This window comes from Arvicanthis niloticus, chromosome 1 (genome assembly GCF_011762505.2).
Source record: "Arvicanthis niloticus isolate mArvNil1 chromosome 1, mArvNil1.pat.X, whole genome shotgun sequence".
NCBI classification, from domain to species: domain Eukaryota; kingdom Metazoa; phylum Chordata; class Mammalia; order Rodentia; family Muridae; genus Arvicanthis; species Arvicanthis niloticus.
This window is the reverse complement of record NC_047658.1, coordinates 52,506,136-52,649,961: the sequence shown is the minus strand read 5'-3', so window position 1 is coordinate 52,649,961 and position 143,826 is coordinate 52,506,136. Positions and strand designations below refer to the sequence as shown.

The window sequence follows — 143,826 nt, the reverse complement described above, 5'->3', positions numbered from 1 at the left end:
ATATCCTAGGACATTCATCACCATGACCATAATTATAATTATACCATAAATTCAATTATGAATATACCAAAGGACTGGAAGGTGATACAAAACTGATTAACTACCTTGCTAAAAGGGTGGAGTTATATGTGTTTTACATTTCTCTATTAGTGCTTTGTCATTTTACAATAAAAAGGCGTTTTAAACAGGGACCTGGAAAAAAAGTCATGTTATTTGGGAGTCATGCCCCAAGGCACTGTGTTCCCTGCCTAAGGTGCAGTCTGTAGATAAAGTTGAGTGGCAGTCTCAGAGAAGACAAAGGACATATTCTAGAATCCAAAAGATCAGCCCTGAGAGTTCTGGGCTATATTACTAATTGAGTCCAGTTATTCATTCGCACACATTCACGCTCTCATGCATACACCTGGATGCAAATCACCTCTAGATGCAAAAACCTGAGGCCATTAAAGAGTTATACTGACCCAGTGTCTTAAGTTTTGAACAACCTCTATAACACTAAGTGGGAAAAAAAGCAAGCTTCAGAACATGATGTATAGAATGCTACTGTTTGTATTAAAAATAGATATATAAATATACATATTTATAAACTCATAAATGCATAGAATTGCTCTGAAAGGATACACAAGATAGAGATAACAATGAGGAACTCTGGCGAGGGCACTGGAAGCTAACCTCCACCAAGAACTTTACTTTTTATTGTATGTTCATTTGTACTGTTGAATGCCTTATGTTGTCAAATGTATATGTCTATTTTTCCAAACAAAAAAAAAGTTTGTTTTTTTAAAATTTTCCTGGTGTTGAATGTACAATGGCATACAGGAAAAAAGTTCCTCAGACTGGGGCAAGGCAAAATGTGGAAATTCTAGGGTGGGCCACAACACAACCATTAAACTTTTAAAACCCAGACTGTTTACATAAGAGGCAAATTCTTTACAACAATTAGTTCACGGTAATTCAGCATATCATTTTACAGAGACGAAGCAGTTAAAGAGTAAATACTAGTCATTTGTCAAGCCTCAGGGTGTCCATATGGTAGTTTCTAGAGGATAGCGAATCTAATCTAGCTTGGTCAGGAGAGCGTCCGCTGAAGGGAAAATATCTGCTACAGCAAGCATCCTCGGATGACAAATAGTGCGCTAAAAAACTGTCATGAGCAATCGGAGATACTGACTCTGAGGGGACCCTGTGTTCCCCAGAAGTTAGGTAACCTCTTTTAGAGAATGCTCCAGAAATGATGGGTTTTCAGATGGAAACTAAACCCCAGTGAGAGCCAGCGTCAGGGACACCGTATGTGCAAACGCAGGGCCCTCCTTGGGGTGACAAGGCACTGGAGGATCTGACATTAAGGGGCACCCTGCCTTTTTGGAAACTAGAAGGTGGGCTTTGGATGGCTCCACACTGCTGACAGGCTGGCAGCAGCCAGAGCAGCCCTGTCACTAAGGCAGTACAGGTTTGACTCAGCACCATCATCACAGGTAGCCCTACGTATCTGTCATTTAACCTAAGGCCAGTTTTTTGCCTCTGTAAAATAGAAGGGTAGCTGAGATCCTTGTGAGGATTAAGTGAAAGTCTCTGGTAAGAGTTAAACAAGATGCTGGACGTGAGCAGGGCTGGAAATGCAATCTTCATCATCTCTGAATAGTGGATAAGCAAACTGACCAATTCTTAACTGAACCCCACATCCAGTGAGATGTGCCCCATCTCACTGTGTCTCCAGGTCCACAAGTGCAGAACCCCCCTAACCACATGATAGTCAGGCAACTGAGTGCTTGCACACTCATGATCTCATGAAAGCCCTGAAGGAGCTAGACGGGGATTTCTAATTCTGCTTTGAATGAGAGGAGCCCGTGACGATGAGGGGTGCTAAGAACTGGTTAAAGACAGCAAGAACTCAGCCCATGGCTCAGGCTTCCCATAGCAGGTCCTATTCCACTTCTCCAAGAGGCTGGATCTGCTATGAGGACAGTTGCTCCACCCTTAGCTTCTTCACCTTGTTTCAGCTCCCATGGTTTCTGAGTGGGAAGAAACGCAGCCACACAGCTCAAAGTCCTCTATTCACCTGCTTAAGAACCTGTTCTCATGAGTGACCTGGGATACAGAGGCTCCCAACACTGGGGAGATTAGCAGGTGAAGGACTGACAGGATATGAAGAGAAAGCAGGGTATGTGAAGGAATTGGGACCTGCTCTGTGGGGCTCACTGGGCTTGGGCTCACTTCCCTTCACTGACAGCTGAGGAAGCAGGGAAGTGGAGGCCTTGCCAGAAAGAATGCTCATTAAGATGGTGTGTGCAGGAGAGCTTCTCTGGAACTGAGGCAAGCGCTAACTTTTCCCACTGCCATTAGCCTTTCACTAAAAATTTGGCATTTGATAGAGCAAGAAAAAAAATGTCTTCAATTGTGAAAAGGTCATGCATATTTATCCAACTTGATTCCTAATTGGTATTCATGCCTCTCTTGAAAGATCAAGCCTAGGAACTCAGCCAGCACCCCTTCCCTGTGCTACAGGGCCTAGCCTAGGCCTGTTGGGTCCAAGAACACCTTCCCACAACTTGTCCCTTGAGCTTGGACAGGCCCAAATTCATCTAATCCCAATTCTACAAAGTCTGGATTTGCTGTGGCAATAGCAGTCTCTGAATGTTGTATGAATGTCTCAGAATTCCTTCTCTTCATCCCTTACCAAGAATCTCTTGGGTTGAAAACCCTTTGATGGAAAGATGCCCAGAAGTATCAATAGACCTTAAAGCTAATGCTGCCAGGCCAGAGTCCTTGGAAGTGGCTCTTAACCAGTACTGACACCCCTACCACCACCCTGCTCCTTTAGAATTCTCCAGAGAACCAAGATGTATAGGACTCCTGGTTTCCCAAGCACAAGCTCCAGAACCTAGAGCTCCCATGGGCAGCAGGAAATACTGTTTTCTTTCAGATGGGATAGCCAGGGCTGTCTGGGATGAGCCTCAAGTGGAGCAGGGAAGGGCTAGCTCACCAGAAGAGGAATACAAGAGCCTACCTGCATGGTAAGAAGATTTTTTTATTGAAATATAGTCTGAGCAACAAGAGTGTAGCTGAGAGGAGGAGGGGCTGGCCTGTCTGAGGCAGCAGCATCTCTAATGGCACAGGAACAAAAATACAAACACCCCAATGTCTGTGTGCCCCACACCCCACCTGTCAGGGATTGCAGGACAGCAGTAGAAGGAAGGCCCGCCACAGCCCAAAGAGGATCTGGCTCTTGGCACCTGCCTGCCTTGGCCATACTTCATGCTTCTCTCAGGTCCAAACAGGAGTGTACTGCCATTCCTCCCACCCACAGAGACATGATCAGAGTGACAGGTGAAGTCCTCAGGATGCTTCTGGGGGGGAAAGAATCAGAGAAAGAAGACAGGAAGGAAAGGGTGAGCAAGGAACCTCACCAAGCCAGGCTGGGCAGTTCCCAGAGGAATGGCCAGCACCCTTCATTCCCCTCCTTCCTGGGCTCTGAAGGCAGGAAGGAGAGCTCTGAGGTGTCTCCAGATGAATACAGCAGGTAGGGAGCCCAGAGCACAGCTACTGAGGGCTTGCAAGCCGAGTTAACAGCATTGGGGCTGCACTACCTAAGTAGCCTGGGGCTGGAAGGACATGGATGAGAACTGGGGTATCAAGAAGCAGCATTAAGCCATAAATAACAGAAGCAAATTCAGAGCTGTGAGGAATTCTGGATGACCCCACATTTTCTGGGGCTGGGGGACATCCAGAACCCACAGCTCAGAATCGACACTGCTCCAGAGCACAGTGGCCACACAAACACTGGGGCAGAGCTTTTTATTTCCCACAGTCTGCACAGCAGGTGGAGGGTGCCACAGCTCGACTGATGGCTACAAAGCCTCTGGTCACACCTGAGGAGATACTGCATGGCTGTTCTGGTCCTGAGAGGCCTGTGGTTGATTCTGAGGGTCTTGGGCACTGTCTTCATCCACAGCTAGGTCTAGTGACCTCCTTGGTTCTAGGTCAGCCACCAAAGGCTCACTGGCACATTCTTCCAGTCCATTCTCTCTAGTCTTCATGGCTACCTCCTCTCCAGAGCATGCCTCTGAGTCTGTGGCTTCCACCTTCACCTCCACAATTTCTTCTCCCCCCTCTTCCTGGTCTCTCACTTTGTGGACTATGAACAGGTGGCGGTTGAGGGAGCTGGCAGATGTGTAGCACAGGCCACAGAGGGGACACTGGGCTGTGGAGCTGTCCACTTGGTGCTGAGGTATGTGGCTCTGAAACTCGAGCTCCGAGTCTGTGGTGAAGGAGCACTTTGCGCACTGAAACAGGGGCTTGTGCCTTTTGGTGGAGGAAGCAGCCGCACCACTGCTAGTGCCTGGAGCATCTGCCATTCTGCTGACAGGTCTTTTCAGATGGTTCACCTGAAGGAAAAAAAAAAAAAAAAAACAAGCGTGAACAGAGATGAGGCCAGGCTCACATGTACCTTCTGCTCATCCAGCGCCAAGGAACTCAGGTGGAGGCCAGAAGACTTTATTTATTTATTTATTTATTTATTTATTTATTTATTTATTTATTTATTTTTGGTTTTGCGAGACAGGGTTTCTCTGTGTAGCCCTGGCTGTCCTGGAACTCACTCTGTAGACCAGGCTGGCCTGGAACTCAGAAATCCACCTGCCTCTGCCTCCCAAGTGCTGGGATTAAAGGCGTGCGCCACCACTGCCCGGCCAGAAGACAACTTTTGGGGAGTAATTTTTTCTCCCTCCATTGTGTGTTCTAGGGACCGATTTTTCATTTCCTTTCACATGTGAATGTTTTACCTGTGTGTATGTATGTACACCATGTGCATGCTTGGTGCCTGAGAAGGTCAGAAGAGGGTATTGGAGTCTCTGGAACTGCATTTATGGGCAGTTCTGAACCACCACGTGGGTGCTGGGAATCTGAGTCCTTTCACAGTCACAAGATGAGTTCTTAACTTCTGAGGCATCTCTGCAGCCCCAGTCCTTTATTTTTAGTGTTATGTACACATGCCTAACAGAAAGGTAAAGAGTCCTGCCTAGCCCACTTCTCAGGTCTGTTAGTCACAGAATGGATTACCTGATATGCTTAGTGTTTGTCAGCTTGACACAAGCCAGGGTCACCCGGGGAAGAGGGAACCTCACAATTAGAAATGCCTCCTTCAGACTGACCTATAGACAAGTCTACAGGGCATTTTCTTAGACTGATATTAGACTAGATTTCATTAGACTTGACATAGAAGGTCCCAGCTTACTGTGGGTGGTGTTACCCCTGTGTAGATGTTTCTGGACTATATAAGAAAGCAGGCTTAGCAAGATATAGAGAGCAAGCCAATAAGCACTGTCCCTCCATGGTCTCTGCTTCAGTTCCTGCCCTCGGGTTCCTGCCTTGAATTTTGGCCCCAATCTCCCTCCATGATGGACTATAAACTGTAAGCTGCAATAAAGTCTTCCCTCTCCAAATTGTTTTTGCCTATAGTCTTTATCATCCCAATAAGAGAGTAAACCAGGAATCCTGGATTTTATAATTCCTCCAAGAAACATCTCATGCATGCTTTAAAAAACTACAAGCAGGCTGTAAACGACTGCACAGTCACTGCTTATGTGCACTTCTCTCACCCTGCACTTTTGTACTTAATAATGTACACTGGAATTTGTCCCCATGTGAGCAAACACAGAAGCTTTTTTCTTCTAGTGGTAGCACACTAACTTATTGTGGGCTGACAGTATCCTCCAGCAGACACCTAAGTTTCCTCTTTGTCACTGAATACACCGCAATGCCTAAGGTCTAAGGCTCTCTAAGCAAAGAGTCCTAGAGTAGAGCTGCTGTGTGGAAGGGCACTGAAGGAAAGGGAGATTGTCCATGTTCTCATGTATTGGTGCTGACCAAAAAAAGAAAAGAAAGAAATTGATATTCTCCCTACTCTGTATGCAAAGGCTTCTGCTAGCTAGTACCATTCCCTGAATAGCCAAAAAAGTTTCAAGACAGTCCATGGCCTCCAGGGCACTTGGCCCTATGCTACGATGTGGAAAGAGTCAGCAGCACAGGGACAATCAGGCTGCTCTAGAAGCTCCCCGGAACTGGGAAAGGAGCATGCGACAGGAGCAAGGGAAGGACACAAGCAAGGGGCTGGCAGAGAGGGTTCTAGACGAGATTCTTCCCACAGCTAGTGCAATAGGGAAAGTAATCCTGCCCTGACAAGGTAGCTCTGCCTGACTGACTCATTGGATTTTGAGGAAGTACAAGTCAGGTTACAGCAGCAAAAGACTAATAGATTTTCCCATGGATCTTTGCTCTTGTTTCCTTATGTTCAGTGGCCTAATGGGACACACAAAAATCGTGACCACATTAGGTGTTACTCTGCTTGCTCCATAGTCACAGATACTACTGGGCTCTTGAAGCCCTTCTAATGCCTTCCCAATCCCAGGCCTCACTGAGTAGCAAGTTCACAGCAGTGATTCCACACTCACCTGAGGGGAATGTCCACTTGGATGTCTGACTTTGGACGTCTGGCTCAAATCAGGGTTTCTGATGCCGTGCATAAGGCTGATGTGGCTCTCCAGGAGGGAAGGCCGAGGAAAGCTGGGGCTATCCTCGGTGCAGTACCTGCAAGAGCATGTTTGAGGAGGTAGGTGAAACTCCAGGTTCCCCCTGGATATTCTCCAGTGTTCCTCACAAATACCAGGACTGAAAGCTCCATCAACAGACGGAGCTGCCAATCAAACCAGCAGAGACGGATAAGGGAGCCATCGGGTCAGAAGCTTGACACTCGACACTAGGCCCTCACTCCAGCACAGTTCAGAGGGCCCAGCGCTAGGCCAGTGATCAGCAACAAAGGCCAGAGCACTGTCATCTGTCACATCCCCATCTCTACTCTCAGGTATTAGGCCCCAGTGAGAAAATCCAGGGCTGGAAATTGAGAGGAGAGAATCAAGGGCTGCCAGCTCTGGAAGGCGGCTCCTAACTCACCCAATTTCTCACAGCTGGTGTTTTCCTACAAGGAACTCATTATTCTCTTGCTTTAGGTCCCTGATCTCACAGCTCAGAGGAGCCCCAGTGAAGCCACAAAGCTTTTTGAATTTCAGGCTTTTCCCTGCCCGCTCCAGACTCACCCACAAGTGTAGACCTTCTTTACTGTGTCATGGTTGTTGCGAATGTGTTTGCGCAGACTGCTGGGGTTGTGAAAGGACTGTTCACACTGCCGGCATGGGTACCGCTTCAGTGTCTAAGGGAAGAGAAAACAAGACCCAAATCGTCAGAATCCTAAGTCCGTGTTAGATTATATGACCGGATAAGACATGCTCCTTGAGATCTATAGTGCCCAGCCTGCCCTCCAAAGCACAGGAACCTGGGAGGTCAGCCACACAAGACAAGGGGTCCTAGCCTCACAGGACAGAGCCCGAGAACCCCAGCGCTGCACAGTGGCATGTGGCTGCACTTACCCGACCGTGGCTCTTTTTCATGTGGGACACGTAGCTCTCTCGATCAGGAACCCACTCCTGGCATTCCTGGCAGGTCCAACCAGTGCTCCTCATCCGGGGCCTTGCTTCAGCCCTGCGGTGAGCTTCTGGCCGGCCCCAACGGCCAGTAGTCAGGGAGCTGCCTCTAGCGGCTACATTTGTAGCTGGGGGCTCAGAGGGAGCTCGAGAACCAGGGCGGCTAGAAGATGTGTCTGTTGAAGACTGGAGGCTTGACAGCTCCTCCACGTTCCGGGGAACACCGTGGGTATTCTGGGGATTGGGAGAGGGATTAGTGACTGGGCAAGGGAAAAGATGCAGAGTCACACCCGTGGCCCGAGGCTCATCACTTCTTCCCAAGGTACCTCACCTTGACATGCTGCATTAATTCTGGCTTCTGCAGAAACAGGAGTGGGCACTCGGGGCACTTGAAGACACCCGCCTGTGTCTTGCTGACATTCTGGTAAAAATGTTGTTGAATGTGCCTCTTCTTATTGAAGACCATTTCACAGGAGCACTTATAAATTAGCCTGACAAAACAAGCCCCGGAGGTGTGAGGTAACCAGGGCTCTGCTGGCAGAATCAAACAGCCCCTCTCCCCTGTCTCTGCTCTCTCTGAACCAGAGTGAGGATTGGGGATCCACTAGCCTGGGCTAGTGTTCATCTTTTCCTGCCTTGGGATGTCCTCAGGAGACTCCACATAGCTCTCCATAGCATCAGCTCCCCAGCCCATCTTTGTACCACCCTTACAGCATCCAGGCCACCCTCTCTGCCCCACAGGACCTACTGGTCCTGCAGCTGCACTCACTGGGAGGGTTTGTGGGGCTGGGTGGGGTGTTGGGTGGTACTGTGGTCCATCGTACTACTGGCAGTCTTGAAGGCCATGGGGCAGAATGCACATTTGTGGAAAACCTGGCAGTGTCGCTCCTGGATGTGACTTTTCAGCAAAGCCAAAGTCAGGTGGATGACACCACAGTGGATGCACCTGGATAACAAAGGTGGGAGCGTGTTAGACTCAGGCTTGATGCTGGAAGAGGGGGATGGCATGCAAGAAGAGAGCCACCTCAGGGCTCTTCTCCCTCATTCCAGCCCATAGGCTGCAGCCTCTACACATACATCCTAATATTGTGCTTGCTACTATCTGCACAAAGTGAATGCACAAGACTCCTTGAGCCCAAGGTCATACCTGGTAGAGAAGAAAAGATAATCCCCAACCATCCCAGAGTGGCCATCCTATAAGCCAAAACCCTGAGCCTCCTGAGAGAGGCTGAGAGGAACAGAGGGAAGAAGGCTATCAATTGGAAGGACGACAACACAGAAGTACAAGGAGAATTTCAAAGGGAAATTGTAGAAAGCCTTTTCCTTCCCGTGTGAAGAAATTAGGGATGGCTCCCTAACTAGTGCAACAAGGGTATGATACCCACTGCAGTGACCACTGAGAGACCAGGAAGTACTCTCAACAGCACTAGGAACTGCTGTGAGCAAGAAATGCTCTGTAGCTGCAATGTAATGTGGCTGCCACCTTTTATTGAGTGACTGACTGATTGACTGACTGACTGACTGACTGATTGATTTTTGAGGCAGGGTTTCTCTGTGTAGCTCTAGGTGTGAAAGCTGTTAAATTTTAAATTAATAAAATTATATTACAAATTCAGTTCCGTGCCAGCAAGAGGACTCAGCAGGTCTAGGTTCTTGCTGCCAACTCTTGACCTGAGTTCGATTCTCAGAACCCAAGTGGCAGGAAACTACCAACTCCCAAAAGTTGTACACAGGCCTCCACACAGACATACCATGCATGCAAGAACATATACACAAAGTAAAGTCAACTCTGGCACACAGAAGTATTTCCATCCTATAGCCACATTTTAAAAAAGAAAGAAGACAGTTTTATAATTATGTTGTAAAAATGTAAATTTAAAAAAAATAAGTGTATATTGTTTAACTGTTTCTATTATCAGCAATAAGAAAACAATATACTAAATAGTGTAATTTTGCTTTCTTTTTTTAAATTTATTTTTTAATTTATTCTATTTATGAGTACTTTGTAGCTGTCTTCAGACACACCAGAAGAGGGCGCTGGATCCCACTACAGATGGTTGTGAGCCACCATGAGGTTGCTGGGAATTGAACTCAGGACCTCTGGAAGAGTAGTCAGTGCTCTTAACCACTGAGCCATCTCTCCAGCCTGTAATTTTGCTTTCTTATGACATCATTAACCACATTCCAACCATTTTTTTTTTTAAAAAGGACAGATTGTGGGTTTAAGAAATTTCAATTTCAGGGGCTGGAGAGATGGCTCAGCGGTTAAGAGCACTGACTGCTCTTCCAGAGGTCCTGAGTTCAATTCCCAGCACCCACATGGTGGCTCACAACCATCTGTGATGGGATCCGGTGCCCTCTTCTGGTGTCTGAAGACAGCTACAGTGTACTCATACACATAAAATAAATAAAACAAAACAAAAAGAACCAAGAAATTTCAATTTCACCGGGCGGGCACACGCCTTTAATTCCAGCATTTGGGAGGCAGAGGCAGGCGGATTTCTGAGTTTGAGGCCAGCCTGGCCTACAGAGTGAGTTCCAGGACAGCCAGGGCTACACAGAGAAACCCTGTCTCGAAAAAAAAAAACAAACAAACAAACAAAAAAACCCCAAAAAAGAAATTTCAATTTCTTAAACCATATATGTACATTTACATAAATTTAATTATGATATATATATATACAATGTATAAGATATTTAGCATTATCATTAAAAAAATCAGAAAGAATTAAAAAATACAAACTAATACTATAAAACTGTACCAGCACTCAGTAAAGTAGAGCATGGTTATCTTTTTAGAAATTATTAAACAGCATTTGCACCAAAAGAATGGGAAGAAGTATCTGCAAATCATGTATCTAACAAGAAACTTTAGTAACATATATTGACAAAGACAGATTAAAAACTTCACCCTCTGCATGTAGGAATTTAAACGGTACAGTTGCTTTGGAAAACAGTCTGTCAGTGCCTTAGAGAGGTCAGCACAAATTTGGTATTCATATTTACTCCTTCCTATGTGTTCACTTAAAAAAGAGAACATAGCCAGGTGTGTAGCACACAGAACCCTCAGGTAAAAAAGAGTGTAAGCTTGAAGCTGAGAGCCTCTCTGTGCCATTGAGGATCTCTAGATTGACAATTCAAGGACACAGACTGAGGCATCTCGGTAGTAGAGTGCTTGACTAGCACTTGAAGCCTTGGGTTCAATCTCTAGAATTTAGGGGAGAAAAGATTAAAATAAAGTATCTTTGTGCTGAGCACATACCTTTAGTCCTAGCATTTGGGTGGGAGAGGCAGAGTCAGAGGCAGACACAGGCAGATCTTTTTTAGTTCAAGGCCAGCCTGGTCTACAATAGCAAGTTCCAGGCCAGCCAGAGCCATATAAACAACATCCTGTCTCAAAACAACAAAAACCCAAGATGAAGGGGGGAAAAAGACCTATCTCCCTAAATACTTTTGGTATTGAATGAATTGCTGTTAGATTGGATTCGATATTAGAATTAGCTGTATAAACTTAAGTAAAAGTTTAAAAGGTTTTATTTTAAGAAAAGGATTTCTTTGTTGTTGTTTGTTTTTTGAGACAAGGTTTCTCTGTGTAACCCTGGCTGTCCTAGGATTCACTATGTAGACCAGGTTGGCCTGGAACTCCCAGAGATCCACCTGTCTCTGTCTCCTGAGTGATGGGATTAAAGGTGTGTACCACTACTACCCAGCAAGGATTTTATTTTTAATTATGTATGTAAGTATATGTCTGTGTATAAGTTTGTTCATATAAGTTCCATATCCATAGAGGCCAGAAGAGGGAGTTGGATCTCCAGAAGCTAAAGTTACAGGTGGCTCTCAGTTGTCCAGTGTGAACTCTAGGAACCAATCTTGGATCCTCTGCAAGAGCAGTATGTGCCCTTACCTGCTGAGCCGTCTCGTAGAGGTCAGGACTCAGTTCCCAAGACCCACATGGCAGAACTGATTCCTGAAAGTCACTCTCTACAGGCACACTGACATGCACTCTCCCTCACAAATAAATAAATTATTACTATTTTTAATCCAAAATAACTGATGAGCCAGATTATACTCTTGTTGCAAGCCTTTCTGTAGCTCTTCACTGCCCTGACTAAAGTCCACAAGGTTGTCAAGGAACATAAGGTGTTACCTGGCCTGACCCTGCCAGCTCCCCAGCTCATCTCTCACCATCCTGCAGGTCATATTCATATACCTTTTCCATACACCTGCTTATCACTCTGGTCATCCCTTTTGTGTTTGATGTCTCCTGATCTCTACTCTGCCATATATACTCTCCCTTATCCCTCTGCTTGGAAACCTCTTAATATCCCTGTGGTGGTTTGAATGAGACTGGCTACCACAAGCTCATGTTTGAATGTTTAGTCCCCAGTTAGTAGAACTGTTTGGAAAGGATTAGGCAGTGTGACCTTGTTGGAATAGGTTTGCCCTTGTTAGATATGTGTCACCAGGGGTAGGCTTTGAAGTTTTTAAAAGCCTAAGCCAGGCCCAGTCCCTCTCTCTGCCTGCAATTGCAGAACAGATGTGAGCTCTCAGCTACTGTTGTAGTGCTGTCTGCCTGCCTGACGCCTCGCTCCCCATCATGATGACTCACCCTCTGAGACTGTTAGCAAACCTACAAGTTAACCTGTTCATGGTGTTTCATCACAGCAATACAACAGGAACTAGGACAATCCTCTTTCAGAAAGTTTCCTGACCATTCCATTCTGAGTTAGTGTGTGTGTGTCTCTCTCAGAGAAACAGAGACAGACAGACAGACAGACAGACAGACAGACACAGAGAGAACACTGAACCCCTGTGGCTGAAGTTACAGGCTGTTGTAATATGAATACAGAGAAGGGAATTCAGTTCATCTGCAGTCAATGCTCTGAACCACTGAGCTATCTTTCTAGCTCCTAACCTTGAACTCTCTCTCTCTCTCTCTCTGTGTGTGTGTGTGTGTGTGTGTGTGTGTGTGTGTGTGTGTGTGTGTGTAACCCTGGCTGTCCTAGAACTCACTCTGTAGACAAGCCATCTCCAACTCCACCTGCTTCTGTCTCTCACTGGAATTAAAGGTGTGCACCACCACTGCCCAGCTTTGAACTTTTTTTTTTTTTTTTTTTTTTTTTTTTAGTTTATTTTTATTTTGTCTGTAAAGGGGTTTTGTAAGTGTATATGACTATATGGCATATGTGTCCAGTACTTGTGGAAGCCAGAAGAGAGCATCAATCCCTTGGGACTAGAGTTACAGATAGCTGTTAGCTGTCCTGTGAGTGCTGAGAATTGAACTCAAGTCCTCTGGAAGACCCTAAAGAGTTCTTAACTGCTGCTCCATTCCTCCAGCTCCTGGCCTTCAATTCCTCTGAATCTTCATGCTTTTAGTCCCTGGGATCTAAGATTATAATCAAGTGCCTCCAATGCTCCACTAAATATATATATTTTTGAAAACCAAACTGACAAGCATGATAATGCCACTTATAATCCCAGCATTTGTGTAAGGCAAGGTGGTTGTGAATCTGAAGCTAGCTTGAATAACATAAAAGTCTAGGCCAACGTGGACTACACACAGAAACCTTGCCTCAAAAAAAAAAAAAAAAAAAAAAAAAAAAAAGTGAGAATGCCAAGTATGGTTGCATATGCACGAAGTGTACATGTATGTGTATGCATGTGAATGTATGTTCATGTATACATATACTCAGAAAGCAAAGGAAATAGGAATGCAATTTTAGGTCAGCCAGACCTATAGAATAAGACAGGCAAAAAGAAAAAAACAAACAAAAAAGCTAAGGAAGGAGTTATATAAATTGACAAAGTGAATATAAACAAAATGACTAAATAAATATTCTCTTTCACTCCAAGACTATTTACTCTAATATTTAATTTTATTTTTGTGTTTTGAGGGTTTTTGTTTTTTGGTTTTTTGAGACAGGGTTTCTCTGTGTAGTCCTGGCTGTCCTGGAACTCACTCTGTAGACCAGGCTGGCCTCGAACTCAGAAATCCGCCTGCCTCTGGCTCCCAAGTGCTGGGATTAAAGGCGTGCGCCACCACTGCCCGGCCTTGAGGGTTTTTCAAAACTTATTTTTTGTATATGTAAGTGGTATGTGTATGCATACATATGTACAGCTGTGTGTAGAGACCTGAAGTTTATTTTGGGTATCTTCCTCTAACACTCTTCACTTTATTCACTGAACTCAGAGTATGCCAGTTCCACTAATATAACTAGGATGTCTGCCCTGGGGATCCACTGTCACTGCTTCTTATGCTGGGGTTACAGGTGACTGCCAGGTCTGCCTGGATTTTGTATGGGTTCTGGAGGTCTAAAGCCTCATGACTGCACTGTAAGACTTTATCTACCAAGCCATTTACCCAGCCATATTTTGTATCTTAAGAAATGGTTTCCTGTGGTATGGCCTACCCCTGAATTTGCTAAGTATCCAAGGATGACAATAGCACCTGATCCTCCTGCCTCTACCTCATAAATTTCAGGATTACAAGAATGTGCCACTACTCTTGGTTTAATATTTAACTTTTTTTCTCCTTTGGTTTTCTTGAGACAGGGTTTCTCTGTGCAATCTTGACTCTCCTGGAGCTCATTTTGTAGACCAGGCTGGCCTTGAACTCAGATATCCGAATACTTCTGCCTTGAGCTCTGGGATTAAAGGCATAGGCCACCATGCCTGGCTATAATATTTAACTTCTAAAAAACTAATTTTCTTTCATGCCTTCCTTTCCTTTATAAAACAGAAACGTCTATCCAACCACCAGCCAGCACTGCTTTCATTTGTTTTTTGAGGGAAGGTCTCTGGTAGCCCAGGCTGGCCTTAAACTCCTGACCTTCCTATCTCTACCTCTTATGATGAATCAAATCTAGGACTTCTAAGCATGCTAGGCAAGCACTCTACCAACTCAACTAACTACATCTCACGCCCACTAGCCAACACGTTTGTCCTATTTAGCTCTGTGTGTGTGTGTGTGTGTGTGTGTGTGTGTCCATTTGTGAGTGTACACCTTCATACTGTGTCACAGTGTGATCATGTAAAAGTGTGAGTGTGGAGGTTGGAAAGCAACCTCAGGTGTCAGTCTTTGCTTTCTGCCCTGAAATAGGGTCTCTTTGTGGTTCACTGTTGTACATACCATGCTATCTTGCTACAAGCATCCAGGGCTTCTCCTATCCCCACTGATCTCACCACAAAAGCATTGGAATTACAAACACATGCTACTATGCCCAATTTTACAAGGGTCTTGGAATTTGAACTTAGGTCCTCACACTTGTGTGACAAATGCTTTATCCAGTAACCCATTTTCCCATTGCCCTACTGGGTTCTTTTAAAAGAAAAATTAACAGCATTTATTTATTGATTGATTGTGTGTATTTGTCCATGTGCTATGACATGGGTATACAGGTCAGAGAAACCACCATAGGAGTTGTTTCTCTCCTTGTAGCATGTGGGTAAAGTGTGTCTCACACTCAGGTCAATAGGCTCATCTGTAGGTAACACTGAGCCATCTCACCAGCAACCTCTCACCCCCCACCCACCCACCCCTACCCATGCCCCCATTGGGTCCTTAAAACCAAATCTCAGTATAAAACAAGTTTCAGCCTAGAAAAAAAGACCTGCCATTGGGCAATACCAGGACAGTAAGCCAGGTAGCACCCACCTGTAGCCCACTTTTCGGGCATAGTGCAGGCAATTCTCCTTTACATGAGTCTGGAAGTAAGCAGAGCGACAGAGGACACCGCACTCCGGGCAGCAGTAGGGGGACTTGTGTGCATGGATCCGCTGGTGTGCACAGAAACTACATTGGTTGGGCAGCAGCATCTGGCATACCTGGCAAGTCTAGGAAAGAACACCAAGAGAGCAAATGACACAAGTGGGGTGGCGTGGGAGAGCACACTGTCATAGACTGTAACAGCCAGGTAGTGAATGCCTGGGATCCCAGTACCTGGGAGGTGGAGGTACAAGGATTGCCACACATTCTAGGACAGCCTTGGTTACATACTGATTGATACCCTGTTTCAACCAAACCAAAACAGTAACAAGGAAAAAAGGAAGAAAGTAGACCAATGTAGTATGTGATTCATGTAAATAAATAGCCCCAAAAAGTATACAATTCAGACTCAGGCCAGAGGCATAGCTCAGAGGTAGAGAGCTTGCCTTGAATGCTTGAGGTTCTACACTGAAGCACTGCACTATAAACACAAACAAACAAACAAAAATCAAACAAGCAAGCTAGCAAAAAAATAAGGCAAACATGGTGGCACATATCTCTGATCTTAGTGATTGGCAGGAGGGTCATGAGTTTGAGGCCAGCCTGTGCTACTTAAGAGAAACACAAGTGTTTGTTAAAAAGCTAGATATAGTGGGGGTATACCTGTATTCCTAGCACTTGGGAAGTAGAAGCATGAAGATCAAGAATTCAAGGCCAGCCTTGACTACAGAGTGAATCAGAGGCTAGCCAGAGCTACATGAGACATTGCTTCAAAATAAAGATAAGCAATAAAAATAAGGGGCCCACTGTAAGACTTGTTAATGTAATTATAAAAGCTTGAATATAGATTTGTGTGGTAATATTAAAGCATGTCATTAATTTTACTAGGTGTGATGACAGCTTAGTTAAATAAAAGCTTAAGAACAAGAAGATGGGCTGGAGAGATGGTTCGGCAGTTAAGAGCACTGTCTGCTTTTCCAGATGTCCTGAGTTCAATTCCCAGCAACCACATGGTGGTTCACAGCCATCTGTAATGGGATCTCATTCCCTCTTCTGGTGTGTCTGAAGACAGCAACAGTGTACTCATATACATAAAATAAATAAATAAATCTAAAAAAAAAAGCCAAGAAAATATGCTCTACTATGTAAAGGCATAATGGTCCATGCCTTTAATCCTAGCACTTGGGAGGGAGAGGGAAGTTGGATCTCTGAGTTCAAGACCAGCCTGGTCTGTGAGTTCCACACAGTTATGTAGAGAGGCCCTGTCTCAAAATAAACAAGGAAGAAGAGGAAAAAGATGAAGAGGAAGAGGAAAAGGAAAAGGAGATGATGATGGTGGTGGTGGTGGTGATAGTGGTGGTAGTGGCAACATAGACCTCTTTGCTGACATTCTATCCCAACACCCCACCCATACTCAGTCAATACAGGGGAAGGTAGTTATGCTTCAGGTGCAGACTTCCAGGAGGAAGACATAAATCCAAGCATGCTGTTCCTGCTGTGGTGGGGGGGAGGGGGAGGTTGCATCCTACCTATCTGAACACCCTTTGCCCAGGCTATGTGGCTTGACACTGGTATTGTCATGGAAACCCAAGCCCTGTGGCCATCAAGGCTAATTCCTGATCTCAAGTCTTCCTCCCTAGAAGCCACATTTAGCAACAGGAGATACTATGAAGAATTCAGACTAGGCTGAGAGAAGCCCAACTGCCTTCTAGAGTAGTCTCTCCCATAATGTCTGGCTGTGCTTTTCTGTAGCTCCCACAAGGACAGAGTGGCACAAGGAAGATGTGTGAGAGGTACCAGCCTTGATCCTATGCCAATTTCTACCTACACACAACTTTAGAATTTGGGTAAAAAGCAATGTGGAAAATCTCATAGACCCAGGCAGCAGACCTCCATGGCCAAAGTTCTTCAATGACCAATTCAGAAAACAGAAAATAGTCCTAGCTCAACTCAAGTATGCTAGGACAAACAAGAAGACGGAAGCCTCTGGGAGAGGGTGCTGACTACACACCACTTGACTCATCACAAGAAAAATGGGATGGAGAGGTGAAGATAAGAGGCTATAGTGACTGTGGTGGTATGAACAGGAATGGCCCCATGGGTTCATATTATTTGAATGCTTGGTCATCAGGGAATGGCTCTACCTGACAGGGATTAGGAGGTGTAGCCTTGTTGGAGTAAATGTGGCCTTTTTATAGAGAAAGTGTGTCACTGGGGGTGGGGGTGGGACCTGTAGAGTTTTTAAACGCCTAAGCCAGTCCCAATGACTCTATCTTCCTGCTACCTGCAGATCCAGATGTAGCTCTCAGCTACATCTCAACACCATGTCTGCCTACCCCTTGCCATGCTTCCCTCCATAATAATAATAGATTGAACAGCTTAAACTGTAAGCCAGGTACAAGTAAATGCTTTTTTCTGAGTTGCTGTGGTCATGGTGTCTCTTCACAACAATAAAGCCCAATCTAAGACACTTTCTCTTAGGTAATTTTTGTATCCTTCCTGGCTGTTCTTCTGTCAACCTGATACAAGCTAGATTTGAGGAAGAAGAACCTCAATTGACCAAATATCTCCATCAGATTGCCTGTAGGCAAGTCCACAGGACATTTCCTTATTAGTGATTGGCATGGAAGGGCCCAGCCCAGGTAGACCAGACTGGACTGTCTCTTCCTCTCAAGTGTTCGGATTAAGCATGTACCACCACAGGTCTTTTTTTTGGGTTTTTTTTTTTTTTTGTTTGTTTGTTTGTTTTTTGTTTTTCGAGACAGGGTTTCTCTGTGTAGTCCTGGCTGTCCTGGAACTCACTCTGTAGACCAGGCTGGCCTCGAACTCAGAAATCCGCCTGCCTCTGCCTCCCAAGTGCTGGGATTAAAGGCGTGCGCCACCACCGCCTGGACTTTTTTTTTTTTTTTTTTTTTTAAAGATCTATTTATTTTATATGTGTGAGTGTTCTGCCTGCATGTATATGTATATATGTGTACCATGTGCATGTCTGGTGCCTCTGGAGGTCAGAGGAGGATGTCAGATCCCCTAAAACCGAAGTGATAGGTGTTTGTGAGCCACCATGTAGGTAGCATATCAAACCTGGGTCCTCTACAAGAACAACAAGTGAGCTACCATTCTAATCTCTGATTAGTCTTTATTACAAAATGAAGAGCAAACTAATACACCCCAACTAAGGGAACCAAGTGAAGGAGTAAGTTCAGCTGTCATGAAAGGAGCCCTAGAGATGGCTCAGTGGGTAAAAGCACTTGCTGAGTGAGCATCGGGACCCGAGTTAGAGAGACCACCCTAGCACCCATGTAAAAATGCTGTACATAGCTGTGCGTGTCTGGAACCCCAGTGCAGAAATGAGCAGATCCTGGAAGTCAGCTGGCCAGCCAACCTAACCAAAACAGTGAGCTTCTAAACCAAAAAGACCCTGTCTCAAGAAAATAAGAAATTTTAAGCTCTTTGTAATCTGATACACAGATCTCTCTCTCTCTCTCTCCCTCTCTCCCTCTCCCTCTCTCTCTCTCTTTCTCTCTCCCTCTCTCTCTCTCTCCCTCTCTCTCTCTCTCTCTCTCTCACACACACACACACACACACACACATCTGAAGGCCTTTCTGTTTTTTAAGATAAAGTCTTATTACATAGCCCTCCTGCCTCCAGCTCCAGTGTTTCTACTATAACTGTACTAACACGGTTTGAAGCTGCCTTCTTGACAGAATCTGCTAGCCATAGCAACAGGGCAGTCAACAATAAGCACCAAGTGCAAAACCAAACCACATATCTCACCAACTAGAACCAGGAATCAGAATAAGCAGAAAAGCTCAACTCCTTTTCTAGAGTTGGGAGAACATGAATGAAGAATAGAGGCCCACAAACACAAAACCTCTGCATGAAGCCTACATACCTATCCACTCTCCTTTCCTCCTCAGCTTTGCCTCTGGCCCTATCTCCAGAGAGGTTCTGCTCAACAGCTTTGTCTACTGAGGGGCAGAATGTTCTTAGAAAACAGACTAAGGGACAAATGCAGTGATTCATTTACCCCTATCCCCAGGTTCTCTGGGCATTTCCCAAAACCATGTTACCATCTTCAAGAGGCCAGAAAGAGACCACCCACCTAAGCCCTAACATGCCTGAATTTGGACAAAACTAACTGCCAATCTGAGTGGAAGTGGAACCTGGAGCATGCCCAGAGAGACAGTTTTGTCTGTTGAGACAGAGTCTTGCTCTGGTCTCAAATTCATGATCTTTCTGCTTTAGCCTTATAAGTACTACAATATAAGCAAATACCACAATTCCCTGACTAAACTTGTTGGATCTTCAGGCTTTCCCCCACAGGTATGGGTAGGATTATCTTCCCAAATAAAAAACCAAGCACTCTGTATTCAGGTGAGACACTAACCATTAAGCTAGATGTCCTTCTCTAAGACTAAGATTCTACCTCTGCTCCCATTCTAATGGGCTCTTTCCAATTTCCATCATGGAACGTATATGGGCCTGAGGCTCAACACCCAACAATGTGATGGTCTACTTACTAGCCCCTCGGTTTCCTCTGCTGTCCTCTGGAAATGTGTAGCCAGGACCATATAATCTCGCATCTGCTTATGACATTCAGGACATTTGGTTCCATACCGGATGAGCCTCACTGGGTCTGGGTAAAGTGGCAAGGCTGGAATTATAGAGCTGGCATTGTCCAAAGTGGGGCCAGGTTTGGGGGAGGAAGAAGCGGCTGGGGTTGCTGGTGCAGTGGAGTTCACAGGAGCCGCCACAAACATCTGGTCCGCAGAGATGGGTTTCACAAGGAGCTGAGAACACTGCATGACAAGTCCCTTGCTCTTGTGGTCACGGGCATGCCGAAGCAGGCTGCACTTGTTGAAGAAGAGCAGTGTCTTGGAGCACAGTGTACACAGCACCTCAATGTGAACACTCCGCCGGCTGTAGTGCTGGCTCAGGCTCTTCTCTAAGGCAAACGCGTCTCCACACTCCAGGCAGCAGTACCCACTGGCCGGCACATGGATTCTGCTGTCTGCAGGTGGGCTGAGATTTGGCGCATAGAGGGGCACAGGGTTAGAGCTGTGAAGGACCTTGTTGAAGACCTCCACAATTAGAGGGGCGGCCTTTTTCACCTGGTGCACCAGGGGCACTGTCATTTGCGTGACCTGAGGCTGGCTCCGTCTCTGTGCTGAGGACTTTGCAGTCACAGATGCGGCAACACTGTGGGGGACCAGGTTCAAGTTGGCCAAGTGCACAGCTTTGGGCAAGAGACTGGCAGGAGCCAGGGTTGATGCCTGAAGTGTTGTGCTCTGTTGCTTCTTGCTTGCCTGTGAGTTCAGGGTAGATCCTTTTGGAACCCGGGGTCCAGAGATGCGGCAGGGAGATGAAGAGTCACTGGTCTTTATCATATTCTCATCCCCTTTTCTGTCACCCTGGGGACTCCCTGAATTTATGCCTGCCTCAGAAAAGTGCTCTTCCATGGGCATGACTGTGCCTTCATCCCCTGGTGCCTCACTTGGAGCCTCAGTGATTGTGCTCCCTGCAGGTGACTCAGCAGGGGACTTACTTGGATCATCAGGGTCTGGCAGGATCCTTGTAACAGTCCGTTTGATTTCCCCTGATGATGTCTTAATTGTTTTGATTCTGACTTTGGGAATTGCTGGTGGGGAGCTGGCAGCCACAGAAGGGGACCCTTTGCTGCTGCTGTCACTGCAGATGCTCCGAGGGCTATCTGATGGCTTGATACTTTTTCTAGTGGCCTCTAGAGGGCTCCGGGGACTCTTTGGTGACTTGGGCATTTTGGGGCTGCCTTTAGAACCCTCTTTAGTGGGCCCTGAGGAATCCTTTGTGTGACCAGGCTGATCCTCCTTGGTGACACTGGCCACCTTTTTGGCCTGTAAAGCCACCAACGCTGCAACACAAGAGGATAGCTTGGAATGGGCTGGCTTCAGACGCTGCCTAGGGGGCACAGAGGAGCAAGCACTAAGCTCTGGAACAAGCTTCTTGGGCTCTCCAATATTGTTGCTAGGGTGACTATTGAACTCTAAAGCTTCCCCAAAGAACTGACTGGAATCCAGATCTTTGTGAGGCTCCATCACCTTCTGCCCACCCTGCTCATGCTCCTGCTGGCTCTCTAAAGGCAAGGGTTCTGGTTTGGGTTCTTTCTTACAAAAGTGATCAAACATGTGTAGTTCCGGGACTGGAAACTTTGCCAGAGCTTCCAGGACGGGGCCTCCCACAGTCCCAGGAGGAGGTGGGAAATAACTGTCAGAGTGTTTGGACTTTATCCCAAACCCATTATCTTTGACAGGATCTTCAGGTTCTGGGCTAGAGATTGGGCTGAACTGGTTGAAGGTGGGTAATGGCTCAGACTTGGAAGGCTCTAGCTTGCTCGTGAAACTCCTAGCACTGTCTCCATTTATAAAAGTAGAATCAAACTTCCCACAGTGGTGGGAGTCTGGGGGCAGGTCTGAGCCCCGAAATCCATTATGTAGGAGACTAGGTGCAATGTGGTCTTTCTCTGCTTCAAATGACTCTTGGCGGCTGGTGTTCTTGACAATGACACTCACAGCCGGCACATCTGGGGCTGATCCCGAGTGAGACAAGGACACATTCTCATCTATACACATGCCTGAAGACTTCAAGGGACTCTCATTCTCCTCACTGGGAGTCTGGATGGCCTCCTTTGCATCAAGACTTGTGGGATCTGGGATGTCAAAGGCAGCCAGAAGATCATCAAAATCTGGGGTTTTCATATCCCCCATGGCTGGATGTTGACGAGTGCTACAAGAAAAACAAAGAAAATCAATGACCACCAGGGTCTCTCTGAATTGTCTTATATCATCTGTATTGAACACTCATCATACTATTGCATATATGCAGCTGGCTCACCCCTGTAAAACCCTACCTTCTACGATAAGAAGTCTCATACCCGAGTTTCACCCTAAGGTTTCTACCCTGCTGAAAAGTAAAAAAGGCTAAAAAGGGAAGCTTATATGTAGTGACAAGCTTGCCTGGAAGGTCTTAATTTCTGAGTGGCCCCACAACCAAAAGAAAGAGGATGCCCTTCTGTCCAATAGGGCCATGCCCCACAGGCCTCCCTATCACCTCTGCCCTCACTACCTATCTTACTAGCATATGTTCCCCTTCTAGGTGATTCACATGTTCGCACAGACAAATATCAGGAATAAATGGTGCCTAGAGTTCTCTGCAACCGCTGCCAAGAGTCTCTGAGGATCTTTACTAAATATATATGTACAGATTTTCGTATTCATATACATTCTCTCCCTTTTCCCTCCCTTTCTTCCTCTTTCCATGCTTTCTTCTTCCTCTTCTTCCTTTCTTCCTCCTTCCCTTCCTTCTCTCCTCTTTCTCCTCCTTTTCCTCTTCCTCCTTTTTCTTCTGATTTTTGAGACAGGGTCTCTCTCTATAGCATTGGCTGTCTTGGAACTCAATATGTAAACTAGGCTGTCCTTGAATTCAAAGGTCCTCCTGACTCTGTCTCCCAAATGCTGGAATCAAAGGTGTACGCCATCACACCCAACTGCTGCTGCTTCTATTAAAACTTCTTTTAAAACATTTTTATGAATATGAATGTTTTGCTCACGTGGACATCTGTGCACCATGTGTGAGCCTAGTGCCTCTGTAAGTAAGAAAGGAACATAAGATCCCATTATGGAAAGTTGTGAGCCACTATGTGGATACTTGGAATCAACTGGGATCTTTTGCAAGAACAAGTGACATTAACTGTTGAGCCGTCTCTACAGCCTTAATAAAGACAATGAAATAAAAATAGAAAATATCATGAGATAAAGATAAATCATCTATAGTCTTAGAGAATTAATCTCAAGGATGAGGGGATGGATCCTTCTATCTGGGTGCTAGCATCTACAGAAGGTCTTTGTCAGTCTGATTCCAGGACCACATAAAGTGGGAGGGTCATGTGAGGCAGATGTGTGGAGAATACTGATAATTCTAGCACTTCAGAGGTGAAAGCAAGAGGATGAGAAGTTCAAGGTCATCCTTTCTTACATAGAAGATTCAAGGCCTACATTAATATACCTAGGGAGAATGGTTAAATATTTGACTATTATTTAATCAACAAAAGACACAGTCAATAATCTACACAGCAACAAAGAAAATTATTTGTAACTTAAAAAAGACTAATGCAAAAGTATTATCACATGATTACAATATATTATAACATTAAGTATCCGTTGGGTTGGAGCTATGATTGAAAAGAAAAAGAAAACTGTTTAAGGTAATGAAATTACTGGCAAGTTATTTTAGTTATTTAGTACACATCTGTTGCACTAATAAGTTACTTCTATAAAATTTAAAAGGGAGAAAGAGAAGCATTAGAACTACAAGGGAAGCAAGTGGCATGATAAACATACATCTCTTACCACCCCAATAGCAGTGACAGGTTTGCAGTTTTGCTGTCTCACATTACAACCACCCAGACTCGAAACCTCCACAAAGTGAATCTCCCTGCCCAGGAATTCTCATGGAAATGAGAAAAGTATATTCCGTCCCCTTGGGAAGATATCCAGTTATGGATAAGTAAATTATTTAAAAAGGGTCGGTAGACTGCCTCACTGGAATGAGATTAAAGTTTTAAGCAGAACAGATATTTGTCTCCTGGACTAGATGCTGGAGACCATAAACAACAGGCAGCTACCAGCATCCCAGTGCCAAGTGATGTGCAGGGCAGCACAACAATGAAGAAATGCCTTTGGGACCTTTGCTTCAGATGCTCCCTCCCTCGATTCTTCCTGCCTTTCAATGCCTAAGGGGAGAACACTGAAGATTGGCCCTTCTGCAGTGCTGGGGAAAGCACGTGTGAGTGCAGGAACAGTGGTTGACAGAAAAACATTTGCTGGGGCCCAGTGTCCTGCAGAAAAGAATGGGGGTTTGATGAAGAGGCATTACATCAGAATAAGTAATATTCTGTTACTTTAATTTTTTTTATTAAATCTTATTCTTCCACATTTGTTAACACGTTTTTAAAAATTAATTTATTTATTTTAGACTTAATTTTTTTACGTATGTGAGTACACTCTTGCTGTCAGACACACCAGAAGAGGGCATTGGATCCCAATACAGATGGTTGTGAGCCACCATGTGATTGCTGGGAATTGAACTCAGGACCTCTGGAAGAGCAGTCAGAGCTCTTAACCACTGAGCTATCTCCACCACCAGAGGTAGTGGAAAAGAAAGGATACATGGAAGTGGACCTGTTTAGAAAGGTTCTTTAGAGCAACTCCAATCTGTGTTGTCTAAAAATTGACAGTTTAACAGGTTAGCAGCAGTAGCTTGATCCACTTAACCAAAATATTAGCAGTCCAGTTTGGTAGAGTCAGGTTAGCATCAGCAGTAGCATGACCTAGCAGGAAGAGCCAGGCCTCAGCCTGGACTTGAGTCAGCAGGAGGGACCAGAGCCAATAAGAATGCCAGGAAAAGTTCTCGGCTGTGCCTCCTGTCGCTGAGGGAGCAAAGATCAGTAAAGATGTGAGGGCAACAAGCATCCATTTGTGTAAGTAAGCCAAGCTCAGCCCCCACCACTGTATGTCCTTTTTATAGTTCCTCTAAACATCACGTGTCCTCTACAGGTCTCGTCTCAGCGCGTGACTTCACTCTGCCAATCAACCCAAGTCTGAGGGAGCAGTAAGAAACTGTAGCACACTACCAGAAGTTTTTTTGGGTATATTTTTACAAATATAGTTCAACTATGTAACTAATGTAAGGCGGACCAATATATGTGTGTCAATAGCAAAACATCCTTCATCACATGTCCTTTTACCTCTATGTTTTAGCTAAACATTCTTTCACAAGTCTGCCTTAACCTTTCACCCGTGTCCATTCTACCTAAAAGTTCCTTCATGTGTTTGTCCCAGCAAAACACCATCCAACACAAGTGACTTTCCAAAGAACCCGTAAGTATCTACTTCAATTCTCCCACAGAAATTCGCCACAGGTTTCAGAGAATGATCAGACATAAAATATAATTTTATATATATATAAAATTTTAAAATTTAAATTTTTTATATAATATATATATTAAATTTATAATATAAAATTTTGCTAGAAAGTCAGTTAGCTAGTGGAGGAGTGCTGGTGTACACCTATAGTCTCATCTCTTGGGAAGGCTGAGGCAGGAGGATTGAGAGAAGGCTAGGCTGAGCTACATAGCAAGACTTCATCTTAAAAAAAAAAAATAACAAAACAAAGATAGGTATGGTGGCAAATACCTGCAACCTCAGCACTCTGGGAAGTGGAGGCTAGAAGATCAGGAGTTCAAGGCCAGTCTCAGTTATATCTGAAGTCAGCCTAAGAGCTATATGAGAATTTGCTTTACTTTTTTTTTTTTTTTTTCTTAGCAGGGTAGTGGTGTGCACACCTTTAATCCCATAATTCTGGAAGTAGAGACCGATTTTGAGTCAAAGACAGCATGGTCCACAGAGTGCATTCCAGGGCGACTGCTACACAGAGAAATCATGTCTCAAAAATATTTTTTTTCTTTAAATAAAGTAATACTCCCAAGTGTTACTGAGTTGTGGTAAAAATAAGTGGTAAAAATCATATAAGTAATCATTTATGTGACCTGTTAGAAGAGTAATTTAACAATGCATAAGCAAAGCTACAATTACAATTTACTCTAGGATCTATTAGTTTTTCTAGGAAATTTTACCAAATATTTTAGTAAGGAATAAGAAACATCTTTTTTTTTTTTTTTTTTTTTGGTTTTTTGAGACAGGGTTTCTCTGTATAGCCTTGGCTGTCCTGGAACTCACTCTGTAGACCAGGCTGGCCTCAAACTCAGAAATCCGCCTGCCTCTGCCTCCCAAGTGCTGGGATTAAAGGCATGCACCACCACTTCGAAACATCTTAATTTTGAATGGAGTCTCACCAAGTTTAACTGACCAATTAGAATTCTTTGAAAGGTAAAAATAATAATTTTATATGACTATAGCAAAATTAGGAGGTAGAACTTCTTGCCTTTAGCAAAATCCTACCCCAAAACATAGCAACTGAATACCATAGAATCTGAGTAACATACACCATATGTCTATTTGTGCACATGGATGTGACTGCCATTTCTAGTTAACTAAAAAAAAAAAAAAAAAAAGATATTAACTCACTGACCAATTCTAGAGTCAAGTTTAATGCTTACATAAGTTCCCTAAAATGATGGCTCTCAACCCATGGCATTATCTACTATGCTTTGGATCTTAAATATCTCCCAAGGATCTGTGTTTTCAAGGCTTGGTTAGCAGCCATGGCTGTACTGAAAGAGGAAATCAGACTAGAGGCATGCTTTTGAAGGGGATATTGTGTTCCCAGCCCCTTCTCTCTTTTTTTTTTTTTTCCCCTTAAGCATGTTATAATGCTTTGTCTCAGGTCCAAAGCAACAAGGCAAACTGATCATAGACTGAAATCTCAGAAGTTGTAAACCTAGAAAACAACAATTGAAAAAGGACAAAACACAAAACATTGATTTTTTTTTTTTAACCATGGTCTCCCATTATACATTTAGAATAAAGAGTTTAAACAATGCTGTTCATAAATAAAGAGCTCTGATGTACTGACTAGCTTAATGTCAACTTGGCACAAGCTAGACTATTATAGAAGCACCTCAGCCGGGTGGTGGTGGCACATGCCTTTAATCCCAGCACTTGGGAGGCAGAGGCAGGCAGATTTCTGAGTTCGAGGCCAGCCTGGTCTACAGAGTGAGTTCCAGGACAGCCAGGACTACACAGAGAAACCCTGTCTTGAAAAACCAAAAAAAAAAAAAAAAAAAAAAAAAAAAGAAGCACCTCAGTTGAGAAAATGCCCCCACTAGATTGACATATGGGAAAGCCTGTGGTTCATCTTCTTGACTGATGATTGACGCAGGAGGGCCTATCCCACTATTGATGGTGTGTCATCCCTGGGCTGGTGGTCCTGGGTGCCATAAGAAAGTAGGCTGAGCAAGCCATAAGAAACAAGGCAGTAGCTGGGCAGTGGTGCCGCACGCCTTTAATCCCAGCACTTGGGAGGCCAAGGCACGTGGATTTCTGAGTTCGAGGCCAGCTTGGTCTACAAAGTGAGTTCCAGGACAGCCAGGGCTATACAGAGAAACTCTGTCTCAAAAGAAATTAATAAAGAAAGAAAGAAAGAAAGAAAAGAAAAGAAAAGAAAAGAAAAGAAAAGAAAAGAAAAGTCCCTTAAAACACAGCATCGATTTCTCATTACAAGTTTCATTGCTTGCCCAGGCAACTTAGTAATGCTTTATCTCAAAATAAAAAGCAGAAAATGGGCTTAGGGTTGTATTCAGTGGCAAAACATTTGCCTAGCATGTGCAAAGGCCTAATTCAACCTCTAGTACTACAACAGACATGGAAGGGAAAGGGGGGAAAGGAAGAAAAGGCATACCAGTGCAGGAAAAGGTCCTGAGAAATGAGAGTTATGAAACACATGCGAGGGACCACCAAACTGATTCAATGGGTAAAGGCACTTGCAGCCAAACATGCACATGCACACGCACAAAACAGACAGGAGAATGGAAGCCAGTGATTATAACCATTTCGATTTAAATAAATGAAGATTTGGGGAAAAGAAGACTGTATAACTAACAATAATAAGCCTATTTATCCAAATAACAGAAAAGAGCAATAATTGACTTTAAAAAAAATGTAGTCAACAACTAGATGACTCAATAGTCAGAAAATACATTCAAGTTACTATATAGGTAAAACATATACAGGGCTAAGTACTTGAACAGAAGAGGATATGCCTAACATGTACAAAGACCTAGGTTCAATCCCAAGCAACACACACACACAAAAAAAACCCATATGTATATATATGTATATATGTGTGTATACATATACACACACATATACACACACACACACATAAACACATACATTTGTGTGTGTGTGTTAAAACAAACATTTAAATGCAGAAGAAAAAAGAAAAAGAAAGGCTCTAAATAGCTAAGAACAAACTTGACATTGAATATATGAAATTTTTCCTTCCCTTTGCATCAAATTGTTCAAACCAAAAAAAAAAAAAAAAAAAAAAAAAAAAAAAAAAAAAAAAACATTTCTTATTGAGGTTGGATCTTTTGCTTGTATTGTAATGCTAAATACTGCCCCACCCCTGGTTGCTGGTTACGCACAGGGATGAGAGAGTCTGCATGTACCCAAGTGAAGCTATTGTTAATAGTTAGGCAAAAGAGAGATAGGTGGGGTTCTTGGGTTCCCAGGCTTGGGGTCTGAGAAGACCAAGAGGGGAAAACAAAGAGAGGGGGGAAAAAGGAAGGAGGAAGCCACCAAGGAGTAAGTTATGACTACATGGCCATTAGAGCTACCCAATTGGAATTGATAGCTAGACAACTGGAATGAAGAGCAGTCCGGATGGAACATAGCAAGTTATAATTCAGGGCTATTGATGGGGAAATAGATTATAATGGGATAGAGGGTAGATATCTGCCCAGCTTTACCGCTGATTAAGGTTTTTTATAAAAATAAAAGTTGGGCTGGAGAGATGGCTCAGTGGTTAAGAGCACACACTGCTCTTCCAGAGGTCCTGAGTTCAATTCCCAGCAATCACATGGTGGCTCACAACCATCTGTAATGGGATCTGATGCCCTCTTCTGGTGTGTCTGAAGACAGCGACAGTGTACTCACATAAATAAAATCTTTAAAAATAAAAAAATAAAAGTTGTATGAGGTTTAGTTACCAATAACCACAAGTTGTCTTCTGACCTCTATATGCACACTAAGTGCCCAAGCATGCATACACTAAGTAAATAAATACAACAAATTTAAGCCAGGCTGTGGTGGTGCACGCCTTTAATCCCAGCACTCAGGAGGCAGAGGCAGGTGGATCTGAGTTCAAGGATAGCCTGGTCTACTTAAATTTGCCCAGCTCTTATGTGCATATAATAAATTCCTATGTTAAGTATTGACTCCTAAGGTAGATAAAAAGACCTTTCCATATACATGTTACAACTCTCCTAGACATAATCTAGATTTGCTTACAGGTCAAGTAAGTCAAAATGACCGGCTTTTCATTCATGAGACACCTGTTGCTCAAGCAACTTAAAAAAAAAAAAAAAAAAAAAAAAAGTCCAAGGAGTCTCAGCCTTAGATTAGTAGATAACAAACAGCTGTTCCAATAGACGCAGACAAAACAGAATTCTATGGCAGGCATAGGCATTACACAGGATGTAAGAATTGAAGAGGACCTCCAAAAGCCACTGTAGCTGCTGCTGCTCTGCCTGTAAAGTGTAAAATTAACAGGGGCCAACAAAATAGCTGAACAGGTAAAGGCACCAACCACCAAGCTCAAAGCCCAGAGTTCAAGCCCCAGAACCCACATGGTGGAAGTTGTTCTATGCCTTCCACACATGTACCATGGCATGTGCACATGCACACGCGCACACACACACACACACACAAATAGATAAAATGTGATACATGTAAAATAATAATAGTAGTAGTAATATTAACAACATGCAAACAACTGAAACAGATGCTCAGGTTCAAAACACAGCAATTCTGACTCAATAGGTCTGGGTCAAAGCTTCCTAGTTTCTAGAACAATGTTCTAGTCCAACTCTTGATTTAATGCATAAAAAACTAGGACTCAGAGAGGGGAGTTATCTACAGGTTACAAAGGCTTATGCCTATGGGGACACAAAGCTGAAGGCCAGGACCCTACTCTAGAGCTCATACCAGCACTAAAGGCACACTGAGGGCATGGGGTTCTTACACGAGTCACCCTGGCTCCCTCTGCTTTACTTACTGCCTCTCATGGTATAATCCTCTCCCATTATTACAGTTGTTTTCAGTAATGTGTTTGCTTTCCTGCCTTTGCAAGCCCTTGGTTGGAACTCATTAAATTATTAATTGGCACTTTTAGACTTGGCACTATACGTGGATATCTGCCAGACACCTCACATCTAATAGACCCAATAGCAACTTTTGATTTCCTCTTACACACATCCTTACTCAGAAAATGACACTGCCAATCTTCCAAGTGCTGAGGCCAATTGTTTTCCTTCATACCTCCCACCTAACCCACAAGCAAATACCATGTACTATACTTTTAAGATACATCCAAATCCAGCCATTCATCACTACTAGCAACAGCATCACCTTTCCTGGATTCTGTCTGGTGTGTAATTGCCATGGTCAATATGACAGCCGAATGCTGCTTTGAAAATATAGGTTAGATGATGGCCCTTCTCTCAACCTGCTCCAACACCATCTTGTCTCATCCTGAGTTAGATCCAGTCTTTCTTGAAGCCTGCACAGCCTGCTGGATCTCACTGGCATGTCTTCCCCATAAGACTCTCTCATACCAAGTCTGTCATAGAACCTATAGATCTCCTGACCATTCTTCAACCATTCGGACCATGCTCCTGCCTCAGAACTTGTACATTTCCTACTTCCTCTGATCTATTAAGACTTTGCTCACTTGATCCATACCTATAATTCCATTAATTCAGGAGGCTGAGTTGGAAGCTAGCCTGGGCTATACAGAGATTCAAGATGAAAAGACAATGAAGACAAGAAAAGATTCTTGTTCTAGGTCTCTGTGGACTCCCTTCCTCATGTCCTAACAGTCTTTGATCTATATAGATGTTCTACATCATCACCCCATCCCTAATTCCCAGCCCTTTATTCTGCCTTTTTCCCATAGCACTCACAACCACTGAACATATACCCATTTCCTTATTTGTTTACAAGCCCTACTGTGTTTCCTAGGTGACCCACTATTAGAATTTCACTAGATCATTTGTCCAGAGTTGAGATTATTCAGGAATAGTAAAAAACTCTCAAGCTAAGCATTTGACAAATATGCAACATGTTTGTGTGAGTTTCTAAGACTAGAGGTGGGGGGACTGGAGACTAAAGGTAGGGTACTATGCGCATACTAAAAATCTGCTTAACCACTTCTCTACAACCCTAACTTCTGAAACTCTCATAAAGAAAGGCTGTCAGGGTAGGCCTTGTGGATAGGAAAGGATCTACCTGGAGTAGCCCTTGTCTATAAATCCTAGATCTCTACAGAAACTGATTAAGTCTAAATGTTTCATCAGTGAAAAAACACCTACTGGCCTAGTCCTAGAATCATCCTAGACATCTATCTGAGGGTGAGATCAGTGAGAAGCCAATGGAGATGAAAGACTAGCTCTAAGACTAGGCACTAGGACCCAAGAGGAAGACAGAGGTTGATCCTGAATCATAAGGGGACACAGCTCTATGAATAGACTAAACCCCATGAAATTATGTACTGTAAAGGTGCTGCATGCTATGTGAGTTTTACCACAATAAAGCTGCTGTGTTACAAGAAAACAGAATAAGGACTGAAGAGATTGCTCAGTGGTTAAGAGCACTGGCTTCTCTTCCAAAAGACCCAGGTTTGATTTCCATTTGACCCAAGCTCACAACTGTCTGTAACTCCAGTTCCAGAGGATATATAATACTTTCTTCTGGTGTCTGAGGACACCACATATGGTATAGAGATATACATGCAGACAAAACACCCATACATATAATATAAAAATAATCAAAATTTAAAAGAAAACAAAATAGAGGTGGAGGGAGTTAAGAATTATACAGACTATAAAGGAGACTGAAGCAGAAACTAGGCAGGCAACAAAGCCATAGAGCTGGGAGTGCAGATAAAATCTGATACTTTGTAATCTGCACTTATTTTGCCTTGCCTTACTTGCAAACAGATCTCGGGTACTACCTGGGCCTCCATTTGTGAGAACAGAATCCAGACACTTGAGAAAAAAGGAGACAGTACGGTTTGCTCACACATAGCCTTAAGGAATGCCTCCCACTGAACTTTATAAAGCATCATCCCTTGGTAGTAAGAACACTTCAAAATTAAGCAAGAATCCAAGAACCTCAAAACTCACTGAAAACCAAATCTCCATTCCTGAGAGGAGAAAGTAGTCATTCCACAGGACCACTGACCCCATCTCTAGTGTCATTGTTTAGTGGTTCAGAAGCCGTCCTTTACTTGTCTCATCAATAAGCAAACAAGAATCGTAAAGATTCAAAAGCTGAAATGTTACAGGAACATAAGGACATACTACTACTAGCCTTGAGGATCTCTGTGGCTGCCACAGGAGTAGGCACTAGTGAAAGAAGGGGCTTTTACAAGCTGCCCCCGACACACGCACAGATGGTCCTCAGTTTACAATGGAATTATACTGCAGGAAACCCATTTATTTTAAGTTGAAAATGTAAATAAAAAAATGTAACCCTAGAGTTGGTAAGACAGTCTCTTGGATGAAGACTGTCAAATCTAACAACCTGAGTTTGATTCTCTGAACCCTCATGTTAAAAAAACCCAACTCCTCCAAAATTGTCCTAATCATCTTCATACACATACTATGGGAAGTACAAATGTGCAAATTAAATAATATTAAATAATTTTTTTTAATTTTATAAAATGACCAATCATCTTGGTCATTTGTATACTGATGGTATACTGTAGGTGTCTTCAGACACACCAGAAGAGGGCAATTAGACCCTATTACAGATGGTTGTGAGCCACATGTGGTTGCTAGGAATTGAACTCAGGACCTCTGGAAGAGCAGTAAGTGCTCTTAGCCGCTGAGCCATTTCTCCAGTCCCCCCCCCACACACACTTTCTTGTTTTTAATGTAAGCCTGATGTGGAGGTACATGCCTATAACTCCTTGTGGGGTAGAAGCAGTAAATACTAAGGAGTTTAAGCCCAGCTTGGACTACATGAGACCCTGTCTCAAAAACAAAATATAAAATAGCTAGCCTACTTATGTGGTTTAAATGTTTCCTTCACAACTCACATTGAAATTTAATGACCATTGTGACAGTATTAAGGGGTAGAACTTGATTTTTCTTCCTTTTGGGGTTCAGAAAATGGTAGGTCTCATATAGCTAAAAAATGACCTTGAACTCCTAATCCTCTTGCTTCTACCTCCTAAGGGCTGGGAATACATGTAGTCCAGGGTGGAGCTCGAGACTAGGCCATAAGGGTTCTGGTCTCATGGATGGATAAATGAAGGCAGGAATGGTTCTTAGTAGAAAATGGGGTTCAACCAGAGTTTTTTGTCTCACATACATGCTTTCTAGTTCATATTATACACCACAAAGGCTCCCAAAAGAGATGTGGCCCTTTGACTTTGGAATTCCCAGCCCCAAGAACCATGAGCCAAATAAATTACTGCCTATACATGATTTGGTCTATGGTATTTCTCTTACAGCAACAGAAAACAAGACAGAAAACAGCCCCACCAAGCAGCTTATATTGACCACCCAATACATTGTACCATATGGGTGGTTCATCTATGTTATCTCATGGCTAGTTACCAGAAACTGTGGCTCACTGCCAGAAGACAGTAAGAATCCAAATTAGAAGTGTGTTTCTACTGAATGTATATCACTTCACACCAATGTCCATTCAGACCAGAAAGTTAGGCACTCAGTGTCCCTTCCCCGTTCTTTCCTCTTCCCTACTCCATATGCTATCAATCTTAGATTTACTTCCCTCCCTCCCTCAGTCACCTCTCTTCTCTCCAGAGACCTAGATGGTCTCTCATCATAACTGCCCAGCCTCTATTCTAACCTTAATCTGCAGCAAAGCGTCCCCAGCTAAGGGAGCCTCTCACCAGCCTCCAGCCAGCTGTATTCACCAGTGTGCCTGTCATAATGTTTCTGTTGTTCTAAGGCAGTGGTTTTCAACCTGTAGGTCCCAATCCCTATGGGAGCTGAACAACCCTTTCACACAGGTCAAATATCAGAAATCCTGCATATCAGATATTTACATTGATTCAGAGCAATAGCAAAACTATAGTTATGGAGTAGCAATGAAAATAATCTTATGGTTGAGGTCACAACAACATGAGGAACTGTATTTAAGCATCACAGCATTAGGAAGGTTGAGAACCACTGCTCTAAATACCAGAAAATATGTCCAATAGAATATCACTGTGTATCTTTCTATCATCAGACAAAATGGAATGCTAAGGGTCCTTATGTTAGCTGGATGCCTAGACATGAACCCTGTGGTCCCAGCTACTAAGAAAACTGAGGCAAGAAGATTACTTGAAACCAGGAGCTTAAAGCTAGCCTTAGTAAAACAGTAAAACCCTATCTCCAAAAAAAAAAAAAAAAAGCCCTTGTCTTTCTTATTTTTTCAATGACATATAGTGAAACACAAATATAATGATATGACATATGGGATTTGCCTCAAAAGTAACAAAAACAGGAGAATGAGAACAGGGCAGGCACAAATGAAGCAAGATTGGCCATTAGCTGAATGTTGTTTTTAACCAAATTATTTTCTACAACACTTAAGTTTCAAGAAATAGTCCCTTGCTTAGTGGACTCCATAAGTCAAACTAGATAAGCCTGAAAATTACACTCATCAGGATTGTAATAATAATAATAATAGAAAATAACAATTCTTGATAAAAATGTGTGACATTAGAATCCTTGTGCATTGCTAGAAAGAATATAAAATGGCATTGCTGCTGGTTGGTGGTCCATCTTTGATCCCAGCACTCAGGAGGCAGAGGCGGGAATCTCTGATTTTAAGGCCAGCCTGGTCTACAGAGGTAGTTCCAGGACAGCCAGGTTATGCAGAGAAACTGTATTGAAAAACTGAATGAATAAATGAATGAATGAATGAATGAATGAATGGTATTGCCAACTATGGAAAATTCCTCAAAAAAATTTTAAAAGAATACCAAATGATCCAGAAATCCATTTCTAGGCATATGAGCCAAGCATGAAAATGCAGACCTTTAATGTCACACTATTCAAGGGGCTAAAGCAGGAAAGTCAAGTTCAAGGCTAGCTTAGGCTATACAGCAAGATCCTGCCTCAAAATAAACACACTCATTTCCTCTCCCTCCCTCCTTATCCCCCCCTCTCATTCCAAGACCTCAAAATATTTACATGTTCATTCATAGCAGCCACATTTACAATCCAAAGGTAGGGCAACTCAAGCATCTATCAATGAATGAACTGATAAACAAAATGCCAAATATTAAAAAATGGAATAGCATTCAGCCTAAAAAGCACAGACGTTAGGGACTTAACTCAGTGTTAGAATGCTTGCCTAGCATGGAGGCAATCTTGTTTCTATTCATATCATTGCAGAAAGGAAAGGAGGAGGGAAGGAGTGGGGGAAGACAAGAAGATTCAGATACACCACAGTATGAACAAACCTTGAAGACATGATATTAGTGGCGATACAGAAAGACAAATATTCAGGAGACTTTGTAGTATTTTACCACCAAAGCAAAAACAACAACAATAAAAGTGCTCTTGTAGCCAAATTCAGCTCTTCAACGTCAGCTTAGGTCAACCTGGACATCATACCTTAGTGAGGTTCTCAAAACAAGGGTGTGGTGAGCGTTGCTGGGGAAGTAGAGCTGCGGAGAAGGGAAAAACTACCTAGGCACATGGTCTACAGTCCAATCACCACCTATGGAAAGAAGAAAAACAAAATGGTTTGTAAATGGGTTTAAAGATAAATGTTAAAAGTACAGAAAGAACTTAAGGAAAAGTAACTAGTAACAACTATCCCAGCAGAAGTACAACTGTGAGGAAAGCCTCTAAATTCAAAGCTGGTCCCACAAAGGCCAAACCTCCATCCCCAGACCTACTCCCCTCTACCCAGCCCAGCAGGGTGGTGACAATCATTAGGGGAGCTTATATAAATCTTACTTGCTACCAAGAACTGCCGGTAGCTGCCTATGTCCTTGCCTATATCCTGTTAACTTTCCTGAAAGGTTTAAGAGCTTGAATCACTACCAGATTTAATCATGGTTTGGTCTTTTTTTTTTTTTTTTTTTTTTTTTTTGGTTTTTCGAGACAGGGTTTCTCTGTGTAGTCCTGGCTGTCCTGGAACTCACTTTGTAGACCAGGCTGGCCTTGAACTCAGAAATCCGCCTGCCTCTGCCTCCCAAGTGCGTGCGCCACCACTGCCTGGCCATGTTTTCTTTTTACAGGGTTTTGTTGCTCTTGTTGGGTTTTTTGTTTGTTTTCTTTTTAATAAAACACATCTGTCTAGGGGGTAAAAATGTAACAGTAATTTCCAACCCTAATAAGCATGTATTAAAAAATACAAACTAGTTATATTTATCTAGACAGAGAGTTATCTATATATGTCTAGACTGGCAGATCTAACACTATACAAACTTACTCCTCTTTGCTACTTGTATTTTCTCCTGGCCACCTGGTTTTGTTCCATCTTCCTCCTCTTCTCCCTCTGCCTGCCCCACTCCCTAAGACCTCTCGTCCCACTTTTCTCCTCCACTGCCCAATCACAGGCTCTAGCCTTTATTTGGTCAGTTAAAATGGTGAGAAGGTTCACACGACATCACTTGAGTATGTGATCAAATGTTCTTTTTTGGGGGATAGTTAACATCAGAATACAAACAGCATCAAGGCAATCCACAACAGAAAAAAGAGGAAGGAAAAGGATTTAATTTATCTTTAATTTCTTTTTTTGTTTTCTTCCAGGCTGACCTGGAAGTTGCTAAGTAGCCACGCTAGCCTCAAACTCAAAGAGATCCTCCTACCTCTGCCTCTCAAAAGCTAGGATTAAAGGCATGCACCACTATGCCTGGCTACTGGCTATTTCTTTTCTTTTTTAAAAAGATTTATTTTATGTATATGAGTACACTGTAGCTATCTTCAGACATACCAGCAGAGGGCATCAGATTCTGTTACAGATGGTTGTGAGCCACCATGTGGTTGCTGGGAATTGAACTCAGGACCTCAGGAAGAGTAGTCGGTGCTCTTAACCACTGAGCCATCTCTCCAGCCCGCCTGGCTATTTCTTTAATCTTTATTTATGCTCCTTCTGCCCTTTGCTGTCTCAAACAAACAAAACATGAACTAAAAGAAAGTGTAACATCAAAATTAGAACAAAAGCCAGAGGCTGAGAGCTGAAGAGGCATGAGTAGGTACTGGGTCTATTGTCCAGTGGTGAATAAGTTCTGAATGAACCTGGTTATTCACTCCAAGAGAACCATAGTGTCTCCAGCCATGAGGCTCTGGCCTACTAACCAGAGAGTCTCTGGTGTGAATAAACAATCTGGCTGCAGAGAAGGGGCTAACAGACTCAAGGCTTTACTGACCCAGGCTGGTTGTCTCTCTCAAATCACTGCAATCAGACTTTGAGTTTGATTTAAGAACTCTGCCCTCACCAAACAAGAAACTCAGCAGTAGGTGAACCACAACTAGCACTCAAAGTTTTCAGGCTCCTATACCTGCTTCCAAGACCAAGATGCCCTTGTACTAAAAGCTCTGAAGCTTCTAGTCAGTTTTCCCACTTCCCAATATGGCATAAATTTTCCTTCAGTTTGGTATTGAGACATTGACTATAGCTCTTGTCAGAATTATGACACATCTTAGTGTTATAAGACTAGGATTAGAAAATATTGTTCAAACGTATCTAGATTAGAGGCTTTTTTTTTTTCAACGTTAGAAACAAAAAAGCCTGTCAGAGATTCCAGGAACTCATTATATTTAAGCCACTCTACAAATAAACAGAGGTCTAGAGGTGAGGTAATCAGATCAGAAAAGGTATACAAATTGAAAAGAATTTGTGTTACCTGAAAGATTCCAGCATCCCTGACAAGATCACAAGTCCCTGACCTAAGGCCTTCCTTCCATCACAGGGGCTTACAGCGCCTGCTCACACTAACCACTGGTGCTTCATCCAGTGTACTAACCACTGGGTCTCTATTCAGTGCTAAGAAAGGGCTGATCTAACCCCCAATCAGTAATTCTCACCCTGGATGAACTCCTGACTCCAGCTCAGACCAATTGTGTCACAGTCTCTAAGCTGGGCCCTTCCTGTCTTAAGCACTCTGACCCTCGAGGTGTTTCCATTTGCTTTTTCTCCATGCTGAGCACCCTTTCCTCAGACACTTGCACACTCAGTTCTCACCATCATCTATCTTTCATCAGTGAGATTTCTCTGATGTTCTTATATTTTACTTTAAGACAGTTTCTCTTTAATGGCCGAGGCTGATCTCCATTCCTTCTGCCTAAGCCTCCTGAATGTTATGCCTGGCTTCTCATTCACCCACCCACCCATCCATCCAATTTCTGTGTGTGGGGGGGGGGGGGGAGAGGAGGGAGGGAAGGAGAGAGACAGAGGATATAAACAAAGGTCTGAGTAGGAGAGCCAGGAGTCAGCTCTCTCCCTCTACCATGTGGATCCCAGGAATGAAACCCAAACTCGGGTCATTAGGTTTGTCTGCAAGCTTTCTTACCCACTGAGCCATCTCACCAGCCCTAACTTCTCCATTTTAAAAAAGAAACCTGATGGCCAATGTAGCGCAAACCTTTGATCCTAGCACTCAAGGAGGCAGAGGCAGGCACATCTCTGAGTTTGACACCAGCCTGATCTACAGAGCAGAGTCCCAGGACAACACAAAGAAACCCTGTCTCAAAAAACCATTAATTAATTAAAATAAGAAACTAAGGGACTGGAGAGATGGCTCAGTGATTAAGAGCACTGGCTACTCTCCCAGAAGTTCCAAATTCAAGCACCTACATTGTGGCTCACAACCATCTATAACTCCAATTCTAGGAGATCCAGTCCCATCTTCTGGCCTCTGTAGGCATCAGGCTCATATACAGTGCATAAACATATACACAGGCAAAATATCCATATATATAAAATAACAACAAAAAGAAACCCAAGCTGGAGCTGCAGCTCAGTAGTATGGACTCTGTCTGGTATGTGAGACCCCACATTCAATACCCAGCATCAAAGATAGATATCTGTTTCCTTAAAGCCACTTCCCCAGCACACCTACTTTATTTTCCTTTTTATACTCCTCACTACCTCTCATAGTCATTACTTTGTTTATTGTAATTTCCTAAATTTCTAGGAAATAAGTTTTATAAAGGGAAGATTTTAATCATGTTCTCTGCTATGTTCCCAGTGCTTAGAATAGTGCCTGGTATATAGCCAATTTGCTCATCAGAACCACCAACCTCAAACCACGACTTGCACTCAGGAGCCTGAGGCAGGGGGGCCTTCCAAATTTGAAGGCAGGCTGTAATGCAGAGACTCTATTTTAAAAAAAAAAAAAAAAAAAACCTAATGAAACAAACTATTTAGAAATAAGTATTTCTAGTCAAGTTAATCCCTTTAACAGGCTTGTGAATCAGATAATCTGTCCTGAGAAACAGAGCCATAGAGACAGAAAATGAAGGTGAAAGGAGGTGATGGAGCAAACAGATTTCAGATAGCACCCTAGTGTACCTAGGGCCATAAGAAAAAGAATTGCTCCACCAGGCAGCAAACTGCTCTCAGCAGACCAGAAAGAACAAATAGCCTCTTCTCTGGGGTAGCAGTCAGAGAAAAGACCACTGAGGATGTGACCCCTACTCACCATCACCCATCTACCTAAGACAGCCTCTGCGCTTCCTACTTCCTCTTCACTAGTCAACTGCTTCAGAAACTTGACACCATGGAGATGTTGAAGGTTGGGGCACTAAGAGCCTTTGTCAGTGGCTAGGCAGCAGATGTCACTCTGTCATTCTGGAGTCCATTTGTTCCCTCCCAAGTCTGCCTTCTGACCTGTTGTCTCATACCTAACCACCTCTGGTCTTTCCCTATGTCATCACTTTGTGTGACTCTAAGACTATTCCCCTCAAAACTATATCATCACATGATTTACTAAGCTCAAACAAACACATCTAAAATAAGTTTCTTTCTGCCCATCACCTCATATTTTACCAAGGCAAGGCTTTCCAGAAGTTTCAGAATCTAGACCTAGTCCAAGTACTCTGATCTGATATTGCAGCAGCTGCTGCTTCACCTCCTTAAAACACCTAGCACTGCCTTCCCTGTTACCTCACTAGTAAGAGAGGAGACTGAAGACTAACTAGACTAAATCATGCTCAACAGTCTACTCCTACCAAGAGTGAGTTCATTCTCCTCAGAGCATCTCTTCTTCCTTCTTTTCATCTTCCGGCTTCCAACGCTACTCTCACCCAATCTACATCATATGTACTACATACATGTGCACATACATTCATTCATTCTTCAATAATATTGCTAGTTGTGGTAGTTCATGAGAGTGACCCTAATACTCAGGAGAAAATGTAAGAAGGCTGCAGTAAGCTTGAGGAAAGAGACACTGGTTCATGACAGGGAATCAGAAAGCCTTTCTCAACTGTAGGTCCTACTCCCAAATCAGAAATTGGAGGGAATGTATCCTCAGTTCTAAAACAAATGAAAGAACAGTGTGGACAAGAAGAGGTTTTACGCAGCTGAGCAAACAGAAAAGTCCTGAAGCAGGAACAGAGGGAATAGATGAACAGGAAGTAGATGAAGAAAGGCCACTGCAAAGACTTCTGCTTTTAACATTATTTTATTTTGAATTATGTGTATGCGTAGGTGTCTGTGTGTAGGTAGGTACACATGTGTACAGGTACCTGAGGAAGCCAGAAAAGGTATCATATGGTCTGGAGCTGGAGTTTTAAGTGTCTGTGAGTCACCCACCACAGGTGCTGGGCCTCTGCAAAAGCAATATGCACTCTTAACCACTTAGCCACCCTCCAGACCCTACGACTTTGGGCAAGGGATGATACAGTCTATATTTTATGAGATATCTGTTTTCTCCTTAAATAATTCTCAAATTCTTTTAACTGAACATTTATTAAAAATGGAGTGGGGTGGAAAAGTAATCAAATTCCCCCTCTATTCAAAAGCCTTCATATCCAATATCAAATATACTTTACCCTTTGACTCAGACAACAGAGTACCAGTTAGGCCTGGTATCAGACAAAAGGTGGCTTAAAAGCCTAGGACAGCGAGGCAGTGCTGGTGCACACCCTTAATCCCAGAATTTGGGAATCAGAGGCAAGTGGATCTCTGAGTTTGAGGCCAGCCTGGTCTACAGAGATAGTTCAAAGACTGGCAGGCTACAAAGAGAAACCTTGTCTCACAAAAGCAAACAAACAAACAAAAAACTAGGGACTGCAACATCTGATAGCCAGGAAAGTTTCTAGCCAAGTATAGTAGCCTTATTTCCTACATTAGGCACCCACTATGTGCAAGACTTTGCTTCAAAACAAATTGTTCCTGTCCATGTTCAGGAAACTATAATCCTAGCACTTGAAGGTAGAAGCAGAAGAATCTGGAATTCAAGGACAGCCTCAGCTACATAGAAAGTTCAAGGCTAACCTGCACTACAGGAGACCCTATCTCAAACACCAAAATCGAAAAGTTTCTTTTAGAGGCCAGAAGATGACTCAGTAGATGAAAGCACTGACTGCTCTTCTAGAGGATCCAGGCTCAATTTCCAGATCCCAGATAGCAACTCATAACCATATGAAGTCCAGTTCTACCCTATGCCACCTCCTGGGTGGGGGTGGATCTAACACCTCCTTCTGGTACTGCATGCATGTAGGGCAGTATAGGCAAAACACCCATAAAATAAAGTAATTAAAAAGGGGAGGATACACCTTTATCCTGGTGCTGGACAGTGGTAGCATACACCTTTAATCCCAGCACTTAGGAGGCAAAAGCGGCAGATCTGAATTCAATACCAGCCTGGTCTACAGAAAGAATTCCAGGACAGCAGGGCTACACAGAGAAACCCATTCTCAAAACAACAAAGAGGAGGATTTTAAAATGGTTTCCTTTGCTACCCCCAATTCTCTCTCCTACCACACCAGAGTGCCTCACTTCAGCTTTCTTGCCCCCAAGTGACTGCCCCAGACCTAGGCTTTCCCTCCAATTATTTTCTGATAATTAGTTTACTCTTCAATGATAAACTACTAGAAGTATAAACTCTCCCAGGAGGTGTAAATAATTTTTAAATCCTTTCTAGGTTAGAAATGCAAAAGTAATGGCATATTAAAAAGCATGGTGTGCAATGAATTGGGCTCTTGTTTTGTGGGTGGGGCTCCCTCTCAAAGAGTAGAGGGTCAGTGGAGACAGGTGACTGAGTATGTAGCTCGGTGATAGAGTGCTACTCTAATGTCCAAAAGGCCATGGATTAAATCCCCAGCACTAAAACCAATTAAAGTTGGTTGTGGTAGGGGAGTAAGTAATGAAAAATGAAATTATATGACTGCCACCATTTCCTTCCAAATGGTGTCACTCTATTTTGGGTGCGAGAGATGTTCCCAAGAGGTAGGCCCAGCCACCTCAAATGAGTGGCACAGACATAACCAGCACCTTCTTGTGCTAGGTATAATGGCTCACCGTGATACTAGGATCAGGGGAGGCTGCGGCAGGAGGACTGTGAATTCAAGGACGGCCAGAGTTGCACTGGGAATACACGGTGAAACTTGGTCTGAAAACAAACAAACAAGGAGCTGAGCATGTGATGTATGCATACAATGCCAGCAAAGAGGCAAGAGAATCAATATTCAAGACTGGCATATACTGCAGAGAGATTTGAGACCAGCCCAGGCTATGATAGACCCTGATTCAAAAATTAATTAATTAATTAGTTAATTAATTAATTTAAAAACTTACCAAGTATGAGGTACAAGTTTTTAATTCCAGCACGAAGAGGCAGAGGTAGACAGATCTGGATCTCTTATGAGTTTGAGGCCAGCCTGGTCTACATTGAAAGTTCCAAGCCAGCCAGGACTATATAGATTGACTGTCTAAAAACAAAACAAAAACAAACCCCCCCCCAAAAAAAACAGAACAACGACAAAAAAAAAAAACAACCCCAAAACAAAACACACACATAAACATACACACACACACACACACACACGCACGCACGCACGCACGCACGCACGCACGCACGCACGGCTAAGACAGAGAGCCCTTCCTTTCCAGAACAATCTAAACAGCTGCTTAGTGCCCACTCCTGGTCTTCTCTCTCCTCTGGAATGACAAAGCTGGGGCTTAGCTTTGTTTTCAGACTTTGGGACAGGATAGGTTGTAGTTATGACAAACCCACATTTTCTAAACTGATTGCTACAGTATCACTTTGCCCTTTGCCTTGTACAAGTTAACACCTCTGACTTGATAAACTGAATTGGCAGAAAGTAGAATGTTGTAAACTTCAGCAAACAAGGGTATAAACATGAAGCCACAACCAACTCCACTGGCTCCCACTCAGATAGTGTAGGCAACATATCCCTGCATCCATAGACATAAAGAAGAGATAGTCCCACCTCACCCAAAGGGCCTAAAAGCCTCCAGAAAGGCAGAAATCCTAGGAATGCATGCTAAACTTATACACGGATCTAACTCTCTTCCTTTGCAGTCTCTTACACTCCAAGACTCTGTACCCTCAAGATTTCTGGCATCTTCCATGTGGATGTATGGAAAGGAGAGTGAGCCCAGGAGCCTAACAGAAGACAGCCCAGACCATAGTGGAAACCAGGCCACATCAGAAACAAACTGATTTCTTTAGTAGCTTTCATAAGAAAACACTCAAGCCAGGGGTGGTGGTGCACTCAGGAGACAGAGGCATGTGGAGCTCTTGAGTTCCAGGACAGCCTGGTCTACAGACTTCCACAAGGCCTTCAGTGTCTGTCTCCACAATTCCAGGACAGCCAGGGCTACACAGAGAAACCCTGTCTCAAAAAACAAAGAAAGGAAGGAAGGAAGGAAGGGAGTGAGGGAGGGAGGGAGGGAGGGAGGGAGGGAGGGAGGGAGGGATCCAAACTGGGTAACTGTGTGTGGTGGTGCCTGCCTATAATTCTAGCAGTAGCTGGGTGGGGGAGGCTTGAGATTTTAGTGTTCCAGGTTAATCTGTAATCCTAGGACTCAAGAGGCTGAAGCAGAATGATTTTGAGTTGAAGCTATACTAGACTACAAGATCCTTCACCACCACCTCCATGAACCCCCAAAAGAGACCCACGTTAGGATCACACACTACTCACTATCCCAGGCTCTCTGGATTCAAGACCTATTCCAATCAGAGGTGCTCACCTACTGACTCTGACAAGGCAAGTCATCTCAAAGTACATCTAAAAGCATTTTCCTTCAGGGAAGCCCAGGAGATACAGTCGATTCCAGCATCATACTTCTTTTGTAAGGACACAGCAGTTTCAGTGTTTACTATACAACCTTTAGTGTTTGTTTCCAAAATGAAAGTAGACCTACTGAGTACTTATTATTTTTTATGAAGATGAGATATTAAAGCCTTTATAAAATTCAAATGATAGGGAAAAATACAAAGCATAAAATTGAAAAACTACACACTCCAATTAGAGGCAATGCCTCATAGACAACTGTTCTCCAGTGGGGACACCAGCATGCAGTTAGGTTTGGTGCAGCCCTCGCCTTCTTTGGATGAGTCTATTTTCTGTGAAAGATCTTTAGAGCTACTTCTGGACTACTCAAAAAATTTTCAGTTTAAAAAAAAAAAGCCAGATGTGGTAGCCCATGCCTTTAATCCCGGCAGGTGGAAGGCAGAGACAGATCTCTGAATGTGAGGGCAACCTGGTCTACAGGAGTTGTAGGACAGCCAGAGCTATGTAGAGATATTCTTTCCTCAAAAAATTAAGATAAAATCCAGCAAACATTTTAAAGTTTCAGAATCTTTCAGGAGCCCCAATAACTCTGGAGGTTTTAAAACTAAATATAGGCTAAAGCCATGTGGACTTCACACACATACTGACTTGAGACAGAGAATCACTTGGCTCCTGGCCACGTGCACACATATTCACTCCTCTTCATTCAACCTTGTGAATCTTTTCACAGACACAGACATTACATCCTGTCTTGTCTACTGGAGTATGTAATCAGAATGAGGGGCCACTACTGCCTCTTGATATAACACCTGCAGATTATGAACCGCAGATGGTAAAGGACTTAGCTAAAGTCACTTAGTAGGCTAATCCAAACATTGATGGCAACATCAAACTTGAAACTCAGTCATTTACTTTTCTGGGATGCATAAAACTATGCATTGGATAAATTATATCAAAGTATGCTTTTCTACTGTCAAAATAAAAGCAAATTTGTCTGAAAAGAGAAAAACCTTTCTTAAATGTAATGACCTAATGAATATTACATCCTACATACCTAGAGCAAGCAACAGACTAGATGCCCACAAATAGAAAGACATAGATTTTAGGTACATGCAACTATTCTACCTCATACACACCAATTTTCAGAATTCTTTACCATTCATAATGTTCCTATTTTTATAAGAAAAGAGAAAGTTAAACATACATATAAAAATAGAGATGTAAATAAAATATCTAATGCAAATACCAAAAGAGCTGGGAAATGAAACTCAGTAGTAAAATACTTGTGTATCATACACAAAGGATCTAGGTTCAATCCACAACACAGCAAATAACAACAAATCAAATATCAAATAATAAACTGTCTGTGGTGGTCCAAGCCTGTAATTCTAGCACTTGAGCATTTGGGAGGCAGGAGGATTAGTTCAAGGCTAGCCAAGTCTACAAAGTAAGTTCCAGGACAACCAGTGCTACACAGAAAAACTGTCTCAAAAAAAAAGGAAAAGAAAAGAAAAAAAAAAAAACCTAGTAAGTAAATAGACGTTCTGAATATAGGCTTTATCATCAAGCTTTACTTCCTTTATATTCCATCTGCATATCTCATTTTTACATGTATATATAATTCTAGAGTTTTTACAAAGATTTCATTTTAAGCATGTGTGATGTATGTATATTCACATATCCAAGTGTAGGTGTGGACATCTGAGTTCAGGTAGCCCATCAGATCTGCTGAAGCTGGAGTCACAGGCATTGTGAGTCTCCTAGTCTCATATGGATAAGGAAACTGAACTCAGGGCCTCTACTGAAACAGTAAGTGTTCTTAACTGCTGAGCCCTCTCTGCAGCCCCAATTTTTAGAGTTTTAAAAAAGAAAAAAAAATCCAAGCTGGGCAGTTGGTGGCACATATCTTTAATCCCAGAGACAGGCAGATTTCTGAGCTCAAGGCCAGCCTGGTCTACAGAGTAAGTTCCAGGATAGCCAGGGCTATCCAGAGAAACACTGTCTCAAAAAACAACAAAAAACAAAAACAAAAACAAAAAAAAAAGAAAGAAAGAAAGAAAAAATTCTACAGCCTGGGTTACTTTCTGAACAACTCTAATGCATCTGCCCCACACTGCTACGTACCCCAAAACTACCCACACCATGCAGAGTGTACATATACTTTCTCTGTTAGCCTAGTGAGAAGAACCTCTCTCAGGGTATTTCCTTTCTTTCTAAAATTTATTTATTTATTTTTCTTTTTTGGCTAAGAAAGATCTCTCATGTCAGCTAGGATAGCCTCAAACTTGGTATAACCCAGAACTTGTCAATATTTCATTTTTTTAAGTTTTTCTTCCTCTTTCTTAGGTTTCATAAGTGTAGGATCTCATCCAAATAATACAGCAGTGTTCACTCTATCCATAATTATTATCATAGAGCATAGAGCTTGAAGAAAGGCTAACGTAGGAAGATAGCTCATGTCCATGAAGCCTGAGAAAAGTAAATGGGAATTGAGGAGGGAAATCATTAGCTGCCCTAGCCCTAAGCAAAAAGGGGAAGCGAGCTGGGAACACTGGCCAGAGGACAGAAACATCTGTCGTTCTACAGTTCCATTTTCATGGTCAATGAGTAGTTCAGTTTACTCACCAGTCTCCTCCACATTTTCTTAATGAGTCAGTCTCCCTGACTTGAATCAGCTGAAAATCTTACTAAACTCTAGTTCTAGTCTCAAAGCTAAGAACAGATACTGAAACCCAGGGTTCTGAAAAGACAAAGCTGTCCCAGGCTGACAGAGATGGTTGCACTCCAGCTACAACACCAATCATGGAATGCACGTGCTGTATCTATTATTCTCTGACACTTCACCATAGCTTGCAAATAAAATACAAATTTCTTAACCTGTCTCTCACATAGCCCTGTTTTCCAAGCCTTATCTCCAAAGAGCTGCAAGCTTTCATGTTCAGTGCACTTTACCTAGAAAGTCCTTCACAATCTTACTAACCTGCAAAACTCTCATTCCTCCTCCAAGACCCAGTTCAGAAGTCACCTCTGCTCTGCTGAAGCCTTTTCTCCCCAAGCATTTTTAGAACTTCATGTACCCCAGGCTGGCTTCAAACACTGTAGTAAATGAGCTCCTGATCTTCCTTCTTCCGTCCTCTACCCTCCAGGTGCTAGGATTACAGATCTGGGCTACCACAATTTGTTCCCAATAGCTCATTAACCACTACTGTATCAGAGAACTTAAATAAAAATTATAAATCACTGTTAAAATAATTGACTTTTCTTACTCTACTGAAAAGTAAATGGTATCTAACAGTTCTCACCTTGTAAGTTCTAGCATAGATTCAAAACAAAGTGAGATGTCAGTGTAAATGACTGATCTTGGGGGCTGATAGAGAGATGGCTCAGCGGTTAAGAGCACTGACTGCTCTTCCAGAGGTTCTGAGTTCAGCTACCAGCAACCACATGGTGGCTCACAACCATCTGTAATGGAATCTGATGCCCTCTTCTGGTGTGTCTGAAGACAGTGACAGTGTACTCATATACATACAATAAATTAATCTTAAAAAAAAAAAAACTAAATAAAGTAGGTTTCTTAAAAAATAATTCATCTTATGAAGCACAGCACTGGCATTAAGAGAAAAGAGAAAAAGGAACTAGTTACACAAAATTTAATAATTGAATCATCACAAGGAGTGGCGGTGCTCAACTTTAATCATAGCACTTGGGAAGCAGAGGCAGTCTTGAGTTGGATTTCTTGAGATGGAGGCCAGGCAGAGCTACACCAAGAAACCCTGTCTTGAAACAAAACAAAACTGATTCATCTATTTAATCTTTTCCAAAATAGTCACAATATAGCTAAGAAGTAGCTTTTTTGTTGTTGTTGTTTTTTGTTTTGTTACGGAAACTACTATTTGAACACATGCATTCTATAGCTCAATTTGATCTCCGTAACTCTGTGAAATACATACATTGCATTGAAAATGGAAGAAACTGGGGCACAGGAAGGTTAGATGGTTTAAGCCTATGGTTAACAAGTGTCAGGAGTAAAAAAATGTAATGTCCTGGGGTTGGAGATGGCTCAGTGGTAAGAGCACTGACTGTTCTTCCAAAGGACCTGGGTTTAATTCCCAGCACCCACAAGGCAGCTCACAACACATCTTTTAACTTCAAGATCTGACACCCTCATACAGACATACATGCAGGCTAAACACTAGTGCACCTAAAATAAAAATAAATTTAAAAAAAAGTAAAGTCCTATAGTGTGACTCCAAAGCAAGAGAGCACTGGAATCAGGTGGACAGGGTTTAAATTCAGCCATGTTACAACTGGGTTATGGACACATCATTTTACCCTCTGGACTTGTTTCCTAGAAAAATGGACATGAGTACCTTGTCTCCTCGGGTGTACTGAGTGGTAAGGTAAAATTCACAAAAACCATTCACATCGGTTCTCCCACCCAGCACTCAGAAATGCTGCTTCATTTCCCCTTCCTAAAAGCTGTAAAGATCTTACAGAGGACAGAATGCCAGAATGTCTCCTATACTTGAGATCTTTTAAACAGAGAAGAAATCTTTGCCTTGTCTAAGTCAGAACAGAGCTGGGGCCAGAGGCCTTATAAAATGCAAATACTCCTAATTACCCTAAGCTACAATTCAAACTAAAGAGGGAAAGTGTCCCCCCTACACCCCAGACCTGGGTGATCAGACAGGCCCAGCTCTCCACAGACCTTTATCTCCCCTCTCCCCCTCTCTTTCTTCCTCCAGCCCCACAAACCTCTTTCACTTCCTCCAAGTTGCCAAACTAAGTGCTGTTCCCCACATGGTTACCACTTAAGGCTTCTTAGGGTCATGACCTGATGTGTGGTGCTTCTTCAGGAAAGGCGTCCCTGAGCCCCCAATTCAAACCATTCTCTTTCCTCATCTTTTTTTCCCCCTCTTGAACTCATTGAGTTTATAAATTTTATGTTGCCATTTCCTTCAGAGTATTGTTCTAAAAACTCATCTGGGGCTAGGACTCAAAAGGCAGTCTGTGCTTATAGCAAGGGGGTAAGGCCAAAGGATTGATTTTCCCCACTGCAAAGCAAACCAACCTGAAACACACAAAACACATACATGGGGGGGTGGGGGGTGGGGGGGGAGAAAGAGGGCTCACACATAGAGCCCTTCTTAGGGCCTCTGCCATTGTAATATTAACTAAATCCTCACTGAGCCCAAGAGTGCCAGCACTCTAGTTATCCCAGCTTTCAAGAGGCTGAGGCAGGAAGATCTAGATAGGCCATTCAAGAAGACATAGTTAAACTGTATATACAAAAATAAAACAAAAACCTGCCACCCCCTTTACCTCAGATTCTTTTTCTTTCCCCCTTTCTTTCCACCTTAGTATTTGGTGCTTTGTAACATACTACATGTTTATTAGACCCTGTACTTATTGTCTTTCCACACCTTAGAAGGACAGTTCTACACGGGCAGTTAATTTTCATTGTTCGCTACATGGAAAACATACTTGTTCACAAATATTTTCTTATTACTGGACTTTGTCTTTAGGCCAAGATCTCCAACACTAAAATAGAGTTGTCTTGTCTGATTGACACAGTATGTCCAAAACCTAGTTATGTCATGGCACATACTACAAATACTCAGAAAAAAAAAAAATGTTTACAGTCAGGCATGGTTGCCTGAAGTCCCAATTACTGAGGAGGTTTAAGACTGGAGCTTGGTGGCCAAGATGGTTAAAAGTGGAGACGGGGGAGGGGAGATGAACCAAAGCCATCTTCAGTAGAGAAGTAGAAACGGTCCAAAAAAAGAAAAAATTAGCACCAGGCTTCCCTTCTCTTTCACAGTATAATGTACCTGTCAGTTTAGCAAACAGACCTCTGAAATCCCACTCAGCACCCATCGGGCCAAGCACATTGTGTGCTCAGCCAGTGTACACCTGACACAAGCACACTCTAGCTCCTATATGAACACAGGCCACAGGCAAACCCCGGCCCAAACCCATTTTAGCCACCGAGTCCCACTCTCCTAAAGCAGAAACTATCTAGGCTTGTCCTGGATACAAAACATGCTCCCTGGGTGGGCCTGTAGGTTATTCCAACCCTGGACTTCTAATGTCATCTCTAGCCTGCTCATAAAAAATAGTTAAAAATCCCTGACCACCTCCAATAATGCCACGGTTCTCAAGAGCAAGCATACCTAAGGTCATACGGACCCCTCCCCCTCACAAAAGCTGATTCAAGGCCAGGAGGCCATCTGTCCAGCAGACGCTCTCCTGTCTTCCCCCCGGGTCACACGGAGCCTTTACCCCCAGCCCCTCGGCTGGCAGGAAGAGTCCCCGCAGAGAAATAAATTCGACCCTGATCAACAGGCCTGGTCACCCCCCTAAGAACCCCAACTCTGGACGAGGAAGACCTGTCTGCCCCGGGAGAAGGATCCCCCGGGGTCAGAACTTGGGCGAGGCTGGGGGGAGACTGAGGGGCGCCGAGGACGGCCGACGTTCCGAGCGTCTGCCCGGTGACGGCGCCAGGTCCTCGCGCGGCGGGGACCGTGGAGCTGACAGGGCGTCCCAGCCGGGTGAAGTGCACCGTTATCCTTGCCCGGGCCGGGGGCTCGGCGGGCGGCCGCCTGTCGCGCGCGGGACGACAGCGGAGTGCCGGGGCCGCCCCGAATCGGCGGGCGGCGGCGGCGGAAGGGGTCCGGGCCGGGGGCGGGGTAGGGTGGTGGCCAGGGCCCGCCTGGCGGCGGTCGGGGGAAGTGGCTGCCGCCTGGGGCGGCGAGCAGGGTCTACCGGGCTGCAGGGCCGGGCCGTGGCGCCGACAGAGCCCGCTCTCCTCAGACTCCCGTGCCCGAGCTGGAGCGGCCCAGGTGGTGGCCTCGCCCTGTCCGGGCGGCGGGGGGCGCTTACCTGGCGGCGGCGGCGGCAGCGGCAGCGGCAGACCCGGGGCTCGGCCGCGCGCGTCCCCAGCGCCGGCTGCGGGAGCCACAACATGGCGACGGCGGTGGCGGGCGGGGCTGCGGCTCCGGGGGCGGAGCGGGGGCGGGAGCCGGGCTGGCGGCGGGACCTGGCTGAGGCCGCGGGTGGGAAGGGCGGGCGGAAGGCGACTCGGGCCTGGGCACCGGCCAGGGCGGTGCGGCTGAGGAGCTGCCCCGACCCGGCCCGGCCCGGCCCGGCCCCGCGCCTTCCGCCTCTCGCCTCAGGCTGGCGCGACCCTGGCTACGCTGACTGCGGGGAGGGGCAGGGCGGGGACGGCGCAGTGCTGGGCTCGACTGGGACTCCGACCTGGGCTGGCTCCCGCCGCCCTCAGCACGGCCTCTCCCGGCCGCCTGGGCCTGTGAAGCTCTGACGCGCCTCTGAGGCCTCGGTGCGGCCCAGGCCGCCTGCCTGAGGGACGAGTTGTACCTTCGCGGCTGCGGGCCGACCGGACGCCGAGCACCTCAGGAGCTCGGAAGAAGTCGTCTTCGCTTAGACCTGGGCGAGCCGGGCCTAGTCACCACTGTTAAGTGAAAGGAAGCAGGAGTGGAGCGGGCCTGGGCACTCAGGTGCGCCTTAAGTGGCCGATCGTCGCAGATAGAAGGACATGCTTGCAGGCGCGGGGCGCTCAGACATGTTGCCTCCGGGGGAGCCGAGGGACGCTCGGAGAGTGGGATGGGGGGAGGGGACCGAGAACCTCTCAGGGTGGACTGGCTGTTCGCGGGCTTATCAGAGGAGCTGTGACTGCAGGGCAAGAACTCGGAGAGGCGTACAAAAAATTACGAGGTTGATCCGCAGGACTTTCCAAGAACCTGGAGTACCTGGGTACGCAATATTAAGGCAGCAGGGTCGGAGTGTGGGAACTGGCAGGCCTGTTCTGGTGCCAGGCAGGATTGCTAAGCATGATCAAATTCCTTCTGAAGAAACCAGGAAAGAGCCCCACACTTGCAAAAGGGCCGGAACTGACATTCAGCTGGGACCTGAATCTGCTGTGTGCCAGGACCTGACTGAACCGAACACTTGGAGGAGGAATATGTTAGTGATGAAGTAATGAAGGCAGTTAAGAGAAATGATTCTTTCCAGAAGTTTGGCAGGGAGGGGGAGGGAAAACTAGGCCTCTGTCTAAAGGAGGAGTAAAAAGAAAGGTTTGTTTCGTTTTTGGGTTTTTTTTTTTTTCCCCAATTTGAGAGAGAGCGAGAGTTAGAGGAGCCAAAGGCAGAATAATTTATAGTTTATATCCCAGAAAAGTGGGAAGGAGGAAGTCCAAGGAAAAGGCGTTTTGTCCAACGAGATTTAAAGGGTGAATAAAGATAGAAATCTCTGTCCCGTGTGGTAGTGCATGTGTGTAACCCCAGCTATTTGGGAGAATGAGGCCAGAAGATCTTGAGTTCAAGAGCAGCTGGGATTACACAATGAAAGACTGCCTTAAAAGCCAAGAAAGGAAGGATTTTATTTAAGGCAGGGTTTCTCTGTGTAGCTCTGGCTGTCCTGGGACTCGTCCTATAGACCAAGTTGCCTTCGAACTCAAGAGACCCACTTGCCTGTGCTTTTGTGGTGCTGGGATTGAAGGTGTGTGCCACTATGCCCGGCAGGACGTTTCATTTATTTTAAGTTAGGGTGGCATGCTTGTTTCCACAGATGAGCTACCAGGATGACCCTAGATGGTATCCATAGACAGGTAAATTCTCTGTCTTTAATCTTAAGGCTCATCTTGGGGAGAAAAAAAAAGAAAAAAAAAAAAAAATATATATATATATATATATATATATATATATATATATATTCATTCCACATTTTGAGACCATCTTGAGCTACAGGAGACTTTGCCCAGCCACCCCCTCCCAAAAAAGCAAGAACAAAACCCTATACCACCTAATAGAGAAAATGGCATATCCAGCATAGCTGATACTATCTGTAGAAGTTTGTGAGGCACATTTTTCCCCCTAAGTATCTGTAGACCCAACTCGTTTTGTGTGCATTCCCGTGTATGAGTGGAGGCCAGATGGCAGCTCGGGAGAGTCAGTGTTCTGCTTCCACCATGTGAGTCCCTGAGATTGAACTTGGGTCGAAAGGCTTGGCAGCAACAGTCCTTGCCCACTGAGCCATATTACCAGCCCTATCCCTAAACTTCTTGTTTAAAAAAACAAAACAAAAAGCCCTTTCCATTTCAGAAAATGTCTCCATTCCCTGATTATCACTCCATTTATCCTTCCTCCACCCCAATAATGCACTAACCTGTGAGCAAAATGCCCCAAATTAAAAAGTGCTAAACAAATTTGAGTTTATTTGTAGCCATTAAACCATGTTGAGGGGCTAGAGAGATGGCTCAGTGTTGAGTGGAGGCTGCTCTTGCAGAAGACCTGAATTTGAATCCCAGGACTCACATCAAGCAGCTTGCTTCTGACCTTTTCAGGCACTGGTGTTTGTGTGTATGTATACACACACACACAATTAAAATTAATCTTAGCCAGGTGATGGTGGCTCATGCCTTTAATCCCAGCACCCAGGAAGCAGAGGCAGGTGGATCTCTGAGTTAGTCTATAGAGTGAGTTCCAGGAGAACCATGGCAGAGAAATCCTGTCTTGGAAAACAAACTAAGTCTTTAAAATAAATGAGTAAAGACCATGTTGAGGGGCAATGAGCTGGCTGAGGGGTAAAGTGATTTCAAATATCAAGAGTTTAATTTCCCGGAATCCGCATAATCTAGGCGCACAGGATGAGCATTTGTAATCCTAACCATCCTATGGGGAGGTGAGAAGCAGAGGAAAGAGACCACTTGGAAGCCCAGGAGCCAACTATCCTGGCAAACAGAGCAGAAAACCTACAAACAATCCCATCTCAAATGAGGATGGGTGATGAAGAAACAATACCTGAGGTTGTCCTCTGACCCCCACAGACATGCCATGTAGCCGCCCACGGCCACAAGTCAACTGGATTCACCTGAAAGGGGGGCTGGGAATGAAAGGGGAAGGAGGGCAAGAAGAGATGAGGCCAAGACAAAGTTCTCTGATCAAGGCCCAAAGCTTTAATGTTCAGCTCTCAATTTAAAGGGGAAGACCCAACCCACAACCTCTCCTGGTTTCAGATGGGTGGGATAATCCATAGTCCATTCCAGGTCATGGCCGGAGATGTCTCAGGGCAAGCCCAGGGGCAGTTCTGCTGTGTTCCGGGCAGCCAAGGTGGGTAACTCCACCTAGATCCCGTCACTTGACCTTGCTGTGGCAACCAAGGTCTCTCAGTCCTGCTCATGGGGGGGAGAGTACAATGCCATGCTACAAACTTGCCCACATTATCACACACCATACACATGTGAATTTGTCCAGTTATCTACACAGAGATATTACACATGTACCTCAACTGTGAGTGTATGTGTTTGTGAGGCTTCAAAGAATTCAGATTTAGAAAAGGGTATTGGAATTAGGTCTTTGAAGTGTGTATAGGACTTTAACATTCAAAAATGGTCAAGGTATGGAGACTGTCCCAGGTAAGGGGGACAGATAGTACAAAGACTCAGAATACCCACCAGGAGAGCTGTTTGGCCAGAGCCCAGGACTCCTGTAGAACAGTAGGAGAACCTGTCTGGAAAGTTGGGAAGACTGAACTCTAGACCTCACAGACCTGGACGAACCACTGGAGCTTGAACTGTGCCAGCAATACAGTTTGAAGTGGATTTTCTCATTATCTCTTACTCAGGTAATTTCTAATCGGCCCTTTCTAATAATTGGATGTTTGGCTGATTCAAAACAATGAGGCTGGGTGAACAATGTATTCCAGCTGTTTATACAATGAAAATTGAGCATTGTTTCTGTGATTAACTACAATTTTTTCACTAGACTATAGAGTTTTGTGTAGAGAGAAAATTATCAAAGAGCTAAAGGAAAAAAAGTATGCTCTTTAGGATACAAAAATGACTTCACTTTTTGGTTAAATTTTAAGATTTTCTTTCTGTTTATGTGTGTGAGTAAATGCCATATAAGTAGCTGTCCTCAGGGCCCAGAAGATAGTGTATACATGGGCTACTAGATGACCCTCAATCTGAGAGTTAGAGGTGGTTGTGAGCTTCCTGATGTGGATCCTGGAAACCAATTGGAAAGCTGAACTTGGTTCCTCTGGAGGAGCAGCAGGTGAACTTAACTACTGAGCCATCCCTTTACTGAGTTACCTTTCACTCCCCATTTGATTTTTGAGACCGGGTCAGTCTTTGCTCAGGTTGTCCTAGAACCTAACTCTCTAGCCCAGCTTGGCTTTGAACTCCTTATCATCTTCCCTTTACCTCCCAAAAGAAAGATTACAAGTATGTCCCACCATACCCAATTTACGCAGTGTTGGGGGCCAAACTCAAGGCCTCATAGATGCTAGGTAAGAGTTATACTAGCTGAGCTATATTTCTAGCCCCTTAATTTTTGTTTTTGAGGAATAGTCTAAATACAGTTTAAGCTGGTCTTAAACATCCACTTTCCTCCTCAGCCTCCTGGTCCTTTCCCCCTACCTCCCTTCCTTCTTTCTGTAGTACTGGTGTTTGAACCTAGAGTCCCCCAAGGCTTTATGCATACTAGGCACCCCAAGACCAAATACTTTAGGATTGGTACACAACTATCGTAGAAGTTAAATTAGCTGGGTGTGGTTGCATACCCCTGTAACCCCAGCACTCTGGAATTGGAAGCAGAAGAAGCTCCACAAATTTGAAAAGGTTTCAGGCCAGCCAGAACTACATATGGAGATTATGTCACAAAAACAGAAATGATATGCACTTCAAATGATACGATTACCCAGTACATGAGTAAAATGTAGATGTACTTTCCAGTACTCATCCATGGTGCAATTGCTACATTCAGAGAAAGTGAAGGCAAGGTAAATTAGCATAATCTTTTAAAAGCAATTCAAAGAGCTTTAATAAAAAATGTGGTTCCCAAGCTGGGCAGTGGTGGTGCAGGTCTTTAATCCCAGAATTTGGGAGGCAGAAGCAGGCAGATCTCTGTGAGTTCCAGGCCAGCCTGGTCTACAGAGCAAGTTCCAGAACAGCAATGGCTACAAAGAGAAACTCATCTCAAAAAATACACAAAAACCTACATGCACAACAATGTTTACTATAATCTTATTTGTGATAAATTGTAAACAGTAAATGGTTAAGTAACTGATGTGTGCAACATTATATAACACAGATAAGAGGGTGACTTGGAAACATTTGACTACAAAAAATATACTTCTCTAGTGTTTACAGGACTATTGAACTACTACATTCTAATAAAATTGTTTTTTTTTAAAAGATAAAAAAAAATTGTGTATTTTCTGCTTTTGTATCAGCCAAGAGCAGCAGGAAACAGAAGGACCACTCAAAGTGTGTAACTGAAGAGAAACAATGTACAAAGATAGGGAAACTGACAAGGAATTGTGGACCGCCCTAAGTCTGCAGGGAAGCCACTATCAATCATCAGCCTGAAAGGCCGAAGAGAGGTTACCAGGGTGGTGTTAGCTCTAAGAGAGGAAGGACCAACAAGGTCTTAGAGGCACACACACTTGTTTCCTTTCAACTCTCCTACAGTACCTCTTCGCACTGTTTGAACCCAAAAGGACACCTAACACCAAATGAGCCCAGGTGAACTGTTTTTCAAGGTCAGCCTCTATATAAAGAGCAGAGTGAAGCAGAGGTAGGAATGGGTCTAGGAGGAAATACGGACTATCTAATCATGTGCAAATTGGGATTGCAAATTTAGCTCAGTGTTAAGACTCATCTAGCATGTTCAAGGTCCTGGGTTCAACTACTTAAGAAAAAAAAAAAAGATTAGAAAAACAACAACAACCAAAACAAAAAAACAAACCCTAAACAAGTAGCCAAGGACCTCAAGGGAACCTGGGAAAGCAAGTTATCTAGAGTTTGAAAACACAGGAAGCAGATGGGACAGGAAAGACTAATTCACACTGAAGCTAGAGAGGTGGCCCCAATGAGGCCATTCCATTGCTTTTTATATCACTGTACTGGAGTCTAAGCCAGGGGGGGGGAAATCAGAAGTATATATGAAAATGTTGGAGAGATAGCTCACTTGGTGCCAAGTGCTTGCTACAGAAGCCTACCGGCCTGAGCTTTTCCCCCAGCATGAAGAGGCTGGGTATGAAGCCAGGTGTGGCAGTGCATGCCTTTAATCTTAGCATTCAGAAGACAGAGGCAGGTGGGACTCATTCAAAGCCAGCCTGATCTATGTAGAGAGTTCCAGGATAGCCCGAGCTACACAGAGAGACCCTGCTTTGAAAAACAGAAACAAAAAGTCTGGGTGTGGTGACGTGAACTTGTAATGAGAGTGCTAAGGCTGTACAGACAGGCAGATCTAATTGGTAAGCCCAGGTCCCGGTGACAAATATCTCCAAAAGCATGGTGGGCAGACAAGAGGAACAACACTAAAAGTTGAATTCCATCCTCTGTATACACACATATGCAAAGAACCCACCCACACATACAGGTATAAAAATTTAAAAACAGTTAAAAGAGGCATATAAGTGTAAATGGAGTTAAATAGTCCATTGTCTACTGCTACAGACTAAGGTGTAGATTTCTCTTTCCTAGCAAAACTTCATGCAGTCAACAGATAATTATGTGGTACCTATCCTGTGCCAGGAACCGTGAGGCCCTGGGGATTGAAACGGAAACAAAATTAACCTCCTTGCTCTGTGGAGTTTACATCCTGGTGGGGGTGGGCAGACAATGCTTAAGTGGTGATAAGAGGCTGAAGGAAAGCAGACTAGAATCCTGCCCACTCTCCGAGCTATGGTAAACCTCTCGATTTGAACCACATAGCTCATTATGTGCCAAACCCTCCAGGCAAACAGAGCCCTTGGTGTCTCTCACTTAGACTAAGATCATCATGTCTGTAATCGACCTTCCTGCCTCCCGCATCCTCCAACTCTACTGTGAGGATCACTCTGAAACAAATCATTTCAATATCCTGCTTAAAGCTCCTCAGAGCTCCCCAATCTGTAATAGTAACAGCTACCCTGCTTATACCACCCTTTCTTATCTCCTGGCTCCACCCTCTCTGCCTTCCTCCTTCTCCTTTCCACCCCATTATCACCCCCATTTATTGAACACGCCATGTTGCCTCTAATTTCCAGCGCTTTCCATAGGCTGTGCTTCTCCTTTTCCTCTTTGCACTCTTTGGGCTTGAAGCTAGGGCTTTGCACATGCTAGACAAGGGCCCTATCTCTAGTCCTTTCATTTTTATCTTATTTTTAATATGTATATGTGTTTTCCATATGTGTGTGCATACGGAGGCTAGAGGACAACCTCACATGTTGTTTCTTACTTTCTGTCCACCTTGTTTTTTGAGTTGAGGTCTCTCATTGACCTGAAGCTCTGAAGCTCACAGGTAAGAGGCTAACTGGCCAGTGAACCCCAAGGATTCTTTCTCTGCTTCCCCAGTGCAAAGGTTACAAATATGAACCACCACTCCATACATTTTTACATGGGGATCAAACTGACAGTTACTGCTCCAGTTCAATTATTTTACATTTGTATTTATTTTTATCACTTATTTATTTACTTTTCAAAACAGGGTTTTTCCATGTAGCTTTGGCTGTCCTGTAACTCACTCTGTATACCATGCTGGCCTCAGACTCAGGGATCTGCCTGCTACTGCCTCTGGAGTGCTAGGATTAAAGGTACGTGCAGCTATCCCTGGGTTTCAAATTTTTTTATCAGAGCAGTTTTTTACATTTTGTTTTGTGTGCATATGGGGGTTACAACTACACTGTAAGTATGCTAGGCCTCTTGGCCTGGGACTCCAGCAAGCCACCTGTCCCTCCCTAGCAAATGGATCTCATTATACCCTGGCTTTTCTGCTTGAATTCTAGGGATTGAGTTCAGGTTCTCATGCTTGGAAGGCTGGCTGACCCATCTTCCCAGACTGCTCTCAAAAAAAAAAATCCATATTTTTTAAAATTAAAAGTGGATTATGAAAATAAAGCTGGATGGTAGTACCTTTAGTTTCAGTACACAAGAGGCAGGAGAGTCACTGGCAGTTTGAGGCCAGTCTTGGCTACACAGGGAGTTCCAGTCCAGCCTAGGATACAGAGCCTGGAAAAAGAAAAGTTAAAAAAATAGCCCCAGGTGTGATGATGTCTGCCTAAATCACACTTGGAAGGTTGGGGCAGAGGGAGTATCATTAGTTTAGTGCTAGCTTGGGCTACATAGTTGCATTCTAGGATATCCAGGGCTACCTAACAAGTGTAAATGAATTAACTTTAATATAAATGTTACAGCAAATTAATCAAGCAGCTGTATTTCTTTATGCTAGTCCCCAATAATCTTTTAGAGAAGCAATATTTATTTATAACAGTACCTCAGTAGCTGAGCAGTTAAATGATCTTTCCTTTTTATACTAATCTGGCTAACTCCCAACCCCATCCCATAATATTTGCATATTATTACTGATCTGACTCTTTGGGCTTCAGGAATATGTCTATGATCCCTCTCCGAACCCCTTCCTTGTGGCTCCTAATCCTCCATCCTCCTTGATGATGTGAATCTCCTTCCTCCTTCTCTTCTTCCTCTGGTTGGTGGATGTCCCACCTTATTCTCTATTCTGCCCAGTCACTGGGTGATCAGCATTTATTGACAAGGCAGAGAATAAATGGTAAGAAGTGTTTACACAAACTAGAGACAGGAAATTACATTACAATAAGCATTACAATGCTGTGTGTAGATTGAAACAAGATATGAGGGCAGAGAAATTAGCATTTGAATAACACAAGGGTAACCTTTACAAGGTACACACATACAAAAAAAAAACATTTTGCCTATAAACAAGACCCTATATCGAATAAATAAACAAACAGAATTACAAACTTGGTAGTGCACTCCTATAATAGCAGTCAGAAGGCAGAGGCAGGAGGATAACTGTAAGATCAAGGCCAACTCACAATCCGAATAGTGAGTTCCATACTACCTTTAGGGTTAAGGAGACCCCTAAAACAATTGATGTTGAATATATTTTTGTATGGTTTACAGACAATCCCACTAGTCTCTGCCCAGCAGCTACCTAGCAACAGTTATGTAGCTGTCAGACAGGTGTGAGACACACGTATAAAGAGGAACTGCTTACTACCCCCAGCTGTATCTCTCTGTCACCCCCTCTCTCTCTTCCCATGTTTTCTGGTGGGCCTCTCTTCCACTCTTCTCATTGTCTCTTTCTGTTCCCACCCCCTTCTCTGCCTCTAGCCCTTTCCAGGTCCCCGCTCCCCTCTCTTCCCCTCAAAATAATAATTTATATTAGGCCTGTCTTATGGCAGGATTCCTCTGGGGGACACCTTGGCAGTGTCCGCTAAGGCATTTCTGCTGCCACCGCAACAGTTACACTGCAATTATACCACATTATAAAACATAACAATTAGCTATATCGATTTTTTTCCTTTCATGAAGTTTCTGTTTATGCTATTTTGCCTTACCCCTTTTCTGTACTGGGGATTGAGGTGGACCTTTTTCAATCAGTCAAGTACTGTGCCACTAAGTGTTGAGCCCTGCACTGCCCCACATTTGTTACTAAGTGCTCTCTCTGGTCAAGAGAGAGAGAGTGGGGGAAGAAGGGGAAGAGACCGAAGAATGGAGACAAGACAGGGTGTGTAGTCAAGTCTCATTTACTGTCTCCCCTTATTGTCTCCCCCTCTCTTATTGCCTCCTCCTTTATTGTCTCTCTCTTATTGTCTCCTTATTTGTCCTTATATTGCAAAGAAATCCTGGGTATTTATAAGCACAAGCAGGGGAACACAGCTGAAGACTCTTTACCACATGCACCATGCAGCTGGGGTCACTAAACAGCAAAACAAGATATGTGGGATAAACAAGATATTTATCAGAGTGTGCTTCAGCTGTTGTAGGCTGTTGAAAAACAAGTCTCTTATCAGGGTATATGGCTTGAGATGGCTGCAAAGTTGATAGCTGCTTTCTGCTAAAAGTCAGTTCCCAACAGGTCCCCCTTTTTATTTTTTATTTTTTCAAAAGGGAAGGCTGGGAAACCATGCCTGCCTTAGGTCGGAACAAATGACCCCAGCCTCCCTTAAGATGCTGAGGCCTCCCAGTTAGGGGCAAGGGTCTTGAAGTGTTCTCTTACCTGTTATTGACTATCCAGCTTAGTGTGTAAGTTAGGGGTTAATTCTCATCAGTCTTGATGACAGAGGTTTTAGAGTCCCCTACTTCCAGCCTGTAATAATGGACCTATATGGGTTTCATTTGCTATCTGTTGCTTTACAAAAGCCATCAATTTGTTGAACAGCATGAACCCAAGAGTCAAGAGACTTGATGCCTGAATGGTTGGTATAAAAGCAACACTCTTTTTTAAGGGCAACACACAACTCCCCTGTTGGAGAAGTAAAAGGTCTAAGCCTTGTACCCACAAATTTTCAATAGAAGAAATTATACCAATAAAATCCTTGAATTTGCATCAGCTTAATAACAATTATACAGATTTCTACCAATAGGTTATGGCGGTGCAATCAATTTTAGCTCTTCCTCCCTGTTCCAATAAAACCATTATTTTTCCCTTGAAAGACAGCCTAATATTAACCACATCAGTCCCCAAGTCCAGGGAATTGGGGTGCTGATTCTTTATTAACTTCAAGCTGAATATGGGCTTTGAGATATTAGAAGAGGGATGAGAGGAAGAGTAAATTGATAAGCCTCTGATGTCTGTCTTAACTGCATCCAGCTGGAAGTCCAGGGCATCAGTGAACATGCAGGTGATAAGATTCATTCACCAAGGCTATGTATTCTGTAATATACAAATCTCAAATTTTAGTATCAAGATAATTACTTTATTTGATTACTCTGGAATCTAGTCTTCTGGAGGCCTACCTCTGTCATGTCTGATCCATATAATTCTGGAAGATATAACTACTACCCTAACGTCCTCTTCTGAAAGTACATAGAAAAACATTTTTCCCAAATCTCTCTATCCTTGAGCCAGTAACCAGAAAAGCCTTTACACTGACCTTTTATCCAGAGGAAAAATATAACTACACAACTCAGAATCACACCCATTTTGAAAGTTAAATTAATCTAATACAACTGATTAACACTATCTTTCTGTTCAGCTCTCTGCCTAGAGCAACCTTCTATTTATCTATTTATCTGTTTGGCTCTCTTGACTCAGAGCAGCCTGCAATTTACTCCTTGCATCTTTAAAGCCTTTTTCATCTGTTTCTGCTCACTTATTTCTTGCCCCATTTTTGTTACTATGACCTACTGGTCTCACTGCAATCACCTTTGTTTCACTTCTGAATTCTCAGCAGACCCTTCTTCCAGTAACATCCCTCACTGGGTCTCTTCTTGCTGTCTCAAGTTGAGCACCACTGCCAAGCCAGCTCCGTCAGTCAACTGGTTCTCCAGCACAGGAGCAAGGATGCCCGCTTCCAATTCCTGTGGTGTCCGTCACTGTATCCCACTTACTGGAGTGCCAATGTTAAGCGCCACTTTGTTGACAACTGCCCCATGCTTGGGGGCCAAAATGTTGAGGCTCACACTGCCCAGCGTGAAGAATGAAGACAAGACAGGGTGTGTAGTCAAGTCTCGTTTACTGTCTCCCCTTATTGTCTCCTCCTCTCTTATTGACTCTCTCTTATTGTCTCTCTCCTCTTATTGTCTCCTTATTTGTCCTTATATTGCAAAGAAATCCTGGGTATTTATAAGCACAAGCAGGGGAACACAGCTGAAGACTCTTTACCACATGCACCAAGCAGCTGGGGTCACTAAACAGCAAAACAAGATATGTGGGATAAACAAGATATTTATCAGAGTGTGCTTCAGCTGTTGTAGGCTATTAAAAAACAAGTCTCTTGTCAGGGTATATGGCTTGAGATGGCTGCAAAGTTGATAGCTGCTTTCTGCTAAAAGTCAGCTCCCAACAACTAAGCTATGGAGTGTCATCCCTACTTTGTTTTGTATGTTTTGTGTTTGCTTCTTGTTTAGTTTTTTGGTTTTTTGGGGGTTTTTTTGGTTTGGTTTGGTTTGGTTTTTTTTCGAGACAGGGTTTCTCTGTATAGCCCTGGCTGTCCTGGAACTCACTCTGTAGACCAGGCTGGCCTCAAACTCAGAAATCTGCCTGCCTCTGCCTCCCAAGTGCTGGGATTAAAGGCATGTGCCACCACCACCCGGCTCTTGTTTAGTTTTAATTTTTAAAAATCTGTCTAGCCTTTCCATACAAGGTCTCACTATGTAGCCCTGGCTAGTCTAGATCTCACATGTAAACCAATCTTGCCTATCATGTGTAAGGTCTTGGCTTTGGTTCTCAGCACTAAAACATAAATACATGCATAACTTAAAAGAAAATCCTTCTTAACTACTACCTCCACCAGCCTGCCTCCCAACAGGAATAATTCCCATTGAGTTTGTTCCCTATAGATATAATGTAAGTGTAGTCACTGGCATACTTACAGATCTGTTCCCCATTAGTGCTTGGCCCCATACTCACTAGGCAATTGCTCTATCACTGAGCTACATCCTAAGACCAAAACCATTTTTTAAAAAAAGACCAGATCATTCTATGTAACCAAGGCAGGACTCAAATCTCAAACTCAGTCTGTAGCTCAAGTGTACTGGCTGGTTTTGTGTCAACTTGACACAAGCTAGAGTTATCAGAGCAGAAGGAGCCTCAGTTGAGGAAATGCCTCCAGGAGATCCAGCTGTAAGGCATTTTCTTACCTAGTCATGGAGTAGGACCCTCCCAACCTCCTCCCACTCCCACACTGTAAATGGTTCCCCCCACCCCCACTTGGTGGTCCTAGATTCTATAAGAAAACAGGCCGAGCAAGCCATGTGAAGCAAGCCAGTAAGCAGCACCCCTCCAGGGTCTCAGCTCCTGCCTTCAGGTTCCTGCCCTGTTTGAGTTCCTGTCCTGACCTCTTTTGGTGATGAACAGCAATATGGAAGTGTAAGCCAAATAAACCCTTTCCTTCCCAACTTGCTTTTTGGTCATCCTGTTTCATCACAGCAATAGTAACCCTAAGACACCAAGCCAGCCTCAAATTTCCAATCCAGCTTCCCAAACACAATGATTGCAAGTATACAGCACCATGTTCAGTTCCTTCCACATATTTTAAATTTTGTTTTATTTATTTATATATTGTATGTGTATATTGTGTTCCACCAAGCAGGGATGGGAGGAAACCCACTCACATGCCACACAACACTTGTGTGGGGGTCAGAAGACAACTTTTCAAAGTCAGTTCTGTCCTTCTACCATGTGGGTCTAAGGGATCAAACTCAGGTCTCAGGTTCTCAGGCTTGGTAGAAAGTTCCCCTCCCCCGGAGACATCTCAGTGGCCATATTGTGATCTCGCTCCCCCCCCACCCCATTTTAAAAGATTATCTTTAAGAGTAACAACTATAAAATATCGTATTTCCTTGTATTTAGCCTTTGTCAAGGTGGCTGGTGCAGATCACAGTAGGACTGTCACTGTTGATTGATCTGCTGGAAGGTTGGTAGAGCAGCAGAGCCTGTCAGAAGATTGGAGTGTCAACAGAGTAGATGGTCCAAGCTGGGAAAGGTGGAAGGGCAAACCTAAAGCCTTGGCTGTTGCACTGTTTGTCATGCTGGAGTTCAAACTCAGTGTATCGTGAGCTGCTCAGGTGCTCTGCCACTGAGCTATATCCAGAACCCTAAAAGCATTTGTATCGTGGAGGTGGAGGGAGAATGCATTCATGACTTTTAGGTGGATGAAGTTATCTGCTTTTACATTTTTCCTCCAGAGACAGAGACATTGACAGCCTGGTCACCTAATGGCTTTGTGCAGGATGCTGAGGGAGGAGATGCAGGACGATGAAACTGGAGACTGAATCAATAAGCCCAAGTGTTTTTCAAGAAGAGCTGGTTAGTGGGCTGCTTAGGAAATGTAAGAAGGAACTTACAGTCTGTATTCATTCATTCAGAGACACGTAGGGGCCTCCTCACACAAACTGAGGCTGAATGCTGGGAACAGACACTACTCAGCATCAGACAAAGGTACAGAGTGGTACCTTGGTCAAAAGCACACTTAGCCAGCCCCCTGGCTTCCTATTCCTGCCAGGTGACCTTGAATAACTTACTCAAGCCATCTGTAGCCCACAGGTATTCTATGGTCTCCTAGGTTCAACCAATCCTCCATCTCTGAAAGTCACTTAAAATTCAGGGCCTGCTAGGGAGCCCTGGCAGTGCCTTGAGGCAGAATTTAATTTTTTTTTTTTTTTTTTTTTTTTTTTTTTTTGCAAGAGAAGCAAAGAAAGCCTGGGCTGGAATTTCACAACATGAGCTAAAGTGAGAGAAGAGAGGGGACCAGTAAGGGAGGGGAGTGTGTGCAAGGGAGATTTCTTTTTTTGGTTTTGGGAAAGGTTTTTGGTTTGTCTCTTTCTTTCTCTCTCTCTCTCTCTCTCTCTCTCTCTCTCTCTCTCTCTCTCTATCTTTCTTCTTTCTTTCTTTCTAACCCTTTGCTGTTTGGTTATCGTGAAGTTATAAGAGGTCTCTCTGTTTTTTAAGTGCTTCATGTATTCAGAGTCTCAGCCCCAGATTGGGAAAACTGTCATCATCTTCCTCACCACGGTGTCTGCTCAATCACGTTCAGGGCTCTCTGGCTAATATGACAGTTCTGGTGGAGCTGTGAGGACTCAATTTCTTCAATGCCAGCAACTTCCTCTATCAGAAGACACAGCCTTCCCCTCTCATGCAGCCTAGCTGCCTCGTGGAGGCATGACAACGGCCTTCACGTCTGGGGGAGTGAACAGATTCAGTGGGGGCCACAAGACTCCTGAGTGGGCAAGCACAGTCAACTGGCCCCAAGAAGCCCCTGTCGCCAAGATAGCCGTGGTCCACACAGCTTCCTTCTGGACTCTGAATTCTGCATTTTTTGGTAGGACTACCAACGGAGGCAGCAGGTTACACACAATCAGGGGCTAGACATGCTGTTTGGGCCCAGCAGCCTAGTTGCTCATGGTTCAGGCAGTCTTTTTCTGGATAAAGGACTTTGGGTGCTTCAGGAACTGATTTGATGTCTTCAGCATACCAGCATCAGTGGCCATCTGGGCTTGTTGGCCTGTTCCTGTGGCAATGTTGCTTGTAGTACAAAGATCTTGAACATGTCAAGGCACTGAGATCCCAGTTGGTCATGAGCTTCTATGAGCCTATACAGGACCCCTGTGGTTGTCATATGATAAATGTGATTATTGCACCTTCAGAGGATGTGGACAGGACCCAGGATATGTCTGAGAGGGATCCCATTATCACAGGAGAGTGTAGACAGCATCTGCCTCACTACCTCCATGCAAGGTTAGGGATTCTTGTTTTGACATAGGTTGAACAAAGCCCATGTGGTGTTCCAAAAAATATGATTGGTATGCTTGTCCAAATAAGGTTGAGACAGGCACAGGATAGCCTGTGTTGGAGATGTTATTGTTTCCGAATTCTGGGCTATCACAAAATTTTGACTGCTCACACACGGTCAGATCACACTCTTTCACAACAGTTCTGGTCTGCTCTGAAAGCCCATGCTGTATCAACCTTCAAGTTGGGGAGAAATGCCTCCTTCAGGAACAATACCAAATTGGGAATGAGCCGTGCCTCAACAATCAGTTTTAGTGGGGGGCTCCTTTCCTGAGGTAGCACTTTCCTGACGCCTGGGTGGCTACAAGATACAGGATTGGATCTGAGCTATTCACCTTTTGACTATGTTTTCGAGAGTGAGGTTGGCCACTTTGGGACTTGAGAAACTAGGTCATTGGAGAACTGACTGATACTTCTTTTTTTAAGGCCTATTCATCTTTCTTGGTCTTTTGGGGTTCCAGGCTGCCAGGAATCCTCTGTTGTCACCTCACAGATACATCTTTGCCTCAGTACTTAACTTTCTCAGACTCTCTCTGGGAGCTTCTAAGGTATATGTTGACTGGAGAGAAAAAAAATCACCTCCAGAGATCTGCTTTGGTTTGTCTGTTTCAAAGCAGGGTCTCACATAGCCTAGGCTGCTCTGTAGTTCCTGATCCTCCTGCTTCTATTGTTGTTTTTAACACAATTTCAATTGTTTGATTTTACCAATAAATACTAGGGAGCCAGAAGCTGGGGTGAAAATAGGCTAGCTCAGAGAGTCAGAGAAAGGACCAAGCTGACCTTCTTCTTCAGCTGATGTCCCAAAAGGAAAAGGCCAGTTATCCTCTCCAATGTCACAAAACCCCTCAATGTCCCTCCCTTCTATTTCCTGTATGTCTCTTTATCTGACCTTCTGACTTCTTCTTAGTCTCTTTTTTTTTCTTCCTATGTTTTTATAATAATCTGTTGTCTTCATTTTACTACTGTGAAGAGACACCATGACCAAGGCAACTTTAAAAAGGACAACATTTAATTGGGGCTGACTTACAGTTTCAGATGTCCAGTCCATTATTATCATGGCTGGAAGAATGGCAGCATCTAGGCAGATATAGTACTGAGAGGAGTTGAAAGTTCTACATCTTGATCCAAAGGAAACCAGAAAGAAACTCTGTCTGCACTGGGTGGAGTTTGAGCATAAGACCTCAAAGCCAACCTCCATAAATGATACACTTCCTCCAACAAAGCAACACCTACTTCAACAAGGTCACACATTCTAATAGTGCCACTTCCCATGGGTCAATCATATTCAAACTACCACAGCTGCAAATATGGTATATGATTTCTCTAGTATGCAAAAGTACCATAGGAACAGTATTTGAGTTTTGTCCCTGGGTGGTGGGATTAAAGGTATGGGCCAAGACCACATTGTTCACTGTAACTGTAGCATTTAGAAAACAAGTAATTTATAGAGATCTGCCTATCTCTTCTGGGATTAAAGACAAGGGCTACAGTCCAGCCTGTTCAAATATTTTATCTTATCTCCAAATCACCGCAACTCTTAGAGATTTAGAAAACAAATTTGAACTGTAGATATCTTTTAATTTACTAAAAACATTTTAAATCTCTTAACTGTGTCTTTAATACCAAACACCAAAAAATGTCCTTTTTATTTAAGAAAACTCAAAAGCTGATGTCTAAAATATCCAAGTGGGTCACATGGCAATCTACAATCTAAAATTCTAACATGGGATGAAGACACATGATTTAAGAAAATACATTTTTATTTCATGCCAGTAAGGCAAGTGTGGCTTTAGTAAATTATAATTTTAAAATATTGTTATTTTTAATTTTTATTTATTTTTGCATCATTGAAGTTTTTATGCATGAGAATTGTTCGAAATGAGTATCCTCACCAGTGTCAAATGAGGGTGGGAAAGTAAGGGAGGTGGGTAAGGTGGTAGAATTCCCCTCTGTTGGTAATAAAGTTCCAGGTTCATCCCATTGTGGATTTCATAATCTCCCAGAGACACTTGGTCCTTAAAAAACATGTACCACTTTTTTTTTTTTTTTTTTTTTTTGGTTTCTCTGTATAGCCTGGAACTCACCTTGTAGTCCAGGCTGGCCTTGAACTCAGAAATCCGCCTGCCTCTGCTTCCCAAGTGCTGGGATTAAAGAGGTGCACCACCACTACCTGGCACGTATACCATGGGTCTTCCTTCACTGTCCATCAAATCCATTCTAGACTCTCTCTAAACATCACATGTCAACCAAGGGTCTTACCTCAGCATGTGTCTTGCCTCAGAACTGTTTGTCCCAGCTGACATCACTCTGCCAATCAGCCTGAGTCTAAGGAAATGGCAAGAAACTGCAGCACACTACCAGAAATTTTTTGGTGCATTTCTCTCTATGGAGTCCCAACAAGTGCAGCTCAGTTACACAGTGAAAGGCAGGCAATACATGCATGTCATTAGTGAAGAATCCTTCATCATGTGTCCTTTCACATGCTTGCTTTAGCAGAACATCCTTTCACTTGTCCCTGCTTCAGCTAAACCTTCCATTACATGTTTGCCCTAGCAAAACATCCAACTGACTTTCCAAAGAACCCTTAAGTTTCCACTTCAGTAAAGGGTACCACAATTCTGGTGGGTCTATCTGTTAGGAGCCGCAGTGAGCGTGACAACATTCGCCATTACAAGATGGCACAGGCATCCTGTGCTCCCACAAGTAAACAACTGACTGCACAGGTGCAAAAGGCAAAAAGCACGCCAAAGTCACTGCTCATCCCGGGGCGTATTATGGGTAATGAGTGAACAGCCAACCAGAAGTAAACACATCACTCTAGGGTGTATATAAGCAGTGCCTTTTCCGGGCTTTGGGTCTTTCCACTTCTGCTTATACAAGAATAAAGCCTTGCTGTGGTAACCACCCGAACACTGCCTCACGTGTCTCTCTCTCGGGCGAAGGGGACACGAAGGGGCACGGAACATCTGTTGCCAAAACCCGGGATCTTCAAGGTGCCGCGGAAGAACCCTGAGACTCTGGGCGGGTTAAAAGACTACGTTTCTGAGAGATATGCCTGGGGTGGAAGCCTTCGTTGGGAGCAGACTTTCACTCACCGCTGCAGCTCCACTAGCTAGCCTCTTGCTTGCGTTGTTTTTGCTTTCAGCTATTAGTGCAAGTCAAGAGGTTTCAGGAGAAGGCCACTCTAGCGTACCAGAACCAGAGCGTGTTAGCCGGCATCAGGCCAAGGAGCCTGGAGATCAGGCCAAAGAGCCTGGGGATCAGGCCAAAGAACCTGGAGAAACAGATAAGGCCAAAGAGCCTGGAGAAAGAAAAGAGTACTCAAAAGAAACAAGGGCTACTGCAGAGCCTATTAAGGTTAAAGACCTTCCACTGGTTGGTGGAGAGAGAGTGGAGGACAAAAGGACCCCCCTTTATGGCAGAATCTTTGGGGAACCAGAGCAAGCAATGCCAGTGATAGAACAGATGATCTTTGAAAATGCCACAGCTAAATGCCGTGCAGCCATTGTCCCTCATAGGAACAAGGGGCTACAAGACTGGCTGAGAGCCTGTTGCGGCCTGGGAGGCCTCTTCACTAAGGCAGGACTTGCGGCCCTTCTCCAAGGTCAGGGACGTGATAGGCCCCCCGCCATGGCCAGGAAGGGGGGCTGTTTGTGTTTATTCCACAGGTGAAGACAATCCTATTTGGGTCCCTACGAGGCTGGTGCAGATTGTGAAGAATGAAGCTAGATTGCAAGATGACAGCTCTGATTCTCCTGATACTGATGTTCGATTTGGGAATAAGTATACCACTATGGGCCATAGTTAGATCTTGGCCTGTTCCCATGCCAGTACATTCAAATTCTGCAGTGCTGCCGTTGTTTACAGCTATTGAGTGTTACTTGGTTGCCCTGTCCTCACAGTGCACCCGCCAGCAGCCTGAGTTATATAATGCTACAAGTTTTCCATTAAATTTTACACTGTGTTTTGTGGCAGCAAAACTTTATAGCATAAAGGTAATCTACTTGGTGTTGACTTTAGAGAAAATAGATTGCTTACATCGTTAAAGATTGGTTTTGTTTCTCAAAAATATGGTTATACTCTAATATTACAAAAGAGGCTTAAAAACATAGTTAAATTGCCAATATTCCATTGGCTACAGTTGGTAGTTCAACCAAGAGCTTGAAAATTTTTGATTTGCCTATGTTTATAGAGAAAAGATACAACACATGTCTTTTAAAGTTTACAGTTTAAATTTAAGGTTTAAAGTTAAAGTTAAAGTCAAAATTGCACAGTTCAGACCTAGCCAAGCCTCAGAGAACAGGCCAGAGGGAGGTTAAGCGCATTTACATTTGAATTAAGATAATGCAGACTGAGCTCTGCAGCTCAGGTGCCAAAAGTTCCTTTTGTCCTGGGTCTTCAAGACCAGGTCCTAAAAATGTGTTTACCAGAATTCGTCTTTTGTCTTCATTGTTTCTTGTGAGAAGAGGGATAAATCTAAGACCCAAAGACTTTACAACAGTCTGTGGGCTAAAAGTTATGATTATTCTGGAGACATTAAAATTATGCCTACTTCCCTCCATGAGTATAACTGTATCTGCTGATAAAATATTGTTCAAATTGTTTTAATTCCTTTATATTCAAAGTTGTTAAAAATGAGATGCTTTGGATTCCTCTAATATATGTAACAATTATTAGAGAATAAGGTTGGCTTTTATCCGATATATTCATTGGACTAAAAAAGATTGGTTATTAAATTAATCCAAAATAAAGTTCAAATTTAAGATTTATACAGCCTAACTTGCCTACTCCAGCTGCCATTTCAGTAAATGCTTATAGAATTATTATAGATATAAAAGATGTTTTTATACCATCCCTTTACGTTTCTGGTAAAGGTGAGAGGTTTACAGTCAGTAAATTTATTCATAATTTTTAAGAGCCCATGAAGCGATATTTGTTAGAAATAATTGCTTCAGAAAATGGTTAATTGTTTTACATTATATATATATAAATATTGTTGTTGCTTTAATACAAAAAATTAAGAGGTTAAATCTTTTAGTGTATATTATTCATTGTGTGATACTTTATTAGTGGATTTCTCTACCATAGAAAAGATGTTTGCTATATTTACTATATGCCTCAATAGATGCCTCATCTATTGAGAAGACAATATATGTAATTAAATCATATGTGTATTTTCTTGAGTTTACCCTGCTTCAACACAATTAAATTATGTGTTGTAGCCACTGTTTAGAATGTTTTAAAAGGTGTATCTGCCTTTGTCTTGTTGAATGATATATTTCATGAAATACAAAATGTTTCAGCTACACGATCTAATATCTCTAGCCATTTGAATAACATTAAAATTAATAAGGTGTTTAAGAATGCATCTGCACAACCGGTATCGGTGTGTGTGGACCCCCCCCCCCATTTTTCTTTATGTTATCCAACTTTCAAAATAATTCTGATATCTTGGATTGTAAGAATGTTACATGCCTTTTGGCACAATGCTGGAATGGATCACTAGACCTAGCCTTGGTTGTTCACATGCCTACCTTTGTGCCCATCCCAGTAGAAGCTGATCCTGAAACTTTCCCTACTACATCATTATTGAGACATAAAAAAGACTTTGGCATTACTGCAGCCATTATCACTGCTATTACCATCTCTGCAGCTACAGCTGTGATAGCCGGCATAGCTAATCAAGTTACAACAGCTACTGTTGTTAATTAAATTTCAGAAAAGACCTCTGAGGCTTTGACCATTCTACAGAAAGTGGATGCATACCTGGCATCAGGCATCCTGTTGGTCAATCAGAAAGTTGATTTGCTCCAAGCCCATGTGGAGCAGCTCACGGATGTGGTTCAAATGAGCTGCGTGCCAGCAACCCCACATCTATGTATTACACCTCTGAGATTTATGAATGATACATTTATTCAAAGCCATAATCTTTCTGCTTATTTACAAGGGAATTGGACTGGGGAGTTGGACCAGGTGCAGCATCAATTGCAGATCCGGATCTTGAGCCTTGATGGAGCACGAGTGGACCCTGTTACCCCTGGTGATTTTACTTCTTGGCTTACCTCTGCTTTTTCTTTCTTTCTTAAAGGGTGGGGATAGGCCTGTTTGGTGCAGCCGTATGTTGTGGATTAGTGTTCATGTTATGATTGGTCTGCAAGCTCAGAGCCCAACAAAAACGTGACAAGGTCGCTATCGCCCAAGCACTCGTAGCCTTGAGCAAGCATCTCCCCCTGAAATTTGACTATCTAGGCTAAGAAAGTAGCTGATGACTGAGACCCTCAGTCGATGCACCCCAAGGGCTCAGCCGATTGCACTGGGTCAATGAGAGGTCTAAGTCTAGCCAGCCTTTGCCTGAATAACTGTGGTACCTGAATATTTAGAGGTGTTGCGAGTGGGTACTCGACAGGGAATGTTCCACGAGTGTGGATAGATTTCCCGAAAGTATGCCTGATTGCACAAAGGTTTGATGCCAAGAAACCTCCCCAGGGGGCACCCCAAGGTAGAGGCTTCCTTTCCCCGCCAAAAGGCATCGAGATGGGTATGGGAAGTATTCCTCATTGCATGACTACGAGAGAAGAAACCCATTACAATATCTCATTTTGCACAGGGGATCAGGCCTCTGCTTTCCCTCACTGAGTTGGTGCTGCACTTGATAGGCAATAGGCTGTTCCCATCTTAAATATATAGATAGGGGGAGATGTTAGGAGCCGCAGTGAGCGTGACAGCATTCGCCATTACAAGATGGCGCAGGCATCCTGTGCTCCCACAAGTAAACAACTGACTGCGCAGGTGCAAAAGGCAAAAAGCACGCCAAAGTCACTGCCCATTCCGGGGCGTATTATGGGTAATGAGTGAACAGCCAATCAGAAGTGAACACGTCACTCTAGGGTGTATATAAGCAGTGCCTTTTTCAGGCTTTGGGTCTTTCTGCTTCTGCTTATACAAGAATAAAGCCTCGCTGTGGTAACACTGCCTCACGTGTCTCTCTCGCGGGCGAAGGGGACACGGAGGGGCACGGAACATCTATCCTTTTAGAATCAATTCAGAAATCTTTTCTACATTGGTCTTTAATTTTTAACTTTGTTGGCATGCTAGAAATATCTATTCTATCCGGGCAGTGGTGGCTCACACCTTTAATCCCAGCACTTGGGAGGCAGAGGCAGGCGGATTTCTGAGTTTGAGGCCAGCCTGTTCTACAGAGTGAGTTCCAGGACAGCCAGGGCTATACAGAGAAACCCTGTCTCGAAAAAAAAAAAAATCCATTTTAAGATATTTATCTTTTCACTATATAAGAATTTCTGTGGGAGAATGAGTGGAAGGCAAAATAAAATACAGTCAAATTTTTGATCCAAGAGATCGACACTTTCATCTTGTGATTTCTTTGTACCAAAGCGAATTCGCTCTCAGCCTCAGGTGATCATTTTCTTGGACTATTTAAGTCCGTATCATCTTGTAAATTTTAAAATAAATTACTTAGCACTTGAATAGTTAATCCAATTATGGGCCATAGCCAGTTAATATCTCCCATAGCAAGTTAATATCATGACTTTAATCCCAGCACTTAGGAGGCAGAGGCAGGAAGATTTCTGAGTTCAAGGCCAGCCTGGTCTACAGAGTGGATTCCAGGACAACCAGGGCTATACAGAGAAACCCATGAAGACCCAAAAAGTTGGGAGACCCCCACTCAAGTCTCGAGAAGTCGCAGCCACCCATAAACTCTCGAAAGACAGTGTACCTGGTTGCAATCAGCAGAGGCTTTATTAGGGAAATTGGCCAGCCAAGGTCAAACCACAAGCTCTCTCAAGAGGAGAGTTTGACCAAGAGTGGTGGGCTAAGGAGTCTTTTAAAGGAGAGTGAGGCGGGAGTGAGGGGTTGCCAAGGATACATAACATAAGAATAACAAAACATCCCAAAGGAACCCACCCTGAATAATTTATAGTCATGAAAATCACTCCGTACACTCATTCTTCTCAAAAATAGGGTTTTACCATGTCACTGTGCCCTACCCTGTCATTTACCAACTATTTATTAACTATTTCTCACTTGCTCCAGCCACAGAACCATAGCCTGGTCATTGTGTTTCGCCACCTGAATGACTTTCATTCTTTACAGCCGATTCCCAAAACTGGCCTGGCTTGTTTCAGAAAAAATTTTCCATGTCCCTAAAAGAACTTAAAAAGAATCTATATACTTATATTCTATAAAAATGATTTTTATAATTTTCATTCTTCACCCTGTCTTGAAAATAATTTTAAAAAGAAAGAAAGAAAGAAAGAAAGAAAGAAAGAAAGAAAGAGAAAAATATTTGCACAGGGAAGGACTGTGCAATTTTTAAAAATCATTGAGAGTTTGTAATGAAAGACTCCCGAAGAGGACCCTTACTCAGGTTCGGATCAATACGCACCCAAAGACACACGAGAGACCTTCTTGATGCAATAGCAGAGGCAGTTTAATGGCGAGGGCCCTAGAGTCAAAACATATCTCATGCAGGAGATAGAGGATTCGACCCAGAGCCCAGGAAACTTGGGATATTTATGGGTAGGGGTTGGGGAGAGCAGGAAAATTTGGTGTGGTTACATATGATTGGATATTTCAAACATCAGCGATTTGCGTAAGTAAATTTCCCAAATAGAAAAGATTTCATTGGTGATGTTTGTTGATGTTTCCCCAAGAGGAGACTATTGATTAAAAAAAAAAATGCTACACCTCCTAAGGAGGAGATGAAAACATTAAACCTTGGAGATGAGGGAGAGAAAGGGCTAATGCAGTTGTCCACTCTCCGGCTGTGTTAACAAAAGAAAAGAAGAAGACGATTTTAGAGCCCTCCTGGGAGCAGGAGAAGATCAGGAGACTGTCCTGCCTTTTCTCTGGCTCCTACGAGAGAGACCCTCAGTACTGCTCTCTATGTCTATTGTAGTCCTTGGTGCACCAATCTGTCCTTTTCTGTCAGTTTATGTCTGTGTTTTTGTTTCATTGCTTGAATGTTATTCCATGTTTCATGTTTAAAAGAAAAATGGTTAAAACTTTATCTGCTGGTTGTTCAGCCCTTGATTTAGTTTTTAAGTAGATTCAGAAGAGAGAGAGAGAGAGAGAGAGAGAGAGAGAGAGAGAGAGAGAAGAAGAAGAAGAAGAAGAAGAAGAAGAAGAAGAAGAAGAAGAAGAAGAAGAAGAAGAAAAAGTAAAAATAAAAAGCAGTTTCAATTGGCCTTTGGAGTCCTGCACTTGTGGTTAGGAGTCTAGCACAGATGGAGAGGCCCTGCCATGGTCTCATTGATGTAAAAGCCGCTCTTAAAGGGGCCAGCAGGTTTTTATGGCTTCTATGGTAAGGAGCTAATGGATGTTTCTCCTAGAAAAATCTGTGACTATGATTATTGGGTTCAAGAGGTAATAAGGAATGTTCTAGGTATGAGGACATGGGTCATTTTCAGAAAGACTGTCCAAAAAATAGAGGCATAGACAGACAGCAGAATCACTCCCCTGGAATTTGTCCTCAGTACAAGAAGGATAATCATTGGGCCAAGTCTCAAGAAATAGGCCCAGATTAAGAACTCTCACACTTGAGTTAAGACAAAGCTCAGAATGGGCTTAGCAAAAGCTTGTGTGACATTCCTTTTGTCATGGTCACTCTGACTAGCCCCTAGAAAGGTGTCTTCCAGAATTAGTTTATTACATTGCTTCTTCCTTGGGGAAGAAAGGTCAGCATCAGACCTAAAGGCATTCACAACAATTTATGGGCCAGGAGTTATATAATGATCATGCTGGAGAAATTAAAATTATGCCTGCTTTCCTCCATAGCATAGCTGTGCCTGCTAATAAAAGAATTGCTCAAAACAAAGAATTAATCCAAAACAAAGTTCAAACTTAAGATTTATGAAACTTGTGGGATATTGCAGCCTGATTTGCCTACTCCAGCTGCCATTCTAAAAAATGCATATAGAATTATTATAAATTTAGAACAGTGTTTTTATACTGTTTCTTTACATCCTGGTGAAGGTGAGGGGATTGCATTCAGTAAGTATGCTTATAATTTTTGAGAGCCCATGAAGCGATATCATTAGACATTATGTACAAAATTTGCTGTTGCTTTAATACAAAAAGTTAAGAGTTTGAATCTTTCAGTGTATATTATTCATTGTATGGTATTTTATTAGTTGATCTCTCTGAAGGAGTTTTAATGCAAGCCTTCACGCTCATACAACGAGCTTTAAATTTTTGGGAGTGCTTGTTGCTCCAGAAAATATTCAAAGGCCGAAAATATTTGCAGACAGCTCACCTAATGAGAAGACTATATATGTAATTGGATCACATGTTCATTTTCTTAAGTTTCCCCCTGCTTCAGCACAAATAATTGAATTATGTGCTGTAGCCACTGTTTGAAATGCTGAAAAAAAAATCAAGCTTTCAATTTGTATACTCATAGCCAGTATATTATAGCTCATGGTTTATAATTGCTTAAAATTGTTCATTTTTAAGATATTGTTAATTCTCAAATTTTACAAATAAAGCTTAATTTAAGAAACATGTTCTTTTTCTTATCTTTATAAGACATTTAAGAGCTCATGTTGGGTTGCCTAGACTCCAGGGCAATGCCACAGCAGATTTGTATACCAGGCAGATTATAAGCCTCACAGTAACAATTGGCCAAACAATCTTATTCTTTATATCATCAAAATAGTAATACCTTGAGACAATAATTTGATATTTCTAGAGAGTGTGCAAGTCAAATTGCAAAAACTTGTTCTCTGTGTCCTCAATTTTTTCATAATGGTGTTAATCCTTAAGGACTTATACCTAATCAATTATAGCAAGTGGATGTTACCCATTTCTGATTTTGGAAAATTAAAACATTTACATGTAAATTGACACCTTTTCAGGCTTTCTAGTTGCAACTGCTTTAACAGGAGAAGCAACTAAAAATGTAATTAGTTACTGCCTACATTATCTTTCTATGCTTGGTGTTCCATATCAGATTAAGAGAAAATATGGAACTGGCTATTGCAGTCGGACATTTGAGATGTTTTGTTGACAATTTAATATTACCCATATTACTGGGATTCCTTATAATCTTCAAGGACAAGATATTGTGAAACAGGTATTGTGGAACTTTAAAATAATATCTTTATAACTCTGAGTGTGGAAGGAGCAGCTACTGTTGCTTCTGCCCTGGTTTTGCAAGAAACTAAAAAAAAAAACTGGCTTTTAAAAAAAAAAAACAAAGATTGGGAGTTATACCCCCCAGAAGGGGTCTCCTAGAAATATTCTCCATCATGCCTTGTTGTTCTCAATTTTCTAAATCTGGACGCTCATGGCAGATCTGCTGCCGATCACCTCTGGCACCCTGAGACTATAAAAATTATGCCACAGTTATGTGGAAGGACCTTCTTACCTGTAAATGGAACGGCCTAGATTCAGTTCTCATATGGGGCTGAGGATTGATATGTCTGTTTGATACCAAAAAAGGCGCAGCTAGATGGCTGCCAGAAAGATTGGCGAAACAAACAGATACCTCCACAAAGCCAGACCCAACTGTAGATAAAATGGATAACAATTGAAATCCAGGGAAGAGAAATCTCCCTGAGAATTTCCTTCTTTTTCCTTTCCAGATAAAAATGAGCCACCCATGGTATTTGCTGTTGGAAGTTCTGATCCTGATGCAGGCCTCGGGACTTGTACTACTCAGAACCTTGACGGGCCATTGACAAGGACATCGAACAGCTGGAGATTGGCATCAGAGAAAAATCTCTCATCTGCTTTTCCTTCAGCAAGGGGGGCCCTGTGCCACCCCCCAAGGAGGAATGCTGTTTTTATACTGACTGACTAAACTGGGGTAGTTAGAGATAGTGTGGTCAAGATCAGAAAGAGATTAGAATGTCAAAAGAAACAGCAAGAACAAGAAAGAGTAGTTTTCTGCCTCTCCTTGGCTTACTACCCTTCTCCCTTCCATCCTGGGCCCTGTGTTCAGTCCCCTTCGCCTTTTGGCTTTCCACCCGTGGGCCTTTAACAGACTCACTGGCTTTATAAAACAACAAATTGACTCCTTGGCATCTAAACTTCTACAAGTGCATTATCATAGACTTGATTCGGCTGATAGAGGCTTGGCTGAGCCTTGTGTTGACATATCTCCTTTAGGAGCTGCATAGAACTCAGATCTATGCACGTTGGTTCGGTATGGCACGGACACAATGTGGGTACCTGCAAGGGGTGCGTGACAAGGTACCGCAGGAGGAGGACCCAAATTGTCCACTTCTGAGTCCCCTGAAAAGCAAACCTGATTGCATAGAGGTTGGTGTTGATTTCTTGTTTCTCAAAGGAGCCGACTAGGACCCTTGATATCCTACATGGCCCATGAAATAAATAACCCTCTCCTCCCCAAAAAGACACCATTACAAACGATACTGGGAGGATCAGGTCAATGCTTTCCCCCTCTGGTCAATGCCCAATTATCTGCCAATGATATTTCTTAATGTCCGCATTTGCCTGCCAGCCTCGTTTAAAATTGTTAAAAGGGAGCAGATGCCGGGAGCCAAACCCAGGAAATTACCTGCTGTTTTAGAAAGTCTAGTCAGTACAAGGTTAAGAAAGGACATTCAGAGGTCTCAGGTCCCAGGAACTTAAAGAACGTCTGGCATTTCCTTGGAGCAGATTATGATAGTGGGATGGTCTAGGGTGATAAGATTATGACACTGGGAAGGTCTTAGACAGTAAGGATTCCATAGTAAGATAGCCCTAAACAATGACCCTCTCCCAAACTTCCCGGTTTGCTGTGTCTTTATAACCTGCCCCCAAAATTAAAGTTTCAGAGCTTGATCAGAACCCAGACTTGCTCTCATTCTTTGTGTCTCTTGTCCTTTCATTCATTCGTCCCCTTCCCTAAGGTCTCCTCGAATCCCCGCGGGCCGGGGCAGAATTCACTCTGTAGACCAGGCTGGCCTCGAACTCAGAAATCCGCCTGCCTCTGCCTCCCAAGTGCTGGGATTAAAGGCATGCACCACCACTGCCTGGCCCCACCTTTTTATAAAACATTCTTTAAAGTAAAACTTAAAGCCAACATCCCAGAAAGGACCTCCTCTCTAAGCATCTTCTTGAATCCTGTTTGCTAAAACAATGTCTCTGCTTTCTAACCTCTCTGTTACTTGTCTTAGTAACTATGGAATATTTAGCATTTATGGATGCCATATACTTGTTTCTCTTTCTTTTCTTTTTGTTTGTTTGTTTGTTTGTTTGGGTCATTGGTTGGTTGTCCTGCATGTCCTGGAAATTGCTCTGTAGACTAAGATGGCCTAGAATTCATTCATTTTAGAGATGAAAAATCTTCCTCTCACTATGAGACATTATCAGAGTCCTGCTTGTCATTCAGAGTCAAGAACTGTGGGGATCAGAACTCAAGATGGTGCCTGGCCGGGTGCCAGACGCCCTTGGCTTGTTGGCTGACCATTTCAGGAAGCCTGGGTGGCGTGTAGGCTAGGCTTGACTTCGGATGCATTTTGCTTGTTCATCATTACATAAGATCGGGCCATGTGACTTATATGCTCAGCACCAATCGGGAATGACAGAGTGGCAGGTTCTGATTGGTGAGGACACAGAGATTTAAGGGCTGGGAGCTAGAGCTGGGGGGGGGGGGGGTTGCGGTACTTCAAGGTTCCTGAATAAACCGTGTTGAGAAGAAGATCCTGTGTCCGTTGTCTTCTGTCTGCTGCTCGGTTCAGGAGGTGACAAAGAACTAGTCTAGTCTGGTAGTGCACACCTTTAGTTCCAGCACTTGGGAGGCAGATAGAGGTAGGTAGATTCTGGGTTTGAGCCCAGCCTAGTATACAGAGTGAGTTCCAGGATACCCAGTATGACACAGGGAAACCCTGTCTCAAAAAACTAAAAGAAAAAAAAAAGAATAATTTGTAACATCCAAGATTTAAGGTTTGGGCTGCAGAGATGGCTCAGCAGTTAAGAGCACTGACGGCTCCTCCAGAGGTCCTGAGTTCAATTCCCAGCAATGACATGGTGGCTCACAACCATCTGCAATGGGGTCTGAGTCTTCTGGTATGTCTGAAGAGAGCAATGGTGAATGTATAAAATCAATAAACCTTTTTTTAAAAAATGACTTAAGTTTGAGGCTAAAGAAATGGTTCAGTGGTTAAGAACACTTTGCTCTCCTAAAGGACCAGAGTTCACTTCCTAGCAGCACATGGTGGCTCACAATCATCTGTAACTCCAGGTCTTGGATATTAGGTAGCCTCTTCAGACCATCTGTGGGCACCAAGCATATACATGGCATATGCACATTCATACATACATTCAGACAAAACACTCATACACATAAAATGAAGTTTTTTTTTTTAAAAAAGAGAAAACCTTAAAAGAATGAGGATGTATGTTTCTGTGAGAAGTTACTCCTCCACTCACATCGGTCCTCCCCTTCCCTTCAGCACACGCACGGCCCCACACTGACTAGAGCAGCTGACTCTGAGATTCAGCTAATCAGTATCAACTTCAATTTTAGGAGAGTGTTTAAGTTTCTTTTCCTGAGTGTGATGAAGTGACAAAGGCAACTCAAAGTATAAAAGAAAAGTCTCCTTAGCATTCACAATTCAAATCAACAGTCCTTCACTCTGGGGAAGTCAAAACAGCAGAAGCCTGAATGAAGAAGCTGCTTGTATTCCAGCCACAGCCAGGAAACAGGGAGACAAAAAGCTTGCATATATTCAGTGGGCTTTGTCCATTTTGTGCAGTTTGTGATCCTCAGGCTTGGGAATGGTCCCACCCATAATTAAAAAGTCTGTTTTCCACATCAACTAACTCAGTCAAGATAATCAATCCCCCATAGGCATACCCTCAGGTAAGTCAAGCTGACAAGCGACACTAACCAGCACATACAGAAAAGTTAAAGTCCTTTGCAGTGTGTTTGTGGAGCTGCTAGTTCCTTAAAAAGGACTAGTAAGTTAGTCTTGGGCACAAGGTAGACAAGAGCACATGATGCTAAACAAACAAGCAGAAAGCAAGAACAACCTGGATTCTGGAAGTGCCTCACACTGTGCATACTCCCTGTAACAACTGTGAACTTCAGACAAGATCACAATTTCCTTTCCACCTCCCAGAGATTGGCAGACTGCCCTTTTGGGGTAGATTTAACTCAGAACCATACTGCAAAGGGGATTTGGGAGGCTGTGTTGATTTACCCAAATTAACAGAGTACAAAGCTGTTGTAGCCTGACCTTTGTCACCTCAGGAGCTAGCCACACCTGTTTTGCTCCTAGCTCTCACATGAAAATGAAAGCAGTTACGTGTCTTAATAGAATGTAACCTTTGTTTATGTAATTAATCACATGGACATAGATAGCTGCTTTCTCCTGCTGTTCCGGGCAAGAACATAAATTTGCCATAGTTCCTTTCCTGATAGGGTGTATTAGTTAGGGTTTTACTGCTGTGAACAGACACTATGACCAAGACAAGTCTTATAAAGGACAATATTGAATTGGGGCTGGCTTAGAGGTTTTAGAAGTTCAGTCCATTATTATCAAGGTGGGAGCATGGCAGAATCTAGGCAAGAATGGTACAGGAGGAGCTGAGAGTTCTACCTCTTGTTTTGAAGGCAGCTAGAAGACTGGATTCCAGGTAGCTGGGATGAGGGACTTAAAGCCCACCTCCACAGGGCCACACTTCCTCCAAGTAGTGCCACTCACTGGGCCAAGCATGTTCAAATCACCACATAAGGTGACTCCAACCTCTGCTACTGAAGGATTGGATTGGTGTCATAAGTCCCTGAATGGGATTAATGTCACTTACGTGGGAACCTAAGAGTTCTCAGGATCTGCTTTTTCTAGTTATACTTCTTTCCTTCACTGTGGAGCAGACTTTCAATTTCTCCCTGATGATTGAAACCACTCTCCAGTCAGCAGCACCTTGCTCCTTGGACGTTGATTCAGTGCCATGAGGATCCAACAGTACACAGGTTTCTTAGCTTCTAGTTGAGGAGAACTGGTGTGTAGTCTTAGAGGATTCTGCATGTCACTTTTGGGAATTAAAGCTTTTAAATTAGCAAAAGGGTTAGCTGGCAGAGAATGTTCAAATTTTTGAGGATGGAAAGCATTGTCATGTCATAAGTATTTCTTTAAAATTTTAATTACATTTCTCTCTGTGTTTCTCTCTGTGTCTCTGTCTCTGTCTCTGTCTCTCTGTGTGTGTGTGTGTGTGTGTGTGTGTGTGTGTGTGTGTGTGTGTGTTGCATCATGGTGCACATATAGAGGTCATTTTTCATTATACTATGAGTCCCGGGATTGAATTCTGGTCCTTAGATTTAGCAGCATGGCAGTGAGTTGAGACAATTCTTGGGGCACTGATCTACTGAACTCTAGCCACAGAATGTGTGGGTTACTGATTCAATACATGTAACTCCCTGGAGAACATTAAACATTGCTCCAGCTTCACAAAACTGGGTGCCAGAGAGCTGGTGCCCTACGTCCCAAGTGCTGAGACCATGATGACTTCTTAACAACATCAACCTTTACAGTTACAAGATTTTCTCTATGGATTGCTTTTGTAGGTAGGTATAGCCTACACATTTTTGTGTTGTATTTTTATTTTCATTCAGGTTTCAATGAACTTTCTGGTGAAATGACTGGATGGTTAAAGTGCATGCTAGGTAAACAACAGGGCCAGATCCAGGATTCCCAGTACCCACAAGAATGCTGAATGCTGGGTAAATGTAGCCATGGGCTTGCAATTCCAGTGTTGGAGGTGGAGAGCTAAGGAGATGGCCTGAACAGCTCATGAGTATGAGTAGCCATGTCAGTGAGCTGTGGATTTGATTGGGAGACATTGCCTCAAAGAATAAGGTGGAAGAGCCATTGAGGAAGATTCCTGTAGTGGGGGTGGATGTGAACCTCTGATCCTCCTGCCTCCATCTCCCCAGGGCTGGGTGTGTGTTATCATACCCAGTGTATGCATAGTTGTAGTCTAACCCAGGGCTTTGTGCTTGCTAGGCAAGTACTTTACCAGCTGAGCCCAGCCTTAGTAATCTTCTGCTTTAGCCTCTCAAATGCTAAGGTTACAGACATGCTCTGCCTTGCCTAGCTGAAAGGAGCTTAAATGTGAATTCTATTCCCCTCCACCCCGTGTCTGTCTCTGTCTCTCTGTCTCTCTGTCTCTCTCTGTCTCTCTCTCTCTCTGTCTCTCTCTCTGTGTCTCTCTCTCTCTGTCTCTCTCTCTCTCTCTCTCTCTCTCTCTCTCTCTCTCTCTCTCTCTCTCTCTCTCTCTCATTTGAGATAGTCTCATGAAGCCCAGAGTAACCCTTCAACTGGTGATCCTCTTCCATCAGCCTCCCAGTGCAGGGATGACAGGTGTGTGGAATGGTCAGTGTTTCTTTGGGCTTAATAACATTCTTTTAGGGTTTGACCTTGGATGACAAGGAACAGACTGGTCTGGTCACTTCTTAGAAAGGACAATTCAATTCTGTGGTTGTTCTTGTACACATGTCACCATTTCTTCCTAATAGCTTGATGTGGCCAAATGGAATGAGGTTGGGTAACTTATTTCTGCCAATACCAGAGAGATAAAAATGGCTTTTTTATTGTTGTTGATAATGTATGTTCATAAGCATTCAGATGTAGGGAAAGCAGCCGGAAGTAGAAGCTGTATGTTTGACTTTTGAGTAAAATCTCTTGGCAGGAAAAGAAGAAAGGAATGAAAGAGTAAGATGTGACTGGAAGAAGAGAATCTTGCTAACACAGATTAGAAATGCTTCTCCTACTCTGCTTTGAGGCCCTACCCCAGCAGGCACATATATATACAGATTTCCTTAAATCTGTGGACTTACCCACCTGTACACACCAGCGGTTCAGAAGAGCTAATTGCTGACAATTTTCTCCTAAGACAGGGCCTAATTATCAAGCCCAGCCTGGCCTTGAACATGATAATCCTTTACTACAAGAATGATGAGATTCCAGATGTGGCTACTGAGCCCAGTAATGACAATTCTGACTCTCTAACTTCTTTTAGACTCCCATATGTTCAGCCTCTCCCACAATATACAAGATTATTCCTATAATAATTCTTTCATTCCATGTTTGCTATTAATGACTTTTTCACCAACTACACTGTGCCAGGTAACCCATGTGTAATGGTTAGCTGTAATTGTCAATTTGCTAACACCTAGAATCACCTGTAAAGGGAGTCCCACCTGAGAGATTTACCTAGATCGAATAGGTATGTGGGAGAGTCTGTAGAAGATGGTCTTGATGGGTAATTGACACAGACCACCGTGTGCAGCACCATTTCCTGAGTAGTGGATCCCTGGCTGTAGAGGGGAGGTGGCTGACTGACAGTGAGCAAGCAGATAGCATGGATACATTTAATCCTCTCTGTTCATGACTGTGGCTGTAGTGTGATTAGCTGCTCAAGTTCTTGCCTTGCCTTCTTATTTATCTATCTATTTATTTATTTAATGTCTGTGAGTACACTGTCTCAGTCTTCAGACACACCAGAAGAGGGCATTGGATTCCATTACAGATGGTTGTAAGTCACCACATGGTTGTTGAGAATTGAACTCAGCACCTTGGGAAGATCAGTCAGTGCTCTTAACCACTGAGCCATCTTGCCTTGCCTTCTTAATGATGAGCGGTAACCTGGAACTGTAAGACAAACGAAGTCTTCCTCTCCTACATTGCTCTCCTGTCAGGGTATTTTTGTTACAAAAACAGAAAGAAACCAGAGCACTGTGTTTTCCAGGCAGTTTCTGTCCCTGTAGATACCTGTGTTTAGACTCTCTTCTCCTTAAAGACAACCCTAAGGGAGAGCTACACTCCTCTTCTTCCATAGTGACATCTGCTTATGAGAATAAATAATGGTTTTAAGTCCACAGAGAAAATGGTATTTATATGCAAAATATTAAGGAAGAGTAGCAAAGAGACACCTTTAAGCTTTAGAAAGCACTGTATTCTGGGTTTCCCAGACAGTGATTTCTGGATGTTCAAGACTGCAACTGTGGGTGAACAGTGCAGCTCAAAACAAAATTCCACTTGTGATTTCTTTGTGATGTACTAGGGACTGCTCTACTAGTGCTTGCACTCTGACAGTCTGACAGTTAAGGACAATGACACCACCCCTGTAATAAAGATTTTCCTAATCCTATGTAAGTACCAAGTTAATTTTCAATTAAACAAAAAAGAAGTAACAAGTAGCTGGGTGGTAGAGGTGAAGGCCTTTAATCTCAGCACTCAGGAGGCAGAACCAGGAACATCTCTGCGAGTTTGAGGTTAGCCTGGCCTACAAAGGGAGTTTCGGGACAGCCAGAACTATACAGTGAGACCCTGTTTCAAAAATCACTGGAGAAGGAGGAGAAGGAGGAGGAAGAAGAGGAGGAAGAAGAGGAGAAGGAGGAGGAAGAAGAGGACAAAGAGGAGGAAGAGGAAGAAAAGGAGGAGAAAGAGAAGGAGGAAGCAGAGAACAACGTCAACAACAAATAAACAAACAAAAGAAGTACCAAGCAAGCATGGTGGCACATCCCTCTGATCCCGGCTGCTCAGGAAGCTGAGGAGAAGGATCCTGAGTTTGAGATAGCTTAGGCCATTTAGGGAGACCCCTATCTTAAAATAATAGAAAAATAGAAAAGTGTAGCTCAGGGGAAGAGGATTGGCCTACCAAGTCCACAGCCCTAAAATGTATCCTTGGTGCTGGGGCGGGGAAGGCAGGTAAGTAGTATATATTCTGTCACCTACCCACCTGCCATCCACTGCACAGTTATACTAGGCCGATGTCTAAGAAGTCGCCAAGCTTCTAGGCTCTTCTCTTAGGGTCAATTTATTAACAACTGAAACCGAAAGCTGTTATTTTGAGTTCAAGTATCTATTTTGGTAGCCATTAAGAATTTGGAAATCTTGCCAGGTGGTGGTGATGTAGAGCTTTAATCCCAGCGCTCCAGAGGCAGAGGCAAACATTTCTCTGTGAGTTTTAGGCCAGTGTGGCACACACAGTGAATTCTAGGACAGTCAGAGCTACAAAGGGAAACTTTGTCTGGGGGTGGTATGTGTGGGGGTATGGGGTGTCTGAGAGGAATTGGGTAATCCTAAGAAACAATAAAATATTTGATTAAGTCTTAAGGATCTTACACTTGTCAGACTTTGTGGGGCACACCTTTAATAGCTGTGTTCTGGAGCAGATCTCTGTGAGCTCAAGGGCAGCCAAGGCCAAAGAGTGACACCCTGTCTTAGTAGAAAGACAAGACAGATAATTAAAACCCAAACAAAACCAAACACAGTGGCCAATGGCAGAGACCCAGCACTTAGAAGGCAGGAGGATTGGGAGATTAGGGCCAGCCTCATCTATACAGAGAATTTGTAACCAGTCTGGGCCGCATGAGAATCTATTTTTAAAACAAAACAAACAAAAAACAATTTCAAGGGATCCAACAGACAGATAGTCACATACACTCTTCAAGGAAAACATTCATTCACACAAAACAAAATGAAAAATTTAAAGTCCAAAGATGTTGCGAACCGCACTAGTCCCACGTTCGGGTGCCAAAAATGTTGGGGCCTAGGCTGGCCCACTTTGGGCAGCCTAAAATGTTGAGGCCCTCTCCACTTCATGCTTGGAGACCAGATAGAGTGTGATTCAATCCTGTTTATTCTTCAGTCTCTCTTCCTAGTCCGAGTCCCAAGTCTTGAGTTCCTAGTTCCTCGTTGTTCTCTTCCGAGTGTCTAATGTCTACTCCTACTCCTAGTGTCTGAATCTCTGTTACTACAAATTGTTCTCCAAGTTCTTCTCTCTAAAGTGTCTGATACTCTGATCTCTCTTCTGTCTGCCTCTCGCCTTTATATGTCTCACTTCTAAGCCATGCCTTTTGGTCACGCCTTTAAGTCATGCCCTTAGGTCTTGTCTCTAAATCTGATCTCTAAGTCACACCTTTAAGTCACACACCTTTAATCTCACACACCCAAGGAAAGTCCTGGGTATCTAAAGCAAGGTGTTATCAGAATGTGCTCAGCTGTTGTAGGTTATTATAATACAAGTCTCATGTCAGGGTATATGGCTCAAGATGGCTGCAAAGCTGATAGCCGCTTTCTGCTAAAAGTCAGCTCCCAACACAAAGAGAAGAAAGGACAGCTTACTGAGAAGTTAAGCAATCTCAAACAAGGGCAAACACATGGGCTTGTGTCTATAATACAAGCACTTGGGAAATGGAGGCAGGAGAATCACCAAGAATCACCAGGCCTGCTCTATAGAGAGAATTCCAAGCCAGCCCAGTCTACAAAGTGAGACCCTCTCTCAGAGAAGCACAAAGAGAATTTACACATTTATAAACAGTCTATAAAAATCCCACAAAGTTTGTTGAATAATCAAAGTTCTCAGATGGTATTTATTGTTGTTGTTGTTTTGTTTTTCAAGACAGGGTTTCTCTGTGTAACCCTGGCTGTCCTGGAACTCACTCTGTAGAGCAGGCTGGCCTCGAACTCAGAACTCTGCCTGCCTCTGCCTCCTAAGTGCTGGGATTAAATGCATGTGCCACCACCGCCCAGCCAGATGGTGTTTTTTGAATGAGATTATGTGTGTGTTTTGGGGGAAGTTAAAGCCCAGAGATAGAATGTTAAGTCTCTATTTCTGAAGACTCCATGCACCATGCACTTCAGACACTGTAGGCTTAATTTTTTTAGAACCTACTTTTAATAAGGGTTCTTAAATGTTTTAACCTTTCTTCTAGCCCACCACCCACCAGAGGTAGTGGAAAGGAAAAGTTAATAAAGCAAAGGAGGGGGTGGACCTGTTTAGAAATAGTTCTTTGGAGCAAATCTAATCTTCGGTGTCAAGATATCAGTAGCTCAGTTTTCATGAATCAGCAACAGCAGCTCAATTCACTTGTAAACACCATTCATGAATCAGCCACCACAGGTCCATCCAGAAGAAACTGAGAGGCTTTGCTGTATGCTGTTTAGAAGTAGTTCCTCGGGGTGATTCCAATCTCATTTTGTCAGGATACCAGCCATCCAATTTAGTAGTGTCAGGATAGCAAACACGAATCAGCAGTGGTAGCACAACCCAGCAGAAACAGCCAGGCCTCTGCCAAATCAGCAGGAACGAGCAGGAGTGACCAAGACCAGTGGAGACACCAGCAGAAGTTTCCCAAGTCTCTCAGTGAAGTGAAGATCAGCAAAGACCATGATGAGCATTGTAAAGCTAGCCATGTAAGCACGTTGTCATTCTCCGTTGAGTCCTATTTATGTTCCCTCCAAACATCATGTGTCCCCCATAGGTCTTGCCTCAGCACAGCACAGCATTAGTCTCTCTCAGTAAAGCACTACGTGAGTCTGTGTCAGCTGACATATCCAGAAACTTCCACTTACTCTGTCAATTGACCTGAGTCTGAGGAAGCCACAAGAAGCTGCCAGAACACAACCAGAAGATTTTTGGTGTGTTTCTCTCTATGAACTCATGACAAGTAAAGTCATGACCAGCAACGAATGTTAAGGTATACCAATACCATCCACCATTGTCACTGTCCATTGGGCTATATTTATATTCCTTCTTAATATCATGGATCCTGTCACATGTCTGCTTTAGCAAAACATCCTTTCATCTGTGTGCTGCAACAAAACATCATTTGATATAACTGACTTTCCAAAGAAACCAGAAGTTTCTACTTCAGGACACAGAGCCCAAAGGCCCTGAGCAGGATTTGACCTGAAAGCCTCTTCCCTTAGGATTAACTTTCATGGAACCAGAATGTACCCTGAAATCTTCCAGAGGAGAGAAACAACCAACAGCCTATCCAGTTACCATACCCATGAACCACAACAGTGACCACCATGGGACAGTCACAGTTACCATACCCATGAACCACAACAGTGACCACCATGGGACAGTCACAGTAAGAATGAAGTAGTGGCACACATACCTTAGTGGTAACCAACAGCTCTCTAACTGGACTTATGACTCACCCAACAAGAGGGAAATCACAATTGCTACTGGAAACCTAGCCAACTACCCAGGGCTAGTGAAGTCATGCAACTTAGAGAACCTACAACCACCACTTTACTAAAACAGCCTAATCTCTAACTATTTCTGAGCATTTGTGTTTATACCCACAGGCAAGTGTAGTCTTCAGCCCTCACTTCTCTTTGTAATAGACAAGGACCATTACAGAAAACTATAACTGATCACAATACAGAGTTGTGGAGCCCAGTTCCAACAGATACATCTACATCACAACTTCTGCACCTAAGGCTCAAGGATCACTGTGAAAGAAGATAAGAGCCAGAGGATCAGGAAGTGTGTTGTGAGATTGTGTCAGAAGCTACACCTATGAAGTCTCACAAGCTTGACTGCCTGAGCATGACATGAACAATACACATGCTAACATCAAAGGGGTAAAGCTCACGAGGCCCCATGATTGTTAATAATCATATTCTTGAATGTGGCTGCATTAAGAAATTCATAACTAGGGCTGGAGAGATAGCTCAGTAGTTAAGAGAGCACTGACTGCTCTTCTGGAGGTCCTGAGTTCAATTCCCAGCAACCACATGTTGGTTCACAACCATCTGTAATGGGATCTGATGCCCTCTTCTGGTGTGTCTGAAGACAGCCACAGTGTACTTACATACATAAAATAAAATAAATAAATCAAAAAAAAAAGAAAGAAAAAAAGAAAGGAAGGAAGGAAGGAAGGAAGGAAGGAAAGAAAGAAGAAAGGAAGGAAGGAAGGAAGGAAGGAAGGAAGGAAGGAAGGAAGGAAGAATAATTCCACTGGGAAGTGGTGGCTCATGCCTTTAATCCCAGCCCTTGGGAGGCAGAGGTAGGTGGAGTTCAAGGCAAGCCTGGTCTATACTGTGAGTTCCAAGACAACCAGGTCTCCCCAGAGAAACCCTTGTCTCGAAAAACCAAAACAGAAAAAAAAGTGTTAAAAAAAAAAAAAAAAGAAATTCATAACCAGACTTCCTAGTCATATTTCCGGTGGTGACTCAAGAAAGCAATCAATTCCTATAAGATGCCTAAAGCTAACTTGAGGAACATAAGGAGCCAGCCCTCTGCTGCTAGATCCAAGGGCTCAAAAGGGGGTTAAATGGGCTCCAGTTAAATGGAGCAGAGAGGATGAAGTGCTCTGTATCATTGACCTCTATTCTACCTATAGGCCTTCCCCCCCACTCACTGAGAACTCAGGTGACTTTCCTTCTTCAACCAGCAGTATGGCCCAGCAGGAGACTAGTGTGACCCCAACCCTTCCATTAAACACTTTCAAGCCAGAAGCCAGTTGCTTCCTTATACCAGCTGCCTTTGCAGCTGTCTGGGACTTTTTAAAGAAAGCTCTTCAAAAATCTTCAAGGAAGATCTGAGTGACTCCAGTAATCCCTCTGCATAGAAAGTGTCTTTGATTTGAGGAAATGAGCTATCTTGCTGACATCACATGCTATACAAAGCTGCTTTTATATCATCTCTGGTTTCATAGTCCCCCAAGTGGCTATGGTCTCTGGAGACCCCTGGCTTGACCTTAAGGAGGTCAGCTCTCCCCCAGAAAATCCAGGAGATTCTTTTAGGAGACATTCCTGGAGCAGTCATTTTTGGTCTGGTCTGGTCTGGTCTGGTCTGGTCTGGTCTGGTCTGGTCTGGTCTGTGTATCAGAGTGCTGTGAAATGCCATGGCTGTTTCTTTCTCTGAACCGTAAAGGAACTTAGTCCTCTGTCCTTCATTGAGAAAGCCAAGGAGACACTGGCAAGATTATAGTTATGTGAATATGTGTATGTTGGTATTTTTTTAAAGATGTATTTTGTTTTTCGTAGGTGCGTGCACACTCTCGTGTACACATAAGCCAGAAGAGAGGGCTGGCTCTTTGGAGCTTTGTGAGTTATCTGATGTAGGTGCTGGGATCTGAACCCCAGCTCTCATGGTGGAGCAGCAAGTGGACATCTGAGCCATCTTTCCAGCCCCACATTTATTACTTACTCGTTTATTATGTATTTATTCTGGGGTGGAATCTGGGGCTTCAAGCATGCCAAGCATGTACTCTACCGTTAGACTGCTCACACACTCAAGCACATAGTTATTTTAATAGAGGCCAGGGTTTTTCATTGTTTTGTTTTTCTTAGAGACCAGGTCTCTATAATTTTTCCTGGGCTGGAAATTGCTGACCTTGAGATTGGATTTTCCCAAGTGTCGGAATAATGGAGCTGAGCCTCCAAGCTCTACCAGTGGTTTTTGTTGTTGTTGTTCTGCTTGGTTTCTCTAGACTTGTTTCCCTGTGTAGCCCTGGCTGTCCTGGAACTCACTCTGTAGATCAGGATGGCCTCGAACTCAGAAATCCACCTGCCTCTGCCTCCCAAGTGCTGGGACTAAAGGCCTGTGCCATCATCATCCTGCTCAATGAGTTCGTTTTTATCTCCACTTTACACACTAGAAAATGGGGATTAAAAAAAGAGATAAAGGGCCTGGGGTCAGGGTTGATTTCAGGAGGAGCTGGATGGAGGTAGTGGATCAAAATATATGTACAAAACATTACAAAAAGCAAATAAAAATATACTTTTTTTAAAGCAAGATAACTGATTGCTACAAGGTAATCTGTGGTTCAAAGCGACGTGAGAGTTAGACTTAACCTTTAGGCAAGCAGCAGGCTACCTACAAAAGAAAATACCATGACTAATGGGGTCCAAAGCATCATTCGCTGAGAAAATTGGAATCTCAGTCAGTAAGGAAAAGAGAAGGTCAGAATCTCACATTTGAAAAATGTAATTATTTGGGCTTTGTACCTTCTTTTTGTTTTTAAGTCACCCAAACATCTAAATAATGATGATAATAATTATTAATTAATTAATTAATTATAGTTTTCCTTTTATTAAGTCTTTTTTGTATTTACTCATTTTACATCCCAATATCAGTCCCCCTCCTCCCAGTACATCTTCACGATAGTCCTCCCTGCATTTTACCTTCCCCTTCTCTTTAGGGGAAGCCCCCCGCTTGGTGTTACACACACACACTAACAATATCCTCCCACCACCTGGCACATCAAGTCCCTGAGGTGCTAAGTGCATCCTTTCCCACCGAGGCCAGACAAAGCTGACCATTTAGAGGTATGAGATCCACAGGCAGGCTGACAACAGGCTCATGGACAACCCAGGCTCCAGTTGTTGGGGATAACTGCATGAAAACCAAGCTACTTATCTGCTATATATGTGCATGTGTCCTAGTTCCAGCCAGTGCTCACTCTTTGGTTGATGGTTCTGAAGACCCCCAAACTCGGGAGACCCTTACTCAAGTCTCGGGAAGTCGCGACCACCCACAAACTCCAAGACATCATACCTGGATGCAATTAGCAGAGGTTTATTAGGGAAGAGAGCTGGCAGCCAGCAGCCAAACTGCACACTCGTGCAGGAGTAGAGTTTGACAAAGCCAGTCAGTCTGAGGAGGGTTTTTAAAGGAGTAAACCACAAGCCAGGGGACTGGGAATCGGGGTGAGGGGTTGTCAAGGATACATAACATAAAAATAGTGGGACATTTCAGAGGAACTCACCCTAAATGATTTAGAGTCATGTGAAAATCACTCTGCACACTCATTCTTCTCAAAAAATATAGTTTTACCATGTCACTGTGCCCTACCCTGTCATTACCAACTATTTCAGGTTAAATATTTCTCACTTTCTCCAGTCACAGCCCCACCTAGATGACTTGTATCTTTTTTGTGGTTAGGAATGTGTCTTCCTGCTTTCGGGCTTTTCCCACCCACAGGTGGGTCTACTCCCTGAGGCTTGAGGAATGTAATCCAGCAAGTGTCCTCTGATTCAGGGATAATGTCCTCCACTCGGAGTGTGTCCCGGGGCAGTGAAGGCCTGAAATCTTATTTTCAGTTCCGCATTCTGGAACTTGCACTTTTTCTGCTCAAGTCTAAGGGCAAAGAAAAAGTCTACATATATTTCATAAAATGGTCTTATAATTTTTCACTCTACAGTTCAGTCTCTGGGTGTCCCAAGCCTCCAGGTTAGTTGACTCTGTTGGTCTTCCTGTGAAGTTGTGTCTTCTTAAGGTTCTTTAATCCTTCTTCTAACTCCTTGAGCTTCATCAACTGTTTGACTGTGAGTCTCTTTATCTCTTTCTATTAGATGTTGGGTAGAGCCTCCCAGAGGACAGTTAAGCTAATCTCCGGTCTGCAAGCATAACAGAGTATCATTAATGGTGTTAGGAATTGGTTCTTGCCCATGGGATGGGTCTCAATTTGGGGCAGTCATTGGTTGGTCATTGTTGTTGAGACAAATCTGCTCTTAACAGCTTCCCATTCATGGATTCAAAGAAGCAGCTGAGCATCTTTCCTCCAGGTGAGGCTGTACATTGTGGCTAGGATGCCACTGGACAGAAAATAGCCAGTCTCTCCGGCAGACCTGTACTGTTCTTGAAACAACACAATTTACAGGTTAGGACAGCTTAGTTCTGCTGAGACAGAATAGGCTAGTCCTTAATATTCCTGTTTCTCAAAGGTCTGTCAGATGATCCTGGGCCAGAAGGCGGAATACTGATGCTCCAACTTCCTGACTTAACTGGGGCTGTGTCAGTAGGCAGCTGTCTCTACAAATTGTCTCAGTTCTGGAAGTGTAAGACTCTTGTGAGCCTTAGCTTATCGGAGACTCCCTGAGTGAACCACAAAGAGAGGTGAATCGATGCAAAAATAAGAGGAATTTTAATGATCCAATGCATTGGGGTCATTCTGTACCTGAATGAGAGGTGGCAACCCCAGGCAGCCCATTGGATCAGTTTTTTTACAGTTTAAGGGGTGGACTAGTGAAACAGTGACTAGGCACAATATGATTGCCAGAACAGTCTGACTTTTAAACTGATTGGTCTTTGGGGAATGAGGTGGCAAGGACCTTCCTTGTCTGTAGATGGCAAGGGTAGGTCTGTCCTTCAGAATGTGTCTAAGTGCTCTGGGCCTTCCCCACCCGCAGGTGGGTTCCCTCCCCTGTGTCCTGAGGAATGTTAATCAGCCTCTCCCTCCTCTGATTGAGGAATGTTAATCCAGAAAGTGTCCTCAGAGGGAGGAATGTTAATTAGCCTCTCACATGGGGGGAGGGGGCAAGTGTTCCAAAGTTCCTCTTCAGAAGCTGTGTTAGGCTTCCTGTATCTTCAGATAATGTTGGTCATTCTCAGATTTCTGACTGGTGTTGAAAGATTACTTATAGTCTCATAGCCAATCCAGGCTATTTACATTGAGAGAACAGATTGGAGAGGATGGTTTTCAGATGGCATACAATCTAAAGTCAGAACATAAGTCAGGTGTAGAATTATAAGTCTCTTAAGATAGATGGCAGCACTCCTTTTTATTGACAGTAATGTTGGACTAGGTGTTAGGGTCTATCTTGTACTTTATAAATCACAAAATGGTAATAGTTGTGCTCAATTTATATCTGAGATAAAAGTCTTTTAAGTGAACAGAAAGGGGGAAGTGTTGTGGATGGGCCTGGTGCTGTTTGTATTCTAATGCTAATTCCACTTTCCAGGATGGGGCTAGGGACATGGGATGAGTCATGTACTCAGGACTTCTTGTGAACCATCCCCTAATGAATAAAGGAGCCAATCACCAAGGTAGTAGGAGGTGGGACTTGCAGTTTACAAGGAGGAAGAGAAGAAGGAGAGAGTGAGGGGGCTTTTGGAATGGGGATAGCACTTGGGCAAAATGTAGCTTCTAGAGTCTCCCAGTTTCATGGCGGATCCTTGCAGATCTGCCACCAGAGGAATCAGATTTACAAGGTTTACAAGATTAGGTTTTAGTGTTGAACCCAGAGATTGAGTTACCATTGTTTCTGAGCTAAGTTTGTGTGGTGTTTTTCTTCTCCCTGAGCGTGAGTTTGTATGATGCACCCAACAAAGGCCGTGGGGGTTTGAAGCATGGTAATGATCAGCCAGTGGGAACTCATCATCGAGCTGGGTGGTAAGATTTTGGAGCTCTGGAGCTCCAGCTACAACATGGAAACTTGGCGGGGTCGTGGTTCTTTTCTAATACCTCCCGCAACAGGTCATTCCCTCAGTCTCTGCTCTTTGTCCTTGCACATCTTGTAGGAGGATACACTTTGGATCTGAAAAGTATAGAAAATTCTTTAAAAGGTATAGAAAGTTTTCTCTATGTCCCCTAGAGCTGAGCCAAGAATGTAGGCCAGCTGGTTCCAGGAACTAACTAACCACAAAGATGCAAGTCATCTGGGTGGTTCCAGGAACTAGTTGACTACAAGATGAATGGTTGAGCAAGATTTCATTCTTGAGAAAAAATGTGTGTAGAGGATGTTTTCCACATGAAAAATAGTGGGACTTTCCACTATTTTTATGATATGTTCCCTTGGTTACCCCCTCACCTCCCTTGTTTGTGGCTTTTCCCTTTAAAAGTCCTCCCCTCCCCAGGCTGCTTTGTCAATTCCTCTGCTCCTGCATGAGTTATGAGTTGACCATCAGCCGGCTGATTCCCAGATTAAAGCCTCTTGCTGTTTGCATCTAGATCGGTGTCTTGTGAGTTGTTGGGTGGCTGTGACATCCCAAGACTTGAGTGAGGGTCTCCCATCTTGGGGGTCTTTCAGATCAAAGGTTGCTTTCTTATCTCTCCATTGGGAGTCCTGCTTGGCTACAGGAAGTGATCACTTCAGATCCATATCCCCCACAGCTAGGAGTCTGAGCTAGAGTTGCCCCATAGACCTCTGGGGCCTCCCCCAGCCCAGGTCTCTGGCACACCCTAGAAATTGCCCCCTCTATGGCCAGTCTCCCTTCTCTTGCCACCCCTCATATGGTCTACCCTCCCTTTCCATCCCCTCTTTCACCCTGTTCCCTCCTTTCATCAACCTCTGATATCTATTTTGTTTTGCTGTCTGAGAAAGATTCAAAATCCTCCCTTGAACCCTCCTTGTTATTTGGCTTCTTTAGGTCTATTGATTATAGCGTGATTATCTTGTACTTTATGGCTGTGATGGTTTGAATATGCTTGGGCCAGGGAGTGGCACTATTAGGAGGTGTGGCCTTGTTGGATTAGGTGTGGCCTCTTTGGAGGAAGTGTATCATTGTGAGTGTGGGCTCTTTGACCTTCATCCTAGCTCCCTGGAAGACAGTCTTCTCCTGTCTGCCTTTGAATAAAGAACTCTCAGCTCCTCCAGCCCCACATCTGCCTGGACACTGCCATGCTTCCGCTTTGATGATAATGGACTAGACCTCTGAACCTGTAAGCCAGACCCAATTAAATGTTATCTTTATAAGAGTTGCCTTGGTCATGGTATATGTTTACAGCAGTAAAACCCAAACTAAGACAATAGCTAACATCCATTTAAAAGTAAGTATATACCATGCTGTGAGGATCGGGTATGCTCAAGTGAGGAGTGGGTGTGCTTGAGCGAGGAGCAGGGGCGCTCGAGCTCTGCTTCTTGGCAGTTTACACACGGTGCATTTTTCCCTAACTGAGCCACAATGTGCAGACTCGCTGCTATGCAGGATCGGGCTGTTTGAGGTGCACCAATGAGGCATGCCCACGTGGCAGGTGCTGATTGGGACAGGCAGGGGTATAAAAAGGACAGCCATTAAGAGAGATAACAGAAGACCACCTAGAGAGATAGGAGAAGAGCCTCCCGAAAAAGAGGAGAGTACAGAAGACCAGGGAGATAACAGAAGACCATCCAGAGAGATAGGAGAAAGGCATCCAGAGAGAGGGGAGGACAGAAGGGCATCCAGAGAAAGAGAGATAAGAAAAGGGCTTCCATAGAGAGAGGATAATAAAGGATCCTAAATAAAACTGCGTTGAGAAGAACTCCGAGTTGTGTTGTTCCTGTCTGCTGGTCGAATAGAAAAGCGACAAATGGTGGCCCATACAGAGAAAAGTTCAGAACTCAACTCAGTCAGGGCAGCTAGCTGGTAAGTTCCCAGGTAAGTGGGACAAAAGAAAGCTCTCAGTTCAGAGACTATAAAGTTCCCAGGCAAGTGGGACAAGTTAAGTTCTCAGATAGGAGACAATATAAGTTCCCGGTTTTGGGACAAGTTAAAAGTGAAAATATAAGTTCCTGGTTTTGGGACAAGTTAAAAGTGAAAATATAAGTTCCCAGTTTTGGGGCGAGTTGAAAGTGAAAGTATAAGTTCCCAGTTTTGGGAGGAGTTAAAAGTGAAAGGAAAAGGCACTCGGATACCAACCACAGAAGTTTTTCCAGGAGTCAGTAGAGATACAAGGTTACCATCTTTGTTTCTTCCCCCCTCCCCCTATTAGTATCTATCGAAGGAATGAGATCAGCAAAAGTTTGGGTGTTTTTAAATTGGCTTAAGAAAGGTTAGTGAATTGATGCACCCCTCTTAATTTTCAGTAAACTTTGGTAAGAAGAACACACTGTATTTCTTTTTAAATTGCATCAAAAATAAAAGGCCCTTGTGCTTCTAATACTTGATTTTAAGACAAACATTGCATCAAGCAAGAGAGTGAGAGTTCAGGTCATGTGTTCACATTGTTAAGTCAGACTGTTGTAGTTTGGAAGTCTCACTAGTTTTAGACTGCAGAATGATAGTTTACAGAACAAATGCTTGATGATGCCTACAATTTTATTATATCCAGTCTAAAGACAAAACAATTAGTCATAGCCCCAGAAAAGGTACAAAAAGGTAGTGTTGTTGAGTACTTGGGAAGTAGGATATCAGCCAAATGGATAGTTCCCCCAAAGGATTCATATTCGTACAGATGTCCTGCAGACATTGAATGACTTTCAAAGATTATTGGGAGATATACAATGGGTAAGACCGTACCTTCGCTTATCCAGCAGGCAGCTACAACCATTGTATGATATCCTACCTGGTGATCCAAATTTGAATTCTCCTAGGCAGCTCACTGAAGAAGCTAGGGCAGCTTTACTGCTGGTTCAACAAGGTATACCATATACAGCTGCTCAACTTGAAGTATTGATGGCCACTGTGGATGATTGGGCAATTTTGAGGTCTTTCCATGGATCACCCATAGAAAGCCTATGTTCCTCCCTGCATTCTGGGGAGAAGGCTTGCCATGTCATTGCTCATTGTTTTGAAGCCTGGGAAACCTGGGGCATCCCTAAATGTTTAAAGACAGATAATGGACCGGCGTACACCTTTACTTCCTTTGTGTCCTTTTGTTATGCCATGGGAGTTCACCTTAACCATGGTGTTTGCCTTATAATCCTCAGGGGCAGGGCATTGCTGAATGGGCACACCGCACCCTAAAGGAATGTCTTCTTAAACAAAGAGGGGGAAGAGCCTCTGGCCATAAGCCTAGAGAGAGAGTGGCTGTACCCCTCTTTACCCTAAATTTTTTGACTCTGGATAAGCAGAGACGGTCTGCAGCTGATCGCCATGCTGATCCCGATGCTACCCATAAAGGCATTGTAATGTGGAAGGACATATTGACAGGAAAATGGAGGGGCCCTGACCCAGTATTGGTATGGGTGAGAGGGTCTGTTTGTGTGTTTTCTCAGGATCAACATCAGCCAATTTGGGTTCCAGAAAGACTTACCAGGGTTATACAGCAAGAAGACAGGAATGGAGATGCTAAGAAAGACTCTTCTGCTGATGTGGATGCTACCAGCAATAAGGATCAATGCTAGTTTTTATCACCTTTGAAAGCTCAGTATTTCTTTTATAAGTCATGCTAATAATCTTTTCAAAAGCCTTTCTCAGTTTCTTACAGGAAATTGATTGAGAGAATTACGACAGTCCATTGTTACCAGAGTGGACACCTCCCTGGCCTCTGGATTGACCAGCTGGACTCTTCAAGCAATGTCCCACATCAAGGAGTGGGTGGGAATCGGGGAGGTTGCTATGTGCCTGGTCCCCATCAGTTAGTTGCCTTGCCTTTTGGTGCATGTGTCAGATGAAAGCCCGACAGAAAAACATCTCAGAACAAGCGTTTGCAGCAGTGGAGATGAACAGTCTCCTCAAGTGTGGCTTGGCATGCTAGAGAGGTAGTCAATGATGGGTAAGACTCCTAAGACAGGGACGAAACCAAAGCTGTCTGACTCCCCATGACGGGTAAGGAGCGTTGCTTGAAAGGGGCAACCAAAATTAATAAATAAGGGGGAATTGTGAGGAGCGGGTGCGCTCGAGAGAGGAGCAGGTGCACTCGAGCTCTGCTTCTTGACAGTTTGCGCACCATGCGTTTTTCCCTAACACAGCCACAATGTACAGACTCGCTGCTACGCAGGATCGGGCTGTTTGAGGTGCACCAATGAGGCATGCCCATGTGGCAGGTGCTGATTGGGACAGGCAGGGGTATAAAAAGGACGGCCATTAAGAGAGATAACAGATGCCGGGCAGTGGTGGTGCACACCTTTAATCCCAGCACTTGGGAGGCAGAGGCAGGTGGATTTCTGAGTTCGAGGCCAGCCTGGTCTACAGAGTGAGTTTCAGGACAGCCAGGGCTATACAGAGAAACCCTGTCTCCAAAAACCGAGAGAGAGAGAGAGAGAGAGAGAGAGAGAGAGAGAGAGAGAAAGAGAGAGAACAGAAGACCACCTAGAGAGATAGGAGAAGAGCCTCCCGAAAGAGAGGAGAGTAGGACCACCCAGGGAGATAACAGAAGACCATCCAGAGAGATAGGAGAAAGAGGAGAAAGGCATCCAGAGAGAGGGAGGACAGAAGGGCATCCAGAGAAAGAGAGATAAGAAAAGGGCTTCCATAGAGAGAGGAGTAAGTGTAAGTGTCCTTGTGGGATGGTGGAGCATCTTTTGGGAATATACCCAGGAGTGGTATAGCTGGGTCTTCAGATAGGACTATTCCCAACTTTCTGAGAAATCACCAAATTGATTTCCAGAGTAGTTGTACAAGTTTGTATTCCCACCAGCAGGGTAGAACAAGGTTTCTCTGTGTAGTGTTTGATGTGTGTAGACCAGGCTGGCCTTGAACTCACAGTGATACACCTGTCTCTACCTCCCAAGTGGTGGTATTAAAGGGATGCTCCACCACCACCTGGCCATCTAAATTATCTTTACAGGGGACACTGTATCTTCCACAGCACTGTAAGGGTTATTAGTCAGCTTTGTCACATCTTTCTGAGGCAAGACAGAATGAAGGGACATTGGAAGGAAGGGAACCCTGGATGAAGTCTCTCTTTTTCTAACAGTAAAAAATTCTAGAATAGCAGGTAAAGGTGACTGCCATGCAAGCCTAGCAACCTGAGTTTGAACTGAAACCTACTGTGGTGGTCATTTCCAGTTAGCTGGATAGCCTCTCTTAGGCTCCCTTCATGGTGCCAAGCCTCAATTTCTCTGCATGACTCCTCAGTACTGGGCTGTCAACTACAACTGAGGTTGTACTGTCACTAGTGGTCTTTTCTGGCCTCTCACAGTGCCAAGCCTCAGCTGCTCTCCATGACCTCTTCATGTCTTCAAAACCAGTACCACCTGGGTGACTTTTACACATTACCAAGTCCAGTTGAAGCACAAAATACAACCTTGGTTATCTCTGGAACACAGCTTCTTTGTGCATTCAGAAAACATTTCCCAGAAGATTTCACCTCAGTGATGCTGGTCTCTTCTTAATCAGAAGAAATTTCTTAGCTCTAGCTAATTAGCATCAACTGTCCCAGTAGTCTCTTCTATTCTTGACTCTAAAGCCAGAGCCACATGGCCGGAGCTGCCAAGATCTGCTGCTTGCTGGGGCTGGAACATGGATGGATACTTGTCAATTTGACACACAATCAAATCTCCCTTGGTCCAAAGGGGGAAGAAAACCCCAACCAAGCCATAATAACATCATAATGCCTAACATGATTTAACTCTCCATCATACAACTCCAAATGCATGAGTTTAGCTGGGTGGGATCTTGCCCCAAGATCACCACTCCCTTAATTCCATTTAATATCCTTGAACACAGGATTTAGCTTCATTGCACTTCCTGGTGCCCTTTTATTACTTAAACCTTTTGTGGTTTTTTTTTTCTAAGCTTGCTATGCTTGCTCACAATGCTCTTCATGAGAGTAAACCAGAGGACAAAGCCTAAGCTGGGCTTTTCTGAGACATCCTTTGTCAATGCAATTAATCAAAATCTCTTTACTTTATCCTCAGGTAGATTCTTTAGAAAAGGGCAAAAAACAGCCACATTCCTCACCAAAATATTACAAGGACACTCTCTAGGCCATATACTAAAATTCTTCTCTTCTGAAACATCTTGAGCTAGGGCCTCACAGCTCAAATTGCTCTCAGCAAGAATGTCTTTCATATTCCTACTTGGATGGCCCTTTAAGCTCCACTTAAAGCATTCCACTGCTTTCCAAAGTCCCCAATTCCACATTCTTCCAAACAAAAACATGGTCAGGCCTATCACAGCAATACTCTAATCCCTGAAAACCCAAGATGTTTAAGATGTCAGATCCATGGGATATCTGCAAGAAAAGCTGCTATCAGGGAGTGGAACCAGCCCAAGAGAAAGACATGTGTTGCAGCCATCAAAGCTGAAAGGAGTTGGACTTCAGACATGGAGATGTAGAGTTTGAAGTTTGTCCAGTTGGGTTTTGGTCTTGCTTTGTTTCACTATTTCCTCACTATGAGGTTTTGGAATGGTAATGTATATCATGTGATGGAGGTATGTGATCTGCTTATTGATTTTGATTTTATAGGGGACTACAGTTAAATTATTGGATGAATCTCAGAAGAGATTTTGAACTTTGGATTTTTAACATTGTTGATAGTGCTGTAGACTATGGGGACTTTTGAAGTTGAACTAAATGTATTTCTCATTATGCTATGGCTACGGATGGCCCCCATAGACTCATGTGTTTGAACAAGCCTATGGGGGCTAGGGAGTAGAATGTGGTAGTTTGAATATGCTTGGCCCAGGGAGTGGCACTATTAGGAGTTGTGGCCTTGTTGGAGGAAATGTGTCACTGTGGGGGTGGGCAAAGAGAGCTTCTTCCTATCGGCCTGGGGATGCCAGTCTCTCCTGGTCACATTCAGATCAAGATGCAGAACTCTCAGTTCCTTCTCCAACACCATGTCTGCCTGCATGCTGCCATGCTTCCTGCTATGATAATAATGGACTGAACTTCTGAAATTGTAAGCCAACCCTAGTTAAATGTTGTCCTTTATAAGAGTTGCCTTGGTCATATTTCTTCACTGCAATGGAAACATAAGAAAGACATCTACTAAAGGAAAAAGGAGAAAAGTCACTGAGAAAAGTTTTCTTATGACATCCTCAGCATGGCATGTGCCTCCCCACACATCATACACAGACACACACAAAATGTTTAAAGATTTAAAAAATTCCACACAATTAAAAAACTGCTGTGAAGATTGACTATATAGAGACAATATTCTTTTTTTATATATAGAAGTATTTCAAATAAGAATGTTAAAATAGAACCAGGTGGTGGTGGTACACACCCATGCCCACAGTTGGGTGTATACTTTGTTTTTCCTAAGAAGCATTAGCACTCATGCTTAAAACTGTTAAAGGACTGGAGAGATGGCTCAGTAGCTGCTGCTTAAGCATGAGCATCTGAGTTCAGATCTCCTACTGTAAAAAGCTAAGTATCTGGTCTTGGAAGGCAGATGGGTCAGTAGATAAACTACTTGGCACACAAGCTTGACCAGAATTCAGATCTCCAGTGCCCAGGCAAAAAGTTGAATATGGTGAGCTATAACCCCAGAGCTGGTGAGACAGAGACAGAGACAGAGAGCTGGATCCCTGTGGGTTACTGGTCTATTCAATCAGTGAGCTCTACATTCAGCAAGAGAAAGCTGCCTGAAAAATAAGGGGAAGAAGTTATTAAGGAAAACACCTAATAGCAATCTGGAGTCTATACAAGTACCCCACCACAAACATGTATGTTTACACAAACATAAATAAAGAAGAGGCCAGAGATGGTACAACAGCTAAGAGCGCTTACTGTTCTTGCAAGGGAGTTAGGTTTGGGCCCTAGCACGTACATGTCAATTTACAACTGCTTGTAATTCCAGCTTCATGGGATTCAACACTGCCTTCTGACTTCCACAAGCACCAGATACAATGTAGTACACTTACATACATGAAAGCAAATACTCATATACATGAAAATAAATAAATATTTAATAAATACTTTTTTTTGAGACAGGGTTTCTCTGTGTAGCCCTGGCTGTCCAGGAACTCACTCTGTAGACCAGGCTGGCCTTGAACTCAGAAATCCACCAACCTCTGCCTCCCAAGTGCTGGGATTAAAGGTGTGTGCCACCACTGCCCGGCTTCTTTTTTTCTTTTTTTAAGATTTTATTTATTATTTTATATATATGATGATTACACTGTAGCTGTCTTCAGACACACCAGAAGAGGGCATCAGATCTCATTACAGATGGTTGTGAGCCACCATATGGTTGCTGGGAATTGAACTCAGGACCTTTGGAAGAGCACTCAGTGCTCTTAACCACTGAGCTATCTCTCCAGCCCATAAACACAATTAAAAAAAAAAAGTTAAAGGAAATGAAATCTAAGCAGTAGAGAGATGGCTCAAGCAGTTGAGAGCACTGGTTGCTCTTCCAGAGGTCCTGAATTCAATTCCCAGCAACCATGTGGTGGTGGCTCACAATCATTTGTAATGGGATCTGATGCACTCTTCTGGTGTGTCTGAAGACAGCTATGGTGTAGTCATATACATTAAATAAATAAATAAATAAATCCTTTTTTAAAAAAAAGTTAAAGAAAACTAAATCTAAAGGAGAATGTAGATTATGGTCAAATGGACACACACACTAGTCATACATTTTACTATATGTGAATTATAGACCAATAAAGCCCCAGGGTAAACATTTTATAAGAAATATTTGGTGCCAGGTGGTGGTAGTGGTGGTGCATGCCTTTTGTTTCAGCACTCTAGAAATATCCTGAGAGACATGCCCAGAGGTGATTACAAATCCAGTCAAGTCCACAATGAAGATCGGGGACAGATGAAAATACATAACATACTGTTTTGTTTGTTTTGTTTTTGTTGTTCGAGACAGGGTTTCTCTGTGTAGTCTGGCTAGTTGTACTGGAACTCACTTTGTAGATCAGGCTGGCCTCGAACTAAGAAATTTGCCTGCCTCTGCCTCTCAAGTGCTGGGATCAAAGGTTTTCAACATGATGCCCAGCTCCATATACCGTGCTTTTAACAAATAATAGGTTGAGAACCATAATATATTTCTTTTTGTCCCTAACTGTCACATCCTGATTTTCTCAGAATGCTCCCAGTTTTTGTATCCCAAGTTCCATATCTCAGGAGACTAATTAGTCCAAGTTAAATCAGAATAACTATGGAGATGAAACTCACAACCATGAAAACCTAACCATCTTGGGAGGCAGAGGCAGGCGGATTTCTGAGTTTGAGGCCAGCCTGGTCTACAGAGTGAGTTCCAGGACAGCCAGGGCTATACAGAGAAACCCTGTCTCAAAAAACAAAACAAAACAAAACAAAATGAAAGAAAGAAAAGAAAAGAAAAGAAAAGAAAAGAAAAGAAAACCTAACCATGTCCTGGGAGTGGCCAAATATGCCTACAGCCCCAGCTACTGGAGAGGCTGAGGTAGGATTGTTTGAGCCCAGGAATTCAACGTCAGCCTGGACTACATATTGAGACCCTCTTCTGAACTGAACTAATGAAGACAAGAGACCCAAATCATTCAGTAACATGTAGGGAACCTTGGAGTTGGACTACTCTGGCTGCCTTGAGAGACGTGCGTCATAGTTTTCTCAGTTAGAGTCCATGGTTCCTGGGGCACTGGGTGCCTTTCAGTTCCTGAGAAAGAGGCACTCCTTCAGGCAGTGAAGCATTCAGGCTGCTCTGTGTTTTCACTGTGTTTCTTAAAAGTCGACGAAGCATGCAGAAGTTTGACAGGACAATTGGTCTTAGACATTAATCTTGTATACTCTGGATAGCTTGCAAACATCATTGTATTCTGTCAACTACCATTGTACAGATCCTGGCAAACACCATCATACTCTGTTTCTGTATATGAAAAGTCTTTATATTAAAAGGGTCTAAAAAGTCTGATTGCTTGCAATAAACTTGCCACAGACTCAGTCTTGCTGTGACCCCTCCAACCTGTGCTTGCTCAAGAATCATTTCTCACCAGCCATATCAGGTAATCTTGACCCAACAAGTAAGCACTGGCACTTACAATAACATCCTCACTTCTTCTATATCTCTCCACAAAAAACTAGTTCTGCTGATTCAAAAAAGGGAATGACTCCTAACAGATCCTGAATCCCTCCAAATTAAAAAGTAACAGGAATCCTAATTGTGGTGCCTCACATTTGTGATCCCAGGACTCATACTTGTGAGGCTGGAGGAGGGCACAGGCAGGAGGTTTGTAAATTAAGGTCAGCCTGGGCTACAAGAGATCACATGTTTCAAAAAACTAAGAAGAAGAAAGAGGAGGAGGAGAATGAGGAGGCAGAGGAGAAGAAGTAGAAGAAGAGGAAGGGGAAGGGGAGGAAGAAGATAAAGAGGAAGAGGAGGAGGAAGAGAAGAAGTAGAAGAAGAGGAGGAGAAGGAGGAGGAAAAGAAGAAGAAGAGAAGGAGGAAGAGAAAGAGGAGAGACAAGGGGAATTATTAAAAGCAAAAACCTTATCCCGTAAAATACTCTAAGAAGTACCAAAGTCAACTCAGGTGTCAGATAATTGATAGTGAAAATTGAGCACTACTCTTAGTTGGTTAAATATCATCCATTTGGAGGTCACACAGTTGGGTAATAGACCATTAGCTTTCCAACAGCTTTGCTGTGGATAGCACCTGATATACAGATTATATAATTGCTTAGAGACAGGAATCCTTGTACAGCCTAAGATGGCGTTGACCTCCATCTTCCTCCATGGGCCTCCTGAGTACTAGGGCTATAGCTAAACTCTACCCTCCACACCTGTCTTGGTTGATGTCAAATGAAATAAAGAAGCTTGGCGTGGCCAGGTGTCATGGTACATGCCAGTAAGCCCAGCACCAAGAAGGCAGAAGCAGGAGGATGATGAATTTGAGGTCAGCCTGGACTACATGGAACGGTAAGTTTCAGGTGAGCTTGAGCTGTGAGACTCCCAACTAAGCCAAACCACACCAAAAGTTTGTATCTGTCTTCATGTCATTGCAAATTCTCTTAGGGAGAGGTCCACATGGTGAGAAACTTTGGGAGCCTGGTTTGTTAAACAGTCAATCGGGAAATGGTTATTCAGTTCAACAACAGGGGAAGAATAGAAAACTACACACGGTCATCCGAGCAGAGCTTGGAAATGGATCACTCATGAAACGGCCTTCAGCCAGGAACTGTCCATCCAACTGCACTGGCTCCAATTTCTGAGGAAAAAAAAAAAGGTTTTGTATTTTAAGCTGTTGGTTTTAAAAACATTTTTTGTTTATGTGTATGTGTGTGCCTCTGTGAGTTAATGCTCACCACATTTGTGCAGCTGTACTCATGTACTCAGAGCCCAGAGGCCATCAAATCCTCTGGAACTGGAGTTGTAGACAGTTGTGAGCATCCTGATGTGTGCAAAGTTGCAAACACAGGTCTTCTGCAGGATCAGTAAGTACTGTCATCTCCACCCCCTTAAGTTGCTCAGTTTTTAGGACAATTTGTACAGACACAGATACCTAATTTAGCAGGTAAATGTAAGTGAAGAAAAAGGGTCTAGCATGCTGGCTAATTTTCGGTCTAGCATAGTGGGTAACTTTCTTTAGCAATTCTAGAAACCGCTATGACACGGTCTATATCAACGGTACTCAACCTTCCTAAGGCTGTAACCCTATTCTACAGTTCCTCGTGCTGTGACTCCCAAGCATAAGACTATTTTCATTGCTACTTTATAACTGTAATTTTGCTACTGTTATGAACCATAATGTAAGGGATCCCAATCCACAGGCTGAGAACCTCTGTTCTATGACATGCCTCTGTGTAATGTCCAACAGCATCTTTTGATAAAAGTATTTTGCCAGAAAGATTATTCTGTTTTCTTGTTAACCTGGCTCTGAAAAGTGAGTTCTAAAGAGTGGCTTTTTAGCTTTGAACACTTTTCCGATCATTAGGAAGGAATCCTGGGAATGATATATTAATAGCCACTATTTGTACACTTTCCTGCCTTAGAAGAGTCTGTCTTGCTGGGCAATGGTGGCACATACCTTGAATCCCAGCACTGACTGGGTAGGCAAAGGCAGAGGGATCTCTGTGAGTTTGAGGCCATCCTGGTCTACAGAGAGCAAGCTAATTTCAGGACAGCTAGAACTACACACAGAAATTCTATCTCGAAAAAAAAAAAAAGGTCTGTTCTAATTACTGTTACATTAGTTTATTTTGTGTGCACGTGTACCTGCATGTGCACTCCCGTGGGTGCCATGGAGCACTTGTAGAAGGTCAGAGAACAACTTGGGGATTGAGGTCAAAGGTCAGTTTGTCAGGCTGCAAGTACTTTTACCTGGTGAGCCATATCAAAGGCCCTTTTCTTCTTCTTTTTTAAACACTCAAGTTTCATCAGCTTTATGGCTCTAATCTCCTCCTCTTCTGTTCTCCCCCTTCTCACTGTGGGACCCAGGGTCAGCTGGAATTCCTGGGCTCCAGTGATCCTCTGGCTTTGGCTTCCTAAGCAGTGGGAAGGAGGCTTGTGCTCCACCACACCCAGCTTAGGCTGCTATTTAACCAACTGTCATCAAGATCACCTGTTTAATAAAACTTAATTCCTACAAGTTTGTCATATTCCATTTTAGCATGTTTTTATTGATCTGCTCACCAAAACCCAACAGACCTGTGAATCAGCGAGCAGTCATCTTTAAGCTAGATTCTTGGTCAATGATTTACTATAACTTTTTCACTGAGTTTAAAAGTTCAGTACTTGGACTGTAGAGACATTGAGCAGGTTAAGGCACTTGCCACCAAGGCTGACAACCAGAGTTCAAGTCCTTGGGTTGCACATGGTGGAAATAGAGAACTGACTCCTCAAAGTTGTTCTCAGATCCACATGAGGCCCTGTGGCATGTACAAGCTCCTCCCCAATCAATCAATCAATCAATCAGTCAATCAATCAATGTGATTTTTTAATCATAGTGCTTCTGGGCATGGTAGTGCATACCTTTAATCCCAACACTTAAAAGACAAAAATCAGGCAAATCTCTTTGAGTTCAAGGCTAGCCTGGTCTACACATCTAGAGAGTTCCAGGATAGCCAGAGAAAATGATGAAGTCAGCCTCAAAACAAAAACAAAAAAACAAAACAATCAAAAAAAAAACCCCTAAAAACATAGCACTCAGTATCCTGGTTTATGTTTTGTACAACTTGTCTAAGCTCCTGACCCATTTTTTGTGAGTTGGTGATAAGTATAACTATAAAATGTCAAGTTTAGCATTTAATGTATATGAAATAACCATCACATTAACTATGTTCTTTAAAAATTACTTCATTTATTATGCATGAGTGCATTGTGGCATGGTTAATGTTTGGAGGTCAAAGGGCAATTTTGGGGAGTCAGTTCTCTTCTTCTACCTTGTGGATCCTGGGTATTGAATTCATGTCTTGAGCCTTGACAACAACCCTACATCAAGTGAATTCTCTTTATTGGGTATTTATTGAGATAAACTGTAGCAACAATAAAATCGGGGAAAAAAATATGGCCAGTTGTGATCCCAGCACTCAGAAGCTAAAGTTGGAGGCTTCCTGTGAGTTTGAGACCAGCTTGGCCCACAGAGTACATTCCAAGTCAGCCAGTTCTGGACAAAAACAAATACCCCAAAAAAAACAGAAAAACCGAGGTGGGCTTCAAATTTCCAAGTGCTGGGATCACAGGCATATACCATCTGTTCTAGCAACAACATAAATGGTTTGTGTGTAAATGCATGTGTGTGTGTGTGTGTGTGTGTGTGTGTGTGTGTGTGCATATGTATGTATGCATCCCTATGGAGGCAAGAGGACAACTTCTGGTGTTGTGACTTAGGTGCTGATCATGCATTTAAAAAAAATTAGAGATTTATTTTTACTATTTTAAAATTATATTTATGTGTGTGTCTGTGTGTGGATATGTGCATATGAGTATAGGTGCTCACAGAGTCCAGAAGAGGGTGCCAGGTACCTTGAAGCTGGAGTTACAGGTGAGCTACTTGAGATGGGTGCTAGGAATTGAACTGGAGTCCTCTGGAAGAGCAGCCAGTGCTCTTAAGCACTGAGCCATGTTTCCAGTCTATGGTGTTTTATAAAAAGATAAGGAGAGAAGGAATATGTTTGGTGGATGTGCAGTCAGGTGTGGGGGAAGAGGGTACCTCTGTGGGCCCATGCTGAGGCATCCCTTCCCCCCTGAGGGACAAGCCATAGAATAGAATAGAATAGAATAGAATAGAATAGAATAGAATAGAATAGAATAGAATAAATAGTTTATTCAGGGCATGGGGAGGGGAGCTGAGAGGGTAGTAGAGAAAGAGGAAGGTAGAGAGATAAAGAGTAGAGGCCAGCCATGAGCATGTGGAGAGAGAGGCGGGAGAGAAATGGGGAGAGGGGGAGAGCAAGAAGGCAAGAGCAACAGAGAGTGGAGGGGGCAAGCAGCCCCTTCTATAGTGAGTCACCCTTTCTTTGAGATTAAGGTCACTCTCACTGACCTGGAACTTGTTAAGCAGGCTAGGCTGATTGGCCAGTGAGCTCCAGGGATCTGTCTGTCTCTGTCTCCCAGCACTGGTATTACAAACCTATGCTACTATGCCCAGCATGCATGCATTTATTTATTTATTTATTTATTTATTTATATAGCACCTCTCTATTATAAATCTCTGGCGGCCCTGGAATTCACTAGTAGACCAGACTAGCCTAGAACTTGCAGAAATCCATCTGCCTTCCCCCCTTCCCCCAGACCCCTATCATCCACTTGTCCAAGATGCTTTTAAAATTTCCCAACTAAATAGCTTATTCAGTTTTTTTTTTTTTTTTTTTTTTTTTTTGGACCCAGAGGCTATTGAGCGGCTCTTGGGGCTTTTCAAGGCACACAAGAAAGGGACAAAAGCTCAAACCCACTTTATTTGAACTTTAGGTTGAATTTTACACTGACAAGCTTATGTGACAGTTTCTACTAGTCAGAATTTAGATCTAGAACCATAATCAACATTTATTAATGAATAAATCATTCTGATATCTGATAGTGTTATGGAAGCTGGGGTACCACATGGAGTTTCTGTGTATTTTCTTTCATAAAGCTTTCTAACTTGGAGATTCCAAACAGTTCCTTTTCCATCTCAGTAAATATGAGGTTTCTATTAGTAGCTGAAGATCTTCTTTTTCTCTTTCTCTCTCTTTAAATTCAAGTACTGATTTTGTGCCTTATAGATACTGGCTGTGAGGACACCACTTGGAATTTAGCAGTAAAAAAGACATAAACGGTTTCTTTTCCATTCTCACACCTACTTTGTTGTGATATAATTCACATACTATACAGTTCACCAAGGCGTGCAATTCAATAGTTTTACTATATACACGGAGCTGTACTTATATCACTCACTAAAAGAAATCCCAGTAGCAATGATGTCACTTCTAATCCCCGCCCCTGTGAAAATTTGCAGGTCAAATAAATGGCTCACATCCAAGTGTCAGGAGACAAAGCAAATTACTGTTGGTAAGGGTCAAAATTGAGGCGGGTCTTCCTGGCCACCTGCACCACTAGTGCCCTCATGACACTATGGCATCTTGTGATCTATTGGCGCGCGCGCGTGCGTGCGTGCGCATGTGTGTATACAAAGCTTTAAAAGACATACAGCTTCCGGTAGGGAACCGCAGCGTGCTCTACCTGAGAACAAACAGCCAGGCAACACGTCCCGGGCCACACCCATGCCCCAGAAGCACGCAGGAAGACACCGACTTCGCGCTGGCGCAGACTCGGCTTCCGATTGGTCAAGCCTGCCCGAGGGCCCGCCTTCCGCATGCTGTCTAACCTAGGGTCACGATCTTCGCGAGCAGCTGCGCGGGCTGAGCCCAGAAAGCGGCCTTCAGCTGGTTCTCGGCCGAAGAAGACTAGGTCCTTTGGTGAGGCCAGGCCTTGGGCTGTTCTAGGAGGCTCACAAGTCATTCTTTGTCCGTTTTCCGCAGAGGAGGGCAGGGCCTCGTCTGCTCCCGCCCCGGAAGCGGAAGTGCAGGCGTCAGGGGGTTCTGTCCACTGTGAGCCCGGCCCGTGTGGCAGCGGTTCCTCTCGGTAATTCTATCGTGCCCTCTTGCTGCTAGCTGTCGCATTCACCATCTCACCATGCTGTCTCTAGACTTTCTAGACGATGTGCGGCGGATGAACAAGAGGCAGGTAAGATTGGCAGCCCCTTCTGCCAGGGTTACTCTGGTCCCTTTGCCGTTGCGGGGGCCCCGCGGACTTCTGAGCCGGATTGAGGGCCTGCGTGGGTCGATTGCCTGTATGGATCATTTCTTTCTTTGCAGTCTGTAGCCAAGGCCTCTTTGCCCCCATTCATAGAACCAGAAACGGGGGACCGAGAGGGAAGGCGAACCCCTGCGATCCCTTCCTCCCAAGGAGGCAGGGGAGTAGGTGAAAACTGTAGGGGGCTTTGTAAATAGGAGTTTTGGACACTATAAGGCGGCAGACTTGACCGGTTCTGGTAGGGCTCAGGGGATAGCCATTGCAGGTCCCACATGAGCCGTTTTGTTGCTTTCATTGTATAGCCACCTTTCAGCCCAGCTAGACCTCGGTGGACTTCATCCATTTTAACTTGGGTCACTCTAAGCTCAGAGTTGAATCTATTATACCACTTGTGTGTCAGTTTCCTTAGCACAAAGGTGACAGTCCTCAGAATCTTTGATGACAAATGACAGTGGGACAGAAATCTTGAAATTTAAGTCTCTAGATTTTATCCTTAAATCTTGCTCTCTGGCCTTCTAGCTCTTGTGCTAAAAGGTTCTGAGAACACTGTCACCTTTTTGTCACCTGAACCAAATGTTCTGGTAGCAATTGACCTTCCCTCCCCTCATATCTATCTCCCTCCGCCCCCCGCCCCCCTCAGCATTTTGGTATTTGGTATTTAAAGATTTAAAGATTTTTTTTTAGAATAGGACATTTGTTTTGCACTGTTTATAATTATTACATAGAAAAAGTAGGCCTGTCTCTTCTTAGACATGCCTACAAAATTGTGAGACATTCCAGTCAGAACAGCTTCAAGGAGTAGCTGTCACTTAACTGGCTTTTGTGTGTATGGACTTGTATTTTGGTGTCAGGGATCAATCCCAGGGCCTTGCATTCATCACAGGCTACCAGAGCCGCACTCCCTAATTTTGAAAGACCTTATTTTTTATTACTTAATTTTGAGACAGAGTCTTGCTATGCAGTCCTCCTGCCTCAGCCTCGTGAGAGGTAAATTTATAGATATATGGCATCACTGGCTAGCATGACTGTCTGTCCATTGTAAAGCAAAGTCTCCATATGTAGCCCCTGGAACTCACTGTGTAGCCCAAGCTGGCCTTGAACTGGACACCTGCTTTTGCCTCTTGAGTGCTACACTTTGCATATCAGGGTAAATAACCATCTTCTCTTTTTCTTTCTTTTGGTTTTTCGAGACAGGGTTTCTCTGTATAGCCCTGGCTGTCCTGGAACTCACTCTGTAGACCAGGCTGGCCTCGAACTCAGAAATCCACCTGCCTCTGCCTCCCAAGTGCTGGCATTAAAGGCATGTGCCATCACTGCCGAGCTCGCTCGCTCGCTCTTTCTTTTTTTTTTTTTTTTTTTTTTTTGAGATAAGGCCTCATGTGTAGACCAGCTGGTTTGGAAACAGATCTACCTGCCTCCGCCTCTGCCTCCCAGATACTGGGATTGAAGGCATATTGCCTGGCCAGGTGACACCACTCCCCTCTTAATTCATTCCCAGAAGAGAAATTTTGTGTATGTGTATTGCTGGTGATCATACCCAGGGCCTTTCATGATCTTTGTTGTAAGACAGAGTTTCTCTTCCTGTTCTTGAACTCATTCTGTAGACCAGGCCAGAGCCTGGAACTCTCTCTGCCTCTGCCTCCCAAGTGCTAGAATTTAAAAGCACACACCACTGCCTTCACAACCCCAGCTTGGTCTTTCAGTTTCTAAGCATGTGCTCTACCAATAAATTATACCTGTAACCCTTGTTTTTATTTTTTTTTTTTTTTTACTTTTAAAAAGGTGTATATGTTCACCATGTATATGTCTGCTGCTGGGCAAGGCCAGAAGACATCAGGTCCTGTGGAATTGGATTTACAATTGTAAGCTGCCATGTAGATACTGGAAACCAAACCTAGGTCTTTTGCAAGAGTAGCAAGTGCTCTCAACACTAAGCTGTGTCTCCAGCCCTTTACTTATTTTTTGTTATTATTAAGTGTGTGTGAATTCGGGTATACACAGTTACAGACTGCATGTGACAGAGGACAACTTTTGAGAGTTGGTTCTCTTCTACCACCTTCTTGAGATAGGGTCTTGCTTGTTCCTGCAATTTCAGGTACCCCAGAGTAGCGGGTCCATGAGCTTACAAGCTGAGCTCTCTGGCTACTGCCCTCCCTTTTAAGGTATATTTATTTTGTGTGTGCATATATGTGTATGGGTGAGTGTACCTTGGCATACACGTGAAAGTTAGAGATTGACTTGTCAGAGTCAGTTCTTTCTGCCAGAGGCCCAGGGATTGAACTAAGGGCGTCAGGCTTGGCAGCAAACACCTTTACCAGCTGAGCTATGCTGTTGTTTGCACGTGGCTTTTTGAAAGATAGCTTTTCCTTGAACAAAGGATGATAGTACACATCTATAATCCCAGCATTTGGAAGATGGAGCTAACCTGGGCAACATAATTGAAGAGTGGCATGTCGTTAAAATCAAAATCTTGTCCCCAAAAGAGACAAAAACAACCAACCAATCAAAACCCTACAACTGAAATCTATGGTGGTACCATGCTGCAGTCCCAGCACTTTGAAAGTGGAGATTGGGGTGTGTGTGTCCAGATTTAAAGGGTTAAAGGATGACTTCTGGGATTTGGTTCTCTTCTTCCCATCCTATGGGTCCTGGACATCAGCCCGACACCTTAATTCTCTGAGCCATCTCTCCATAGACACACACACACGTCAAGATCACCTTTTAACTAGGGCTTTTGTTTGTTTGTTTGTTTGTTTAAAATTTATTTTTATTTTATGTGCATTGGTGTTTTGACTCTATATATGTCTGTGTGAGGGTGTCAGATCCCCTGGAACTGGAATTGCAGGCAGTTGTTGAACTGCCATGTGGGTGCTGGGAATTGAATCTGGGTCCTCTGGAAGAACAGCCAGTGCTCTTAACCACTGAGTCATTCTCCAGTCCCAGCTAGGGCTTTTGTTGATCCATGAATCCCAAATTTGTAGAGTTTATCTATTTCTAAAAAGGTTAATAAATCCTTCTAAAAAGGTTAATACCATGTCATTAACATGTTATGGAAGGGGGATTAAGAAAGACAGTGGCACACAACTGTGGATCAATATGTAGACTTCTCAGTCCCTTCTCCAGCACCACGTCTCCCATACACCACCATGCTTCCCACCATGATGATAAAAGATTAAACTTCTGAAACTGTAAGCCAGCCCCCCCCCCCCCAGTTAAATATTTTCTTTTATAAGAGTTTCTATAGTCATGGTGTCTCTTTATAGCAATAGAAACCTTAACTAAGATAGGGGGGCTAACACAGGTGGATCCTCATGGACCTGCCAGCCAGACTTTTGAACTGAAATGACAAACTCTTTAAGTTCAGTGAGAGATGGTCTCAAACATTAAGGCCAAGAGCAATTGAAGAAGACTCCCAGTATTGACTCCTGGCCTCTGCACATGCCCACGTGGATAAATTCATCTGCACACCTGTGTATACCACACAAATGCACAAGCTTCTATAGCACAGAACACACAAAAAGTTAAGACAGTACTAAATTTATAAGTATAAATCCCCCCTTTTTTACTTTTTGATAATATATTTTTTGAGATTTGTATGTAACTACTACATATTATATAATTGCCCCCATTTTCTTTCCTGCAAACCCTTTCGTGCACCTCCTTTGCTTCTTTAAAACTCATGACCTCTTTATTTAATTGTTACATATAACTGAGTGTGTGTGTTTCTAATGCATGAATACAAACTGCTCAGTCTATATCATATTGCTTGTATTAGTATGTTTGGAGGGCTGTGGTGGAATAGGAATGGCCCCCATAAACTCCTGTGTTTGAATGCTTGGCCCATAGGAATGGCACTAATAGGAGATGTGGCCATGTCAGAGTGAGTGTGGCTTTGTTGGAAGTATGTCACGGGGGTGGGGGGGTCTTTGAAGTCTATGCTCAAGCTATACTCAGTGGGGTACAGAGCCCTTCTGCATGTAGATCAAGGTGTAGAATTCTCAGCTCCTCTAGCACCATGTGTGCCTGCACCCTGCCACGCTTCCTGCCATGATGATAATGGACTAAACCTTTGAAACTGTAAGCCAGCACTAATTAAATATTTTCCTTTTTAAGAGTTGCTGTGGAGCCGGGCAGTGATGGTGCACACCTTTAATCCCAGCACTTGGGAGGCAGAGGCAGGCAGATTTCTGAGTTCGAGGCCAGCCTGGTCTACCGAGTGAGTTCGAGGACAGCCAAGGCTATACAGAGAAACCCTGTCTCAAAAAAAAACAACAAAAAAAAAAGAGTTGCTGTGGGCCGGGCGGTGGCGCCTTTAATCCCAGCACTTGGGAGGCAGAGGCAGGCGGATTTCTGAGTTCGAGGCCAGCCTGGTCTATAGAGTGAGTTCCAGGACAGCCAAGGCTACACAGAGAAACCCTGTCTCGAAAAACCAAAAAAAAAAAAAAAAAAAAAAAAAGAGTTGCTGTGGTCATGGTGTCTCTTCAGAGCAATGAAACCCTAAGATGAGGGCTGACCATTTAGTATTGGATAACCAGTTAGTCTACTTTTTTCCTGGGGAAGATTATTTTCTGATTATCCGCTTTCCTTAGTTGCCTGTAGTTCTTTTTCTAGGGTTGGGGCCTCGTGAGCTTTGTCAAGCTTGTGAGACTTCATAGGTGTAGCTTCTGACACAATCTCACAACACACTTCCTGATCCTCTGGCTCTTATCTTCTTTCACAGTGATCCTTGAGCCTTAGGTGCAGAAGTTGTGATGTAGATGTATCTGTTGGAACTGGGCTCCACAACTCTGCATTGTGATCAGTTATAGTTTTCTGTAATGGTCCTTGTCTATTACAAAGAGAAGTGAGGGCTGAAGACTACACTTGCCTGTGGGTATAAACACAAATGCTCAGAAATAGTTAGAGATTAGGCTGTTTTAGTAAAGTGGTGGTTGTAGGTTCTCTAAGTTGCATGACTTCACTAGCCCTGGGTAGTTGGCTAGGTTTCCAGTAGCAATTGTGATTTTTCTCTTGTTGGGTGAGTCATAAGTCCAGTTAGAGAGCTGTTGGTTACCACTAAGGTATGTGTGCCACTACTTCATTCTTACTGTGACTGTCCCATGGTGGTCACTGTTGTGGTTCATGGTTATGGTAATTGTGACTGTCCCATGGTGGAAACTGTTGTGGTTCATGGGTATGGTAACTGTGACTGTCCCATGGTGGTCACTGTTGTGGTTCATGGATAGGTAACTGGTTAGGACTGTTGGTTGCTTCCCTCCTTTGGAAGCTTGCATGGTTCAAAGTTCATGGTGTGTTCAGCAATAGATACATAACCTTCTATTCTGGGATTCGCTTCCCCCAACCTATACTCTTAATATACAAGCTGTCTTAATTTGAGTTTTATTGCTGTGAAAAGACACCATGACCAAGGCAACTCTTATAAAGGACAATGTTTACTTGGGGCTGGCTTACAGTTTCAGAGGTTCAGTTAGTTCACTATCATAACAGGAAGCATGGCGGCAATCTAGGCAAACGTGGTGCTAGAGCCAAGAGTCCTATATTTTGATCCAAAAGCAGCCAGAAGACTGGCATTCTCAGGCAGCTAGAGGGAAGCTCTCTTCTACACTGTATAGGGAGGAGCCTGAGCACAGAAGGAGACCTCCAAAGCCCGCCCCCACAGTGACACACTTCCTCCAAGCAGTGCCACTCCCTATGGGCCAAGCATATTCAAACCACCATACCATCTGAGAACTTTGACTACTCAACAAACTTGATGGGGTTTCTATAGAATGGTTATAAATGTGAGAATTCTCTATGTGTTCCTCTGAGACAGAGTCTCACTCTGTAGACTGGGCTGGCTTGGAGTTCTTTATGTAGAGCAGCCTGGTGATTCTTGGTGAATTCCTGAGGATTCTCATGCCTCCATCTCCCAAGTGCTAGGATTATAGACATGAGCCCATGTGTTTGGCCTTGTTTGAGACTTTTTAGGGACTCAAGGATGTTGGTCAGGATGTGACTTGATTCCATGTCTGAGAACTGATAGCATCAATCTGACTCATCATAGTTGCTTAACTACCCACTAGGCCATCTTTTTCTTTGGACTTTTAAAAACCTCTTTTGTTTTGTGTGTATGAGTGTTTTGCCTGAAGAGAATATGTGCACTATGTAGAAGAATTCTAGCCACAGAATTTGTGGGTTACTGATTCAATACATGTAACTCCCTGGAGAACATTAAACATTGCTCCAGCTTCACAAAACTGGATGCCAGAGAGCTGGTGCCCTACCTCCCAAGTGCTGAGACCATGATGACTTCTTAACAAAATCAACCTTTACAGTTACAAGATTTTCTCTATAGATTGCTTTTGTAGGTAGGTATAGCCTACACATTTTTGTGTTGTATTTTTATTTTCATTCAGGTTTCAATGAACTTTCTGGTGAAATGACTGGATGGTTAAAGTGCATGCTAGGTAAACAACAGGGCCAGATCCAGGATTCCCAGTACCCACAAGAATGCTGAATGCTGGGTAAATGTAGCCATGGGCTTGCAATTCCAGTGTTGGAGGTGGAGAGCTAAGGAGATGGCCTGAACAGCTCATGAGTATGAGTAGCCATGTCAGTGAGCTGTGGATTTGATTGGGAGACATTGCCTCAAAGAATAAGGTGGAAGAGCCATTGAGGAAGATTCCTGTAGTGGGGGTGGATGTGAACCTCTGATCCTCCTGCCTCCATCTCCCCAGGGCTGGGTGTGTGTTATCATACCCAGTGTATGCATAGTTGTAGTCTAACCCAGGGCTTTGTGCTTGCTAGGCAAGTACTTTACCAGCTGAGCCCAGCCTTAGTAATTTTCTGCTTTAGCCTCTCAAATGCTAAGGTTACAGACATGCTCTGCCTTGCCTAGCTGAAAGGAGCTTAAATGTGAATTCTATTCCCCTCCACCCCGTGTCTGTCTCTGTCTCTCTGTCTCTCTCTCTCTCTGTCTCTCTCTCTCTCTCTCTCTCTCTCTCTCTCTCTCTCTCTCTCTCTCTCTCATTTGAGATAGTCTCATGAAGCCCAGAGTAACCCTTCAACTGGTGATCCTCTTCCATCAGCCTCCCAGTGCAGGGATGATAGGTGTGTGGAATGGTCAGTGTTTCTTTGGGCTTAATAACATTCTTTTAGGGTTTGACCTTGGATGACAAGGAACAGACTGGTCTGGTCACTTCTTAGAAAGGACAATTCAATTCTGTGGTTGTTCTTGTACACATGTCACCATTTCTTCCTAATAGCTTGATGTGGCCAAATGGAATGAGGTTGGGTAACTTATTTCTTCCAATACCAGATAGATAAAAATGGCTTTTTTATTGTTGTTGATAATGTATGTTCATAAGCATTCAGATGTAGGGAAAGCAGCCAGAAGTAGAAGCTGTATGTTTGAATTTTGAGTAAAATCTCTTGGCAGGAAAAGAAGAAAAGGAATGAAAGAATAAGACTGTCTGATGTCTGACACTTTGCTCAGACAGGATGTTTGTTTAGCATCATGTGCTCTTGTCTACCTTGTGCCCAAGACTATCTTACTAGTCCTTTTTAAGGAACTAGCAGCTCCACAAACACACTGCAAAGGACTTTAACTTTTCTGTATGTGCTGGTTAGTGTAGCTTGTCAGCTTGACTTACCTGAGGGTATGCCTATGGGGGATTGATTATCTTGACTGAGTTAGTTGATGTGGAAAACAGACTTTTTAATTATGGGTGGGACCATTCCCTAGCCAGAGGATCACAAACTGCACAAAATGGACAAAGCCCACTGAATATATGCAAGCTTTTTGTCTCCCTGTTTCCTGGCTGTGGCTGGAATACAAGCAGCTTCTTGGCTTCTGCTGTTTTGACTTCCCCAGAGTGAAGGACTGTTGATTTGAATTGTGAGTGCTAAGGAGCCTTTTCTTTTATACTTTGAGTTGCCTTTGTCACTTCATCACACTCAGGAAAAGAAACTTAAACACTCTCCTAAAATTGAAGTTGATACTGATTAGCTGAATCTCAGAGTCAGCAGCTCTAGTCAGTGTGGGGCCGTGCGTGTGCTAAAGGGAAGGGGAGGACCGATGTGAGTGGAGGAGTAACTTCTCACAGAAACATACATCCTCATTCTTTTAAGGTTTTCTCTTTTTTAAAAAAAAAACTTCATTTTATGTGTATGAGTGTTTTGTCTGAATGTATGTATGAATGTGCATATGCCATGTATATGCTTGGTGCCCACAGATGGTCTGAAGAGGCTACCTAATATCCAAGACCTGGAGTTACAGATGATTGTGAGCCACCATGTGCTGCTAGGAAGTGAACTCTGGTCCTTTAGGAGAGCAAAGTGTTCTTAACCACTGAGCCATTTATCCAGCTGAGACCTTAAATTTTTTTATGTTATGAATTATTTTCTTTTGGTTTTTCGACACGGTTTCTCTGTGTAGCCTTGTGTGTCCTGGTACTCTCTCTGTAGTCCAGGGTATCCTTGAACTCCGAAATCCGCCTGCCTCTGTCTCCCAAGTGCTAAGGAAGGCCTGGAACTCTGTAAGCAGCCTGATGAGGATGATCTTTTTATGGTCTCCTGACTTCACCTCCTGCAGACTAGGGTATAGGCATGAGTCTGCATAGCTGGTTTCATGCAGTACTGGGGAGTAAACCTGGCTTGTACCTGCTGGGCAAGCAGTGCATCAACTGAGCTGCATCCCAGCTTGGCTGCTTGAACTTTTAAGTTCAATGATAGCTACTGTCATTTTCTTTCCTGGTTGAGAATAGTTGTGGGTCTGATTCCTTCTCTTTGTTCTTACAGCTGTACTACCAAGTCCTAAATTTTGGAATGATTGTCTCCTCGGCACTAATGATCTGGAAGGGACTGATGGTGATAACCGGAAGTGAGAGTCCAATTGTAGTGGTGCTCAGGTAACAAGATTCCTTTTCAGGACACAGAATTGCATGGGATTACTTGGGAGACAAGTAGACGTATTAAATAAATAGTTGTGTACCAGTTCCTTAGAAACTGTTACCTAGGAGAGAGCTTGAAAGGAAATTAGTTGCTACTCAATTGTGAGAACTATCATGGGAGATGTTCCCATTCCCTAAGGACCTGTATCCTTTTCTTTAAAAACAACTGTGTTTAATTGGGAGTAGGCGTGTGTGTGTGTGTGTGTGTGTGTGTGTGTGTGTGTGTGTGTGTGTGTGTTTGCATGTGAATGTAAGTACCCATGGAGTCCAGAAGACAAACAGGTGGTTATTGGCTGCCCAAAATGCATATCAAACTCAGGTCCTCTGTAAGAGCAGTGTGTGTCCTCAGCTCCTGAGCTATTTCTCTGGTCACCACTCCCAACCCTACTATCCTATAGGTGGCTATGTGCTGGATTTGGTGGCTCATGCCTATAATCTCAGCACTCAGGAGTTCAAGGCCAGTCTCATGAGAACCCTAAAGACTTTCATTTGAACTTCATTTTTGGCTCATCCCTTAAGAGAATGTACTTTATTCAGTGTCCTTTGTTTTCCTCGGATTCCTCTGTCTTTAGCATTCCTGTGTTTGGTATATCAAGCCTAGAACTTAGCACACTAGGCTCTACAGTTCCTCCATATCAGAGTTCTCCTGCATTATGTTCTCAGTGCTGGAAGCATCACTAAGTACCTTCATATTTTCTGTTGACCTTTAAATATCATTTCTAAAGTAGACTCCAGGAATTTTGAGGGTAATAATCTAGTCTTTGAAGTGATAGTACTGAAGTTTCTCCCTACCTCGTTTCAGTTCTGATCTTTGTACTGATAAATCTTAAAGATTTGAAAACCTAATTTAGCAACTAATTTTTGGGACATTACTGTGGTTATTTAATTGGATCATTATAGTTCTGTTCTATTTGGGGATTCATTTTGTAACCTCTCAAGTCCTTCCTGGAGCGAGGACAGTGCAAATGTGAAGGAACTAGAACTGTTCTGTTACCTAGAGTTGAGATCCTTTCTTCTTCAGGACTTCATTGAGGTATGACTGATATGCAAAAAGCAGTATACCTATAATCTCAGTATACCTATAATTTAAAGGTACAGAACTTGGTATATCTTTGGTAAGCATATAGCTTCAAATGCACCACAATCACCACCGTAAGGATGCCTGTCACTTTCACAAGGCTCTCCATTCTCCATTGTTTGTTATGCTAAGAATATTAGAATTTTACCTGCATTCTTTTTCTTTCTTTTTTTAATAGTCTCGTCTATGTTGGCATTGAATTTATGGTCCTCTGCCTCAAACTTCAAAGTGCTAAGATTATAGGTATACATCAACCATATAAGCTATCAGTTTTTAAAATCAAGTCCTCCAGTCCAGTTCCCCATTTATTCCAGCAGTCTCAGTCAGCTCCTGATAACTGTCCTTCAAACCTCTGCTAAAGAGGACTGAGTTTGAAATAGCCCCAGAAGAAATCTCCCAAAGGAACTCCATGACCCTGCACTTCCTCACCATGGTGTGGTGCCTTCCTTTAGTGCTAGAAGGCAGCACAAATTAAAGCTCTCTACTTCAAAATTGGGGCCTTAGGACCAGATTAAAATAAGGTAATACTCTGGACAGATGTTTCCAGTGTTGAAGGCAGAACCTAGGGACCTCCCTGTGTACTAGGTGAATGCTCTATTGCTGACTAATACTCAGCAAAATTAGGTCAGTACTTTTGGTGTTTGGTCTCAGTATTTGAGGCAGGGTCTTGCTGTTTATCCCTGGCAAGCCTGGAACTTATTTTGTAGACCAGGCTGGCCTTGAATGTGGATTGATCTTCAATCTGCCTTCATATGTACCATCATCCCTGGGTAGGTTTTGTTGTTGTTGTTTTAAACAGCTGTATACATGTAACAGAAAAAAAAAAATTAGCTTTCAGCTAGTGTGTGGGGCATGCATTTATGCCAGCATTCAGGAACAGAGGACCTCTGCAGGTTTGAAGCCAGTCTGCTCTGTATATTAAGTGGCATGCCCTATCTCGGCAGTAGGAAAGGAGGTTTTGCTTATAATCTGAAATTTCAGTTAATATAATAAGTCATAGGAGAGTGTTTTGTTTTTTTTTTTTCCTTATTCTCAGAATTCACTAGCTTTATCAAAGCCCAGAGGGTAAACTCTGGGTTGGCACGAGCCCTCCTAGGGAATATCTGATCACAAGCAGATATTAAGTCCTTGAGGTTAAATACCTCCACTGAAGAGAATGAAATCTGAAATAACCAATCTTGGTGCTCACTGGGCTAGCTCCCAATATCTTCCGGCTGTGTCATGTCCTCTTCCCTCAGTGTTGGGATGGTTCATCAGTGGAAGCTCTTCCTGGCCACAGAATCATGAGTTGGCTTTCTCTGCAGCGGTTCCTCCTTTCAGGCTATTTTTTTCTTTAGACCTGGTGGCAAGGCACAAATTCACAGCTTTCCTGCCTCTGCTGCTTTTTTTTTTTTTCTTATTTTTCTTTTTTTTTGTTTTGTCTTTATTTTGCTTTGCTTTGTTTTTCGAGACAGGGTTTCTCTATGTAGTTCTGGGTTTCCAGAAACTTACTAAGTACACCAGGCTGGCCTCAAACTCACAGAGACCCTTCTGCCTCTGCCTCCCAAGTGCTGGTATTAAAGGTGTGCATCAACACACCTAGCTTCCCCCATTTCCCCTTCGACGGGGTCTCCTGTAGTTCAAGCTGAGTTGAATTCTGTATGTAGTCAGGCGTGGCATTGAGCTTTTGATCCTTTTGCCTCTCTCAAGTGCTTCTGCCAGTGCACCTAGTATGTGGTGCTTTGTGCTTGACAGGCAGGCACCCTGCCCAATAAGTCTGAGTCTCACCCCCCAGTATGTAAGTTTTTTATTACATTTAATTTGCGTATGTGTCTAGATGCACATGTGCCAAGATGTACATGTAGAGGTCATAGGATAACTTGTGGGAGTCAGTTCTTTCCACCTGTGAATACTCAGGTCATCAGACTTGGAAGAGCCATATCTCCAGTGTTGCAGTGAGCTTTGTGCTCTTGGTGAGTTGCAGGCGAGCACTGGCTCAGGAGCTATCTTGGATCTGAAAATGTAACACACACACACACACATACACACACACACACACACACACACACACACACACACACACACACACGCTAATTAATTTTAAAATGTCTTCGCTACTTCAAAGGCTGATCACTCCTAGACTTTCCCCTGCTACCCCAGGACCAGTCAGGGAAGTGGCCAGTGGCTACTTACCCCAAAATTGACATGGCTGGGTAGCTTTGTCTCCTTCTTCTATTGCTTTTTCTTCTTCTTCCCCAGTCCTTGATTCTCCCTGTGCCCTACCCGAACAACTCTAAGTGTCCCAACTCGTGCCCAGCCATTGGCCACTGATACCTTTATTGATAGATCAAAAACCAACTGGAGACAAGGACCTTCAGCATCTGGACAAAGCAGTAGCACCAATCTCCAACACTCCAGTGCCAGAATATGCAGTGTTTAATGTGTCAGTTAAAAACTAAGAGTATAGTTGAATATGGTGGCTTGTACCTGTCATTCAAGTACTCAGAAGGCCGAAGCTGAAGGATCAGAGTTTGATGCCAACCTGGCCTACATGGTTCCAGCCAGTCTGTCGATAATGCTGCCAAACCACCACTTGCCTCGGAGAGCACCAGGTATACACATGGTACACACACATACATTCGTGCATGTTAAGCACCCATACCATTATTAAATTAAAAAAAAAATGTGTGTGTGTGTGTGTGTCAGTTTATACCTCTGATCTCGAACTCGGGAGGTGGAGGCAGAAAGGTCAGAAGTTCAAGATCATCTTCTGCTACACATCTATTTTAAGGCCAACCAAGGTTACTTGAAACCCTGTCTCATTTTTAAAAGGGAGAGGGGAAATGTGTTTGTCATATTAAAAGTGTTATTTAATCAGATAATAGGTTTACTAGTAATTTATTTAATGTTTAAACAGTTCTCCTTAGTTTTTTTTTTTTTTTTAAATGATCCTTGTAAGCCAGGGGTGTGGTTCAGTGGTGAAATGCTTCCATAGCCTGGGGAAGGCCTGGATTTCCATTTCCTACCCACAGATGGTAACAATGATAATGGTGATAAGAACAACACTTGAAATGGTATCACTACAGACTTTTTAATATTTAAAATTTCTTTTGCATTAGTCTATTTTCTTTTTTAAATTTTTGTTATGTTTAAATGTTACTCTTTTATGTGTAAAGGTATTTTGCCTGCACATCTGTCTTTATAGCATGTGTATGCAGTGCCTATGGAGGTGAGAAGAGGGCATCAGATCCTCTAGAATTGGAGAGGTTGTGAGCTGTAGTGTGGGTACTAGAAATTGAGCCCATTTCCTCTGAAAGGGCAGCTTGGAACTGTGGAACCATTTTTTGTGGCTTATTTTGCACAGGGACATTTTTATGTGAGGCGTGCAAGCATATTTTCTTCTATGTCTCCCTACCCTCTCCTACATGCATTATATATTTTATTTTACTCATTTTGATTTTGGGGTCTTGGGATGTAGTTCGAGTTAGCATTGAACTCAGCTTTATTGCCTCTGCTTCCCGGGTGCTGGTATTACAGACATTTACCGCTATTTCTAGCTACTTCCATGTGTTTTAAACTGGTATCTACATAAGAATTTCAAAAGCATTAGGTTTTTGTTTTTTATTTTGCTCCACTGGACAGCTTCACCTGACTACTGACCAGGCACTTGGCTCTTTGAGTGATAAAAATAAAATTCAACTCATTTTGACCCCCACCCCAACCTGTTTCTGTGACTGTCACATCTGCTCAGTTGTCTTTGACACAAACTAAGGGTCAATCTTGATTCTGCCGTGTCTAATTGGCCACCAATTGTTTTCCTCTCTCTTCTCCTTTATTGCTGTTCTATTTCAGGCCCTTGTCATTTCCTGCCTGGCTGTCATCATGACCTTTGAGAAGAAATGCTTTTCTAATAAGAAAAAGTTAATATATTCCCATAATGTGAAATGCTAGAAACAGGAAAATCTAGATTGAACCTGTCTTTGTAACTTTGAGATAAAAATCATTGCTAATGTTGTAGCCTCTCTTCATGTATAATTTTACATATAACTGAGATAATTCTATAAGTGCATTTTCTTTTTCTTTTCTCTGTTTTCTTATCCTTATCATTTGCATGTATATAATATATACACACAGTGTGTATCTATTTGAAAAAAATTTTTTTAGTTTTTTGTAAGTACTGGATATTTAGCTGAGGGCCTTGTCCACTGAGCTACAAACCTCAGCCTGACAATCTAAATAACAGGGTTTTTTTATTTATTTAATTTTGAGACAGAATCTCACTATGTAGCCTTGGATGGCCTGAAACTTGCTATGTAGATCAGGATGGCCTTGAACTCACAGAGATCTGCCTGCCTGTAATAAAAGCTTTAAGTATAACCATATAGTAGCTTAGCATGGTGGTACAAGACTGTAATCCCAACAGGAGGATTGCTGTGAGTTCAAGTTCAACAAAACAATAAGCAAACAGACAAATATTCCTGTAATCCCAGCACTTGGGAGGCAAGAAGAGTGCTGTAAGTTCATGTCAGCATGGACATAGTCCCACTAGCCTTCCATACAGGGTGATATCTTGTCTCAAAAACAAGATGTGGAAAACAAAACCAACCAAATGTTTTAAAAAAGAAAATCCATAAATAATAACAAATACAAATACAAACAGTGTTTCTTATAGCTCCCCAGTTTTGTTTTATGGTAGAATTTCTGGGGATCCAATGATGCCTGCCTCCCATTCCCAGGTATTCTGATGTGACTGGGTTTGTGTGTGACCTGGGCATGAGGATTTCTTTAAATTGCTTAGGTTATTCATTCCAGTGTACAGGAGCTTGGGAACCACTGCTGTCCCCATATATGTCTTCAAACAGTAGTGTCTGTGCCTGGATGATACCTGTCTTGAGTTTAATGTCCTGCTGATATGTTTACTTTTTACTAATGTTCTTATCACTGAAAACCTGGGTTTGAGTTCTGGATAACACAAAGCTCTTAGGGCCTTTTTAGAACTGGGTGTGAGACAGCAGGTAAGAGGAAAGATGCTCTCATGAGTTTCTCTACTTCTTCCTAGTTTCTGAAATTCTTAGACAGAAATCGCTATCGTCTATGTTACTTCTCTTTCTAAAACAAATAAACGCCTTGATAATGCAGTGTCACCTTTGTGCCGTTTTGTGCCTCGATGAGCTGTTTCCTCCATAATTAGCTGAACTCATAAGGTCATCATGGTCTGTATCTTCATAAATGGCAGAAGATGATCCAGTTCTCATTTGAATATTTGAATATGTTTAGTATTTTCAGATGAAGCCAGAATAAGGGCAGTGTTTTTTAAAGTTCATTCTTTTATATTGTTTGTCATTTGAAATTTTAAAAGGTTAAGGAATTAGTAACACTGCCCTTTTCAAGACTTGAGCATCCTTGAATTACAATGCTTAAAATGGAACTAGTTAGTGAAGAGTAATAACTAAAGAAATTCCTTTACTAGTTAGGAGAAACCAAGCTGAGTGTGATGATGCACACTTGAAGGCTGAGGTAAGAAAATCTCCACAGGTTTGAGGGCATCTTGATGTATATACTGTGAGACTGTGTCTCCAAAATGAATGAATGGAAGGAAGGAAGAGCATGAATTAGGACAACCTACTTTGAGGACAGAGTTATCTATGGCACAGTGGTTGTTAAAGTGCAGAGTGCACCACAGGGGTACATTGGCATCTGCTGCTTTGCTGAATTTCTAATTTTGAAATAGATGTAACCTGCCTTTCTGTATCTTTTTTCCTCCTAGTGGCAGCATGGAACCTGCTTTTCACAGAGGGGATCTCCTTTTCCTCACGAACCGAGTTGAAGATCCTATACGTGTGGGGGAAATCGTTGTTTTCAGGATAGAAGGAAGAGAGATTCCTATAGTACATCGAGTCCTAAAGATCCATGAAAAGTACATGCCAGTTTTTCATCTGTGTCTGTGGTTTTGTAAAGTTTTGTTTTAGAGTTTGAAGTGTTTATTTATTTGTTTGTTTGTTTGTTTGTTGGGTTTTTTTCGGGACAGGGTTTCTCTGTGTGGTCCTGGCTGTCCTGGAACTCACTCTATGGACCAGGCTGGCCTCGAACTCAGAAATCCACCAGCCTCTGCCTCCCAAGTGCTGGGATTAAAGGCATGTGCCACCGCTGCCCAGTTTGAATTGTTTAATTTTGATACATAAAAATTGTTGAGAAGTGGGGCTGGGCAATGGCTGAGCAGTTACTGAGAGTACTTGTTCTTGCAAAGGACCCAGGTTTGGCTCCCAGCACCTATGTGATGGCTTTTAACCATCTGTAGCTTTAGTTTCAGGTCATCTGATGCCTTCTTCTGACCTCTGGGGGCATCAGGCATGTTTTTGGCACACATACATGTGAGCAAAATGTTCATATACATAAAACATTTTTTAAAAAAGATAAAGAGGGCTGTAGATGTGGCCCAGCTGGTCAACTGAAACCCTGGGTCAGCACCCCCAGCACAGAAGGCCAACACCCAGGCCCTGAGTACATGTAATCCTAGCACATGGAAACAGACAGACAAGGTCAGTGTCATTGTTGCCTTACATAGCAAGTTGAAGGCTAGCCTGTGCTAATGAGTCTCTTCTCTAATAATAAAACACTGTAGAAAGTTCAGGGAATCCTCCATCTTTACTTCCACCCAGTTTTATGAAGTCTGGTGAACATTTGGAAAACTCTGGATGATAGGTATTTACCTATTTCTCTGAATATTTTTTCAGAAGTTTTTCTTGTTCTTTTCTAATTCTTTATCAGTCTGTGTGTGTCTCAAAAATCTTGTTGTAAAGAATATTCCTAAATATAATTCCCTGCTATAATGGAATATAAGTAACCTTAATGGATAAAGAAACCTTAAAATGAGAACAAACGCTGTAAAGCAATATAGTGACAATAAGTATGTGAACTTCTTTTGAAATACTGGAGTTAAACCAGGCCAGACCCAGATATATTGACTTTTCAAAGTTCAGTAAAGAGGGCTGGCCAGATGGCTCAACAGGTAAAGGCGCTTGCCATCAAGCCAGAGTGACCTGATTTCTGTCCCCAGAACCCACAGTAGAAGGAGAGAACCAAATCTCAAAAATTGTCTTCTAACCTCCACATATGCACTATGGCAATATACATAAATAGCATAATTGTAAATAAATTTAAGGTTTAAAATTTTTCAAGAAACTGGTGAGATGGCTCAGTGGGAAAAGGCATTTATTACCAAGCCTGATGACCTGAATTCACCCCCCAATCATCCACATGGTAAGAGACCTGACTCTCAATGTTGTCTTTGAACTCCCCATGTGAACCTGGTGTACGCAACACTGAACTCCTGACCTTCCTGCTTTTGCATCATGTGTTCTGGTGCCAGTGTGCCAAGCCCAAGATAAATTTCTAAAATCTAAGTTGTTTTTCTATATGGAATGTTAGATTTTAGAAACAGAAAGAACATATTTCTTTCACCTTAGGGTAAGAACAATGAGCAAAAAGTTTAGCTTCCCTGTGTCTTGCTTCCCTGTGTCTTGCTTTCTTAAGGTAGTGTAAAGAAAAATGAATCATGAACTCTGAAGTGGGTGGTCCCTGTCCAGCTGTGCATTCCCAGTCTTTCTAGTCTGTATTGTTTGAACTTATGGAAACTGAAGAGGAGGAGAGAAAGAAATGAACAAATGGGGTGGGATACTGGGGACCTGAAAGGCTCTCTTGCATTTAAGTCCTCAATTCTGACTGGTTCAACATCTTGTAGTTTTTCTCCATAATAGGTACTCATCTTGGGTGGTTTGTACCTTTATCCCAGCACCAGAGAAGTGAAGTCAAGAGATTGGTACAGTCTGAGCCATCCAAGACAGCAGAGTGAGGAAAGGTCACTTGTACCTTAACACTCAGGATCAGAATTGTTGTGATCTTCCTTTTGCCTCCTAGGTGTTGGGATTTCAGGCCAACACCACCGCACCTGGCTCTAGCAGATCTTGACAGGTGGATTGAGGGTGGCCACCAGGGAAAAGTATTTGTTCTGCATTAAGTCATTGAGAGAGATGTGTGCTTTTTCAAGAATCAATAGTGATCTCTCCTGATTCCAGCCCAGCAGGGGAAAGCACAGTATTTGCAGGTCTTTGGGACTAGCCCAGTCAGTGGCACTCTTTCCCTTCTGGCGGTTTCTCTTCAGCCTCTGAGAGGCTAGTGTTGGGTTTTTTTTTTGTTTGTTTGTTTGTTTGTTTGTTTTTGTTTTTTGTCTTTGTTTTGTTTTTGGTTTTGTTTTGGTTTTTTGGTTGACCTGTTCCTCCTCCCTGATGTTTCTGGCGTTGTCTTTAACCCCCAGGGTATCTCAGACATTCTTTCCGCTTACTGAATTGTTAGCTGCTGGTTACTTTTCTCTGTATATATTTGCATTTTTAAAACAGGAACCTCATTTTCAGTGTGCCATTTGCACGTAAGTGTCTTTGGTGTTTGTAACACCTCCCAGCTTTCTCCTGAATTCTTGCATGTTGGGAGTCAGCTTCCTGAGTGGGTATTTGTCAGTGGAAACCTGAAGCTCCTTCTCTTTTTTATAGACTGTGATTGTTAAAGACACTTGGATTAATTTTAGTCTGGTATTTATTAACTGTAAGTTTTGCTTTACATTTTAAGCTCACTAGAAGATGGGCAGGAGAGATGACTCGGTGATTAAGTGCACTTGTTCCCCTCCCCTTCCCAGAGGCAGTTCACATGTACCTCCAGGTCCAGGGGATCTAGTGCCTTTTTCTGCCCTCTGCAGGCTCCAGACATATGCACAGTACACATGCATGTATGCAGTCAGAGCACTAATAATTATAAAGTAAACCTAAAAGCAATTTTAGAAATTACTAGAATTAACCATTCCTTAGTAGCATTAAATTCCTTGACTTGTTTTTTTTTTTTTTTTTTTTTTGTTTTGTTTTTGTTTTTGTTTTTTTTGTTTTTTTTGTTTTGTTTTTTTTTTTTTTCCCTGAGATAGGGCCTCATGTAGCCCAGGCTGTCTTTCAACTCTGTGTGACCAGAGAACTCCTTCATTTTCCTGCCTTTACCTTTCAAGGATTGAGATTATAGGCATGTGCTGCCGTGCTCAATTTATTTGGGCTGAGATCAGATGCAAAGCCTAGTATAAGCTAGGCAAGAATTCACCACACTATGTCAGCAGCCCCAAAGCAATCATTTCTTCATTAGGCAAGACAGTTTATGGTTTTGTTTTCTTTTGTTTTTGGTTCTGCTTTTTTCTGTTTTGTTTTTGAGTTGGGTTCTCTATGCAGTCCTGGCTATCCTGGAACTTGCTCTGTAGATCAGGCTGGCCTTGAATTCACAGAGATACACCTGCCGCAGTCTCCTCTGTTGGGATTGAAAGCATGTGCCACTACACCTTGCCCAAGATAGTATTCTAATAAATGTTACCATACCTGAAAAATTGAGGCTTTTTTCCCACTTGAGACAGGGTTCCTCTGTAATAGTCCTAGCTGTCCTGGACTCATTTTGTAGACCAGGCCAGTCTTGAGGTCACAGAGATCTGCCTGCCTCTGCCTCCCTAGTACTGGGTTTAAAGGTGTGTACTACCACACTCCACTTTTCTTTTAAAACTTGTTTTTCTAATAATTACCTTATTTGCTAGAGGAAGACTAAGATAGTGTGATGCCACAGTGTCCTGTAGGCAGCCACTGTTTACCCCTTGGTCTGTGTTACTTTTGCTCTTACAGTTTGTATTTAAAGGTTTTCTAGTATGCACAGCGGGGTCTAATGAGTCCCACGTATCTACCATCTACCGGATGGTTAGCATGTGGCCATCTCTGTGCATGTGCATTCTCTTCATTTCTTTCTTTCTTGTGTAGTATTCAAGCCAGATCCTCGCTATCATAGCATGTCACATTACTGCTTAAGTAAATTTCTATAAAATAACCATTAAGCTTTTATTAACTAAAATTATAATTAGTGTGGGGAATAAATATATGCTATAATAAATTTAATTAAATACAATAGAAGTAATAACTATGGTGAAACCTTAGTACAATAAAGAGGAGTGTGTCATTTACACATTAAAAAAAAAGAAGTAATAACTAAATATATGGTGAATAAAAATGAACGATTCCTTAAGGTTATTAACTTTCTAGTTGTTTGACTTAGCAGTTTTATCGTGACTTTAACTGTTAGGTCAAATAAGGTCCTCAGCTGCAGCTGGCTGATATGGCCTTAATAGACACTTATTTTAATCACCTTTATTGTTTTTCAATTACATTTTTTCATTTGGGAGTGACTGCCAGTGCATATGGAGGTCAGAGGTCAACTGGAGAAATTGGTTCTTTCCTTGTACTCTGTGGTTTCTGGCCACCAAACTCAGGTTTGTCAGCCTTGGTGGCAAATGCCATCACCTGATGAGCCATCTCACCAGCTGCACGTTACAGACTCCTACTCCATTTTGAGGTTCCTTCTCTAACACACTTTGTCTCATGCAGAAATTTTCAGATTACTTAAAGGAACTATGCTGTTCAGTAGTTTCATATAGTCTCTACTTAACAGTTACTTCCTGGGGGATAATTAAATGTATTTTATTTGTTGGATATTGTAGGAAGTTGGTTGTGTATGTTTTAATTTAAATTGAGATTTGTTTCATATATTGGTTGATCTCCTCATGGTGTAAAACTTGCATGGTCATCTGTAGACACTCACGCTCCTCTGCAGCAGTGATGGTAAGGCTGGCGTAGTGCAGCCGGCTCCTTCACCACTCACTTCTCACTGACTTCTTAGCTCTCTCCATGCTAAGTAGTCCAGCTGTCAACATTCTGTTAGCCAATTACAGAACTGCTATTAGGCATGATGAGTGCCCAGTGCATGGTAACAAGAGCTGGTTCTGTGCATTAAATGCCATGAGGTGTTTGGTGATTTATGTTTTCTTACTCTTTGAAGGCAAGATGGGCATATCAAGTTTTTAACCAAAGGAGATAATAATGCCGTTGATGACCGAGGCCTCTATAAGCAAGGGCAACACTGGCTGGAAAAGAAAGATGTTGTAGGGAGAGCAAGAGGGTGAGTACCCAGGGGACACCGTGGGCTTTTCGTATTACTTTAAACATGGTCTTACTGTGCATGACTGAGTGCATAACTGTTGGTCCTGGTTACACCAGGTCACCTTTTTGTCCTTCAAAAGATATAAATCTTAAAGTGCACTTAAGTCTTAAGGCATACTAATTCTTGAAGGGAGGAATGGGATGCAATAAGAGAGTCGAATGTTAATGGTATAGTGGATATCACAATTAAATAAAAAAATGTTGGCCAGGTGCGGTGGTTCATACCTGTAATTCCAGCTCCTGGGAGGTAGACCAAGAGGACCAAACAATTCAAGGCCAGACTCACTAAAAATCTGTGAGTTTAAGGCTAGCCTGGGCTACCTGAGACCCTGGTATTCTCCTGAGACCATGATTCTTCTAAAAACAAGAATCATGTATTCAATTTACCCAAGGAGCATTGATATCTGTACTTGGCTAGGCTATTAGGATCTAAAATAGAGTTATTACTGCTTCGTGAAACAAGTTATTAGAATTTTATTGAGACAATTTAAATTGTTCATCTGAATTAGTTTTATTGTGTTAATACAGCCTATATTTATTTCAATATAAGTTGAAAGTTGATGAGATCAAATGAAAATTTTAAATTATATTAAGCCTGTTTATTTCAGATATTATCAGGAGAACAGATCAGTGGAGGACAGGAATTGTAAGTTACTGGCGTAAGGAAGTATGGAATTACTTCTTTAATATATTAATAGTATTAACAATAACTCACCTTTATTAGGGCTTGCTATATTCCAGACTCATTATATGTGCCTTATAAGTATTGCTTCATTTTAACCTCCAAACAACTTTTAAGACTTCCATTCTGCAGATGAGGAAACTCAGACAAGCCATGTTCTCTATCTGAGATCACGCTGATGGTGGTGGTATTAAGTGGCTGGAAGCTCCAGAGCCCATGCTCTGAGCCATCACAGCAGAATTGCGGGCATGGCGCCCCTCACCTGGGTGGGTGGGGGCTGGTTCTCTGTTTAGGTGCTTCATAGCATTCTAACTGTTGTCAGAACCTCTGCTCCTCACTCCAGACGTCAGCTGTGTACAGCCATCTCACTGTGATGCTGTGCTGTGCAAACAGGTGGCTGTTCTGAAAGAATGCTTCTTTAATTGTAGTATGAGAAATGGAGAGGAGTCCCAGATCAGAACAAGTACTACTGTGTTGTTTTGTCTGCAAATGCTCGTGTGTGTGTGGTGTGTGTGTGTACATACAACTTCAGGGGAATTTTTATATCCTATGTTGGAGCTAAACATAATCTGCATTAGGTCATTGGTAGCTCTGAGAACCAGATTTCCAGATTTCCTCATTTCCAAAGATGCTCCTATCATCAGACTCGCCCATCTCTCTGGTCTTTGTTTCCTTTAGCTGTAAGTCTGCAGGTACATTTAGAATGGCCAGGAAGCACCAGGGCTGCTTTACTTTCTTCCACCTCCATCAATTTTTTTGAGAGGTTTTCTCTATGTAACTCATTCTGTAGACCAGCTGGCCTTGAACTCAGAGATCCCCCTGCCTCTGCCTCCCAAGTGCTAGGATTAAAGGTGTGTGCCGTCGTGCCTGACGACATTTGTTATATAAGAGAATAATCACACTATTGTACAAAACCTTTTCACTTCAAGGTCATTAGTATATTTATAAATCAATACATTTCTTATCACTCACAGAGCTAGCACGCCGTTCTCTGGGTCTCATACATCTACGGCTGTCCTAGCATTAGCCGTTCTCTGGGTCTCATACATCTACGGCTGTCCTAGCATTAGCCCTGCTTAGCATGATTTCTAGTTTGCTTCTGTGAACACCAAAACATCTAACATTTGTTCTTAGATATATCCAGTTCTATCCAGTCTTCCCAGTAAAAATTTTAAGAAACAGTTGCTATGTAAAGCATATGCACGTTTTAAAGCTTTGTGACAAATTTTTCTGTATGCTTCCTCCATGGGAAAGTGTCCCTTTAGGTGCGTTTGGTTCTTCTCTGTTGTCGCTGTGGCTGCCTAGGCGACCCTGGGCTGGGTAAAGTAAAGATCTTATTTCCCAGGTAAAGTGAGTGCTTAGGCTTCCTCTCCAGGAACTTCTTTTAAAGTTCCAGACTAGATAACATTTAAACTAAAATCTCAATTTTTGACAGTATAAACTCTTTAGTGGCTTTTAATTTAAAAATGTAATCATCTGGATTCAGTAATGTTTCTATGAAATATAAAACACCTGGGACGTGGACAGCTGGCAGACGGTTTCACTGCCCAACTCACTTTTCATCGACTTTCCTTGCCACCGAGCTTGACACCTAATGTAATGAGTCACCTTCCTTTGTGGTAATCGTGTTTATAAAACACTAAGCTGATAGATATTTCAGAGTCGAACTGTACCTTACTCTCACAGGCAAGCCTGGACTGCAATGCAACTACCTTTCAATTTAAAAAAAAAAAAAAAGAAAGAAAGAAAGAAAGAAAGAAAAGGTTTTTTCTTGATTACTCACACTGACACTAATGTTTCTGAGCCAGGTTGTTTTTAAAAATGTTACTGAAACAGAATTCACATATAAGATTCTCTATTTTAAGGAGCATAGTTCACAGATTTTAACATATCTACAAGTTTTTGCAATCGTCACTACTTCCTAATTCCAGATCATTTCTCTCCACCCTCAAATAATCCTCCACATTTGTTAGCAAGCACAGCTCATGCCATCCTCCTGCAGCTGCTGACAGTGCTAACCGGCTGGGTAGGCATGGGCTCGTGTGCAGTATCTCCTGTAAACAGAATCAGTTGTGATCTTCTGTGCTTGGTTTCTTTTACCTATTCTAATTCTCAAGGTTAATTTGTCTTTTTTTTAATTTATTTTTTATTGAATATTTTATTTACATTTTAGATGCCATCCCCATTCCCCTCCCTAGAAAACCCCTATCCCATCTCCCCTTCTTTTTGCTTTTATACAATTTTTGGTTAATTCATCTTGTACCATACAATAAGATTTTTAGAAATGAAATTAATACTGTACCAACTAAAAATATTTAATAGAGATGACTTTGGAAAATCAGAAAGTTGGACCTGTTAGTCACAGAGAAGAGAGCAGTGTCAGAGAAAGATGAGAGATGGGCAGGAGAGTTGGTACAAAATGTTCCAGTGAAAAAGAATGAGATAAAGAGGGGAGCAGGAACAGTGATGCTGGAAGCATCCAGACAAAGCTGTCCCAACAGAAGAGGAAGTGTTCTTAACAGGAAGTGAAGTGCATCAGGCAAAATGTCTGCCCCTAAAGTGTGCCACAGGCTTTGATGGTAGAGTGGAAATGCTAATTACCCTGATGTGTTTAGTGCACACTGTATACATGTATTAAAATACCCCATAAAAAGTGATATGCCATAAAATGCATGTAAATCACATGTAAATGTAATACAAAGCTCATGTCTAGGTGCAGTGGCACATGTGTAGCCATAGCTGCCTGGGGCAGGGACTGGGTGCTCTCTTGAGGTCAAGTTGTTGGCAGCAGCACAGTGAGACCCTATTTTGAAAATTAAAAATATGGGGCTGATAGTTGACTCAGTGGTTAAGAGTCTTTGTTGTCCCTCCCAGAGTTTACAATACTTTGTAGGTGTCTCTTTTCAGCTTCTGGAGAGCTCACATGTTAACACAGGCTTGCTGTGGTGAAACCACTTGCTACCATGTACCTGTGCCACACACCTTCTATCAGACCTAAACATCTTGAACTTGAGTGTGCAAGAGCATTGTTTGGGGTGCATGTTTCAGGGATTTGTTTAAACTCAGAAAGTCTGGGGACACTAGAAAACTGTAATGGTGATTTTGTGTTTTGTATAGCCCAAGCTGGCCTCAAGCTCTCTGTTGTAGCTGAGAATGACTCCTGGCTCCACCTTTCAAATGTTGGAATTTAGGTGTGCACCCCCACACCTGAATTATGTGGTGCTGGAGATCAAACCCAGAGCTTCATACCTGTATGCTAGGCTAGCATTCTGCCTTCTGAGCTGCAGCTGCAGCCCCAAGTGACTCTGTTAAAGAAGAGCCAGCTGTCTGAGGCGTTAGCACATGGAAGGGGGTCTGGGGAGGGAGGGAGGAAGGCTAGTGTAGTTTTTAAAAAGAGAGTACAGGAGATGGAAAGTAAGAGTTGTTAAGAGGAAGTGAAAGACACTAGAAACAGTGTCTGTTGCAGTTTGCCTGTGGCTTCGATGGTGGAGGTGTTAACTGGGAGGTGATTTCTGTTTCTCTGGCCTATGGCATGGCAGGAAGGGTCTGTGCACACAGTGAAACTGGACTGTGATAAGAGAGTTGAAGTCCACTTGGGCCATTGCCACATTGTGGCCTGTCTACTCAGAAGTCGGCCGTTGGTGGGGAGAATGAAGAAAGGTGAACATTTGTGTTTGCTCACCTCCTTTCCTATCACATTAGTGACACCCTGGTAGTGTTTTTTGTTTTGTCCTGAATTATTGTTATTGTTGTTGTTCTTGTTGTTCTTGTTATTAGTTGTTGAGATAAGGTGTCATTGTGTAGCATAATTTGAGCTGGAACTTGATATGTAGACCAGGCTAGCCTTGAACTCAGATCCATACACATGCCTCTGCCTACCAAGGGCTGGGATTAAATGTGTGTACCACCAGCCCAGCCCCTGCTCTGAAGTCTTATAATGTTAAAAGTGTCTTACATACATAGAGAGAAGATTTAAAATCTGGAGAAAACGAAATTCCCAAGAAAATGAAAAGAAAAACCTATTCAAACATTCCACCAGGCAGTATGGGGCCAAAGGCAAACTTCAGCAATAGAGTCAGTGCCTGGCCTGGATGAAGCCCTGAGTTTGATCTCTAGCATGATGAAACTTGGTGTGGGAGTGTGTGCGCACCCGAATGCCATGTGCACCTGTGCGTGTTTACTGGAAAGTTGGGTGTACAAAGCCTTGAGGTTATGGGAGATCAAGATCGCTACTCTCAGAGTCAGAGGGGAAGCAGATAATTAGAACAACAAAGTTCTTAAAATTGTGACAAAGACCTCAAAGGGAAGTATATCAAATGTGCTAAGATTTGTCACCAAGTGTGTTGGCTCAGTTTGAGGGAATGAAGAAAAAAGAAAGCTAGTGAGAACACAGGGCTGGAGAGATGGTTCAGTGGTCAAAGTGCTCACAACTCAAATGTAAGTACCTGAGGTCAGATCCCCAGAGCCTCTGTAAACACTGGGTGGGCTTGGTCACCCACTTCTAATTCCAGTTTGAGAAAGAAATGAAAGTACAGATACAGCAGTCTAGAGGTAGGTATAGAAATAGGTTTGTGGGTTATTGAAACAAAAGAAGAAGGATTTCAAGAGCAAGTTGTAGTCATTAAAATCAAATACTGGGGCTGGAGAGATGGATCGGTAGGTAAGAGCACTGACTGCTCCTTCAGAGGACTTGGGTTCGATTCTCAACTCCCATGTGCAGCTAACAACCATCTGTAACTCCATTTCCAGAGGATCCAGTGCCCTCTTCTGGCATGTGTGCGTATCAGGTATATATACATACATACACACAGGCAGCACACTCATACACATAAATAAAATAAATAAATCTAAGAATTTAAAAGCATACTTCAGAAGTATATAGGAAGATGGAGGCTGAGGCTGGTTTGCTGCATGTGGTGATAAAAAAAAAAAAAATGGGTCTTGAGAAATTTCAGAGCTAGGCACAGTGACACGTGTACTCATCCCGGCATTTTAGGAGACTAAGGCAGGTGGAAGTAGCCTCAAGGCAGGCCTGGGCTGTACTGCAAGACCCTCTCTGATAAATAAAATGAGGATTAAGAGGACCAAAGCCAGGCCATGGTTAAATGAGTGGGGTGGTGGAGCCCTGTGCTCTTCTGTTCAGTGCCGACCTGACAGGAAGTACCTTGCAGTGTGCTGCCCAAGATTGGCAGCTCCCTAAAGGCTCCGAGGCCACACCCAGCCCCTAGCATTGGAGATACCAACTAAAGCTAAGGTCTCTGGTCTGGTACTGACCACTTCTGCCACACACAAGCCATGCACCTTGGATGCATGATCCTGTTTCCTCATCTATAAAATGGTCATAATCCTAACTTCTTTGTAATAGGCTATTGAAAGGAACAAATATAATGTATACAAGGGGACTTGGTGAACTGAAAATCAGTACTCTTGAAGGTACTAGTAATTAATAGTCAGTAAATGTTAGCAGCTGCTTCCTCTAGGGTGATTCTCTGTGATGATAAGTTGTTCACTTGTTTGTTCTAGGTTTGTTCCTTATATTGGAATTGTGACAATCCTCATGAATGACTATCCTAAATTTAAGGTAAGAATGCAACTGTATGTTTGATTAACAATGAACTGATCTAGGGTTGAGAGTATAGCTAAGTAGCACATGTGCTTAGCATGTGTGAGGCCCTAGATTCAGCCCACCTCCCCCACAGTGCTCTTTTGTTTAACTTTGGAAACTGTTAAATAGATTACAATTAAAGCATGAAGGAATAATGTAATTTAGTAATTGATCCTGGTCACAATTGAGTCTATGACCGATGAAGACTTAAGAGGTGTTAGAAGCATCCCTGACGTGTGTTCCTGTTTTATTTTCTAGTATGCAGTACTGTTCCTGCTGGGTTTATTTGTGCTGGTCCATCGTGAGTAAGAAGTCGACCTCCCTGTCCCTAGGAAGATGCTGTGCTTGTTGTTACTGAATGTTGGAGTAGATCCTGGTCTGTGATTGGCGGATATTCAGAGAACACACACGTTGGCACTTCTTGGTAGCACTGGTTTGCATTACTTTGTGTTTCCACACCTAAGGATGTGTGGGCGGGTGCATGTGCACCATGGAGTGCACACAAGGGGACTGTCAATCACAAGGTTTCATATGTTGTCATTGTCACTCTTTCACATTTTTGTACATCAGTGAATTTTTTATATTAAAAGGTTGAGCCAAAGCCCCCAGTGTTTGTATTTTGAAGCCAAGCTTCACTTTTAAAGTGCCTACAGAGTTCTGTAAATGAAAACACAGCTCTGCATGAGTTCAAACTTGTCGTTCCTCCTTACAGTGGGAATGGCACAGATTGAGGTGGTCATAAGTCTTAACTTTTCAAAATTTTAAATAAAAGACTTTGCACATTGAATCCCTTTCCCTGAATTCTGTTTGTGGGGAAAGCTCCTGAGATGTGCCTTACTTGGCTGGGTCTTAGTACCCATCATGGGCTTATAAAGGCTTGGATGTGGCTGGGTATGCTGACACATAACTGTTATCCCAGCTCCTGGAATATTTCAGCACCAGAATCTGAGGGTCAAGAGTTCGAGGCCATCCTCAACTACATTCTGAGTTCAAAGCCAGCCTGGGCTAACGGAGAAAAGGCTTTAGTATGAACAGTCCTTCAGCTTTGATAGTTGACCAAATATTAACAAATGGGTTTTTTGTTTAGTTTTGTTTTTGTTTCTGTGAAGTCAAAGTAGCCATTGACGTTCATAGGAAATCTCTTAGTCACAATCAGTTTTTCACTAGGGTGTGACTCAGATATGTATAATCCCAGATGGTGTGACTGAGAGGTCCAGAAAAATCTCACCTGGCTGTAAAGACCCTTTGTCTACTGGAGGCTCTCTCATCTACTCCACACTATGTATTAGCATTTGGATGAGGCAGATGTATGTGTGGAAAGCCAGCACCCAAACTCTCTTTAATTCTTATTTGCCTAAACCCATTTGATTAAGTGGTTGGCTTTGCATTTTCCCTAATGCAGACTTAAGTAGTGACTAAAAGCCCAATTGTGTTTTCTTTTCATTTTGAAATACAGAGTATAGGGTAAACCAATATGCAGTAACACAAAATACTTCTAATTCTGCCTTCCTTGTTTAATGTGAAATCTCAAAGCAAGCATGTGGTCAGCTTCTGTTTATTCAGCTGAGGTGACAGCCTGAGCTGTGTTGCTAATGGAATGGAATAGGCAACCTTCCAAGGCCTCCCCTATATAGAATACTGCTATCCTAGACCCATTAACTAGGCCTTAGCCTTCAAACTTCGCATATGGTGCTTAATGATACCAGCCCTTAACAGATGGCTTTCTCAGCCTGGGAAACGTACTTCCCAGGATCCCAGGGGTGCTCAAACTGCCTCTTCAGTGGCATGGCAGATTATCATTACTCTTATTTGTTCCTCGATAGTCAGTCACCTGTGAGAGATGAAGTTCATACTCTTTCTGATCAGTGCCCTAGCTTCTTTCTTCCTTTGCTAGAAGCTCCTATTACAAAGGCTACGTTTTTCTTAAAAAGTAGCCAAAGCACTTAAAACACTTGAGTCATTCTATTAACCAAAAGTAAAAAGATTATTTTGGGGAGAGTTATTATGTTCCCAAGTTTTATATTGTTGAAAGCCAAAACATAAGAAGACTAAGATTTGGGGAGCTAGAGAGACCATGACTCAGCACTGAGAAGACTGGCTGTTTTTACAGAAGACCCGTTCTGTCAGACCTCTGTGTCTTCTCAGCTTCCTCATGGCTGTTCACAACCACCTGAATCTGCAATTCCATGGGCACTGACAACATACGGTATTTATGCATACATTCAGGCAAAACACTCACTTAAAAATGTAAAGGCTGAAGACGTGGTTGGTTAACAGCATACACTATACCTTTAGAGGACATGAGTTCCGTTCCCAGCACCCACAGGCAACTCACAGCCACGTGGAACTCCAGTTCCAGGGCATACAGTGCTACCTTCTGGCCTTCACAAGTGTGCACGTGTGCACACACACACACATAAATAAAAATATATTTTTAAAATAATCTTTAAAACTTAAAAATTAAACATATTTTGAGCTTTTTGAAAATATGAGAAAATTAAAGTGATTCTTGAAGTGGGGGTGGTTGGAGACAGAATGCTCACTGGGGTACTTACTGCTATTGCAGAAGACCTGGGTTTTTAGCACCCACATGGCAGCTCACAACTGTCCATAACTCCAGCTCCAGGGAATCCCACACTTTCTGGTCTCCTTGGGCCCCGACGCTTATGCTTATGTACACATACACAATTTAAAATAAATAAGAAATGCCAGAGAAACATAACTAGTCATTGAATTGACTTCCCGGTTCTTTGGGATTTGGGAAGATTAGTGGACGTGTGGGACTCAGCCACTGGAAGGAATTAGAAACGGGGTGAAAAGTAATAAAACTTTAAATTGGAATTTGATACTAGGATGACCTCTTGGCTCTCATAGCTCCAGCTACTGGATTGTGTGTCATTTCCTCAGGTCCAGTCCCACACCCCTGACTTGACCATCCCATTTATAAACTCAGGCTCCTAGGGTGTCCATGAAGCCTCTCTGGCAATTCTCACGTGTCCAGGGAGGTGCTAGGTTGTAGTACTTTCCCGTGTGTCTCTCTACCCTGTCACATTCCCCTGCCCCCATGATTCCGTCTGTGGGCACTGTAGGCCATTCCTTTGCGGGGGTGGGGGGGTGGGGGCTTAGGGGGTGGGGAGGGGGCTCTTACTTCCGAAGTACTGCTTACTACTGAAGCAGGCAGTTTGTTTTCATCCTACCTCTTGGCTGTGCACACCAGCTCATTTCAGGCTTTGGATGCAGCTGGTTGTGAAGGAGCACTGCCATGCCATTGTCTGTGACGTCCTCACTGTCTTGCCTCTTTCTCTCCTCTGTGCTTGTCTGAGTCTCTCCATCTTTAGACATAATTCTACTGCTGCTGTTCTGTGACAGCTTTACATTGTTTTGGATTTGGAGTATGGTCGCAAGATTCCTGGGGGGTTGTGAGCTCCTCTCCTGCAAGGTGCTGTCCTCTGTTTCTCCAGAAGCATGAAGCAGCATCTATTAAATGCTGGGTATAGTCATGCCCTGGAAACAGGCATAGTATCTTAGATTAGTGTTGTTGTGAGCAGAGCGTATGAATCATTAAAGTGATTTGTACTTTCCTGTTATTTAGTAAGTACATTCTCTCTTGGCCTTGCCAGATTTGAATCTGAAAACTTCCTCTCACCATGGTTCCATCTAAGCAACAAGAGTACCCTTTAATGTTAATTCTGCTTTCTGCTCTGTGCGCCTGCAGACTCTTCCTGTGTTCTTGTTATTGGTTGGACTGTTGACATTTGTCACTTTACCTAGGGAGTCATAGGTTTTGAGAGCCTCAGCTTTCTTGATTGCTTGGACTTGCACAGAGGCTCTCTCTCTAGCCTAGTGCTTTGGTGCTTTAGTGTTTTATCACATTCAACTGGCCGCTCATCACATGGGGAGACTATTCCACCGTCTGCTGTTACTTTCCATATGACAGTGTTCTAAAACTGTTGAGCTTCACAGGATGATCTAATTGTAGCTGGCTCCATGGACTCACCCTTCCTTGGGGTGCTCTTTGAGCCAGGAAGGCAGTGCAAGCTGTTCTCTGCCCGTCTATACCTTCATCACTGTTGTCTGATGCTGAACATACAGTACCAGGGCCTGTGGTATTGTAAGTATGTACACAGTACCACAGGCCCTGGTATTGTAAGTATGTCTGGATATACACTGTTTAATCAAGGAATGTTATTGAGACTGAAACGATCAAGGCTTACCACAAATTGTGAAGCCATTCCTTCCCATACTCACTGTAAGCCTCACTCAGGACTCTTTCTGCCTCAGCTCTCCTCAGACCCCATTCTCTGTATCCACATGGGTCTCACCATGTAGACGTGCCACCTTTGCTTATGCTGGTCACTGCCTGGGGTGCAGCTAAGAATTTTCTCACTCATTCAGCAGATGCTTATTGAATGTCTGCTGTGTCAGATTTCCAGCTAGACCCAGCTAGACAGGGGTAAGGAGCAGTCTTTGGTGCCCTTTCAGACTGCCTAGGTGGGCGGGACATGTCTCAGCCTTTCTCACATAGGTTCCTAGTGTGATCACAGAACGATGCCAGGGAGCCTCCGATGGAGTACTGCTTACTCTGGATGAGTGTGGGTGATACTTCCTGCTTCCGACTGCCCAGTGCTTTGTCCTTGTTCTCTCTAACATTCCCTCAGGGCAGCTGGCTTTCTCTGTCTCTTCCCACCAGAGTGAGGGTTGATTCCTTCAGGCATTGAGACAGGTCTGGTTTTGGATTCACCTTTGGGTATCCCCTAGTGCCTGGTACAGTATTGTGTTTATTTTTAAATTTGTTTAAGTACTTACCTTGTTCTGTACAGATAA

At 43.2% G+C, this 143,826-nt stretch overlaps 3 protein-coding genes across 5 annotated transcripts; 1 reads left to right on the top strand and 2 right to left on the bottom strand.

Annotated features, from left to right (window-relative positions):
• Nucleotides 1-1,528: 1,528 nt before the first annotated feature.
• Nucleotides 1,529-51,155, bottom strand: Znf592 (zinc finger protein 592). 2 transcript variants are annotated; one of them, XM_076936765.1, is made up of 11 exons: nt 51,024-51,084; nt 42,403-42,493; nt 35,538-35,643; nt 19,702-21,943; nt 15,130-15,308; nt 8,245-8,421; nt 7,807-7,966; nt 7,422-7,709; nt 7,092-7,204; nt 6,450-6,585; nt 1,529-4,385 (listed from the first exon to the last, which is right to left on the bottom strand). In XM_076936765.1, exons 4-11 carry the CDS (start codon nt 21,922-21,924, stop codon nt 3,864-3,866), a joined length of 3,798 nt encoding a protein of 1,265 aa, XP_076792880.1. In that variant the 5' UTR covers nt 21,925-21,943; nt 35,538-35,643; nt 42,403-42,493; nt 51,024-51,084; the 3' UTR covers nt 1,529-3,863. The 2 variants fall into 2 exon arrangements, with proteins under 2 accessions (XP_076792880.1, XP_034362625.1); XM_034506734.2 differs by lacking the exon at nt 42,403-42,493 and having other exon boundaries at nt 51,024-51,155.
• A 41,585-nt stretch (nt 51,156-92,740) lies between these two features.
• Nucleotides 92,741-111,371, bottom strand: LOC143442796 (uncharacterized). The gene is made up of 3 exons (XM_076936748.1): nt 111,093-111,371; nt 106,555-106,641; nt 92,741-93,534 (listed from the first exon to the last, which is right to left on the bottom strand). Exons 1-3 carry the CDS (start codon nt 111,369-111,371, stop codon nt 93,523-93,525), a joined length of 378 nt encoding a protein of 125 aa, XP_076792863.1. The 3' UTR covers nt 92,741-93,522.
• Sec11a (SEC11 homolog A, signal peptidase complex subunit) lies at nt 111,262-139,789 on the top strand. 2 transcript variants are annotated; one of them, XM_034524922.2, is made up of 6 exons: nt 111,262-111,596; nt 120,444-120,553; nt 127,420-127,569; nt 132,555-132,674; nt 138,921-138,978; nt 139,261-139,789. In XM_034524922.2, exons 1-6 carry the CDS (start codon nt 111,546-111,548, stop codon nt 139,309-139,311), a joined length of 540 nt encoding a protein of 179 aa, XP_034380813.1. In that variant the 5' UTR covers nt 111,262-111,545; the 3' UTR covers nt 139,312-139,789. The 2 variants fall into 2 exon arrangements, with proteins under 2 accessions (XP_034380813.1, XP_034380821.1); XM_034524930.2 differs by lacking the exon at nt 138,921-138,978 and having other exon boundaries at nt 111,393-111,596.
• The last annotated feature ends 4,037 nt before the right edge of the window (nt 139,790-143,826 follow it).

What these genes read in the sequence shown, in the direction of transcription:
- Znf592 (XM_034506734.2), bottom strand. Translation starts at nt 21,924, where the DNA reads ATGGGGGATATGAAAACCCCAGATTTTGATGATCTTCTGGCTGCCTTT. An exon ending in TGAAAAAGAGCCACGGTCGG is followed by an intron (nt 7,205 to 7,421) that starts GTAAGTGCAGCC and finishes CTCTTCCCTTAG; the next exon opens with ACACTGAAGCGGTACCCATG. An exon ending in CAAGTGGACATTCCCCTCAG is followed by an intron (nt 4,386 to 6,449) that starts GTGAGTGTGGAA and finishes TTTTTCCTTCAG; the next exon opens with GTGAACCATCTGAAAAGACC.
- LOC143442796 (XM_076936748.1), bottom strand. Translation starts at nt 111,371, where the DNA reads ATGACTTGTGAGCCTCCTAGAACAGCCCAAGGCCTGGCCTCACCAAAG. An exon ending in GCCTGGCTGTTTGTTCTCAG is followed by an intron (nt 106,642 to 111,092) that starts GTAGAGCACGCT and finishes TTTTTTCCTCAG; the next exon opens with AAATTGGAGCCAGTGCAGTT.
- Sec11a (XM_034524922.2), top strand. Translation starts at nt 111,546, where the DNA reads ATGCTGTCTCTAGACTTTCTAGACGATGTGCGGCGGATGAACAAGAGG. An exon ending in CCAATTGTAGTGGTGCTCAG is followed by an intron (nt 120,554 to 127,419) that starts GTAACAAGATTC and finishes TTTTCCTCCTAG; the next exon opens with TGGCAGCATGGAACCTGCTT. An exon ending in GTTGTAGGGAGAGCAAGAGG is followed by an intron (nt 132,675 to 138,920) that starts GTGAGTACCCAG and finishes TGTTTGTTCTAG; the next exon opens with GTTTGTTCCTTATATTGGAA.